The sequence below is a fragment of the Prenolepis imparis genome, unplaced genomic scaffold (genome assembly GCF_030444845.1).
Source record: "Prenolepis imparis isolate NDT839.2.m4 unplaced genomic scaffold, iyPreImpa1.0 SCAF_13, whole genome shotgun sequence".
NCBI classification, from domain to species: Eukaryota; Metazoa; Arthropoda; class Insecta; order Hymenoptera; family Formicidae; genus Prenolepis; species Prenolepis imparis.
This window is the reverse complement of record NW_028141171.1, coordinates 2,617,209-2,761,387: the sequence shown is the minus strand read 5'-3', so window position 1 is coordinate 2,761,387 and position 144,179 is coordinate 2,617,209. Positions and strand designations below refer to the sequence as shown.

Below are 144,179 nucleotides of genomic sequence, written 5' to 3'. Positions count from 1 at the left end.
GAGGTATTTTAAAAGTGTATTAAAGCTATCCGAAGTGGTGTTTCATCGAAATACTTTTTTATTTAAAAATGGTATCTAAGAATTCTCAACGTGTTATTTCTCGTATCTGACGGCACGATTCAACATGGGCGCAGCCCATTCAGGAATATTCAGGAGCCTTAATACGTAGTATAATATTATATAATAGTCACTTTAATGTCCCACCTTAAATCTCTTTTTTTCCTTTACCTCTTTTACAAAAAAATGTTTCGCACTAAAGTTTGACTTCAAAGGGAACAGGGATATAAATTTATTTACAGATGGCGCCACTTTCAAGAAATTCACTGATCATCATTTTTTAAAAGTGGAAATCAATTTTTTTTTTAAATAAAAAATTGTACGGCTTGTTGAGACAAATTTAATCATATGTGTTAAGGATTTTCTTGATTTTTGCACGAGTTTCCCTTTAAAGTCAAACAACTTTTGTCCAAAACATTTTTTTTGTAAAAGGCGTAAAGAAAAAATATTTAGAATGCAACATCAAAATGACCAACCTTGAATAAACATATTATAATATAATATACACTAATAATAATTAATATGATCATGGTATTCATCTCATTCAGTATTTAATATAATTAATAATCTAAATTATAATATTTAAAATTTCTAATCTAATATATTTATTGTTAAAAATATGATATTGAACTCTAATATTATTTAATAATTAAAGAATCGCTTGTTAAGAGAAATTAGTAGCTATAATCGATATAAATTTTATGAGAGAAAGAGAAGACTTATATGAAATTGATTATTAGACATAAATATAAAAACGCTTTCAAAGAAATTATTTTAAAGAAAATTATACATGACTTTTCAAATTAGTTTTATTTTAAAACGATTTTCTTCAATTTTTTTTTAGTGTGCACGATATCTTAAAAACACATTAATGAATCAACTTCAGCTTTTACAAAATTTTTAAAAATAGATTTTGGAAATCTAAAAAGCTTAATATGTTTCAACAAATATTTTTTACGTATGCTTAAAAATAAAGATTTCAAATACAAATTTCAAATTTGATTTTAGTCCTTTTCAAAGCAGTAGAACATACGTCCTACTATTTCTTCTCGTTTTACAAATATGAACATATTGATATAATTTATACTTGGCAGAAAAAATTTTTAAACTTACTACCTTTTTAATAATATTTTAATTAATTAATATATTCTTATTTATAAACAACAAAGGATGAAAAAATGCGATTTTTCCCCCAAAAACTTAGCTTCTTGTAAACTAATAAAGATATTATATATTATTTATTGAAAAATTTTTTCTATACTTATTGTTGAAAAAAACTTTTGCTTCTATGAAAATATTGAAATAAGCGTTTTTTATATCGGTTGCGTGTAAATTATATAATAAAATTAAAAAGCTTTAAAGAAATGTTAAACATATTTACTTTAAAGAAATGTTAAACATATTTCATCATTGCATATAATATACAATTTATTACAAATGTTTTATATATTTACTTTTGAAAAAAATTTTGATTGTATGAAAATAAGCTAGTGTTTTTTTTTATTATAAAAAACCAACTTTACTTAATCCTTTAGAATTTTCTTTAGATTTGTAATCAGCATTCCAGAAAGCTCACAAAAACTTAATTTGAGTAAACATAATAACTTTTATAAACAAATTGTCTCCACCATATAAGTCTACTATTTTAAATTTTCAAAATTTGAATTTAGATTTGATCAGCGTACCAAGAAACGACTAAAAGTTTAACTTGAATAAAAATAAAATATTTCATAAACAAGTTTATCTTACCAGATCTGTCTCATTTTGAATTTGTGAGTTTAACTTCAAATTTATAATCAGCGATCCAAGAAACATAAATACAAATGTTAATAAAAATCTGTTGAATAGAAAAAATGTATCCTTTCTTGAAAAGAATTCAAGTGCCATTGTAAGAATTTTGAATTTTACTTCCGAAAATGGATTTAGGTTCTTTTCAATCAAAATCAATTTTCTTAGTAATATATTTAGTATTTTTGTTTTTGATAAATAGGAAGAAACTAATATACATAGGCATAGTATTCTTTTTTATAATACAGATTTTTATATATTTATTTTTTTTTAAATTAATCAATACTTCTTGTTTTAAAATTTACTCTAATCTTATAAATCATTAATAAACATTAATAAACATATGCAACATTTCATAAAAACGTTAATAAATGTTAATAAATATATTTCTTTAAAAGAAAGAAAAAAGAAAAAAAAACAAGAAGAAACACTTCTAAATATTTCGAAATTATCCTCGTCCATTCTTATCGTACGTATTAGTATACGTTCTTATCGTACGTATTTAGCTTTTTAGAGCTTCCACTTTTCTTGTCTGAATTATTATATTTTTTATTTTTATTTTTGTATTTCTATTTCATGTTACTGAAGATGGTCCGAAGTGGGACCTAATCATTTAATCTTCAAACCAATGAATATTACTCAGATCTTCAAACCAATGATTATTTAGAAGTCTTTTACTCTTACTCGCGGGTTTGATTAGCTTCTTTTATTATCTATATTGCCCTTTTAATATTTTTAAATGCTTTCTTTTTCATTTCTACAGGTTATTAATTGGGAAACGACGCTTCATATACCGAAACAAGCCAACCTATCGCAAGAAAGTACGGACTTAATAATGAAACTTTGTGTTGGTGCGGATCGTCGCTTAGGTAAAAATGCAAACGAGGTCAAGAGTCATCCGTTCTTCGCGAATATCGACTTCGAGAAGGGATTACGACGCCAAATGGCCCCGCATATACCTCGTATAGAGTATCCGACCGATACGAGTAACTTTGATCCCGTTGATCCCGAAAAATTACGCAACTCAGAGTCGTCGGATTCAAACAAATCGGATGAATTACTGGACAATGGGAAGCCATTTCACGGCTTCTTCGAGTTCACATTCAGACGTTTTTTCGATGACGGTGGTGGTCCTGCGTATCCTAGTCGAATCAGTTTGGACGACAACGATAATCAAGGTCCTGTTTACGTATGACATTAGGCTAAGATTATACGATTTATTATGTGAGCGCTTTATTGCTGCCTATATTATTTTGCCGTTCAAATACTTATCTCATCATTTTCTCCGTTCGATATTTTTATAGTTCAAGATATGATTTATCATGTCCATAAGAATTTTGCTCTATTAGACACACACATTTTATTATATTCTACTTCGCCATATACACTTGACTTTCCATCCAATATTTAAGACATTGTAGTAATAATATTACTCTGAGTAGTAATAATACTGTCACAATGAGGTAAAGTCATTCTTTTATGCAAATGCCGATTGTAAAGAAGGCATATTATATATACAGTGAAGATCAATATATCTTTGACGAGTTTGATTCTTGGGTTGGGTGCATCAGGTCTAGATATTCGCATCATATACGTTAGCTCTGAAAAGAATCAGCAAATTGGTAATGAATATATATATATATATATATATATATATATATATATATATATATATAGAGTTTGATAGATGTCTGATCCATTAAGATTTAATATAAGACTAACAGAATGTAATATAATTTGTTTCATTTTCTATTTAGTGATAACATTGCTAATCCTTCTTAGTGCTAATATTCATGATGTATGAGTATCTACACGTCATTCGTCTGACTCAATAATGTCAAAAGTAAACAAAAAAAATTAATATACACATATAACCATATTTTGTATATATGTACATATAGTATACATACATATATGTATATACATATATGTCATTAATGCCTTAGCAATCTTTGTATTTAAGATTTTATTTTTGGTCGGGCAAAATGTGTCAAAATATTCGTCTGAATCAATATTAATTGACTTAAAGTTCAGTTAAAAAATTTGAAATTTGTAAGTATTATATGTCCAAAAAATTAAACGTAAGATTAAAGTAATTCATGAAATATATATATAACATTAATTAATAAAAATGTAGTTTTGAATTATTTAATATGCATATGAATAAAAAAATTCGTTGCAATGCATAAATATCTAGATCAATTAAAAAGAAAAAAATTAGAAATTTCTATAGCGTTGAGGCATTAATATATCTTAGCTTATGACAAAATATTGTCGCATGCATAACTGTATGTGTGCTAGCAACCAATCTGCATGTCTAACAAAAATCTAATTATATGACAAATACACTGAATTTTTAATACAAATTGGAAAAGTTCTGATGCACCAAATGTAATTGGAAGGAGACAGCGACAATGGAATATCTTTGTCTCTCTCAGTATAGATTAATAAGAAAACTTATCTTACATTTTACAAAGACATAAATTTAGTTTGCTTAATTAAAGTAAACTGACTTTTTAACAAGTCTTACATACAAAACTTTTAATACATATGTGCTTACAGAACAGAAATATCTTCTAAGATCTCTTGAATTCTTTTCTCTATTAAATTAATTGATATAATGAAAATACTTGTTTTTAAGAAAAAATACACAATTTGCAACATGTAGTTACATATTTTTTCTTAAAAACAAGTGTATTTTCTTTACATCAATTGATTCGTCTAATTATTCTATACATAAAAATATTAAGATAAGATTATCGAAAACTAAATAATTTACGAGATGTTTTGTATTTTATATCAAAATATGTCAGATATTAAGATGTAAATATCTTGTGAACCGTTCGATTTTTGATTATCTTACCCTTATAATTTTTTATGCAGAATGTTATAAGGAATCTATTTACATAAAATATTTAAGGTAATTCCATTTTAAAAAATCAAGTTGACCTTAAAATAACCTTAAAATAACCTTGAAAACCGTCTTCTACAAACATTTCTATCATCATCAACTTATCTCCCCCTTGAAATCTGCAACTTTTATTTGAAACATTTTTTTCTAAAAACAATATTTTTGGAGATAAAAATTTGTAATGCTTTATTTTGAACACCCAGTATATAAAAGTTCTTTTTAAATTATATTAAATTCAGTTAAGAGAAAATGATCTGAAAGAGAGATGATCTTTTTGGGTCATTCTGTTTTTGCTTGCGCATGTATATTGAAACAAAGCTATACAAGCCACATTATTTAGTGAATGTTGTTATAAGCAACACCATAAACTTATAATAGACTAGACTGAACATTCTTATAAGACAGCTGAGGGAGCAAAGTTGTTCGACAAGATTGATGGACAGAAATATGTAAGATACTTTCTTCATCACATGATGCTCTGGAAAGAGGGCAATATATATATATATATATAATACATATATATTGCCCCCTGATGTTACGTTCCGATTTACTACAACATATGTAAATAAATTGAATGTTTCCAGATACTTTGAAATATAAGGGAATATAAAGAAATATTATATATAATATAAGAGAAACAGAAAAGAGTGAGAGTTTGAAGCGACCACTTTTCTTTTTCTTTTTTCCCCACTAATTGCATAATTAAATATGGAAAGCATCTTACTTTCTTAATTACTTTTTAATATTGTCTTTGAGCTTCAAAGTATCTAGAAACGTTCAATTTATTTACATATGTTGTAGTAAATCGGAACGTAACATTCATATCAGACCCAAGACTTATTTTTTGATTGTACTAAAAGAGACAATGATTGCATTTTTAGTAGAACAAAATGCTTAAGTGTTACAATTATAGCGATTTAAAGAGAATGGCAATCTAGTAGAGAAAAAAAATCCTAATAAGTAATTAGTAATGCATTACAAGTTTTCCATAAATTTTTTTCATTGTAGATTCCCATTTTAAAACGCAGTACTACAATTGTAGCATTTAAGCTCTTTTTTATGGAAAGAAAAAAACATTATCTCAGTTTCGCGATATATCAAAATAATGATAGTAGCAGAATCCAACCTTCACGAATATAGAGATAGATCATTAATTTTTGCCTTTCTGCAACGTGGAAAGTTTTTGGAAAATAAAACTCAACGGATATTCTCTTCACAGTGCGAGCCGTTCAATCGTCATATTGTACTTACGCGAAAACAACTGTGCATGCGCAGCTACATGTGCCGTTGCGTTATTTATTTCCATCGTGGTATTGCGTTCCATTAGAATGTGAAAATCTTTCTTCTTTTCTTCTTCTTTTTTAATTTGGACAAGGAAGTTTAACATACGTTCATAGGTCCATTCGTCAGAAAACAGATAATAATGTATGTAAACTTCATTTTTCATTATAGATTAAGGCTCCTGGTACCTTGTTGACCATGTCGGAATCGTGACGTCAGAGGCGAGAAAACACACGCTAAAAATTTTTAGATGCCATTTCTAAATAAAAACATATTTGTATAAAATAACACTTAAGATCTCTTTAATACACTTCTAAAAAACGTCGAAAACTATCCTTTTCTCTTTATAATCAATCAACAGCTGTAAAATGTAATATTATGAGGCCCAGTCCGTCTGGTCTTTGCACATGCGCAGTCATTCCGTATGTCAAAGTCTGATATCTCGATCATTTTACAGCTGTTGATTGATTATAAAGGAAAAAGGATAGTTTTCGGCGTTTTTTAGAAGTGTATTAAAGAGATCTTAAGTGTTATTTTATGCAAATATGTTTTTATTTAGAAATATGGCATCTAAAAAATCTCAACGTGTTATTTCTCGCCTCTGACGTCACGATTCCAATATGGCCGCGGTGAGCACCCAGGAGCCTTAACCAAAAAATTTTTGTGCGAAAAAAACAACGGACGAAAACGTGCTGAAATGTGCTTGAACACTACTGGTGCCAGTTTTGGAACGTGCAACACGCCCAGTTGTAGTGGTGAGAGTCGTAGCGTACATGCGACTTGTGCGACTCGTGCGAGCTCGATGAGCTCGTGATACGCCGCGACTCCCATCATACCCCCTACGACTCGGTGTGTTGGGGCCATATTAAGATAGACTGCTTATGAGGCAGTGAAACCGGGAGTGAGGGCGTCCTCCTGAAGGAAAGAAATGACTTGGGTTTCTGTCTTTTTCCAATAAACATGACTTATGACGTAATCTGCGCACCAGTATGCGCAGTATACCATTAGAAAAAGACAGCAACCCAAGTAAATTCATGCTATCTTTTTCCCCCAGGAGGACACCCCTCACTATATTATAAGCAGTCTACCTTAATATGTCTATGGTCGCTAGTCACAAAGGATAGTAACTATTAACAAAATACAGGCTGCTTTCGCGACAGAATCAAAATGATCCAGATTAAAATGATTCTGCGCTGTGATTGGTCAAATCTCAAATTTCATTGAATCTCATTAAAATTTCATTCATGAAATTTCAGATTTGACCAATTACAGCGCAGGATTATTTTAATCTGGATCATTTTGATTCTGTCGTGAAAGCAGCCACAGTTAACAAAATATACTTGACTGCTTTCGCGATAGAATCAAAATGATCCTGCGCTGTGATCAAATCTGAAATTTTATTGAATGAAATTCAGTGAAATTTTGGATTTGATTAAATTTCTTTCAGATTTGACCAATCACAGCGCAGGATCATTTTGATTCTGTCGCGAAAGCAGTCAATAGTCTTGTTTTCTGTTTCTTCACTGGCTGAACTGTGCACACTGGTGCAATAAGTTAGAGTGAGACAAAATATACTTGTCTCATTCTAACTTATTGCACCAGTTCATCAGTGCAGGAACATGGTATAAATACAAGGGCTCTTGCGCACGCTACCAATCAGAATTGTCAAAGTGTGACGTCACAGATAAGCGGTAAATTTAAAACTGCTGTTTCCAAATAGCTTATGTTAGCAGCATTCTCGTCAGATATATTATTTTGATTTCAAGTTTGCAGGGAAAAATTTGTTGTGAAGTAATAGTTTATGAATTAATAAATATAAATAAATAACATTAAAAACTCAATAAATATAGAAAAGTATAAAAAACGAATATATAAAAATGTTAATATCGATCGTAAAATTTTTCGGAAACGAAAAATATTTTATACTGTTTCCATGAAGCAATTTTGTCTTTCGATAATAATTGCCACAACCTTTCACAGAACAGGACATTGTAATATTCACAATCTTTCACAATCACATTTCTCCGGATATAAACAGCACCGGGGGGCCGCCATGTTTAATTATAGTCCAATCAGAGTTACCCGAGTGTGACGTCACACTTTGACTGCGCAGTGGGTGAGCACGGAATGAGCATACCCTTGTACTTATACCATGTGCAGGAATAGAAAACAAGCCTCTTGTCTCACTTTAACTTATTACACCAGTGTGTACAGTTCAGCCAGTGCAAGAATAGAAAACAAACCTCTAGTTCACGGATGCCCAACGTCCGGCCCGCGCAGCCTATCAATCCGGCCCGCGAACTTATTCCAAAGATATAAAATTTAGACTACTATAGACCCTCGTAATAATGCACCTACATGTGGTAGTCCCTGGATGACGCAAAGAAAGCAATAATTGGATACTAGTCTGGCCCGCGGGCAATGATCAAAATTTGAAATCTAAGTCTTTCAAGGAAATTAGTTGGGCATCCGTGCTCTAGTTAAAAAGTGCTATTTTCAGCGTTTAATAGTTGTGTTTGGCAAAAAAATTAAAAGTTAATCAATTCTTTTTGCTAACCGTAACTGCCAAGCACAACCAGAAATAATACTTTTCAATTAGTAATTACGACGCGACGGGACATTTATTTGCGACGTATTGTATGACCTTAAGAAATTGATCACAATTGAACATTAGAAGAATAATCGAATATGATACATCCATATACAAATTTGTCTAGATAGACCCTTTATTACTTACGTCTTCTTACTTTTTTGTGTACTATGAGCCTAAGGTCAGATCATGGATTTAGGAATAACTGGATGGAGCGTATGAGAGAGAAAGTAAAGCCAGTCGTTTCTTCTTCGATTTAGAGTGCAAAAACTTTTTAATATACCGGGTGTCCCATTTTAAAGGACCCACTCAAATATCTCAGAAACACTGCGTTAAATCAAAAAATGTTTCCTACAAAAGTTGTAGGGTTTCGAGGGGGACATAACATAGTAATATTCATATGACCTTGGGCGGCGTCTCCAAGGTCAAGTAAAGATGAGAATAAATTTTTTAAATGGAAACCCATATTTTTTATTATAACATCTTTTTCTACTAATTAATTTGAACAACTTTTATCTGAAGCATTTTTTTATTTTCTTCAAAATTCATTCTCACCTTCACTTAAGGTTAACCTTCACTAACCTTGGAGACGCCGCCCAAGGTCAAATGAATATTACTATGTTATGTCCCCCTCGAAACCCTACAACTTTTGTAGGAAACATTTTTCGATTTAACGCAGTGTTTCTGACAATGAGATATTTGAGTGGGTCTTTTAAAATGGGACACCTGGTATATATATGTTTTACTTATATATATATATATATATATATATATATATATATAAGTAAAACATATATACTGTTTTACTTATATATATATATATATATATATATATATATATAAAAGTAAAACATATATACCATATATATATATATATATATATATATATACAGGGTGTCTGACGTAAGGTGTCACACTGAAAATATACAAGTAGATCTCGTTAAACTGAGTCGAAAAGTCCTATACCATTTTGCAAACAACCACGTAAAATTTCGAGATATTAATTAAAAAAGATCGACCAACGAGCGCGCGAATTACGTCGGGGCGGCCCGCCGCATGCTAGGCGCGCGTTGCCTATAGCGATACGGCACGGTATACCGCTTAGCGGGCCGTCCCGACGTAATTCGCGCGCTCGTTGGTCGATCTTTTTTAATTAATATCTCGAAATTTTACGTGGTTGTTTGCAAAATGGTATAGGACTTTTCGACTCAGTTTAACGAGATCTACTTGTATATTTTCGGTGTGACACCTTACGTCAGACACCCAGTATATATATATATATATATATATATACAGGGTGTCCAGTAATCTTCACATCAGTTGTCATGTGCAGATAGAGTGAGTTAAACCGAGTAGGAAAGTCTTCTATTGTTTTGCAATTTTCACAATAATTATTGAGAAAATAATTAAAAAAGATCAACTAATCCGCGCGAGTAGAAATGCGCGGCGAGAAGAGATTTCCTACTGTACTAGACGTGCAGCGAAGTGGTGGAGATGCACTCTACAAAAAACAATAGCTATATGTACGAGCAGCGCGTAACATTGGATCCCCGAGTGGGCTCTCTTCTCGCCACGCGCTTCTACTCACATGAATTGGCCGATCTTATTAAATTATTTTCTCAATAATTGTAAAAATCGCAAAACGATGGAGATCTTTTCTTTCTCGGTTTACCTCGCTCTACCTGTACACGATGGCTGATATGGGAATTACTGGACACTTTGTATATATACAGGTTGCTTAGATTTACTGTTACTAAAGATTATGCCAACGCTCGTAGCAGGTACAGCATAATAAACTGAACAGAAAAGTTCTTTACCATTTTGCAATATTTTCGCAATAATTATTGAAATTAATTAAAAAGTAATGAGCGCGTTTAAAGCGCAGGATGTACGTTCTAGATGTGTCAGCGTCTCGTGTCGCTTCTGCCCGCTCGCGTATATCCTCGTGCGAACTTTTCATTGTCATGCGACACTCGCCGATTCGCCGGCTTGCCTAGAGTACGTTCTACGTCTATACCATTGTTTAGTTTACACCGTACGTCTTTTGATATGCGAAGATTCGAAATCAATTAATAACATCCGTAGTTGTAAAACTGGCCAATCACAGCCATTTCCCTGACGAATGGAACGGCTGTGATTGGCCAGTCTTACAACTACGGATGTTATTAAACCCGATTAAGGGTGCCGTGTAATTGTACTCAATGAGTACGTTTACACGTCACCCTTAATCGGGTTTAATAACATCCGTAGTTCTAAAATTGGCCAATTACAGCCATTCCTCTGAAGAATGTAACGGCTGTGATTGGCCAGTCTCAGAACTACGGATGTTATTAAACCCGATTAAGGGTGACGTATAAACATACTCAATATAAGGACTAAGGACATTTCCATCTCTTTCTAATAAAGCCTGATTGGTAAAAAACTTCGATATATTGCCAACCAATCAGGCTTTATTAGAAAGAGATGGAACGTGACCTCATATTATTTGTCTCTCACTCTACTCATGTGGCTCCCCTTCCACTGCCATTCTATATGTCGATGGTCTATAATAATTCACTGAGAGAACGTGCATCGATCTGCGCATAGGCGGGCAAAGTAAGGAAAACGTGGGAAGCTACTTCCAGCAGTACCATATACCTAAACACATTTGGGCACGAATATATGTTATATCGGCGGTCTGATGCTTCGGGAATCTGGTGCTATTAGTTGCAGGCACTGGGTACATGTTATCCTTAATCAAGTTTAATAATATAGTTCTAAGATTGGTCAATCACAGCCATTCCTCTGAGAAGAATGGAAGTTGTTTCATTCTATTGTAGACCCCGCATTAGAACTACGGATGTTATTAAACCCGATTAAGGGTGACGTGTAACGTACTCACCGACAAGTTACACAAGCAGTGGAGGGGGAGAAACGGATCAGTTTTCCTTCGAGTCAATGTACGTTCCAGGGGCGTCATTACGTTTTTTTTCGAGGCCTAGTCATCAGTCAGTGACCGGGGGGGGGGGGATTTCAATTTCAAATTTGTCAATACATATTTTGTATAACATTTCCATTAGCAGTAAAACATATATAAAACTGTCTTTGTTTTTTACTGAAAAAAAATTATTTTATCTGTAGATTCCGAGGTATGGAATTCCATACCTAGGCTACAGTGAGGCCTGGTCTTACCATGGCTACCATGGCGGTAATGACGCCCCTGGTACGTTCTCTCAGTGAACTTAATATAGTTGCGCGCTCATTCACCGATTCTTTTTAATTAATATTTTAATAATAATTGCGGTAATGGTAAAGGACATTTCTGTTTAGTCTGTGCTCTACCCGCTCACGAGCGTTGGCACAATCTTTATCAGACACCCTGTATATGCATATATATATAAAATATTAATTTTTCAATGATCTTATCTCAATACTCTTTTATGTATAAAATAATGGGAGGAATCAGTTGATGTAAAGTAAACATATATAGTTGTTTTAAGAAAAAGTATGTTGCAACCAGCAGCTAATATATATATTTTCGAGATATTTTATAATTTATGTAAAATTTTATAATTTATGTCAAATTAAAGTACAAAATATCTCGTAAACTATTTATTTTCTGGCTTTCTACCTTTATAACTTTTTATGCCACATATTACGAGGAATTGATTTATATAAAAATATTTAAAAAACTAGATTGACTTTTAAATGATCTTGAAAAATGATCTTAGTTAAAATTCAAAATTATCAACTTTTTCCTCATCGAAATCTTTTAATAACTTATGTATAAAATAAATTTTCTCGTTACAGCTATAGTTTCTGTAATGCGATATAATTTGACTGCTATATTGAAATGGGACATTTATTTTAATATATTTTTCATTTATATAACACTTGTGTTAACTTGATAATTCCAATGATAAATGAAGTGCCTAATTTATTGCGAAAACAGGATTTATCACATCTGTCTTATGTCATTGATATTAAATAAATGGAAAGCAAAAATGACACTAGTCGATTAACGTCACTAAATAGAAAGCTCATAGTATTCAATCGACAAATAAATTATAATAGGTAGTTACTTCTGGTAGTTCTATTATTAGTTACTGCTTCGTTTTTACTGTTATCTTTAATTTATTTTACAATTTACACATGATCACATGACATGTGAACATTTACATATGTAAAGCGACAGAAAGCAAGATATGCCGTGCTAAATATGCATGATAATTTATTTTTTCATTTGTTTTCTTATTTTAATATGGGTTGCGATAGGAGAGATGCTTCAAAGCATTGACTATAATCAATAAAATAAAGAAATCTTTATTCTTTTTATTCTAATTAGCTAATCAAATGCTTTGAAGCATTAGCGTTTTTCGATCGCAGCTAAAATCACGCTATGGAAAAACAGTGCAAGAAAGCAGTAACTATTAGAGAATCTAGAATTAACTAATATGGGATTTTATTTCAATTATTATTGTATTAGCTTATTAGCAAGATTGAAACATATTAGAAATATGGAAACATCCCTAACCTGACCTAACCTAACCTAACTTATTTTTCTCACCGTCCACCGTCCTCCGTTCAGTAATCTCCAGATTTGTCTTTCGGCACTGCTTTAGGGGTAACCGGTACTACAAACTCCTGATAATTGATGACATTTCCTTACGTCTGCTATACGTTCTACTGGTGAATTATTAGGAGTTTAGGACTATCTTTCATGCTGACATTTTCCTGATCATTCGGTGTCTCCAGCCCGTCGCCTTTCACGTTGTCCATTATTATTGCCCGACTGCAGACTAAGGCCCGATTGCACTAACATTATTTTGGCTTTAAGTGAGACTTAAATATGTATCTATCTTTATCTTTCTTTCTCAATAAATGAAGACAAACACATATTTAAATCTCGCTTAAAACCAAAATAATATTGGTGCAATCAGGCCTTACTAGACTAATTGTCTAGCAACCGCAGAGCACTCCTACGGACTAAACAAGTCGTATTAACACAAATCATTAGCTTAGTCCTTTTCCGTGTGATATTCATATGGGTTGTTTGGATTCTCTTTCGAGAGCGCTACATCATTTAAATTGTTCTTCTCTTCTTCTATGGATTTTGGAGATTTCTCACTACGCTCATTTCTGTTGTTCCTATTATAGTCTCTGCTACTAACTCCGCATCGAGTAGCGTAATTGAGTGATCGGTTGAATGAGGGATGATTCTCTTTTTTTCCTCTTCTTTCATACACATAACTTTTTCTACATATTCGGAGATAACGCTTTATTTGACGCTATCTAGGGACCATATTCGCCTTGTTAAGACTAGTTCCTATCGTGCTAGTCACAGCATTTCGCTGCATTCCCACACAGGACAGGGAAACCAGATGTAATCTGCGTCCTCTTTTGTTGCATCGCATTGTTCACATCGCTTGTCCTGCAGCTTATCGATTCTTTTCAGATAAACAGCAAATAAGTCATGGTCCGTAAAAGCCTGAATCAGGTGGTACGTCATCTTCCCATGTTTTTTATCGAGAGTGCGATCTTAGGTACTAATGTGTGCGTCCACCTTTCCGTCTCTTTCTTATCCCACTAGAGCGGCCATTACTGTTGCAAGCCTCTCTTTAGCCCTGACCTTTATTTCGTCCGACTGCACTCGCTTTTTGTATGTCTGGTCTTCTCTCGTACGATAACATTCTTCTTTCTTTAGCTAGAAGGTTGATGGGTGGCACTACAGATCAGGATTGCACTCGTCATGTTGCAGTACGACAACACGCTTCGTTTTTAGACAGTTAGCATGATTGCTTTTTGTAACTTTTAACTCGCAGAGCCACAAAAAAGGGAGCTTCGTACAGAAATATGCTGTGCATCGCGCTATCAATCTAACCTAACCTAACCCTAACCTAATCTAATCTAATCTAATCAAATCTAATTAAAAGTCATAAAAATTTAAATGTCAAAATTCAAAAATGTGATGCTGAAAGAATAGACGAACTGAGTGAAAAATTGGGAAAAAATTTTCTATATAGAATGTTCAGTAATAATCGCATTTCTCATGTGCAGGTAGAGAAGGTTAAACCACAATATATCCAGTAGCACAACTCTCTGTCAGCGCCTTTGAAGTTAGTGTTGGCCAAAATGGAGTGCGCATGCGCGAAATAAGCAAGTTGCCCAGTAATGCCATCTGAACTTTTCTCTCGCTCATTCTTGTTTGTTCTCTCTCTAACTATTGCCGCCAATTTCTGCCATCAAATGTACACATAACATTTAAAGAGGGCATTTAAATGTGTTGAGACATTTAAATGAGACAGAGAGACCGAAACAAGTAAGAGTGAGCGAGAAAGAAGTTCAAATAGCATTACTGGGCAACTCGCTTACTTCGCGCATGCGCACTTTATTTTGGCCAACACAAAATCGAGAGAGTTGCGCTACTGAATATACTGTGGTTAAACCTAATAGGTTCTAATAGAGTTCTCTATCGTTTTGCAATTGTAACAATAATTAATGCAAAATTAATTAAAAAAGATCGGCTATTCTGAGTATAAGCGCGCAGTAAGGAGAGACATCCCAATATTACGCAGTTGCTAAGCGCGTGACGAAACGTTGGAAGGAGCGCTTTACAAATAGCACTGGCTATGTATACAAATGCTGATTCTTCGCGCCTAGCAATCTCAATAAAGTATAATATGCCTGTAAAAAATGTAAGACCAATCTCATTCTCATTGCATTTTGAAAAAGTCTTGGAAAATGGCCTAGTTTACACAGATCGTTTGATACGCGTATCAAATGTTATGTTCGTATTAAATATCTTTGGTCTCAATGGTGTAAACGATGACGTACTGAGTTGGTACGACACGCATCAAGAAGGCGTATCGTATCAAAATAATACGCGTATCAAGCATATGTGTAGCGCTGTAAACACTTTTGTGCATCAAAAAACGAAGTATCTATTCTCATTAGTCAGCAATTGTTTCATTTCTCACTATTTCATTATTATTGTACTTTATTTAAATTTTATTTATACTTTTAACAAACTTGATACGTTTGATGTAAACGCAATTGAATTAAACGTTTGGTGCGCACTACTTTTGGTTCGCGTATCAAAAGACACGGTGTAAACTAGGCCAATAATAAATGAAAAACTAGTGTGGAGAATAGAAGCAAATACAAAAATACAAATTACAAATAGAAGTAAATACAAAAATCCTAATTAAAAAACACACATTTAAAAGAAAATTGAGTATAGGAAATATACTCGTATTACATAGGTAACTGCGAATGTGTTGAATGGATAAAGAATAATACATTATACTTACAAATTCTTTAATGTTTTGTTAACTTATTATAATGTCAATGATAAGATTTATTGAAAAATTAATAGAAAGGTAATGTCCAAGTAGAATAACAAAATGTTATGAAAATTGTTTTATAAAAGAATTAATTATGGGCGAAAAGAAAATGAAAGATATTAGAATTAGTTTTCGGGTTTGAATTCTAATATTCATGTACATCGCGAAAGCCTCAAATATCAAAATGAAAGGTAGATATATTTTTAGAGATTTATTATAAGAAAGAAATGGTTAAATTTTTAATGTGCAATTTACAATAACAAAATTATCAAAAAATGTAGCAAAAGAAATTGAACAAGTTTAATTTGTAGACGATATCTTGATGTACAGGGTGTCTCACGGGAAGTTGCTGAGACTCAGTTGAAAATCAGCTTTTATTTTTAAATGCACATAGGGAGCATGAAAAATAAAATATCTAATGGAGGACATTTTGCAAGTTTCTTTACATATATAGACTAAAGACAATTGGAGATATTTTTATCACTTAAATAAATGGATTTTTATTCATTGATTCGGATAGATAAATATAACGAATAAAGAATCGTCTATTTATTATTGTCTATTTAAAATATAAAATATAAGTTCTATTAATATTACTTATAATATTCAGTTTTGTTATCTATATTATATTAATATATGTATTATTATGCATATATTAATACTGTGATTAATCTTAATTTTACAGTAAAAAAAAGTCAGAAAATTATGTCTTGTGGATGTGATATATTTACATCATTTTCAGGTCTCATATAATGTTATTTAGGATGTCTAACTGTTTTATGATTAGAATTATTCATTATTATATATTATTATTTTTCAAATTATATTAATATTATTTAAATTTATTCTCATTACGATGTCACTTTGCTACATGGGTCGAATAGGACATCTTATATATTTTGAATTTAAACAGTAATATAGAAACAAAGCAATATATAAGTAATAATCTTAGGAAGAATTTCTTAAATTGGAAAAAAAAACGTGAAAAAATTCAGCAAGTTTAAAAATAGATAGTAACATAAGAAATGTGAAAAATTGAAAAAATAATCGAACACAAATGAAATATAAAAAGAGGATAAATTATGAGGAATTTGGATATTTAATTAAATTTTCGAAGATAAGTGCAATATGTCGGAGATAAGATAAAAAAGGTGTATATAATATTTTATAATATTTAAATAGGATATTATAAAACATAAGGAATGGAAATATACACTGCCTTAATGCTACATAAAAGTCTATTAAAATCAATTGTGGATTTTGAAAATTTTACTATAATATTTTAGATTTAGAAAGAAGAATGAGTTCAGATGGAGGGAAAGAAAGATTGAAGAATTCAATTTGAAGAAATCAGAATTATCTTAGGACATAGATTTAAATAGCAAATGCGACGTCATTTGATGTCCAAAATAAGGTTGTTTGACATCAAAATAATGTGTGCTTGCTACCTATAGTGAAATATGCCAATGAATACTGATGATTGACTGAATCGAAGTTAATGTTTAGAGATAAAGCTGGCTATCTTGCGCGAAATGTGATGATGATTACCTGTCAGATAATAAGTATGGAATTGAAACATTTACTGAAAAATTAAATAAACTACAAAAAATAAAGAATAAATAGATATAGATAATTTAAATGGAACTATACATAATGGAAATATACATATAATAAAAATTATAAAAGATAAAAGTAAAAAAATAAAAAAATGTATAAAGGAATTCTTAGGCCTGATTGCACCAAACGTTATTTTGGCTTTAAGCGGGACTTAAATATGTGTCTATCTTTATCTTTCTTTCTAAATAAATAAAGACAAACACATATTTAAGTCTCGCTTAAAACCAAAATAATGTTGGTGCAATCAGGCCTTATAGAAATAAAGAAAAAAATTTTGAAATACAGATTATGTTAAATCTTAATGGAAAAAATTGATATGAAAAAAAGATATGTGGAAACAAGTATTAAAAAAAAAAGAAACTAGATAAACGAATAATATATGTATATAGAAAATAAATAAAAAAATAATAAACGAAAATATTATATTGTAATTTTACTCATGACTCTAATTACATCTAAAATTGAAAAAATATAAATATATTTTGGTGAGGGGGGTGAGGTTTATTACTATATGTTATAGTAATAAGAAGATCAAGAAGATGGATAAGTAGTGAAGTGCCCGATTTTTCTATGATAAAATAATCTTAGAATTAATGATCAAATGAGAAAAAACAAATAAGATAGTATTACTCTGAGATTTACAAATGCTATCAACGTTTTAAATGATAAAAAAACAAGTTGAATATTTATAAGAATAAATATATAATAAAGAAGCAAAAAAATTATTTTAAATTATTAAAAAACAAAATAAAAAAGAAATAAAAATGTCACTGTGAGTGGTACATAAGAACGATAGAAAATGAAATAGCAGACGGCAAACAAACCAAGAAAAAAGCAAAGTCAAATTCTAAAGATTAATATTGTATTTAAAAAGTTTTATTTATAAATTGGAAGTATATTTAAACAAATTTTGGACAAAAAAATAATATATAATATTGATTTAAAGATACATTGTATGTGCGGGATATATTAACATCATTGTATATATATTTTATTCAAAAACATTTATAGAATGAACTATGAGAAAAATTAATCTCAAGCTTAATATATTTTAAATTTTCGGCTTTCTTATTATCATTTCATCCTCATTTTTTAAATTAATACATAAAAATTACATTTCAGAGTGTGTTAACATAAATACAGTAATACTCTGGTTAAACACTCATTGTCAGGATGCATTCCGAGAACTTAGAGCGCTAAACAAAACCGCTAATTTTAAGAATGTACTTAAAAACAAGTACTAATTCTTGAATTACCAATAAAACCGCAGAGTTCGAGAAATTAAGAAACAAAAGACAGTAGACGCATGCGCGAGAGAAGTCAATCGCTTCAGAGTACTATATAACATAACAATTGAACGGGATAGCATTAATTGGGGTATTACTGTACATCTATATTAATATATTTATATTAATATATTTTATACTATATTCTAATATATTTATATTAATATATATATTTTGTATATTTTAATCATTCTAAAAGTTTTCTATACGATGTAATATGATATTTTACTTAAGAATCTCGACACAATTAGACATTAATAAATTATTTGCAGACAGTAAAAGAATTGCATATGCAATATTTTTACTATTAATCAAGTGAGAGCTCATTTTTATGATTTTCACTATATATTTTGCAATCAATTTATCATACAATCAAATTCAATATAAAAATATATATAATTTATCATTTAAAGAAATTTATCAAGGAATTTATGTTATGAAAATGTGATAAGAGATTATACAGAATCAGAAAATTTTATAAAGAATGTGTGTGTTAGATGAATCTCTCGATGAATAATGAAATATAATATTTTGGATAATATAATGTCGGACGGAAAAGTCATAAAAAGTGAAATATTTTGATAAAATATCAGAGATAATGTTAATGAACAAGTGTCGAACGGGGAAATAGTAGATAATGAAATAATTCAAGCTTATGAAGATTTATGAATCTAGTTAATATCAAAAACACATATAATGTGTTGGTTAAAAAATCACCTTTTGCCTTATAAAATTCGTCTCCTTTCATTTTTAAAGTGAATATGTTTCAAGCTTTATTTGAAGTCGAAATTAAAATAACCGATTTCTTTCATAAAATGTTACTGTAATTAGCTTGCTTTCATCTACTCTCGGCAAGCTGTCTGAAATTTTTTTTCGAAAATTAAATAAACCCATATACCAGTTATATAAGATCATATCTCTCACATAGTGATTTTACAATCGGAAAACATACTGTGATCGAGATTTTTAATTTTTCTCTGGTCGAAAATATTCACACAAAAGTGTAAAAAAATATCTTTTTATTGTGTGATTTTTAAAATTTTTACTAAGTATATTTATCAGTCTGATCAATAAATCTAAATAGTATTTAAAAATTGCGAAAAAATATTATGAAGAGAAATCTGTTACAATACGTATATTTTTTATGGATGTTCTTATATTGTATATTAATATATACTGTGTATTAACAGTACTGTGTGTGTGTGTGTATTTTTATGACGAAATCATTATATTTAAGGATTCCGCGAAAAAGAATTATAATGCATGTGTAAATGCAAATAGAGAAAAATGGGCATTTACAATGATGTCCTAACATTTATGCAAAATTTATTATAATTTAGTATTTGTTTAACTCTTGCGATTTTAGCAAACAATAGTGTACAATATAGATACATATCTCAATGACATTAATTTCTGTACATATCGCATGACATATTTTCATACGTGGTCGTTTTATATTCTACAATATATGGTCAGAGTACATGACTACATGAAGTTTAAAATATTTTTCTTTTTTTCTTTTTTTTAGTGATTTGTATTTATTTTGGATACATCGGTGAGTATAATAATATATTATGGATATAAAGAGAGATGGAAAGAAACAAAATTTAATAGTTAGGCATTTATATTGAGATAGGAGATGATTTTAATTATATTTCAATACTTGAAGAAATGAATGTAGAACACAAAATAAGGAAACAAATGTTATTTAAACATAGGTCGTTCAAATTTTACTTTTTTCCATTTATAGTAAATTAAACAAACACTCGAAGTAATTGCCTTCTGCTACAGCATATATTGCGGCATGTCTTAAAAATGATTTTTGTTCTCTTTGGGGAGTATATTAGGTGTCGTTCGCGAATAATTTCAAACCTATTTTATATATTTGTCCACAGATCATATTTGCCATTTCAGCAAAAGTAAACGCAGAGGGTATCTAAAGATTTTAGCATTTTATATTCTTTCAAATAAAAGTATTGACAGATTGACAGAACAATTCCCCGAGTGTGACACTATTTTTGTTATTCATATAGTCAAAAAAGACTAATATATGTTCAAAGTCAGAACATATACTTATAACAAAACATTTATTTGAGCATTTTCTTGAATTTATTATTAAACTCTCTTAAAAAATAAAGCTTGAACGATCTATTTCCTTTTCATATTTTGTATCTTGTTTTTACATTTAATTCTTGAAATATTAACATATAATTGAGTTATGTATATAAAAAAAAATATATATATATACATGAAATTGTATGATATAAATCGTAGAACACGAGTGTACAACTGGACGGCCTGCGAGGCCATAATGCGTTGGCAGCAAATTCTATATATTCTTACATAGTAAAAAACGTCAACACAAAGAGAGAGAAAAATAAGCTTATAAGACATTGTAGTTAGAAGACAGAAATACAGAAATTATGCCTGCGTGATGTCATTGGCGTCACGCAAACAGCTTTGCCTGTATCTTGCGAATTGTGCAAAGATCTGTCGTAAACATGTTTATTAAAAAAAAAAAAAAAAAAAAAAAAAAAAAAAAACAAAAAAAAAAACATTTTGCTTGCCATTTTCATCCATTTGTATTGGCTGTCACATTCGAAAGTACCCGATTTAATATGTTTCAACAAATACTGTGATATTGAAGATAATTAGAAATATATGTGACTTTAAAATGTATCGGTCTTATTTAACATTATTTAATATCTTTTACCAAATTTTATGAAGATTTATTATAAATAATAATTATTATTAAAATATATTGATTATTTTATGTATAGATTTTTGAATGAGTGTGTGTAATGTGTATGTACATCGCATATTTTTAATGCAGCTTTTGATCATTTTAATGGTTTTTAATATTGTGTGTATGCGTATGTATAAATAAATATGTTGTGTATGTATGTAAAATTTTAAGAAATACTACGAATTTACTTAGTATATTATATACATTAAAATGACTTTTATAATTTTTTTTATTATACATCCGTCAATGCATGTTGGAAATTTTATTAATAGTAATAATTATATATATATATATATATATATATATATATATATATATCTAATCTAAACTATTGGAATATAAGTTTTGTTGTACAATAAGGTCGTTAAGACAGAATAATTAATATAACAAAATGAAGAAACATTTAAACTGTTATAAGTCAATGTATCGCAGTGCGAAGTTGTCATCATTTGTAATTAATGTCCTTATAATAAGAATTTTACATTTTACAGTAACAAAGAATTGATGTATATACAGGGTGTTCAGCGTAACAATTCGCACGATTTTTGAGATGTTTCCAATATAATTTTAAAAAAACTTCATAGAATGAAAATTAATCTATTTTACGCAAGTAATAAAAAAATTAAAAAAAATTTTTTTTATAAAAAATCGTCTTGAATTTTTTAAATAAAATTATATTTTTTTATACGAATCGATTCCTCATAATATTCTACATAAAAAGTTATATAATAGAATAGTCAAAAATGAACAGTTTATGAGATATTGTATATATTTTAATTTGACATAATTTCTTAAACTTATGAAATATTTCGAAAAATATTTATTTTCCGATGATTTTACCTCAATACTTTTATACACAAAATAATGAGGGGCATCAATTGGTATAAAGAAAACAGATAGTTATTTTTAAGAAACGTATATAGCTGCTAGTTGCAAATTACATACTTTTTCTTAAAAGCAACTATATGTTTTCTTTACATCAATCGATTCCTATTATTATTTTGTGCATAAAAGTATTAAGGTAAGATTATCAGAAAATGAATATTTTACGAGATATTTTATTTTACAGTTTACGTAAAATTATGTCAAATTAAAGTATAAAATATCTTGTAAACTATATATATACCTATAATTCACTTTTTGATTATCCTTATAACTTTTTAAACAGAATATTGTGAGGAATCGATTTATATAAAAAAATATGATGGTTCCATTTAAAAAATTCAAGGTGACATTGATATTTTTGAAAATCATTTTATTTTCAAATTTTATTGCGTATGATAGCTTGCGTAAAACAGATTAATTTTCACTGTATAAACTTTTTTTTTAACTGTCGGAAACGTTTCAAAAATCGTGCGGACTTTTACGCTGAACACTCTGTATATTGTCAGCCACTCTTTAGGTCTGTTTTTATAAGCTAAATTGACTGCACTAGTTCAGAGTTTATTATTTTCCTTCTAATGTGGAGTAAAAAAGATAAATGCTAAACTAGTACTGCCAGTTCAGCTAAAAAGAACACATCTTTTGTAAGTTATTATATATAATTTCATGAGACTAATAAAACTTAAATACGAGATGGATAGCGCATAATGCGCCGCTTAGCGGTAAGCAAACAAATTTCTGGAATGTCGTAGTTACATTTTTGTGACATTTAATGTCATATGCTGATATCACCGCGACTGTGATTAATGATATTACTGCAACAGTTGCAGTACAACTTTCTAATAATGTCACAGTGACATCACAATTTTCCTGTGACCTTGTGGCTCTATTGTGCGTCTATTGCCATATCACTGTGATTTCTTTTGCTATGAGAGTACTGCATAACTTATTATGATATCTGCCTAACTTGTGTTAAATATTTTTTTCATTGACAATTGGTATTCAAATCTTAGTTTACTTTTATTTGTTAAAAACAACAAACGGCTAAAATCTTTCAAATGTTACTCAAAATTATAATAACATAGACAGGAATTTTCATTTGAATGGAAACACCTATTATACATAATATCTTCTAAAGAAAAACGTCGTACAAAGAAAGTGTTTCAGAAAAAATTTAGAGTATTTTTGAGGGAGAAAAAAGTTGATAATCTTAAATTTTAACTAAGATTATTTTTTAAAGTTATGTAAAAATTCTTATAACTTTTTACGTCGAATATTGAGATAAAGAATCGATTTATTAAAAAATTAATGTGGTTCCAATTTAGAAAAACTAGCTTGATTTTTACACGATTTTGAAGGTCATCAAATTTAGAAAATGTACAGCTGTTTTCATTCAAATCTGATTCTCCTAATCAATATATTGACTTATTTTAAAAATATATCTTTGCCGTTTTCCAAATTGTTTTTTAACATCAAAATTATATTTAGAGGAGAATTTTTAGTATATTTACAGGAGAATTTTTAGTGTATTTTTTCTCAAATATTGTAGCAGATTCTTTTTTTAATTTCATACGAAAACATGTGATACACATATAATTTTATGTGCAAAAAACTATGAGTGTCCAGTCGAGTTATTTAGAGTTATTCAATAAGTGTTATTAATAATCTTAAGTATTTGTTTGTTGAAAATAGCGAGAAGAAAGGAAAGAGGAGAAATAGAAAAAAAAGAGAGAGTGGAACGAAGGGGAAGGGATGATGGGAGAAATGAAAAGAAATGGAAGGAGGAAGAAGAAGGAAGAAAGAGAGAGGAAGGAGAAAAAGAAGAAGAAAAGAGAAGAAAGAGTCTATAAATATAGTCAGTGTTGTTTAAGCCCATACAGAGCTAATCGATATCTATTGGATATCTGCATATATCCATGTCCCCATATCTACTGTGGATAAACCAATAGATATTTAATAGATGTCTAAAATATCAATATCTCCCGAATAATCAATGGAGATATTAAATGAATATCCATATATTATCCACATATTCATGTCCACTGAAATTTTATCAAGGATATCCTATAAATATCCACCCAATATCCACCCAATATCCACACATCTATGTCCATTGAAAATCTACCAAGAATATTCATTGGATATCTATATACATATATTATCTACATATCCATGTCCACCAAAGAACTATCACACATACAATATGTGTATATTATCCATATGTCCATGTTTAGTAGAAGAGCGCGTCACTACAAGGCGCACCAGCCAATCCTACCCTCGTAAGGAGAAGTCATCTAATTCGCAAAATAATGTCCGTGCGACTATAATAGCCGTATATTTTAAATCAATTTAAAAATCACTTATTGTTAGTTTTTTTTAAGTATTCTTAAGATATAAATGTTCTGTTTATATCTATTGGACACATATAGAAAATTGAATGAATATCCACGCAGAAATCGAATGAATTCAATATACATGCAATGTGGATATCTACATAAATATTAGATATTGTACATATGGATATCTAATGGATATTTCTATAGATATCCTATGGATATTTATGAGATTATCTTGAATAGCAGACATTTGAATATCTAAAGCATATCTTAGCTAATTATATATTCGTGGATATCCTTAATGCCCATTCAGGATATCTAATAAATATCTAATAGATATATATTATTTTATGTGGGAGGAATAATAATAATCCATGCTCTTCTTGCATGAACTTGATTAATTAGATATTTTATAACAGTTTTCCTGTATATAAAATAATATTCCTTTAATAGGTATCTCCAAATAACCCGAAACAAAAAATTGCATTATGATGAAAAAAGAGAAATTATGAAGTTGTTATAACTTTTTGATATTTATTACATAAATTATAGTAATAAAAGTAAAATCGAAATTGCAACACCTTGAAGGAATGCACATAATGATGAGTTTATATATTTGCTAAATTTTACTTATCAAAGATATTAAGGATATTGATGAAATGATTTCAAATATATAATAGTAAAAAACAATTTTATTGTTTTTAATAGTAAAATTGTTTGTTGTAAAAAATTCTTTTTCTAGTTTATTTTCTCGAAACTTGTAGTGTTGTCCTCATTTGAAATCATGAAATCAGTAAAAAACAATTTTAAAAAACAAAATTGTTTTTAAAAATATTCTTCCTTGTTGTTATAGCCTTATAATACACTTTTTCATATGTGTTTGAATCAATCTTCGAAGCATTTTTGCCAATCAGAGGTAACCATTCAGAAACTTGATTTTTGTGCACTTTGAGCTACAACAATTCTTATATGATGAAATGCTGTTGCTCTTTCGATCAATTATAACTATTTAAACGATATGTCGGTTCTCTTTTGTAATAGTTCGTCTCTGTCCTCTTCTACCTGGTCGATGGGTGTATGTATTCATTACATCAGTGTTATCATACTCGATGTATAGTTGCAACCTTTCTGAATCACTTGCCTTAGTGAAACTTTTATTTCACACAGACCAATAATATAATCTCACTAAAATTGGGACAGTTGTTTGTAGTGGACTTTGCAATTGAGACATTGTTCTTCACTAACTGCTTAAATTCAAAAACAGTTACTTGTAGCTACTGAGATTTTTTTCACATCAGTCACGTCCTTCCCCAAATATATAATGGTCTATATTTTCAATTATGGTTATAAACTATAAAGATTGGAGTAAGCGGTTCCGAGAGAGACGGTTAACGTTGACACGTGATAAAGACAATTGTCGTTATATCTCATTCATATGGATTTGTGTATTCCTCACATCTTTCGCGGTTAAAAAACGAATTACTGCTCACTGTTCAAGGTTTGTTAATTTTATTTTGACTGTTTGGACGGTATACTAGTACGACGTCTTGAATATGAGGACTGCTATAGGTATATACTCTTGTCATATAATCGCAATTCTACTGGACAATGTGTCATGACACTACAAGTGGTGTCATGTCTTTTTTGCCTCGAAGATTCCGCAATAAAACTATTTAACATTTTGCTATGTTATTTATTGGCTCGTTTTCATTTGAATAACCTACTACTTCATTATAAAACATGATATATATGCAAGTCTAATAGCTCGTAATCAGTTTGGGGAACGTACGTTCAATGCAGTAACCAATCTAGAGACACATGGTCAAGTCGGAAAGTTATTTATCTTTCTTTCTTCTTTTCTTAAAAGGATTTAATATGATCGAATTAAACATACTTTCTGTTAACGGCGTCGTGTACTATCTGCAGTCATCATCTGCATCAAAAGAGTAGTGAATATCTTGTTATACATAGCGTAAGTACAACAAAATACTTGTGATGTGCGCACAAACATCCAAACAAAATATGCGCACTAGCCTTATAATAGTGTACGTGTGGCGAGTATAGGCTCCTCTACTGGCTCCTTTAATCTCAACATCTCTTCGTCACTGGAAAAGTCTTTATCGTAAACAATGAATATATGTGATTTGCATTTTGTGTGTATTTGGAGTATTTGGACCATACACGTGCACAAATGAGATCTGGTTCAAATAGTTTGAAAAACGAACTCCTTATTTGGATTCCTGATAGCAGTGTCCTAGATACATAGGCGGGCATTAATTTTTATTAACTTATTAACTTGGTAAGTATCAAACGTCTTATGAAGGACGTACTGCGAAGAAAGTATATAAAAGTAATATACGAGGCGCATTTTTAAAGTAAGGTCCGTTTTGAAATAAAAAAAAGATCTTAACATATAAAAATAATTTATTATAGGCAAAAAACTTCTACAAGCTTACTTTAGTTTTTCACACAATCACCATTGACTTCCATTCATTTTTGATATTGTTTCAACAGCTTCCTAATTCCATTATTGTAAAAGTCTGCCGCCTGTGTCTTGAACCAGTTTAGTACTTAATGCCGTTTTTTAGTTCGCCGTTAAAAAAGAGGCGCCTCGCCACTTTTAGTCTAAATGCACAACTTTATAGTGAAAATCCTATTCTGAATCACATTTATAGCACATTTATGCCTTCTCGATAAATGTGCTCGAAGGTACATTTATACGTACATTTATACACGGATGCTTTGCAAGTTTGATTAATTTTATCATTACAATACAATTGATTTCATTAATAAAATTATTATACATTAATTTTTTGTAAATAATAAAAATTTCTTAAATAACAATATTAATAATATTTGATAAATTCTGAAATTTTCTTTAAAAGTGCATTATGTATAAAGTATAATGCAGAATGCATTTCGATCGTGGTCCGCGAGTCCCGGTAAAAAATGATTATAAAAAATTTTATATATATATAATCACTAGGGCAACCAAAAATAAGCTGTGAAAATCTTGTTTTAAGCGCTTAAAATATGCTCCATAAAATTAAAAAAAATACTCTAAAAACAGAGAAATAGGCTCTTAAAAAATTACAATTTAAATTAAAATTAAAATAAACTTAATGAAAAATTGTTTACATTGTATATATTCTTATTTTTAGATTTATTAATTAATTCCATTGAATTTATAAAAAACACAAAGCACATACATTTAAATTAACGCATATAAAAACGCATAGTGTCATATTAAAATCAAAAGTTTAACTCTTTTAATTTATATTTTGATTACAGTAAATAATAAACATTTCACTTAAGTTTTCAAACAAAAAGCTTTGCCTATTTGCTCGCAGAACATTTTTATACATTGAAAAACTTCGTTCGACATCAACAGAAGTTATAGGTGCATATTTAAATGCCAAGGTTTCTTGAACGCTGTACTTGTCCGTTTTTGTAGTATCCGTGTTATCAGATTTTCCAATCAATCGTGCTGAAAGTTCCTTTAAAACAGTAAATCCACTATTCTTCGCAATAACGTTTGCACATTTTTTCTTAATAAAATTCGCTGTCTCGCCGTTTACATTATTAATTGTTTTCATAGCATATGTTACAACTTCAATCTGCACAGTAAGTAAAATAAAAAAATATAAAAAGTAAAATAAACAAAAATATATGCACTTATAGCTAAAATATGCAAAAATAAGTACTTACGACTAAAATATGCAAAAATATGCTGTTACATATAGGGTTTAAAATGCATAGTTTCTTCCGAAATAAATTTATATGTAATCTATTTCTTTATTAATCAAATTAAAAAAAATATGCTCTAACATATTTTGGTTGCCCTAATAATCACATATATGCAGTGTTGGGTAGTACCTAGATACATGTATCTAGATACAGTATCTAGATACATTTTGTGTATCTAAGCCTGTATCTGAGATATATTCAAATTGAAGTATCTGTATCTGTATCTAGATACAAAATATAGTATCTGAATTGCTTTTCTTAGATACATTTTCAGATACATTTTCACATATTTCTTTGAATTGATCAATTCTTTAAATTTTTAAAAGATCAAGACCACGTAAGAAAAAGCTGACAGTGCTCGACATGGAGTTTCTTTCTTATTTATCAGACAAGCAAAAAGATATTGAACTTTAAAAACAAATGTTTCATATGAGGAATATACGTACTATATATTACATCAATATATAGCACGTGTGTTCCACATATGAAATATTTGTTTCTAAAGTTTAACACAATTATATCAACACCGGTTAAGCGATTAATTATATTTAGCATTGGTGGTCAAATTTTAGTATCACGGCGAAATAGTTTGAGTAACGATATCTTTTTGAGGCATTTTTGATGTGTTAAGATTAACGAATAAAGCCGTAATGTAAACAAAAAATATTAATAAATAAAAGATTTATTCAGTATATTTTGTGCATATTACCAATATTATGATAAAATATAATAATTTAAAAGTATCTGATATGTATCTGAGATATTTTTAAAGTATCTGAGTATCTGTATCTATATACATTTTAATTTGTGTATTTATATCTGTATCTAGATATATTTTTTCATATGTATCTGTATCTGTATCGAGATACATTTTAAATGTATCTTACCCTTCACTGCATATATGTATATAATAATATAAAATTATATAGAAATATATAAAATTCTGTATGAGTTATATATAATTATACATACATCATACATACATACACACACACACACATATATATATACAGGATGTCCGGTGGTTCGCGTTTCACCTGTTGTGGGCAGATAGAGTGGGTTAAACCGAATAGAAAAGTCCTGTACCATTTTGCGAAATTCCCAATAATTAATAAGAAGTTAATTAAAAAAGATTGGCCAATTCGCGCTCCTACAAGCACGCGACGAGAAGAGACAGCCCACTCGGGGGTCCAGCGTTATCCGCTGCTCATACATGCTATTGTCTTTTGTAGATCGCTCCTTCCCGCGCTTAGCAACCGCGTAACATTAGACTGTTTCTTTTCGCCGCGTACTTAGTAACCATGTAAGACTGGGCTGTCTCTTCTCGCCGCGTGCTTGTAGGGCGCGCGAATTGGCCAATCTTTTAAAATTATTTTCTCATTAATTATTGCGAATTTTGCGAAATGGTAAAGGACTTTTCTATTCGGTTTCACCCACTCTACCTGCCCACGACAGGTGAAATGCAAACCACCGGACACCCTGTATATATACTCGTCAAAAAAATTATCGCAACACGTAATTAATATCAAAATTTAGCATAAATTCAAATAAGCGTATCTCCGCGAAAAATTGTCGTATTTCAAAAAATTTTTTTTTGTTTTAAAGGGTAAAGTCTCTACTTTAAGGAACTTTCGTTCGATTTAGATTTTATTCTCTCCCCCTTTCTCCATCCCTTTAAAAAGAGGGACGTGTTTTTTTTCTCAAAAAATTGCATAGTTTGACGAATTCTATGGAGTGTACTAAATTTTTTTCGCAAATATCATTATAACTATCGTAAAATATGGACTTTTCTCTACAAATTTAAAAAAAAATTGAATACCGTACGATTTTTTTTCGCAAAGTTACAGCATATCAAAGTTACTTATGCATTTTTGCCTATGTATTCAATTACCGCCAACATTAGCATTATCCGATGTGCACTACGGGGAAGTTGCTGGTCGGATTTTGCCCATCGTGTGTGTGTGTGTGTGTGTGTGTGTTGGGGCAGGGATATATGTTCGTATTTAAAATTGTGTATTTCTGCCTCGTCTTCGGATGACCTTTTATGGGAAGATGGCTGCATGATTTTGAAAGACTACCAACCAATTTCCAACAATTGGAAGCAGCCCTACATCGAATATGGTTCGAAATTCTGCAAGCCACAATTAGAGCCTGCATTAATATGCGTGAGCGCCTGCAAGAGGTCATCCGAAGACGAGGCAGAAATACAACTTTAAATACGAACACATATATCCCTGCCCAAACACACACACACACACACACACACACACACACACACACACACACACACACACACGATGGGCAAAATCCGACCAGTAACCTCCCCGTAATGCCCATCGGGTAATGCTAATGTTGGCGGTAATTAAATATATAGGCAAAAATGCATAGGTAACTTTGATATGCTGTAATTTTGCGAAAAAAAATCGTACGGTATTCAATTTTTTTTAAAATTTGTAGAGAAAAGTCCATATTTTACGATAGTTATAATGATATTTGCGAAAAAAATTTAGTACACTCCGTAGAGTTCGTCAAACTATGCAATTTTTTGAAAAAAAAACACGTCTCTCCTTTTAAAGGGATGGTGAAAGGGGGAGAGAATAAAATCAAAATCGAACGAAAGTTCCTTAAAATAGAGACTTTACCCTTTAAAACAAAAAAAAATTTTTGAAATACGACAATTTTTCGCAGAGATACGCTTATTTGAATTTATGCTAAATTTTGATATTAATTACGTGTTGCAATAATTTTTTTGACGAGTGTATATAAGTCAGCCAACATTAATATAAAATTATATATAATTATATAATTTAAGTTATATAAAATTATATATAATAATTATACACATAGCTTATATAAAATTTTATACATTTTTATATAACTTTATGTTATATATGATTATTACATATAAAAAATTTTTTAGCGGGATTAATCATAAATGTACTTCATCTAATTGTAAGTTAGAGGTGCTTTAAATGTGCGATGAGAATACGCCGACTTTAGTCATATTATTAGTACATTTATCTGCGCCTCTAAATGTGGCTCTTTAAATGTGCCGATAAATGTGAGCTCAGAATATGGGCCTATGTCTTTAACATATTTGGCTCTTGTGCAAGCTGCAGCATGCATGCAGTTAGAGCGCCTTGCATGTGGCTCATGATGAAATTGAAACACTAAATTGCATTACATTAAAAACATTAATTTATTGCTATGCAGTTGTTGCCAATAAAAAATAAGTGCCTAAAGGCGTCAATAGCGTCAGATTATTAAATTTATAATTAGTTAGGTATCAACAGCACAACTACAAGTAAATTTTCAAAGCACCTATAGGCGCCAACAGCAATGAAAGGATTATATACAAAGATATGTCGGTCTCTCAACTAACCACATAGATCACTGGCGTCCTTTTGCAGTATATAGACATCGTTATTTAAAAAATCTGAGAAATAGGGACTGTGAATGTTTAAAATATACCCATCAGGTAAACGACAAGCTTTGTTTTATGAAGAGTGTACTGTAATGCCTTGAAAACTGTAGAAAATTGCATATAATAGCTTAAAGAAAAATGTATCTGACAAACTCGACGAATAAAGCTTTATTAAAAAAAACTGTTTTTGATGTTTATTTTCATATATATTCTTTGCCTATTCTATTCGAACACACTGCATATAATGTTTGAACTGGTTTTTTTCTTAATAAGATCAAATGATGAAACTCGTCATTACTTAAAAACTCTTCACTGTTATATTTATTTGACAAGTTTCTAGTCGCTGCTTCCTTGGGTGCTCATGAGTGCCCATTTTCAAAATAACGTTTCTTATTTTTTAGAAATTCAACAATTTTTTCCGAAATTCCAGGTTCAAACCGAAAGGCTTCTAATTTTCATCGCAACGTTCGAATACTTGGAAGTGGTATTCCTTGATGAATAAATTCTTTAGATGAATATATTCGTTAGTTCCACAAACAAATTTTAATGCAGAGCACGTTTAATTGTTTCATGTGATCAAATTTTAACGTTTCGTTTTTTCGTGAATAAAGCTTTAATTTGCAGATCAGTAAAAATTAAATATAAAGTTCTTTTCTATTTATCATTATTATCTTCACATTTTTCAAAGTATGTATAGTAAATCTCAAACCTTTAATTTTTTTCGAATTTTAATCATGTTTAGCTGTTGCCTTCGGATAATATCTTTCAATTTTTTATATCGCTTTTCATCTTTTGCGTTACATTTAATGAAGCTGGATATATCATTGATGATATAGGCCCATATTCTGGATCTTCTTTTATCGACTCTCTCTCTCTCTCTCTCTCTCTCTCTCTCTCTCTCTCTCTCTCTCTCTCTCTCTCTCTCTCTCTCTCTCTCTCTCTCTCTCTCTCTCTCTCTCTCTCTCTCTCTCTCTCTCTCTCTCTCTCTCTCTCTCTCTCTCTCTCTCTCCCTCCCTCTCTCTCTCCCTCTCCCTCTCCCTCTCTCTCTCTCTCTCTCTCTCTCTCCCTCTCTCTCTCTCTCTCTCTCTCTCTCTCTCTCTCTCTCTCTCTCTCTCTCTCTCTCTCTCTCTCTCTCTCTCTCTCTCTCGTGTGATTTTGACAAAACTGCGTCTTATATTAAGGAGGTTCAGGTGCTTCAAAAAAATGCAGCCAGCCTCAAGTAATTTTAATATATTGTTCTGCAATGTAACATAGAATTATGTGAATTTTTTTGGAATTTTTCATGGCCACGTTTTGAAAAAAATTGATTAAAAAAATTTTAGTTTTTAGCATAGTTTTTTATGGGAAATGACACAGTGTATGTACAACTTCAGAATGAAATAATGCAAGAAAAAATGCAAATAATAATGAGAAAAAAATTTGCACATATAATTTAACAATTTACAAATAAATGATTGAAAAAAAGGGATGGGTTACCGCACATTTCGCAGAGAAATTAATTATTAAAAATTAAATTGCCTGATTTTTCTGCTTAGAAATGAGCGCAAACAAATGATGGCAACAGTGCAATCAATAAATATAGTAGAAATTATATGACGGGGCATTTGAATAGAAAGTGCGATGTGTTTAATATGAAAATTTTTGATAAATTACGCATGTTATTAAAAACTAATTATTATAAAATATGTTCTTTATAAATTTTCCTTTCCATCTATATACTGTTCCATTTTAAGTATCTCGTCGGTGACAGAAGCAATAACAATAACACGCGGGAAGCAATGCCAACTTCAAACGTTAGTATGCTGTTGCCAAGTTTTCACCTCCCTGCGTCCCACTCCCCCCCCCCATCACGATGAAGCACCCGAACCTCCTTAAAAACAAAAATTATAATTTAATAAAATTTTTTATTGAAAAAATGGCTAACATTCGTTATGACATGCGTTACTTGCTGCAATTTATTCGATAAAATAATGAAACGTTATTACATTTTGCATAAAAATTGATTGTAAGAAAAGATAATTAAAAAAATAAGATTTTTAGTAATAAAACTATGACAATGTATTCTACTATTAAATAATATTATTTATACTTTTTAATTAAAATTTTATTATTTTTATTTTTAACATATTTTTAACATAAATAAAACTGTTAAACAAGTTTGTTTCCTTATTGTTCTATTCCTCTCAATTGAATTATACCGCGCACAAAGTACAAATTTTATTGGTTCCGCCATACTTTGTCGACACCGATAGGAAGGATGGCAACTCTGGGCTTCTGCACACAAGACGCGTTGACGCGTTATGGCTCCTGCAGACTTGCATAGCCAATAAAAGTTGGACCGAGTTCAACTTTTAACGCGCGGCGGAAATCTGATTGGCTATCGCGTCGACGCGTCCTGTGTGCAGAAGCCCTCTGTCCAGACCATGTTCAGACTCATATTATAAGGACTCTAGTATTAGAGGGTTTTTAGTAATAACAATATAAAGGCTGGATTCCGTAAAGCGCATATGCACGCATTTTCTATAATATACGTAATGTGTACTATAGATAAATGCGCGCATATGTGCTTTACAGAATCCAGCCAAAATGTAGTGAAAATGTTAAAAGTGAGCCAGATGAAAAGTCATTTAGGGCCACTTCGACCAACTTTGATTAACTTTAATCGACGATTAAACTATATTTTTATCTCTTTTCAGATACGTTCTTAAAAAGAGACAAAGATATATAGAGTTTAATCATCGATTAAAGTTAAGTCAGAGGTCTAGTTTCCACCGAAGCCTTCAATCCGATTCTGCTTCGGTGCGAGTCGAATTTATTGTTTCCACCGAAAGTAGACTATAGAAGCGAGGAAGATTGATATTTTAGGAGAGCCAACTTAACGCCAACACTTAACTTTTGCTTGTTGAATGTAAACAAACTTAAACTCTGAAAAATGTACATATTAATTAAATACAGAGATAATTGAGTTGAGATAAATAAAAGGAAAATAGATAATAAAATAATTTTGTTGAATTATCAGTTAAAAATAAAAAGTAAAGGTTGGCACTATCTACTTTCAACCGTTTCCACCGACTAAATTTTGTGTCAATTCGCTGCTACTCCGGTAAAGTTTGTAGAGCGAAGCGGGAGTGAAATGAACCAGTCAGTCGCATTTCCATCGACTTAAAATTTGGTTCTACGCCGCACTAGGTGCGAATTAACGCATCGGTGGAAACTAGACCAGAGTTGGGATTTTCCGATGTCATTCGACGCTAATTGGCTGGATCTGAAACCAATCACGTTCGATTGCTACTTAGCGGTTGAATCCGTTGAATATGGCCATTAAATTAAAGACGTTTTAAATATTATTTATAATTTAAACGAAAAATTCTCTTTTAATATTATAGACATCAAGACATCTAATATAAATATGCTATTTTTTAATATTTTTGAAAATTTATTTTTTAACTGCTTTATATTTAAGGATAATAAAATTATCAGAATTCAAATATAAGCGGGAGATGACGAAAAATAGTGGACCAATCAAAAATAGTTTTCTTCTGTCGTAACTTATTAGAAAGTTTCTGATAGGTACATAGAAAATATATGAAAGAAAGATCGGTATGGCCGTTCTCAGTCTTCTCTCTGATGCGGATAGCAAGTGACGATGGAATGGGCATGGCAGATATGGTAGATACGCATCGTCATTCACTGACGTTGAAAATGGTGGCGTGATGCGATGGAATTTCAATCGATCGTAACTTGGCTCTGCCGAGCCTTGGCATAAATAGTTAGTCACACGGCAGACGTGTACTCTGTACGTGCGTGACGTCAAAGTCCGGGCATTTTGATAACGTGTTACACATTGCCAACTTATTAAGCACACGCGGAGTCCGATCTCAGTGGACCCTTCTTAAAATATAATTACTCGATGAACTTTGACCATCGTGAGACAATCTTTTGTGCCGGACAATCAGTTCAATCTCTATATACGGTCGAGATATATTCTTTGTTAAGTTTCGTCTCATTCGCATTTTGTCATATACTGTTTTCAATTTGTTCGTAGTGTGTTCGTAGTGTGAGCCACAAGAATCGAGCGTAATAACGCTCGATTTTATTAAAGGTAAATACTTATAATTTTATTTTTGCATTTTTTTCACATTTTCTATCTTTTCTTTTTTTGCTTTGCATGTACTTGTTTCATTTCTAACTATAAAAATTGTAAAAAAGTGTGGCTAAAATAAAATTAAGTGTTCGATTATTTTCTTTTAATTTTTTTAAATATATTTTTTATTCAAAAATAAATTGTTAATGTCGATAATTGATAACTGATTATTCAACGATAATTGTGAATTGTATTCGCGTTTATCGTAATATATATTTCTTAATCGTTATACATCATGATTCAATTAACATCACGTGTTTATATATCTTGTTTACAAACATCATCACTCTTCGTACTTATTTTAAAAAATAATCCTTGAAAAAATATCGAAATATTCTAGATAGAAATTTCATAAAATAATTAAGTCACAATTATTGCAGAAAAATTATTTTTACATTCAACAATGAATAATTTATAAATGGAAATTTTTTACTTTGTCGACATAAGACGGAAAAACGTTAACTCATGATTCAAACGGAAATAAAAACAAAGCGCGCGTAAAAAATCACTTTATTTCAACGATATGAATTCAAATACAAACACAAAGATTTAAAAGATATTGGAAGGACAATTTTTTATAGCTTTTTATAGGCGTTATTTGGGAAAGAACTTATTGAACTAACTTAACTTATAGAAGGTCGAAACAGTTAAAACATTTTACATTCTGTATTGTTTATGAAACGTTACGAGAAAATATATTATATATTTAATTATTCTTATAGAAAATAAAATAATTCTAAAAAAAGCAAAAAAAATTCATTTGAAAAAATTAGATATTCTTTTCGGCATCTTTCGGCATTTTTGTGCTGGGGGGTTGCACATCGATTTCTTTTTTTTATTGTACCATTCACAAATCGATCTCATTCAATATAAGAACGTTCATATCCATATAGTCGATAAAAAATTGCCATCGTGACCAATCAAAAATCTGTTTTTCGCGAAAAGTATCTATAAAAGTGGCTCTTGAACAGCGTAGTCTTATACTATCTCAAGGCAAAATATATATCTCTTAAGGTCATAACATGTGAAAAAATTTTAGTTGTAACCGTAAGGTCAAAAACAAATCAACCAATACATCATACGTCAAACATTTCTTACTACGTTGTGAGAATGTTTGACCTGGGCAGCTATTATGCATTTATTCGGAAACATTTCCGATCGGAATAATTTTGTTTTTCGTTATTTTCTATTATAAACATTCATATTAGGAATTTATATCTAAATTAATTTATTTATGGTCATTATATTTTTATGATCTCACTCCGATTTATTTATGGTCTTACTAAAACTTTTTAACGTGCAATGGCCTTTTTGCTCGTTTCTATCAATGTGGTTACTAACATTGGTTAACTGCAAGATAACATCAAAATTTGTAATGATACAATTATAGCATATAATAGAAATTTTTAAAAAATTTTAAAATTATTATCATCCTGTAAGTTAATCGCCAATTAAATTTAAACCTTATTAGTAGAAACTTTAGAGTCATCACTTCGATTAAATTTCGATTATCTTTAATCGTCGGTTAGTTTGCAGAATGACTAACAGCAAAATTTTTAAATTTTATCTGGCTATTTTATTATCTATCTTATCTATATTGACTCAATTATAACTTCTTATGTTGTGCATGCAGTAAAGTTATCGATATAAAGAGTAAGTGCAAACTCAAAATATAAAGAACATGTAAAAAAAAAAGGTTACTGACAGAGAAAATGGACAGAATCTTCGTCTTTTTCTAAAGAACAAAAGACGAACAAGATAGAGATTTTATTATTTTTTTTTTTTTACGTGAATTTTATTATGAAAACAATGTAGGAATTGAATTTATATCGACTGGTTCTTTCGTTTTATATTAATAGTTGTAAACTTCTCAAAATCTGTTAAGGATTTAAAATTTAAGAATGGGAGAGCGAATACAGAAGAATATAAACATTAGGAATACGATACGATTTAGCTATATTATTTAACTATATTTATATTATCATATATGTATAGTATATTAAATTATTATTATAATAATATTAATAAATTATGTTATAAAAAAAATATATACATTAAATTATTTTATTGAAAGAAAGAAACGTGTACTATATTATATATATATGTATATAAAAGATGCCCAGTGAAAAATATATATATTATATTTAAAATTGATATCAAGAATTAAAACAGTTAAATGCAACGTGATATATTATTATAAAATAATTTGTTTTATTTAAAAATAATATTTTATTTAAGCATAGTTTATTATTATATATTAATGATAAAAATAAATTAACTATATATTAACATATTAATAATAAACAACAAATGTTAACTGTAGAGTCACCAGACAATAATTAAAAATGACGAAGATTAAATCGACCAATTCTGGCAAAAATGAACTTTATTAATTCACGACGTTTCGACCGTAGATTTCGGTCCTTATCAAGTGCTGTGTTCTTAAGACATTAGTCATTATTAATAATAAATTTATTCACTAATTAAACACACACACACGCACACACTATCTGTAATATCTTATTATCTTTTTTGTCTCTCTATGCAAAGGTCAACGTCTCTTTCAATAAATTGATGATTTATGAAGTCAAATGTCACTTCTGATTTATCACTGATCTATGTCTCAGCTCGGGAAAAAAATCATATAATATATGATTATATACAATTATATATATATATATATATATATTGCTTTTACTAATTTATCTGTGCTTTTTTGATAATGTTTTTTATATAATCAGGCAGATATTTTTACGTATAATTTTATATATATATGTATATAAAAGATGCCCAGTGAAAAATATATATATATATATATATATAAAAATATATAAATATATAACTTATGGTGTACGATGCATCTTATATATACAATTATATATAACGTTAATTATTGATTTTTATTATATATATATATAAGATCACAAATACAAAATTATATACATATATGAAGTTTTATTATATTGTAATCATGTTATATCATATTAAAAATATATATCAAGAAAATGAACTTCAAGTAGCAAAGACACGTCATTTTAACGTCGAATATTAGTCATGCATGTTTATACAACTGACGTCAACTATAATCAAAAGATAACTCATATGTCTTTTGAATAAACATTTGTAATATTGGATTATATATTATATACATATATTCATTCGCTTACGATTATACGTTCTTACGATTATCTATTTTGTAAGTTTTCAACAAGTTTTTTTTTATGAGAGTATATAAAGCGTGCAAAAAGCGCAGCTAAAAATATTAAAAATGTAATATATTTTTCTATCAGTTTAATTTTTCTGATATAATCCTAACATAGGAATTCAGGTCTTGAACCGATTGTTTGAAAATAGCGACAGACGACTGTTCGAATGAGTGAATTGTTTTTCACGTCTACTTGAAATGCAAATAAAATAGAAATTTCTATATAAATAAAATCTTGAGTTTTATAATTTAAATTTTATTATTTATTTAATAACTTATAATTATATAAAATTATACATTTTTATATAGGAACATTTTATATACATTCATATATAAAGTATATTATGTATATATAATTATATATGGATTTTTTCGGGAGTTTTTTTCACTATAACATATCATTTAATGTACAATTCAGATGTATAATCGTAAATCAGAATTATCACGAAAAAGCTTACAATTATTATAATTCAAAACACAATTATTATAAATTATTATATAATTTCACAATTTATTCACATATTTTTTCTCTATGCTTGAATTTATTTTATTTATTTAATGTCCACTTGGGAAATAAAGAATTCGAACATAAATAAATGTAAATATACATAATTGGACATAATATATGTCCATATATGTTTCCTTTCTCTTGTATAATCTTTGTTTGTATCTACAAGAAAAATAAGAATAATAAAAAAATAATAAAAAAGAAATAATATTGGTATCGGTTTTTCGAAAAAGTAAAAGTTGAAAAATATGAGAAAAAAGTCTACATATAATCACATGTTTTATATTTATATTATATGATTGATATATTTTATATGATTATATATAGGCAATTTCTTCTCACTTCGATTTTCATTTGTTTAAAAAAAAAAAAAAAACGATGCGAAACAATTATTCTTATTATTTTTCCTGTATATACGGACAGAGATCACATATAAGATAAAAAATATTTGTGGACATATTTTACATATTTATATATGGACTTTTTTTCTCAGACAATTTTTTCGAAAATATTTTACTGTTGTATTTTACAAAATGTTGTAAAAATCATATTCTTCAATGTTTAGTCTTCTACAGAGTATTATTATGACTAATTGTGTGTATGTGTGTGAGACGGATATAAAATGATTACTTCTTTTTTTTCCCATGTAATGTTTCATAACGATATTGTAGCATACATAATTGTGGCATAAATGCTCATAAAAGTTTTTTTTGATTATAAAATTATTCTGTAATAATACCTTTCGTATGTACGAACATATGTATATACACGTATATATGTATATTTTTTTAGTAGTATATTCTAAGAGCAGAAATAAAAAAATGTTATATAAACATAAGCCCTAAAATGCTTTATTAGAAAGTTACAGCAAAAATATAAATTTTATTATATCTTGAAAACACGAATATAAATTCCTAAATACTGTTAGGTAAACTTCATTGATATTCTCTAACAGAAGCTCTTGGCATTCCTTGTAGTCATAACTATACACAAAATAAATATCCGTGTATGAGAACTTTTGGGACAACGTTCTACAAAGCACTGTTCGTTACTAGTATTCACATCCTTCAATTATTTCAAATAGTAAACATGACTTGAAGAAGCGGATAAGATAAACACCGAACGGCATATTACTTATGTATGTACGAGGGTGGTCTGAAAAGTTCGCGGAGCGCCATCTTCAAATTAATAATAGAATTATATAGTGTAGTACATTTTCAAGTTTCATTTGTTATATTAACATATGGAAAGTTTTAAGTCTATCTGTTAATTCATTCTTTGTTTACAAGCCATTCGAAGTTGACGTGTCAGTGCATTTTTTAAAATGGAAAAATTAAGCACCGTGCTGTAATTGAATTCTTTGTAAAAAAAGGATTGAAAGCAATGGAAATTGCTAACACATTTACCATTTCAGTATGAATTTCCATTGCTTTCAATCCTTTTTTTACAAAAAGAATTCAATTACAGCACGGTGCTTAATTTTTTCCATTTTAAAAAATGCACTGACACGTCAACTTCGAATGGCTTGTAAACAAAGAATGAATTAACAGATAGACTTAAAACTTTCCATATGTTAATATAACAAATGAAACTTGAAAATGTACTACACTATATAATTCTATTATTGATTTGAAGATGGCGCTCCGCGAACTTTTCAGACCACCCTCGTATATACGACATATCACTTATATGATGGTTATATATGGTTCTATATATGTATATATATAATTTCTGCAATACAAAATTTTAAATTTTGTTATAACTTTTTAATAAAGCATTAATAAAACATTTTGAGATCTATGTTTATGTAACATTTTGTTTTTATTTCTCAATACTTTTATGTACAAAATAATGAGAGAAATCAATTGGAAGAAATTGAGAAAACCTTAATCAATTGGAGAAAACCTTATAACTTTTTTTATGCAGAATGTTGTGAAAAATCGATTTATATAAAAAAATAGGATGTTATTTAAAAAATTCAAGATGATATGATCTTGATATGATCTCAATAATATCATCTAAGGTCAAATCGTTCAAACTGCTAAATGGGTTCTTTTAAACACTACAATTTTTGTCTAAAACGGTTTTTTGTAAAATGCTTGCTTTCTGAAATATTAGATTTCTGGGACTTTTCGTGCACCTTGTATATACAACACGTATATATTTCTGCTGGTAGATTACAAGTTTAGTATGCGGACATAATTGATGCCAATTTGCTAGTAACCTCTAAGTAAATCTGTTGTCATTTTGCTGGTATATTGCGCAATACTTCAGTATACTTCAGATTTTGATGAAATTTGCATATATGTTATAGTAAATAAATTTGAATGTTATCGTAATAAACACAATTCGAAAACGTCAACTTTCTTTTTGACTAATGTAAAACATATTTTTCTAGATTTTTTTAAATTTTACCTTATTTGGCAAATTTTTATATAATTTTAATCGTATTTGAGGGTGGTTTACCCCCATAAAATATTTCAATCTAATCCACCAAATTGTGTTTTTCCATCATGGGAACACAACTTTCCATTTGGTTTAGTTCAAAAATTGCTTGCTCATATATGAAACAATCAAACGATCCTAATTTTCCAAAGGCAGTTTCACCCCCTTAAAATGTTTTTGGGCAGCTATAAAAAAATACGTATCCCTTTTTTTTCGGTTTCGGTCTACTATACATATTTAAATTTCATCAAAATTGGAGAGGAACACCTGAAGTATCTTCCTTATGAGTATATTACAGAAAGAGTAAGAATATGATTGTTGTTGTTGTTATTAATCGATTATGACCCTGTCGCCTATACGACTTTTGGCCAACAACTGGTAGAAAAGAGTACAAAGTCAAACAGATTCACAAATAAAAAAGAAGGGTAAAACTTCTGTTTAGGGGAGGTTTCTCCAATGACCTTGACCTTGACATATCAAGGTCACTCTCCTGAGTGACCTTCAAAAGGTTTTAGCCGTCGCTCATTGTTTATTAAAAAGTTATTAACAAAAGAATTTTCACATGGGTTTGGTGAGGTTCCACATGGGTTTACAACTTTCCACGCAAAACGAGGTTCAACGCAAACCTATGTGTCTAGTTTTCTAGTGGAGGCTCCCGCAGAGGGGCGGAACACACTGTCTCCACGCATACACTTTTTAAGACTTGGCGAAGTGAGATTTTGTGTTGAACCTCGTTTTGCATAGAAAGTTGTAAACCTATATGGAACCTCACTTTGCATTAAAAAGTGTATGCGTGGAGACAGTGTGTTCCGCCCCCCTGCGGGGGGCTCCACTACTAGCAAACTAGACACATATAGGTTTGCGTTGAACCTCGTTTTGCGTGGAAACCCACGTAGAACCTTCACTTCATTAAACGAAATCTATATTTGTCAAATCTCCCTCAAATATAGACCTCGTTTCGCGCTGAAAGCACGGGGTGATGGGGGTGAACCTCAGATAGGGGGGCCGGCCGTTTACGAATATTTGTGGATAACACACATCATATTTACTTCTCAAATATATAAGGTGTCAGAAAAATAATAGTCTATTTATGAAAATTGTTTTGTTAATAACTTTTCAGTAAACAATGTGCGACGGCTAAATTCTTTTGAATGTTGTTCAGAATCATGACCTTGATGACATATGTCAAGGTCAAGGTCATTGGAGAATCCTCCTCTAAACAGGAGGTTTACCAAAAAACACGTCTGCACTTGTCCAAGGACAAATCGGAACTCAGTAAGAATATATTTTATTTTTTAATTTATTAACTCAGTATTAGTGATATAAATATATATAATATATATACATTGTATGTGTGTGTGTATATTATATATATATATATATATATATGTAATATATACATATATGTATAATATATATACCACCGTTCAAAAATATGAAAGCAGTCATATTTTTTAGGTAAACAAAAAGTCATTTGTAATATGTTAAATTAATCACTTGTGTAATAAAAGTTTACACTGTATATTTCGACTACTTTGTATAATATATAAAGTTCTGTTTCTGACCACATTTCTCAGAAATTCTTAGTTTCATCGAATTTCGTTTATACACGTGTTTTGATATTCTTGTATTTACTAGACAAAATAAAGTGATTTTGGATGATTTTGGTATAAGAATTAGTATCTTCATATCTGTTATTGTCATATTTGTATCGTATCAGTTTGTATTCAAGCACCTAAAAGCGAGAGTTGTAATTTCTGAATTTCGTGTGATTAAAAATTTTCCGTTTTTATTTTTTAACATTTTATTTTCTAAAATGGTAAAACGGATGTTATTATAATCCTTTGATTATAAATAATAAAAAAATTTATAACTTGACTTTTGACGATTTTAGTTAACAATTCCTAACTGTCTCATATATGTATACATATGTATATTGGAAGATATTATATCGAATATTACTAAAACTATGAGTTTATGAGTTAAAACATATTTTTGCTCTTCCTGTAATCTGGTGCTGTGATTATTCCGAGTCCGAGTATGATAAATATAAACATTTAAAAATGATTCGCAGATTAAAGGGATGCTATCAAAATGGAACTGGTGGATCATTTTTAATTTTATTGTCTGTGTAATCGCTCTTCCGCTGAACAACAGTCTCTCGGAAGCTGAAATCAAAGCCTTTTTACAATTAATTGAATTGGATTACGAAGATGCGTGTTACAACACTGCCAATGTTCAGTGGTCATTCATTATGTCACCTTCCAACGAAACACTATCAAAATGGGTAAATATACTATCAAATTTGCACTTGTTTAATTAATTACATGTATTGTGTATATAATTCTTGTATATAAATTAAATTTATTTGCCTTGCTATTTTTTTAGGAAGTACAACAGCATAGTTATGCAGAATCGATCAAAATGTGGAAAAGTGAAATAATTAATAAAACAAGGAATACAAAAGAACAGCTCGATCCATCTCTTCAATACAAATATGATGTAATTAAAAAACCAGGTGATGCACTGCTAAAAGGCAAAGATTGGGAGAAAGTAAGAGACTTTTAGCTTTTATATAGCTTTTAATTTTAATATTTAGTAGAAATTTAAAAATACTTTTAACTATTGTACAGCTTATACATTTTGCTGGCATCATGGAACTGCAACAATCGACCATTAGTTATACAAATAAATCGCAGAGCTATTTACGAGAAGGTATATTTTATTATAATTTTATTAACTTGTCATATATAAAATGTAAGAATAATTTTATTAATAATTATTACTACTGCATAATATAAAGATTCTATTTTAGTTTATAAATTGTATACAATATTATTGTTAATATAATATTTATAACTGTGTGAATTTTTAGATGTGGAATATTTGCTCTCACATAGTGGAAAGCTCGAAGATAAACAAGTTGCCTGGAATACTTGGCATCATCAATTACTGCCACTAGTTACGAATTATTCAAACAATTTGCCACTCGTCGCTAAAGCTGCAAAAGAAAACGGTTAGCATCGATCAGAACATATTGTATAGATAATTATGTGTAAAATGCGCAAAATTTCCAGTAAGCAAAATATTAGCAGCATGTGCGCAAATTGACAGCAAATTTGATCAAAATCCCAAACCATAGCCATCTGTGTTCGTATTAAGGCTCCTGGGTTCTCGCCGCGGCCATGTTAGATTGTGACGTCAGAGGCGAGAAAGCACACGTTAAAAATTCTTAGATGCTATTTTTTAATGAAAAGATATTTCGATGAAACACTATTTCAAATGGCTTTAGCACACTTTTAAAATACTTCGAAAACTATTCTTTTCCCTTGACAGTCAATCAACAACCGTATGATCGTATGATATCAGATTTTGTCATGCGGAATGGCTATGCGCATGTGCAAAGACCAGACAGACTGAGCCTCATATTACAGTCATTTTACAGCTTTTGATTGATTATAAAGGAAAAAAGATAGTTTTCGAGGTATTTTAAGAGTGTGCTAAAGCCATCTGAAGTGCTGTTTCATCGAAATATCTTTTATTTCAAAATGGCATCCAATAAGAATTTTTAGCGTGTGTTTTCTCGTCTCTGACGTCGCAATTCCAACATGATCGGCGAGGAAACAGGAATTATATCTCTCTCACATAACAAACGATTAGTTTAACTTAAATTAATAATAAAGTAAATAGTAAAAATAATTTAATTTAATTTATAAAACTCGAGATATAAAATTTATTTGAATATTGAACTCTTGCTTTATTCTTCAAATGGGCACTAAACTATATAGGATAATTTTCCATTTATTTTGTTGATTTCAATCAGTTTAATATTCTGAATCTCATGTTGGGCTTGTATCAGAAATTAAAAATTAATAGAAAATAGTTACTATACTTTTGATCTTTTATTAGTAGACTTGCAGACTTGATCTATTTCTGACTGAAATTTGGTTGCGAGAAAATATATCGCATAACAGTAAACGAAGAAACATATCGATTACATCACTATTCCATTTAAATGAACTAAAAAATGCAGATCCTGCTGTCAATTTGTCATTAGATCGCGCAAATCTTGTTCGATTTTTGCCGCCAATCTACTATGCTAATTCTGTGCAAATCCTGTTCGGTTTCTTCTATCGACCTGCTGTCAAATGTCAGCAGGTTTTGTAACACTTCTGTTAACATTATGCTATCATTATCTGTTACATAAGAGGTTTTATTATCTGCACTCTTTCTGTTGGTAAAAATATATAGCAGACTTCAATATAGATTTTGCTGATCATAATAAAGCGTATTAAATCTTAAGTATACATATAACATTTAAATGTTTGATTATAGGTGCCAAAAATGTTAGGGAATACTGGGAGATGCTGTCAGGATACCATAATGGATATAACAAAATAAATAATGAATGGAGTCGGATTAATAATCTTCATAAGAAGATTGTAAAATTCATCAGTTCAAACTTAGCTCAAAAGCATGAATTTTCTATAAATGACACAGTTCCTGCTTATTTACTTGGTAAGATACATTTATATATGATTTTTTTATAATGAATTTGTTATAATTGTTTATTCTATATTTTATGTAACACAATAAAAGTAACTTGAAGTTTTGTTTTTTAAAAAACAAAAGATATGTATACATATATATATACAGAGTGAATAGTATAAAGTAACCGATTTAATTATTATCGAAATTTGAAGACATAATCATTTGAAAAAATAGTTTATACCGACATGTATTGTACAAGCACAAAGGGGGACAAATGTCGAGGGAGGTCATTATTTTTTGCATGTTTTCAATTTTTGCCATCATGTATCTTTGTAACTAAGCCTTAAATTAAAATTCTATTAAAGTAAACTCTACCTAAAATTAACTGAAGAATGTGAATTTATTATTATTTTATTTCCACAAGGCTTAGTTTGCGAAAAACCCTTTATTTTCAATCGCTTATAACTCGAAAATTATTGGTGTCTCGACATTTTTGCTGAGGAAAAATCGTCTCCAAATGATCCCAGGAATCTGCACACGACGGTTGGCGTGACTATTACCGGACACCCTGTATATAGTGGAAACAATTATTTTATGAGTGGAGGAAGACATTTCAAAGTCAACTTAATTTTTTTTAAATGGAATGCTGTATTTTTTATTTCATAGAATGATAGGCTTTTAAATACAAGTTCAATGATATATTACATAAGGATATCCAATCAAGACCATAAATACATAGTAAAATAAAATTCAAATAATATGACTTGTATTTCGATTCTTTACAATATATGTTCAAAATTTTGGACCTTGGACTCGATGACACAGATCTGAAGCCTGTGTCAAATGATTCATTATTCTTCTTAGTAGCTCTTAGCTTTAATGAAATATTTTCAAGTGTTATGCAGTGATTCGAGCAATCATAGCTGTATATTTTATTGAATTTGTATTTAAAAGCCATCATTCTATGAAATAAAAAATACAGGATTCCGCCATTAAAAAAAATAAAATTGATTTTGAAATGTCTTTAATGCCTCCACTCATAAAATAATCGTTTCTGCTATATAATGTCCCTTTTTGTACTGAACATGTTGGTATAAACTATTTTTTCATATATCTTCAAATTTCGTTAATGATTAAATCGGTCACTTTATACGAATTACCCTGTATATTGGAAGATTTATCAAAGAGTAAATAATATCAATTTTTAAAGCTCATATTTTTGTTAATTTTTTTATTTTGTAATATATATATTATACAAAAAAGCAGATACAAAATGTTAAAAGTATAAACAACAAAAGTATATATCTATATATATAATTTCCTTCCTCTGTCTGTCTGTCTGACCGCCATTTTCTTTTCACATTTATGAACCGATTTTCGTGAAACCGGTACCAAAATTTTCCTAATTTTTCGGGGAGCGATTTTACGTAGTTTTTCTTTGTTTTTTTTTTTTTTTTTATTTAATGTCAATAAGCACCCAATTCTGTCCGTTTGGAATTAAATTAAAAAAGAATAAATAAGAAAAAAACGAAAACAAAACCACATAATCTCCATTCCCGTAACATTAGAAACATTTTGGTACCTGTTTTACGAAAATCGATCCACAAATGTAGAAGTAGTTCGCGGTCAAACAGACAAAACACCTAATTTTCTCTGTTTGATCGCGAACTACTCCTACATTTATATATAGGCCGATTTTCGTGAAATCGGTACCAAAATGTTTCTAATGTTACGCGGGGATAGATGTTATGTGGTTTTGTTTTCGTTTCTTTTCTTATTTATTCTTTTTTAATTTAATTCCAAACAGACAGAATTCTGTGCTTATTAACATAAAAAAAAAAAAAAAAAAAAATTACACGTAAGATCACTCCCCGAAAAATTAGGAAAATTTTGGTACAGGTTTCACGAAAATCGGTTCATAAATATGGAAGTAAATCGTGGTGAAAGATGATAAAAAAAATCAAAAGAAAAAAAGAATAGGAGATATAAATTAAAAAAGGTCATATACAGGCTTTTCGGCCCGCGCGAAGCGCGGGCCGAAAAGCTAGTGTGTATTATATATAATAAAAATGATGAACAAATAACAATTGATAAATCTTGCAATTTCTTGTGTGATTTTACTTAAAAGGTGGTTTACAAAGATATGACTGGACAGATATTTCATCGGATGTTTTACCCTATTCAGAGTTAATCTATGATATTAAAAAGAATCTTTGGAAAAAGGTAAAGAGAACGTTACTGTGTGTTTCTCTCATATTAAACTTACTTAGATTATAATTATTTATTGTAAAGTGTTTTCTTAAATTAATATTGTAGAAATATGTTGGAAAGTCTCTCTACAAAACTGCATCTAAATTGGGTTCCATACTATTGAAACAAGTTCCACAAGCAGAATTTTGGGATAAGAGTGAATTCAACAAAAGTTGTCCTTCCAAATTGTTAAATTTTTGTCAAGATGGTACAATAAGGTATATACAAAAAAATAACGTGTAAAATGTGTGTACACACACACACACACACACACACACACACACATTTTTAGTTAATTATAATTTTTTATATTATCATATTCTTTATAATTTTAATAATACTTTACAAAATTTAAATATTATTTTAGAGTGTCTACTTGTTCTAAAGCCACCATAAGCAATTTCTTGAGAGCTCACGAAGACATGGGAAAAATTGTGTTTAATCAAATTACTATAGAAAGCAATCCTATTCTCAATACAATTAACAGATATTCGGGTAAGGAAATATTTCGATTTAAATATACATATATATACATGTATACATGCCGAAATTGTTTGGAAAATACTAAAGTACCTTAATATTAAAAATATTTGGTCTTACAGGATTAGAAGAAGGCATATCAACATTCTTTGGAATATTATCAGCGAGTCCTGCATGGTTAAATCGTACTTATTTGATGAACAGTATTAATGATAATGAGCAACGTATGATTGTATCTTTAATGATAACCGCCCTAAATGTTCTTCCAAGATTAGCATATTATTACTCTGCGGATCTGTGGAGATTAAATGCAATTCAGGAGAACATTACTGATCCTACGGATTTAGTATCATCCTGGTGGAAATATAGGTATTATAATATTTTATACACATATATTTCAAAATTCTCTGTTACAGTCACAGACATTTATATATTACAGTTACTTTACTTTACTTTTATAATACGAGAATATATATAATTGTGTGTATTAGGCAGGAATATGAAGGTGTCTCTTCCGTCGATACAAATAATCCTACTTTCTTGGACGACATTCATATTATCATGAATAAACCGTATCTTCCGTAAGTATATATTAGATATATATTATATGTATATACAATTTGTATGCATGTGCGTATATGTATAATGCACAGAAATATAATTTTATACTATATATTTTTATAATGACAATTGAAAATTTATTACAGCAAAATCCTTGGCATAATGGTATCTTTCCTATTATATGAATATACTCTAGACTCGACTGAAGTCAGATACGATGGTATTAATGGAAAATTGCTAAACGGCAATATAATGTAAGTTAATATATATATATATTAAGACTCCTGACTCCTCGCCGATCATGTTGGAATTGTGACGTCAGAGACGAGAAAACACACGCTAAAAATTCTTATTGGATGCCATTTCAAAATAAAAGATATTTCGATGAAACAGCACTTCAGATGGCTTTAGCACACTCTTAAAATACCTCAAAAACTATCTTTTTTCCTTTATAATCAATCAAAAGCTGTAAAATGACTGTAATATGAGGCTCAGTCCGTCTGGTCTTTGCATATGCGCATATAGCCGTTCCGCATGACAAAATCTGATATCACGATCATACGGTTGTTGATTGACTGTCAAGGGAAAAGAATAGTTTTCGAGGTATTTTAAAAGTATGCTAAAGCCAACTGAAATAGTGTTTTATCGAAATATCTTTTCATTTAAAAATGGCATCTAAGAATTTTCAGCGTGTGTTTTCTCGCCTCTGGCGTCACAATCTAACATGGCCGCGGCGAGGATCAGCCTTAAGCTATATTGAATACATTTTCTAAGAAGACTTATTAATATTTTTATGTCTCTGCGCTTGTAGAAAAATGATTCAACAGGATGGAGCCCATCAGTGGCCAGATATTTTGGACAAATTCTTAGATATAGACGATATATCCGCGGATGCTCTCATTTCTTACTTTACACCGTTGGAAGAATTTATTGAAGAAAATGAAAAAGAGTTCGAGTACAAATCTGGAGCAACAGCGGATAAAGAACTTGAAGAATTGGAAAAACGTATCTTGCAAGAGATCAATGCTCCTACCACGACGCCACAACCGATCATTAAGATAAACAGAACGACAGAAGCTATTACATCATCACCAAACAAGATAATAAGTAATACGAAAAACATGATGCAGACGAAAGTAGAAAAATCTTTGGAGGCTAAATCTTCTGTGTATATTCGAGAAGATAAGCTAAAAAATTCTGGCACAAATTTACCAACCAACATTTCCTCGGATAAATCATCATTGACCTTTGATACTTTGGACGATAGCACACCTAAAATTAACACTAGCAAAGCGGTTTGGGCGATAAGCGCAGTTCTTATAGCGATAGTAATCATTTGTATCATTGCGATTTTCGGAAGACGAAGATGTCGTAAAACGCCAAAAAATAGACGATACGTTTAGCACATTTTTGTTATTTAAAAACATATTTATTTTTCGCATTTAGTCGTTAAGAAAATTTGATCATGTGAGTTATTATCACAAACAGTGTCTCTCTTTCTCATTTAGGGAGCTATAATTCTATAATTGATTTCGGAACATTTGACATCACGCATTCCTTATATAATATTCCTTGTATGTTACATATATTTTGTTTTCCAAATTCTTTATAATTTATATAATTATTGCATCTTCGATTTCACATTTTTATCTTTATTCTCAAGTCTTACCCAAGCTAAACTTTCAACTATTTCTATTATTCATTTGATGACATATAAATCTTATTTTTTTTTAGATATATTTCTATTTATCACATATTCTGCACATAATTCTACACATTACAACTTGTAATATAAATAGCATCTTTCAACTAAGCTTTTACTAAATTTGTACCTTAATATAATTGATATAACTTTCTCGTGTTCCCATATATTATACACTGTTTATAGAATAAATTAATAAAATTGTATAAGTATTGTGTATAATTAGTACATAATAGTTGAAAAGAGACGTTTGAAAAAAAGAAAAATAGTTAATTAAGAAAAACAAAACTTAAATAAGGATTATTATATAATGTTAAATAATTTAGTATAAGTATAAACACTTAGTATATAAGTAGATTATTCTTCTACAATTTACATATTTATATATTTAGTATTATCTTCAAGTATTGTGCTTGTGCATTGTTTATGTATCATTGTGAGAAATTTATATTTTTTATAAAGATATATACCTATTCAAGCAGGACAATAAAAATGTTCTATAAATTAAAAATGATACAATGATCAATGTGATTGTGCCAAAGAAATCGCGCGCAGTTCGACTTATACTTTCCACTTAATATAAGATACAGATATATTAAAACTGTATCGATCACAAATTAGTCACAAAAGTGTGAATCATGCTGTATCTATTAATTAAATAAACATTTTTTCAAATAAAATAATTTTATTTATTTCATAGTTATATACTAAATAAATTATGTTCAATTTTTTATTAAAATACCATTATTTTTAGAAGTAGCGAATAACAATGATTCTAAATAAATTTCTAATGTTCTAATTTTGAAAATAATGAACAAGAGTTAATCGATCAAATCAGCACGAAATCAAGATCTTAATATTATTTAGAAAATTAAATATTTCAATTTATTAATAGAGTTTTTATTAATAAAATATTTTTTGTTTAAGATAAAATTTTTTGGTAAATATTTTTGTATATAATTTAACAGATTGGTAACAAAAAAAACTTGTAGCGTGTTTTTTGAAAAGAAGTGTTGAAGGGAAAGATCCCGACGAAGTGTCATATATATGGTCGCAAAGAATTGTTATAGTAAATTTACACTTAATATTACTCTCTTATTTTGATGTTTCATGATACAGTTGCTATTTCTTTTTCTGATCGTAGCGTAATATAAACGAAAGAACTAATTCAGCATTAACTTGTTAGGTCTTGCGCATAATAAAAAAATGTTAGGAATAGAAATAAATATAAAATATTAATAATTATGTACATATACAAACACTATTTTATTTTAAAATTAAAATAAGGAAACAAAATGGATTAACGCACAATGTATTGAGAATTAGGAATAAGGAAAACAATTATAAAATATTAAATATTAAATATATAAATAACTCATATACAGGGTGAGGCATTTTAAGTTACCCACTCCAATAACTTTTTGATTTTTGATTGTAGAAATAAATGTTTCATACAAAAGTTTTTTGACTTTGAGGGGGACATAAGATGGTATCATTGGTTTGACCTTGGATAGTTGTTTGAAGATCACATGAAGGTCATCTTTAATTTCTTAAATGGAACCTACTATTTTTTATTGCATATTCTTGTAGCTTATCTCGAGAGCTTTCCAAAACACTATAATTGAGTTATTTTTTATTAAGTACTTTCCGAGTTATGAGAGTTGAAGTTTACAGTATTTTGACATAAAATATAAAATATCTTGTGAAACATTCAGTTTTCGGTAATCTTACTTTAATACTTTTATGCACGGAATAATAAGACCAATCAATTGGTGTAAAGAAAATATATAATTGTTTTAAAAAAATTTGTGTAATTTGCAATATGCAGCTGCATACTTTTTCTTAAAAGCAACTATGTGTTTTCTTTAAGCCTTGTGTCCACGATGCTAGAACTTGGTCCGAGTTCTCGGATTGAGTTCTAGTATCGTGGACACAAGGCTTTACACTAATTGATTGGTCTCATTATTCCGTCCATAAAAGTATTAAAATAAGATTATCGAAAACTGAATATTTTACAAAATATTTTACATTTAATGTCAAAAAATAGTTAACTTTAAACCTTATAACTCAAAAAAGCTACAAGAATATCCAATGAAAAATAGTAGGTTCCATTTAAGAAATTGAAGATGACCTTCATGTGATCTTTAAACGACTATCCAAGGTCAAACCACACAAATGACACCATCTTATGTCCCTCTCGAAGTCAAAAAACTTTGGATGAAACATTTGTTTCTACAATCAAAAATAAAAAAGTTATTGGGATGGGTAACTTAAAATGACTCACTCTGTATATACCATCATGGAAATCAATTTAATTAATACATGAAATCTAGATATTTTATGTTAATATAGAGAATATAAATAAAATAGAGAATATAAATATATTATTACACAGTGGAACAAAAAATCACTTTTTCTTTCTCTCCGAAGTGCGATAATACGTTTCCTGAAGATTTTTTCGCGCAGAACACGATGCCGTTGTCAGAATTTGCTTAGCACGTCAGGATTTTGAATAAATTAAAATAAAAAAAGTCAAAAATGGCGTTTTTGGCCATATTTAATATTTTTTTGCGGCAGAAGGGAAACTGATTTCTAAATAAACTCAACGGCATCTGAAAATATAATTTAAGAGCTTTCAAACAAATTTTGGTTCATGATCGTACGACTTTTTTCCATCAAGTTATGACTGTTTGAGTTTTAGGCTTTTTGTATAATCTATGTACAAGAAAAGCAAATACATACGCGCTTGCAAATATGTTTACTTCATTTTTTGTAATGCTCAATTTTTGAAATATGTTTATATATTTAATACCTGTACCGTTTAAAATCCAATGTTTTTACAAAATTGGACATTAGACTTAACTCAATAGACAGAGGTAATAAAATAACTTTTTTGGATTAACAGAATGTCTCATTTTTTGTACCAAAATCAAACTGCCTTCTTTCTTTTTTTGCAAGTAAATTCATATTACAATTACTTTTTTTATTTGCTGCTCTCTCTCTCTCTCTCTCTCTATATATATATATTAGTATGTATAATATTTACATTTCTTGTAAATTATACAAAATGGATAAAATTCAAATAGTCATAACTTGATGGAAAAAAGTCGTACGGTCATGAACCAAAATTTGTTTGAAAGCTTTTGAATTACACTTTCAGATGCCGTTGAGTTTATTTAAAAATCAGTTTTTCTTTTGCCGCAAAAAATGTTAAATATGGCCAAAAACGCCATTTTTGGCTCTTTTCATTTTAATTTATTCAAAATCTTGACGTGCTAGGCAAATTCTGACAACGGCATCGTGTTCAGCGCGAAAAAATCTTCGGGAAATGTACTATCGCACTTTGGAGAGAATTTTGTGTCCCACTGTGTTAATATAATAACAGTAAAAAATAATATGAACATTAATTAATATAAATAAGGAAAATTATTTATTAAAATAAAATTATTGTATATAATATATTATATTATTCATAAATAATGTGATTTTTTTTACAAAATACACTTAGTTTACAAAAAAATGTTCTCAAGAGAAAATTAAAAAAGAATATATTTAATTTTGAATGTTTGCAAAGTATTTGCTTTTTTTTGTAGAAACTTATTGTAATACAAAATTTAAAAAATTTAAATAAATGTCTTATAGCGTCATTAATAAACGCTGCTCTGGAGTTAAAGGTTTTCTTAAACTGTTTTTAATTAAAAATGGAATAATTTGTCTAAAAAATTCTATTATTCTAATGTTATTCTCGTATAGCGAAAAAAGAGATTATCTACATTGTTTTTATAAGCTCTTTCATAATATTCAATATATTCATATATATTGAATATATATATAGGAATTCATCAGTATCTATTTTTCCAAAGTTTATGTTTTTTCCTTCTCTTTAATATAAAATTAAGAAACTAAACATGATAATAAAAATATTATATTTTTTATATAACTATTTTTTTATATAAATCGATTTCTCGCAAATTTCGGCAATTAAAAAATTATAATGGTAAAATGATTAAAAAATGAATAGTTGATGAGATATTTGATATTTAAATTTGACATAATTTTACATAAACTATGAAATATCTCGTAAAATATTATTTTTCGATTACCTTAATACTTTTATGCATAAAATAATAAAAGGAATTATTTGATGTAAAAAAACACAGTTGTTTATAAAAAAAAGTATGTAGCTGCTGTAATTGCAATTTACATACTTTTTCTTGAAAATAATTATATATATTTTCTCTATATCAATCATTGAATAAAGAGAATAAAGAAAGCATTTGCTGAATTTTTGAGAGTGGGGGGTGATGCTGACTACGTCATACTTTGTTCGTGATAGCGGACTTCACGTTATCTCACGAATATAAGAATGTTTTAATGGTGTGTGCAAAACAGTGCGTGAAGTGAGTGCAATACACAAACAGTTATGACGTCATAGTTTGTCCGGTTTGGCTTCACTTTTACTCTTTATTCTTTGATATCAATATTGATATCCCTCTATCAAATATATCTCGTAAACTATTTGTTTTTTGGACATTTTACTCTTTATATAACTTTTTATATTGAAAATTGTGAGGAATCGATTTATATAAAAAAAATATGATGGTTCCATTTAAAAAACATAAATGACATTTAAATTACCTTTAAATTGACATTTAAATGACCTTGAAAAAAGTAGCCCTTCAGAAAAAAGTAGCGCCATCTTTTGTCCCCGTTCAAATCAAACAATTTTTGTCTGAAACATTTATTTAGTTATACAGTCAAAAATAAAAAAGTATTTGGGGGTGAGTGATTAAAATTGATGGACACCCTGTGTATGTAATTTATTCTGTTTCTAATATTTAATATTTATTCTTATTGCTGATATTTTCTTTATTGTGCGCAGGTTTTATTACTTATTACATCAATACTATTGTCGGACAAAAGCGCATTAAATTGTAAGGGAAAATTCGACTTATTTTTAATTCTTGATTGACAATTGTTTTTCGTAGTCGTGCAAACCCTTGGTGATGAACCTGGGTGAAAAGAGAGAACATCCCCTTTTCTTCGCAGTAACTCGGTCGCCTGTTCTCGAAGGGCATGCGCGTTCGTAGTTGCACGAGGGCTGCTTGCGATTAGGGAGGGGTTTTGCTCGATTCCAGTGTGTGATTCAGGAATATGCATTTCTAAAAGTGTTTCGCGTAAGATTCGGTAATTGCTACTGATAACGCGGAAATACTACGTTGTTATTCATCGTCGTTAACGTGTTTTGACGAAGTTTGACATCGCGATGTCCTAACTTAATAATACCCGGGCGGTGCGAGTGTCAGTGAAATGGCCATCAGCTGGCCCTCCGTCATGAACGTGAGTATATGTTAGTGGCTTCTAATATCGACTGGTCACAAAGTGACGCAGGCTATCTGGCCATTTCTGTGTTTTCTGTTTCTGTCTCTTTTGCTCTTTTGCGGTTTTATCGCTAAATCCATTTGTTTTCGCGAAAGAAAGAGTACTTTCTCTTCGTTGTCGAATCGTCAAGATGTACATATATGATATATCATTGACCTCGAAAGTCCTATAAAATCGATGAAGAGATATCCTTTAGACGGGGTCGTTCGTTGTACTCCAGAGAAACTATTACGATTTAGTATAGTGAAGAAACGAAACGAAATGTTTCGCAACATATATACACATGGAGAAAAATATTTTTGTAACAATTCAATAATATATATATTTCATAATATTACTCGATTTCACAATTCGTGTTCACTCGTGTGTGACTGATATATATATATGTATATATTTCTTCGCAGAAAAGAGAGATGATTCTAAATTTACACAACACAATCCAATTTCTTTATAAAACCAAAAATATTTATAATTCAATTAATTTTGTTTTGGAAAGAAGTGAATTAAATCAACGTTGTGTTGAATGTTTTAATTCGCGTCGCCAGCAAAACTTATTTGTTATAATAAGTGACATTATATGTATATATATTGTACACACACAAGATATTCCAAAATATAAGGATATAATAAAAGTGCAGTATGTATTAGGTTTGTAAAAATTAACTAATAAAAGTATTTGCCACTTTTTATTCCAAGCAGTTTTTGAGAAATAAGAATTTAAAACTTGGTTATTTACAGGCTATGTTTATAATCGTCTGTTCGTGAATCGCATGTGTGCTCTACTAGAGTAGTATTAGTGATGCACGTATGATTTATCAGATTTTTTGAATTTTTATATCTTAAAAACTATTGTTTGAAATAAAAAGTAGCAAATTTCATTAATTTATTTTTTACGAATTTTCATGTTGCAATCTTATTATCTTCGAATTTCGAGATACTTTTGTATGTCATACACACATACACATAAAATCACACATATGGTGCCTCATTTTAAATTGAACACGGTTAATAACTCGGAAACTATGTGTTATTGAAAAAAATGTTTTAAATAAAAGTTTTAGAGTTTCAAGAAGGACGTGTCATATAGTACGTGCTATATATTTAATTTGACTTTAGAATACATTTTCAAGGTAAACTGTAATTTTTTTTAAAGAAAATTCTTCTATTTTGTATTACATATTTTTATGACGTCGAGTTTTCAAAATGTAGTATAAACTCTTAATAAACTCCTTGATTTCAAATTTTTAAGTTATAAGTTATAAGTCTTTAAAGTTTAAGTGTCGCCGGTATATTAATAACTTTTCAGGTATATCATGTGGAGATAGTTGTTCGATCGGATTTACATTTTTTTGAATGAATGTTACGACAGAAATAAGAATCCTATGATTCATTATTTTTCTAATATTAAAAAAATTATCGAGAAAGGGTAAAAAAGGCATTTAATTTATGCGCACATTTAAAAAAACTAATATACAAAGAAGTTATTTTGATGTACATTTTATTCATTCAAAAATGTTTTACAAAGTTGTATGAAAAAATATGGTTTCACAATGTATATCGCTTATTGCTTAAATCTACTTTTTCTACGATAATATAAAATAAGTGTGCCATTGGAAACTTTATATGTAAACTTTATATGAAAACTTATAACTATATAATTTAATTTTTTATTATACCGTGTTTCAACATTAAATGTGTTATATCTAACAATATATAATACAATTGTATATATTTTTTACTCTCGATTGCTGCCAATCGCAGGTTGACGAAAACAAAGAAGTATGCTTTTTACCGAGTTCGAATTGGTTGTCACGTTCTCAATAACTATATAGTATTTGATATCATCTTTCAAACATAAGTTTGTTATTAATCAAGGAAGATTTAAAGCACATTATTATACTTATAAGATATATTTTTACATTTAGAATTTTTTTCAAAGCACAATATGTGTTAATAAATAAAGTAACACAATTAAAGTAATTAAAGGTAAAATTTAGAGCTAGGCGCGGTAATTGATGCGGTTTCTTTTCTTCAAATATGATTTATTGATTATTCAAATTCGTACGTTTTGGTCTTATATTTGGACCATCCTGTTCTTTATCGGATTATGAGAATCAATAGTGTACACAATTATTCAAACAAACGATTTAGTCAAGTTACAGTCTCGTTCCTTAATGATTTTATCTCGAAGAACTAAGGCTACTGTTGCATCATGTTATTCGTTTGATACTATAAATCGGTCGATATTCTAGAGTATCACGTATTCTACATTTTCTCCCTTCTTCCACGATTCTTTTCTGGTGTAAATCTTTGAGGTCTCATCTTGTGTGAGTCGATTTTCGAAGCACTGGTGATTGCAGTGCGCTTTCTTGCTCTTGTGATGGACTTGCTACAGGAGTCATTGATCATGAGATCGCGAGATGTAAAAGAAGTCTGCATTATTACTTGATAATTAGTCTAGAATTGGTGGTGGCGAAGCTGTCGGCTTTGGAGTTTCCATAGAATTGAATTCTTCGAGAATTGTGTGTGTGTGTGTGTGTGTGTGTGTGTGTGTGATGCAATTCACACCCTGATCCTGTGAATTGACTCGTTATTGATGATTTTCTTTGATCCAACGTGATTTTATTTGGTCTACATTTGAACCGTTTACTTTGGTAATCTCTTTCATTATTACCGTTTTTACCTTAACAGTTTAATTTTATTATTAGTGGAGGTTTCCCAGGCGTGACCTGATATCCACTTATCCATGCGAGGATTGTCTGATAGAAAATAGACTTTTTTGTGTAGGTTGAAATTTGCAAAATATTTAGTCACTTACAGCTGATTGCTTCTGTATGTAATCTTCATGTTTGTTTTGTTCGGTCTAGATCTAATTTGATTTATATTATATGTGCTACAATCAATTGTGCTGGAGATTGACCCGTTATAGCATGCGATGCTTTTCTATATTGATTCAAGAATTTGTCGAGATTATATTGCAGTTGCTAAATTTTAGTGTCGTTGTTATAGGCTTGAGTGCGCCCTTGTCTAAACACAACGTTCGGATCATTTGTAGTTGGATGATATTAGCTTGTGAAACTTAACGCTGCTTCTTTGAAGAAATTATTTAAACTTTGTTATTGTAAACTATGGACCATTGTCCGAAACGATAGTGAGTTGGAGTTCCGTAAGCAACGCATAATTTTTCCATAATTGTTTCTGATGTCGTTGTAGAACTAGTGGTTTTCACTTCCAGCCATTTGCTATAGGCAAATCGACGATAATGAGTAATATTTTCCACTGGTTCAACGTAGTCAATGTGTATTCGTTCTTAATTCCCAGTGATAGAGTTACGATACTTTTATGGTTCATATGCATTTCTTGAACAGTGCATATTTTGGCTGCTCCCTCGATGTTGGAATCAATGGTAGGCCAAAATGCAAAGGATCTTGCCATGCCTTTTATTTTAACTATATCTAAATGTGCAATTCATCTAATATCGTTTCTCTGAAAACGGTGGAATGATGACTCGATGTTCAAACATTAAGCAGTTGCTTCCTAGTCTATAACTGGCCTCAGATACTTTGTAACCAGAAAGACATCCAAATCTTGATCTGTTTCTGATTATTAAACAATCTTTCCCAGGATCTTTTCGCGTTTCACGTGCAATATGTTTTCAGCGCTTACTGGTGTTGCTTTATCTGGTGTAGAATTAAATGATTGAATCCGTCATTCTCTATCTCTTCTCTTTCTTTCAATGTAATTCATACTAAGTGTTGTTGTTGGCAATCAATTTGTATCCGATTTTGCTCCATTTTGCTCCACACGTAGACACCCGGTTTTGTCTCAACACGAGGAAAATAATAAACACGGCGGTTGTATATTCTGACGTAAAAGGAACGATAAAAATGCGATCTATATTTTTTAATATGTATACAGAATTCATTGCTGCACTTATCGAAACAGACGCTTTGTATAGTAAAAGTCCACGACGACTCGATTGTTATCCCGATATCGATCTTTTTTGGTTCGAAAACTTTGAACTTCTCTCAAAAAAGAAATATCATGTGTACTTGGACACAGTTTATCTCAGAATAATAATGATGTCAATTTATACGGTTTTTACATAACCGTTTTTACTCAACTTTCCCTACGTCTAATATTATATGCATATATTATTGCTTATTTTAATTAAACCGTAACAATTGACAGGATAAAATCGTACTGAACTGTTATTCACAATGATGGATGCTTTTATAATAATGCGTACGTGTTACGTTGTACGATAATTATAAATAAAATTATGTTATTACGTTAATATCACCTTATACTTAGATTTTGCACTTGCGTAAGTGCATTTGTTTATTCATTGTACCGTATCAATGTACCTGTTAACCTATTGACACCGTCAAAGAGATTTTTCATTGTCTGGCTAGTTCTATTTTTAATGCATAAAAACATTATTTTTTTCATATGTATGAATTTATTGCCATCATAATTAATAATTATTATATAATAAAAATATAAATATATAAACATATAAAAATTGTAATATGTAAATTATTTATAATAAATTTTTTTATATAAATACATACAAATAAATTATTATAAATTTAATTATTAAATATAAAATATATAAATTGTAATATGTAAATTGTAATATGTATTTGCTAAATTAAAAAATTTTTAAAAATTATGGAAGGAAATTTAGAAAAATATGACATTTTCGAAAAATCTTACATTGCGTTATAACTGTTATAAGTATATGAAGTACATAAAGTATATGAAATACATTAAAAACCTATTTAAACTTACTAAACATTTTTTATATCTTTTGCATTGTTTCGATAGAATTCACTCATTGTCAAAAATATAAAAATTGATTTTTCTAGGTGTCTGGCTTAACGGCCATATCAGCATAAATACAAAAATACATGTTTCTTATTTTGAGCTATACTATAACCTATCCAAAGCTTATCAAAATCGAAGAGACACATTTCCCTTGTTATAGTTGTGATCTAACGATATGTCAAGATTATTGATGATAGCTGCGGAAACTGAAATATTTATCCCTTAATCTTATTTTAAGTGTGCAATATAGGGCATGTTCCGATATACACTGCCAGTACTGAAAAGCTATAGTTTACGTTACGTATATTATATATTTTCAGTACTAGCAGTAATATCGGAACATGGGGATAGTCGTATATGCCATCTGTGTGCGTAATAATATAATCATGTATGCAAAATATTAAAATATTAACATGATTTTTTATTTTATGTGTATATAAAGTCATGTAGCCATATATAAGCTTAAGATCTTGATCGGCCCGAAATTAGATTATTGAAATTCAATAATCTAAAATCTAAATCTAAGATACTCAGAATGGGCGGTTTGCGTATAGATACCTGATTAGAATCCTTGGTTCTTTTTCGAAGACTAAGGGAAAGATTTTCTCCTCGTAAAAAAAAGCTGATGTGTATGATTTGGCGCTGGATACTAAAATGTCTCTTGATGGTTCCAAAATCTTTTCTGCTGTTTGTCTTCTGTGTTTATTTAGTTTGTTTAGTGCAAAAGATGTTGAATTCTGTTATTTATACAAGAGTGTAAATTCGACTAAACAATCTCAACGTGGTATATATCTTGAATGAAGCTAATGCTGACCAGGGGCGGCAGAACCAGTATGGTGGGTATGGTACATACCATACGTGAGATTTTTTAGCATATGGCGTACCACACGTGGCGTACCACACGATCCAATGAGAAATGTTGTTCGAATCGATATCGATTCGACCAATCATTTCTCACTGAGGAGAGCGTTCTGCGCAGTATATGTACGGTTCTGATTGGCTGCGTTCAGCAGAAAAAACAGCTTTGCAACTGTTATAAAATTCGTGAATCTGATTGGTGTATGCTTTTAGATTCAGCTAAGATGAAAAGAATACACCTGACCAATAAAAGTTTTTTTATATTAATTGAAAACGCCACGTTAGCTATAAGAATATGCAATAAAAATAAGAATTGCCACATTTAAAATATTACAGCTGACTTTGTAAAGACTATGGTGCATCCATTTTAAATACATCTTTTTGAATTTTTAATTACAATGTTCTATTATTTCAACTTACAGAATCACGACTAATTATTCACACAACTAGTGTGTTGGATGGAATTATGAAAGAACGTGATGGAAAGTACTTCACATACCGATTACCATTGAACCAAGTTATCTGAAGAACTATTGTCGCATCCAAGAACTCACTTGGATCTTATTGATCCGTGCAGGTTTGCGCTCTTTTTGATAATATATTTATTTTAATTTTATTAATTTTCTTTACTTATTTAATAATAATTTTATCATACAATATCAAAGAGAAGTATAAATGAAAAATTGATATATTTAGATAATATTATCATAATATTTATAGTGTTTTACATTTTTAATTCGAAATTAATAATAATATTAATCATATAATTTAATATTACTTGTGATAATCATGTGATAAATGAATATTATATTTTCAGGTGTTTTATTGCTACGGATATCGTCTGTGTGTTAACGGAAATAAAGTTGGTAAGTGAAAAGTTTTATTTATCAATAACAGATTTTCTCGCTTAATTAGAAAAAATCTGCGTGTATATATATATATATATATATATATATATATATATATACCAGGTGTCCCATTTTAAAGGACCCACTCAAATATCTCATTGTCAGAAACACTGCGTTAAATCGAAAAATGTTTCCTACAAAAGTTGTAGGGTTTCGAGGGGGACATAACATAGTAATATTCATTTGACCTTGGGCGGCGTCTCCAAGGTTAGTGAAGGTTAACCTTAAGTGAAGGTGAGAATGAATTTTGAAGAAAATAAAAAAATGCTTCAGATAAAAGTTGTTCAAATTAATTAGTAGAAAAAGATGTTATAATAAAAAATATGGGTTTCCATTTAAAAAATTTATTCTCACCTTCACTTGACCTTGGAGACGCCGCCCAAGGTCATATAAATATTACTATGTTATGTCCCCCTCGAAACCCTACAACTTTTGTAGGAAACATTTTTTGATTTAACGCAGTGTTTCTGAGATATTTGAGTGGGTCCTTTAAAATGGGACACCCGGTATATATACAATAAAATCTAAAGTATATAGTATATATACGCGCAGTTTTTATGGTGCCTCGAAATTCGAGAACAGACGAGAATAATATATAAGATTGCAGAATAAAAGTTTGTGAACAATTATATAAAAAAATACATGCCATTTTTCTTTCTAATATTTAATATCTTAAAACTAATTTTTAAGCTATAAAGATTTAAAGTTGACTAACAGGTTACGTTTAGATAATTGCCTGTTCGTGAGTTGCGTGTGTGCCATATTTGTGACGCCCATATTTTCACGAACAAGCGACTGTTTAAATGTAGCCTGTGATGTTGACCAGCTTTAAATTCTTAAATCTCAAAAACTACTATTTGGAATAAAAATAAAAAGTTGCAAATACTTTTATTTAAATTTTTATAAATTTTTATACTGCAATATTAATAATATTCTCAAAGTTTGGAACACCTTTTATATATCAGAGGGTGGTCCATAAAGTCTGTCCCCACTCCCTATATTTCAGAAACGACTCAAAATTATTAAAAACCGCGAAATACGTGTTTGATCATTTCAAGGGGCTACTCTTTTAAGGGAGTTGTTCGAGGATTGCGAGGGTTGTTTTCTTAAGGATGAGGTTCCCTATAGGGGGACCCCAACTAAAAAATTTAAAATAGAACCTCTCATATTGTAGTATATCGTTTAAAAGGGCATAAAAAAAGAAAATTTTTTGCCTAAACTGGAGGTTGACTCGTTCAGGAGTTATTTAGGGTCAAAATTTGAAAAAGGCCTTTCAAAAAATCGTTACTACCATTGGGAAATCCTAAAAAAACCTGCGAGATGTGAAAGTGTTCGTCTTTTTAGTCCTTTTTCATAAAAAATTCAGATTTGACTTTGAGGTTTTTTTCAGTTCAAAAAAGAAATCCAAGCAAGACGTGAATTTAACAAGTTGCAAAAGGAGTTTTTTCGAATCATATGATTGCAGTAGATCCAGGAGTTTAAATGTAAAGCAAGAATATTATTTCCTGGATCCCTTTTAATTTTTGATAGATCATTCTCATATAGAAGCGGAATCTCTTTCCCTCGAAAAAATTCTAACCTAACTTTAAACCTTTTTTTGATTAAATTAAAATTAGATTTGTTATATTAAAAAATTCGATGAAAAATCTTTATATGAAGATGACCTCTTGCCAAAAATTTTAAAATCTCAATATATTTTTTCACAAAAAAAAATTTTAATTTTAAAACATTTATATTATAGCGTATTGTTTGCGACATTCTTTTTCTCGGTAAAAATTTATCAAATGCACCTATCAAATTGAGGGGTCCCGGAAATAACATTCTTCCTGTGAATTTGGATTAACATGAACCTTATTACGTGTATATGTATATGTTCATGAAGTCAAGTCCTCGAGTAGGACCATTCTCTCCCGCCCTGCATTCGGTTTCTGTCTCTTTCCATTGTCTCGATCTCTTTCTCTCGCTCTCCTCTCTGCTCTGTATGAGGCGGTACGAACATTTATTAATAGAGATCAGACTTCGCGTCATGTGGTGCCGTGTGCAAACATCCTCCCGCGAGATGCGTTTGCATCGTGCGTTAAGAGAACAGTTTAACTCGGCCTGAATTCTCATTGCAGAAAAATAATTCTCTGCCCGAGATCGGACGAGATTATTGTTCGAAGAAATGATTCGATCACGTTTAAAAACTCGGCGATGAGAAATCAACAGCTATTAAGATTGCATCGGTTATTTAATCGACGAAAAAAGTACTGATTGCTCTCAAACTCTCTGTGTCGCTTTATATTCTCGCGAGGAGTGTAGTGTGTCATCTATAATGGCGTTGTAGTCTTCTTCAAGTTTTTCGTGCTACAATGTTTGATCGATCGGATAAATAATTCTGAAAGTTAGATTGTGTTTTATAGATAATTGTGCAAAATCTGTGAATGTATGCGCGCGCGTGCGTGAATAACGTTTTGTGACATACGTGTTATGTGTTTTTAATGTGTATGTTTCATCTCTCAGTTTCGTCTTTCAGTGTTAGTATGAAAGCTATTTGATCTTAATCTAAAAAGAGTCTTTGTTTCTTGAGAACAACATAAAATGTCTAAAAAATATTTCAAGCACTTTTCTAAAAAGATATCCCAAAAACTGAAATAGTCCTTTAGGCTTTACTTATTTCTATATGGCTATCTTTAGAGATATTCGTATTGTTTCATAGTTATATATAATCTGCTTTCTTTGTGTATGTAAGTATTGTCACCGACAAGATTATTAGAAAAAACGGCTAAACTTTCGTGATTATTAAATGAGTTTGATGAGCTCAAAAGTAATTGAAGAATGCTGACATTATTTCAACGATTTTAATTTCTATAAAAATAATTACACGAAATATTTTTAATAATACGATTTAATTTTTATTCACTCAGTTATTGTTTTATTATCGAAAATGTACAAATTTTATATAGTCGTTCCATGAATGTTTTATTCAGAGATGTGCATTATTTGAAATAGATGAATTTAAAATAGAAATACACAATATAAAATGCCTATTATATATTTTTCATTTAAAATATATTTTTAAAAAAATTATTTTATATTTCCACTTGAATAGTTAATTTTTATTATTTATTTTTTTTCTATTTTAAATGCATTTTTCTTGCAAACTAAAAATTAATTGAGATATCAATAATATATATACATATGTATATATATACAATATATACAATGTAATTATGCCACTGATATTATGAAAGGAAAATATATAGGGAATTTTCTTTTCGAAAAACTTGTTTTGCATGTTACTGAAAGCACATTCCACTTTTAAAGAGCATCGCATCAATAAAATGTCAGAATAACTGAATATCTATATGTATAAGCAATATAGACAAACATTTGTAATTCAATTTTTGTAATTAAAGTTTATATTAAAATAAAATAATTTAGTATAAGAAATAATAGAAAATATAAATAATAAAACATAAATGAAATAAGAATATTTAAATATAAATAATTATATAAAAAAATATATACATATAAAAAAACTATTTTTATTTTAAAAAACTATTTTAAAAATGTTTATTTTCCATTTTCTATTTTAAATAAGTGTCTGAAAAGCATTTTGTATTTTGCATTTTCTATTTCAAATGGGTTTGAATACTCATTTTGCATATCTCTGGTTTTATCTTACCCCATATATCGTTATTTTATTACCGACCATATAAAGATATCGACTACATATATGTACCTACAGTAGCGTACAAGGAATTTTTTCTCGTCACTCCCCAGTAATATTAACTAATTTTAATAATTTGTCATCAATACCTGTGTAATGTTTATTAACAATGAAAGTATACATACATATGTCTATAGCTGTTATAGATGTAGTTCCCAGGTAGTTTAAATGACGTCAAAATATATAACGTCGTTTGACGTTAACATAACGTCATTTGGCGTCAAAATGACGTGCGTTTGCTACCTGGGTTAATGATCTTAAAATAACATCTCGTTGATACTTTACAACTATTCTATATTACTTTGTGTGTCTTGTTTATATTCTACGCAACGATATTGATTGCTCTTTCAATAAATATGCCGTTTAAGTTGCTTTTTATTGGATCACAGTAGACACAAAGTCGCGAAGTGTAATTAAGGATAATAATAATAATATAATAATAATAATATAATAATAATATAATAATAATAGAAAAAATAATATAAAAATAGAAATAATAATAATAATAATAATAGAAAAATAATAAAGTCTAGAATTATATAAATAATAAAAAGACTTGTGTCATAGCACGCCGCAACACGCTAAAAAAAAGTGTAGAAGTTATGTGATGCATCATCGCGCTCTGAAATTGTGATAACGAGTCATCGCTATCTACATTAGACTCTATATCGCTATATTGTGTACATATATATTACTGCATTCGGACGATCGGCAATTTGGTGTAAATACGAACGGAAATGCTGTTATAATATAACAGCCGTCGGCTGTGCATACTTTGAGATCTCGTCAACGAATAATGTTAGTGCTGTTGTTGTGCATCATTATGAAGATAGCAGAGTTTTCCGTGGGCCGGATGTGCTCACCACCGCTGACGTGGCCGTTGCCACCCACTTGCAACAGACAGTGTAAACGATGCAAGCAGTACAGGAATCCTTTACTTAAGCATAATAAGCACCATCAGCAATCTTGCGAAGATAGATGTATCATGAGAAAACGTAAGGGCATACTATTACGTCGTTGAGTGTCGACTTACCGCTCGCGAATGCAATAATAATTTAAACTTGCCCAATTTAGGAAGCATAAATGTTTTATTTCATGTATATAGGATGTAACCGAACAAACATATATGGAGCACACTATCCAATTCTCTAGCCAATTTGGAGACGATTTTTCCTCACTGCAAATGTCGAAGCACCAATTAATTTTCAAGTTATCGCAATGATTGAAAAAAAAGAGCTTCTCACAAACTAAAAACTTTATAGAGTTAAAATATTAACAAAACTACATTCTTCAGTTAATTTCAAGTAGAGTTTACTTAAATAGAATTTTAATTTAAGGCTTAATTACTAATTACAAAGATACAAGATAGCAAAAATTGTGAATGCAAAAAATGACGACTTTCGACATTTTCACTGAGAATAAATCGTTTCCAAATTGGCCATAGAATCTAATGGTGTGCTCCATACATGTTTTTTCAGTTACACCCTGTATATATGTATGTGTGCGTGTGTATTAATTTAATTAAATTAAATAATTCTATTGGGATTGTAAATTAGGTTTTTTTCCTATATTGTGTGCGAAATAACTTATTTTTTCAATTCACACAATTTATTTTTACTTTATAGAGATTTAAATTTTACATTAATGTACACAATATATGTGTACAATACATACTTAAATCGAATAATTTTAAAACAAAAGAAAATGCAAAATATTTATACGCGAATGGAACGTTTCTTCTATTTTTTCATTTTTCTTTAACTGGGCAAATTTCATAGTTATACGCGTATTTTCCAAATAATGCATTCAAGAGATATACTATCTAAAAATGTATACTTTCTTTCGTAAAATGTTAGTTGAATCAAATCTTCTTTTCTCGTCAATTTTGGACAAGATCGATTTCTTGATAATATTCAGATATACTTGCATGTTATTTAAAAAAATATAAAAAATATATCAAATTATTATTAAATATATTAATAACTTTTTTTTTGGTTATCTTTATAAAAACACAATACGGATTACTTTGCCCTTAACATATTGTAGAGAATTTATCTCTGGAAATTAGACGCCATTCTCTTATAGATCTTGAGATCTTTTAAATTCAAATTCAGTAATTTTTCAACTACCTTAAAAATAGATAGCAGATAAAAATATATGACCTTGATCTTGACTGTATATGATGATAATCTTAATGATGAGTCTTGAAAAAATTTTAGTCATCATTCATTATTTATTAAAAAATTTTAACAAATAAAGTTGATAATGCAAATAAATTTTAAATATAATTTATAATTTGAGCTTCACGCAATATATGAATTCTGCATTAGTTGCATATTTAAGTAAATGCGCAGGCGGAGGAGAAACTTTACTCGGATTTAACCTTTGCATCAGTTTAACTTATTTTTTTCAAATTAAAATTAGATTTGGATTAAATTAAAATTTTTAGAATTTTTCTGTGGGTGCAAATTGTATATTTGCGATGATTTTTAAACTTTTAGATTATGTTTTGTTTTATTTTTTCATTCTTTAATTATAAAAAGAAAGAAAAATGCAAGGACTTTTTTTGTTGCATTATATGTCTAGATACTTTTTTTGTTTTAAAATTATTTTCGGTATTTTTAAAAATGGAGTACGAACATTTGCACTTGAGTATATTGCATTGTTTCCTGCAATTATCGTAAACAGAAAGATATATTTCGTTAAAATCTTCTATCGTTGCGGAATTAAATTTCATCGGGGTAGTAATTTTATTAATATATATCCAATATACATATAAAGTAAAAGAGAGAGCGCTCAATTTTGTATATACATATACAAACATAAATAAAATGAAAGCTATTTAAAACTTTTAATTTACTAATATTGCATGCGGACTTATTATTTAATATCAGAGATGTGTATAATTTGACATGAAAAAAATTGCTGCTAACTGCCGATAAATGAAAAATTTTTGCGGTGTTGTTACGTTTCACACTGCATTTCAATTAATCATATTTAATTTTTCCATTATCAACAAAAACGTGAATTCTATGCTATAAAAATGTATTTTATTAATTAAAAAAATGGTTGAAAATATTTTATTCGCTTTTTATGGTGTATTAATGTTCCATAATTTTATTTTTAGGTTGGATAATTTAGGATACCATTGCTTTCAAAATTTTTAAATATTTTTTTGAGAAATATATATAAAAATCTATACTTTTTATTGGAAACTGAAACCTATTTACATTGAAGAATACTTTGAACTATGATTTCGTGAATTTCTTATAATTTTTGGTCAATTAGAATTTTTTCGTGTTCTGTCCAATTTTAACTTTTCGATGTTTCGGAATTTTTGAGAGACGAGTCCAATACATCCTTAAAAGAAATAAGAATTTAAGTATAAGAAATAATAGTATGCGCACGCGTGCGAAATATAAATATAATGAAAATAAAAATTTAAATAAAAATAAATATAAAAATATATGTAAATATTTAAAACAATTATTTTTATTTTTATAAACCATTTTAAAAATGCTTATTTTTCATTTCCTATTTTAAATAAGTATCTATAATAAAAGAAGCATTTTGCATTTTCAAATGGAATAGTTCGAACTACGATATTTCGTATTTTCTATTTCAAATGGATTTGAATATCCAATTTTACATATCTCTGATAATTATAGATTTTATTATATCGAAGTACCGGATGATGTGTGTGGGATGGACTTGGTTTTGCACGTGGAAAATTAGAAACCCATATTGAATCTATAAATATAGATCTCCTTTCATGTAATATGGAATGGATTTTACTTTATTTCGTGGATAGTTGCAAATCTACATGAAATTGTACAATTATGGATTTCTTTCACAATCAGTTTTTATTTTTTATACTTATTTAGAAATATTCAAACAATTTAATTCTTATAGTGTGGACAAAATACATGTGTTATGTATATGTGTGTGATAATGTCTTGTTAATACAATTCCTTATTTTATAATATACATATAATATGTAATATATGTATAAATATGTTCAACTATGTCACATTTTGCGTCTCACTATGAATATCAACATTTTTATATTTAATACCATTTTTCTTTTCTATAGTATTCGGAGTAGTAGGAGGAAAAACTTAAAAAAAACCTTCAAAAAAACTTAAAACTTTGGAAAAGCTATGTAAAGTGAAAAGCTTTGCACTCTGACGGTGAAGTAAAAAAGCTAAATAGTGTTCAACTATAAATCGACACTGGATAATAAACACAATGCCACACAAGTATATGAGTGTGTGATATTAATGTAACGCTGTATTCAGTGTTGTGCTTAGATGATTTTAAAATTAGCTAGATAAAGATGAGATAAAAATATGTAAATTTATCTTATATAAGATAAAGATGATTTTGTTTTAAATGTATCTAGATAAAAGATAAAATTATATGGCGATTCATCTAGATAACTTCCAGATAATATTATTTTTTGACTGATTATGTAAACAAAAAAATGTAAATTTTAAAAGGGATATAAAAATATATTCATACTTTTATTTGTAAGTTTCTATCGCTTACTGTTTAAGTTTACTATTTAAATATTTTTATGTGCTATGACTCTAAATCAAATTATCTGAACATTATTCTAGATAATTTAATAAAGATAACACATTTTTTCATCTAAGATGCAGATATAGACAGTGTTGTGCTTAGATGATTTTAAAATTAGCTAGATAAAGATGAGATAAAAATATGTAAATTCATCTTAGATAAGATGAAGATGATTTTGTTTTAAATATATCTAGATAAAAGATAAAATTATATGACGATTCATCTAGATAACTTCCAGATAATATTATTTTTAAAATCGCTTATGTAAACAGTTAAAAAATATAAATAAATAAAAATGTAATGTAAAATAAAAAAAATGGAAATTATAAAAGAGATATAAAAATATATTCATAGTTTTTTATTTATAAATTTTTATCGTTTACTGCTCAAGTTCTATTATACTTAAAATATTTTCATGTGCTATGAAACTCTAAATCAAATTATCTGAATATTATTTTAGATCATTTAGTAAAGATAACATTTTTTTTTATCTAAGATGCAGATATAGATAATACATTTTTTAATTATCTATATAAAGATAAGATAACGCCAAAATTTCATCTAGATGATCATCTATATAATTTTATTTAGATAACAGCAAACACTGGATATAGATAATACATATTTTTATTATCTATATAAAGATAAAATGCTGCAAAAATTTTATCTAGATAATCATCTATATAATTTTATTTAGATAACAGCAAACACTGGCTGTATTACACTTGTATGATTGTATGACGGCTGCTTTCCTTTTAGGAGACACACATCGACACAGGTTAACGCACTCGAGCACTGTTGTTACAGTATAAATGGAACGCGCTATGCACAGTATGTGCACGAACTTTTAATACCTAACCTTAGATTTATCCTAAATTTCTCAAACAGATTTATCGTAAGATTTATCGTAACAAAAAAACTTCTCAAACGTATACATATACTGTTTACGCTTGTGTATGCTACCGGGACTCATTTTTAACATCACTAGTCAAAAAACACACTCCAACTTTCCTCCCGAGCAGAGTCGAAGAGTGTTGATTGAGTTTGAATGAAATTCTAAATGGAAAGCGACGTGTGTCGATTTGTGTCAAAAATGTCGATTGTGTTCCCTAAAAGGAAAGCAGCCGACACTAACCTCACTATGTCACACTGTGTTTCGTTGTTGGAAAGCACTCTCTATTGAATATCGGACATATCTTCTTCTTAATGTTGTTAAAATTTTTAGTGGCTAATTAAAAATAGTCTTATCTTGCTTGCCATAAGGTCTGATAAAAATATCTATACGTGAGATGGTGGAATCTGATGAAAGTTGCCTTCTTGCTAAAATTCCTTCTTTCTTCTTTCTAAGATTTCTTCTTGCTCTTGCTTCTTGTAAATGTAAATGTTGCCTTCTTGTGAATATTTTCTTATTATCAAGTACTACAAGACTTGATTGGGGCCCCAAAAATATGCTTCAAATAGAAGACATGCGTAAAAACGCCTTGACACATCCGCACTCGTCCAAGGACGACAATGGGCTCAAACACACAAATATAAGTTGCTTTCCTTTTACACTCAAGTGATACTGAGTCACTCAGTTATGTGAGTATTTTATACTCAGATATGACGTCATTGGTTCAGTGAGTAAAAGGAACGCGCAAGTGAGAAAATATTCTCAATAATCTTAAATCTAGCATTGTAAATTGTATCGTGAGTAATCGTGAGTTTTTAAAGCATAACGACGTCCCGCCACAATAATACAGGTTTATAACCTTACTATTAAACTCACTAAAGCACACGGTCTCGATCGTGTGCAGAAACTCAGTTGAATCTCACTTTCTCAGCTTCAGAAGGAACGTGCATTCAACTGAGTTATGACGTCACAAGTGAGAATTATCTGAGTTTTGATGTAAATGGAAAGCAACTATAATATCACAAGTATAGTGCGTTTTCCATTTAGCGACACAAGTCGACACAAGCATCATTCTATCTTTGTTCTACATTCTATGAGAACAAAGATAGAATGATGCTTGTGTCAACTTGTGTCACCAAATGGAAAACGCCCATAGTATGAATCTTGCATTAGCGTGTTAGCATTTGTCGTACAATGAGCTTGACTTGTTAAAGGTATTGATTGGTTATCGGATAGACAATTTTCAGGATTTTGAAAGTTTCTTGCAACAGCAGCTAATCAATATGTCTGACAACTGACAACTGAGGGCCTGAGCAGAATGGCTGACTTACAACTTTAAAACAATGTTTTATGCCCTTAAGTTTTTGTCTTATGTAACGCACAATACTGTCTTTTGTCTCAAATCTTATAAGTCAGCTATTCTGCTCAAGCCCTGACAATACTTGTCGACAAATTTAATAATGCTCTTATGTATCCTTTCGAAATTGATGACAAGAAAAGGAGCTTTTCCTCACCTTTTTCCAGTCAAATAGACACAATGTGATGCAATTGGCTATTGACTAGGGAATCTTTAAAGTCTCTAAAATTTTTCTATTTAGATCACCAATCATGTTGTGTTTTCTTGTTGGAAAGAGAAGAAAAAGAGTGAGAGAGAGAGAGAGAGAGTGAGAGAGAGTGAGAGAGAGAGAAAGAGAGGGGGAGAGAGAGAAAGAAGAAAGAAAGAGAGAGAAGAAAGAAAGAGAGAGAAGAAAGAGAGAAAAGCACTTCGTGAGAATATTATAAAATTGTGATGCGTGATTTTTTGTATCTTTCCGCTACTTTTACGAAACAACGAGTTGTTGAGTCTTATTACGATGCGAGTTCTTTGGCAAGTTGGCTTTTGTCGCATTATTATTATGTTGATAAAAACATAATACAATATAAGCACTTCTTCGTAAGTCGTTCCTTTTCTCGTTTGTCGAATACTGTCATTTTACATTTCTTTAATTGTGATTGCCAATTTAATCACGCGTTTTATGTCGGAAATAAAATTACCTATATTACTCATATTAGCTACATCATTATAATATTTTACTTGAGACATGACATTTTTATTATAAAAAATATATTTATTATAACGATATAAAAAATTCATTTTCATACTTGTTAATATATATAATTATATAAATATATATTTCTGTTCTTATATTATGATGATCTAATTTTTTTTTCAGTTGCAAAAGAAGGCATAGCAGTAATGGAGGAGCCACAAACTCCAGGATCTGATTGTAACTCTAATCTAGCGACCGATTCTATTCAGCAGGATTTGGTTGGTTCGGAATTTGTTCAGGACAATGTCGAATATCAATGGTTTATTGATTATGGGTAATTAATTTAGCACTCTTGTATTTATTTTGATATTGTATTCTTAAAAAAAAAATATATAAAATATATTAATAATATATATGTATATATATAATTTCTAGATATAAAAATATATATTTAATTTTTAGATATAGAGATGGAGGACTACATATCCATCCTAGCGTTATTTCATCTCTTTCTGTATCCTATTCCTCCAAGGATCTAGGTTATTACGATGACCTTGCTCGTAATTTGGATGCCAATCTGGCAGAGATTGATATGGAGAGTTTTCGCACAGCAGACATACATACCCTGCTTACGGCTTTACCTGTCATGTGTACAGAACCAGTTCAACATTCTGAAGTAACTATTTAATATAGAATTAATTCAATTAACTGTAATCATTACAAAAAAAATCACTTAAGTCAAGCATAAGTTGATATTGGATGTGAGATGTGGGAAATGTGTAATCGTGTACATTGTTAAAACCATCAATGTCATTTATTTCATTCCTGCATCACAAATTATGTCAATTTATGCAAATTTTTATATAATAAGAATAAGAATCAAATTTTGTGCAATTTTGTATTGTTTTATTTATAAATTTTTTTGTATAATATTTTTAATTTGGTATGTGTTCCATTATTACCACAGTTTAACTATGAAAGAGAACAATATGCTAGTATATCTGGATCTGTCATGGAAAAGCTTGACATCGGTTCTTCCATCAGCCCTCATACTAGTAGCCAGGTATGATAATGGCTACCAAAAGTAGAAACCCAGTTATTGTAAAAAAAAAGTCTTCATATATTGATATTTGATATAAATATTTTAATGTAACATTCAATATTCACAATCTAATATTTGGATTGCATACACTTCCTTGTGTGGACACAAACATATGATATTATGATATTAAAATTGATAAATATAAATCAAAATTTTAACTTTTAATGAGAAAAAATCTAACAACACGTAAAATAATACTAATAATACTAATTGAAGTAATTTACTAGATAATATTTATGAGAAGTGTAAAATACATATAATTTTATTTATACTAATTATATACTGATCACATATTATTTGTTTAAAAGGAAGAGGATTCCGCATGTTCCACCACTGATACAATATCCATATGCAAGTCGTCGTTGCTATTTTCTCCAGTAAAGGAAACATCAATGCTACCATCGGGTGGTAGCTATAGTGTGGATTCACTGGACTGCGAAGACATGTTGCTCACTTGTCAAACAAATAATAAAAATAATTATACTATTGCTTTCGAGGGTAGCATTACTATGTATTCGGATGGTTCCCAAGATTTTGAAAACCATGGTAATGTGTGCATGGATAGACTAATATAAATTATTTTATTTATTATATTTATGTATAATAAATAATGTAATATAAATTAATTTTGAATCTCCCCTGATATAATATAATTTAACTCATAAAAATTTGTTTCTTTAATTTATATTTTGTTCTATTCCTCTTAATTACTTAGTCTATATTATTATTTTTAGATAAACACAAAACCTATGAGTCACCAGATGCATTCTATGATAAACAGAAAGATATGAAAACTGTACTAGACTTATCGATGGCATGCTCAGACTCAAAGATATATACCACATGGAGTAATTTGAAACATTCTTCCATGAATAAAGCAATAACTCGTCATCCTTCTGGTAACAACAACATGATACCGGATATTTCACAGAATGCTGTTAATCTGATGCTTGGTGGTATGAGTAAACGAAGTCAAAGCTTACCGGATTTTTCACGCGTTCAAAAACTTCAGCATGCTAATATACCTGTTAATTTTAGTGTAAGTATATTATATACATATACATATACAAAGTGTTTACGAAATACTTTGATAAACTTCTAGGGCGTATTTTTCATGTCAAAATAAAGAATAAAGTTTATTCAAGCTGTCCCAAAAGTCCTGCAACAGTCAAATATCTCGAAAACAAAGACTTTCTGAAAAAAATATTTCAAATGAAAGTTGTAGGGCCTAGTAAGTAGCGCATAGTAATGTTAGTGTGACTATAAATAGCATTTGAAATTTTTAAATGGAAACCTTTATTTTTGATTGCACATTCTTGTAGCTTATCTCGAGAGCTTTTCAAAACACTATAATAAAGTATTTTTTCATTCAGTGCTTTTCGAATTATAATGCTTGAAGTTTACAGTATGTTGACATAAAATACAAAATCTCTTGTAAAATATTTAGTTTCGAAAACCCATATTTATTTTTAAGAAAATGTATACAATTTGCAACATATTTTTTTTTAAAAACAATTATGCGTTTTTTTTTCACCAATTGATTCTCATTATTCTGTATAATATATATAAAGTATTAAGATAGTATTAAGATTACCGAAAACTGTTTTACAAGAGTGTTTTGCAAGATATTTTCTATTTTATGTCAAAATACTGTATCTTTCAAGTCTTATAACTCGAAAAATACTTAACGAAAAATAACTTTATTTGTTTTGAAAAGCTCTTAAGATAAGCTACATGAATATGTAACCAAAAGTAGGGATTTCCATTTAAAAATTTTAAAGTGAATTTTACGTGGCCTTAACAATGCTATTTATAGTCACACTAATATTACTATTTAATGCGCCATTTAAAGCCATACAACTTTTATTTGAAACATTTTTCTCAAAAAGTCTTTGTTTTCGAGATATATAACTGTTGCAGGACTTTTGGGACACGCTGTATATAGCCATAGTTAAAAATGAGTGGTTGCGAACTTATACATAAATCAAAGTTTATATTAACATTATTACTAGGGTGAGTCAACTGAAAACCTTAAATATTTTTTATCTTGTAATTTATTAAATATAAAGGTATATACTTACATCATTTTTCTACATAGTCTCCATAGTTAACATAAATTTTGTTTTACTTATAACTTTGCATTTATTTTTTGCTATATATGTATATAAATTTTTTCTTTATTTTGATATGAGGTATACCTAGAAGTTTGTCCAAATAAATTTCGTAAACACTATATACATGAGTATGAATTATTTGTAATAATTATATTTTATATGTAATTTTTGTAAACGAATATGAATGTTGCTTCGACGCAGATTGATTCCACGGAATTAAATAATCACATACAAAGACTGCATCGTTCTGGATCTGTGAACTGTTCAACAAACGGGGAGAGCTTCGACAACACGGAGAACGTCGGCACGAAAAAACTGCAAAATCTAAGTCTCGTCAGACTCTTCATGAAGCAAAAGAGCATGAGTGTGGAAGGAATGAGTCTTACCTTGGATCAGTCGGATTCCATAAGCGATAATAATGGTAGCAGCAGCAACAGCGGCAGCGACACTAATACGAATACCAATACGAATACTCAGATACAACGGCAGGATAACGTTTGCGACAATCGTCGCGTGTCCGAAAACGATTTCTCCATCAATTGGATCAAACGTGACACGATGGCTAATAATCGCGATGCGGAAAATCAGCGAGAGACCTTGAACATCCTGAAATGTCCATCATATTGCAAAAACGATAAAGTTGTCGACATGACGTCATCCACGTCGGTGGAGGAGCTTTCGGAAAGTATATCGGCTAGATCCTGCGCAGGCGGTCAACAAAATTTCGATAATATAACGAACAATCTTTCCGAACAACAACGGAAAAATGGCTGGGCAGGTTTAACGGAACAGAAGAAAGAACCGATATGTCGAACAACGGGTATACAGGCGAATGCGGAAATGGAGGACAACGCGATTCAGACCTCCTTGATTTTCACCGCGATCAAAGAGAAGTACGGGCCCTTTTTGCAAGAGACAATGGTAAACAAGAAACCGGTTTACATCGTGTATCCCAATTACACGTTGCCCGATCTGTCGTTTCTCAAGATCAAGGACACCGAGATCAATAATTTGACGCTGAAGCCGCACACATTTGACAAGAGCAACGTGGAATGGAAACGTACCGTTCATCTGGGCAAACCATTCTCCTGCAACGATATCGACGCCTTGCGACAACGCGGGTTCGCACATATCAAGGATTGGGAGTCGTTGACGTTCCTTTTGCCATACGAGTACAAGAAGATCTTGCACGACGTACCAGAAGTATCCAAATACATCAATATCAACGAGGAAGTTAAGCGACCCCTGTTCTGTCTATCTCCCCCGATGCTGCGTCACAAGATGGGACCTATCAGCGAAATTGTCCATCCGACCATCAATACTTCGTCGATGAGCAGCACCGCGACGCAACCGTCTTCAGGATACAGAGGTTCGTCGACGATCCTGACCGATTCCTCGACGAATCAGACGCCGTTGCTGAACAACGCGGTCAATCCGTTGTATCTGTACCGCTATGACAGCATTAGTTCGGAGACCAGTTTGGTGAACAACGACAAGAAGATGCATATGCTTAATCAGACGAGACAGGCTGCCTGCCCGTCTCTTCCGAAGCGATCGGTCTCGTTGCCGCAGGGTTGCGAGGCTGAATCCGGCTTCAACAACGGTAGAGTACCACCGCGACCGCCCTTGCCTAGAAGTATCTTACGAAAGAACAAGATTCTCGCGAACAAACGGTACAGCATGTTCGAGATGGGAGACGTGGGCGAACAGTCGGAGGAACTGTCCACGGAGGTGAATAAAAGAATGTCTCTGCAAGAGCCGTATTATATGAACAACGATTTGCAGCTGTTGTGCTGCGAAACGATAGATTCTGAGAAGGATGTTGACGAGACGGAAGCGGAAAGATGTTTTAAAGGTAAGGCTTGTAAAAAAAAATAATTTTTCTCAATTAGTTAATACATTTTATTTAAAGCTTATCTAATATTTAATAATAATTTTTTATTGTAGAAAAATTAAATGAGATTACAAATAACGTGAACGTAGAATCGAAAATTTCTCAACATAATGACGACGATATCAAACAATTGGAGGAATATCTGAAACACAGTGCAGTTTCATCACAAAGCGATGGAGATATTGAGGACGCTGAAGTTAAAGTGAGATCGTATGTGAGGAAATTTTTAGCCTTGAAAATGAATAAGGATCCGCTCGTTAGAGATATCGATATGGGAGATTCGCAGAGAAAAACCGTCAGTTTTGCCGTAAATCAAAAGAAGAAGCATCCAGATGCAGAGGTAAAAAAAAAAAATGGAATCCTCAAACTCAAAAATTCTGATTTTGATGAAATCTTACACACATGTAGGGAGAATAAATAGGGAGAAACAAAAGTTTTAAGAACATCTCTATTTAAGGCTCTATTTAAGGCTCCTGGCTCCTCGCCGACCATGTTGGAATTGTGACGTCAGAGCTGAGAAAACACGCTAAAATTCTTAGATGCCATTTCGAAATAAAAAGATATTTCGATGAAACCTTAATCAGATTAATAAAATTTTGAAAAACATTTTTTAAAGATTTAAAAAAACATTTTTTTCAAAAATTAAAAAAAAAAAAATTAATGCAGTTAATATAGGTATTCTTACCATGAAACTTTTATATAAAACATTTTTTGATATTTCGAACTTTTTGAGATATATCGAGCAAAACAAAAAGACGCTCTATAATATAAGAGGTAGTTTCACTCCTGAAAATTGTTTTTGGGCTGCAACTAAACATTTTTAAATTCATTTATTTATCTCCCTTATATGTGTATAAAGTTTCATCAAAATTAAAATTTTCGGATTTGCGAGATTTCCTTGTAAGCTTATTATTTAAAAATCTTTTACTAAAAATTTTAATTTCAGCTAAATAATTTCAATGCTGTAAATGATCAAAACCAGGATCAGGCGATGGAAAATAAATTGACGGAGTTTGAAGAGAAGAGAAGTATGCATACATTGTGTTATTTTTATTCAATATAATTATTAAACAAAAATATCTTGAAGTTTTTGTAATACATTTTATTTATCATTTTCTAGAAATGGTATTATCTGTAAATAGAGCAGTAGATCTTTTATTAAAATATTGGAACGCCGACTCCAATCACAGTCGTCCCAACTATAATGAAGGAAATGAGTGTGCACAAATCTGCTTAAGTACCTTGTGTCCAGCTTTATACATTATTATGTCAGACGGTTTAAAACCTTATTTGAACTCTACCTTTGGACCAATTACCAATAGCGTTTGGCAGATCGTGGAAGCTAGTTCTCAACAAGGGCCTCTTACGAAAACATTGAATGAATTGGTACAAAAAATTAATGGTGAAGATATCATTACGGAGGGAATGCTAAAATTTCATGCATTCGTATTTGGCTTGCTGAAGTAAGTTATAATTCTCTTTTCATACATAAGTTTTTTTACATACTTTTCATAGTTGAATTGTGATGTAACCACTAGCGGATCCTGACATTGATTGGTTTAATCTCAAATCACCTCCTCTGGGATCCGCTAGTGTAACTCATTTTTATCTATCGTATCTTTAAATCAATTAAAAAATATGAGAAATTTTAATATATTTATCTTGTTTTCTTTTTTTTTTAGTCTAAGGGCTCTAGATGCATGGTTTGCGTATTTATGTACGCGTGAGTCAATTCTACGGAAACATTACAACAACAACAGTTTATTCGTTGCGGCTTTAGTCAACTCTAATGTCCGAGAAATTGTCGATTCATTGTTATACACTTTAAATCCGCTTGCATTTTGTCCATTTCATTTGGATCTTCTCTATCAATATCGTCAATTGCAGAATAGCTTTGGGAATATGAATAATCATACTATGAATGTACGTAATAAATCTGAAAACTTATCACCAGAGTTTTCTTTTATATATGTGATATTGAACTCATACGATATTTTGTAGGCCATGAGCTTTAAAAATGCCGATTTGACTTTGAAGGATCTCAAGGATGAGAAAGCGGAATTTTGCGGAATGGCTTTCAGTCCAAAAAAGACGCGGCCAAAGTCTCGCATCGCTTACAGCATAGACGACAAATATGTTGTACATAATAAAGACGACATTCAGAACCCAAAGAAACAATTCAGCGCCATAAGTTCGAAGCCGTTTTGCATGTTAGATAAATTTACTTTCGAAGATTCTGAAGATTATACAGACAGTCTGGAACATTCCTCTCTAAACAGAAAGGCAAACAAGCAGCCAAATCAATCGAAGCTATTAAATCCTACTTCTAAACCGAGCGACGATGGTCTTTCTGGCGAGACCAAATTCAGAAAACTTCAGGAAAAATGGGAATTCATGAGCGGCAGGGAAGGCAATAAGATTCAATCCGCAGTAACAACTCCCTCGTCGCCAGTTCGGACTTTTGGAGTGCTAGGGAAGTCGAAGATACCCAGATTACTCACATCACCGATAAAACAGCTTAATGTTGCGGCGAATGTTGCCGGAAAACCGATCAAGTCACCCGTATCGGGAATCCCTTCATTGAAAAAACCTACAACACTTCTCGCCGCGACAAAAACGACACCAAAGAGGCCTATAGACTCGAAAACGAAAAATGTGACGCGTCGTACCAGCCGGGTCGATCAGGATATCCTAGGCGTCCCACGAACTCACACCGCACGTCCAAGTTCCTTACCTTACAAATCACATGGGATAACATCAAATGACAAGAATACAGTCTCGCCTCACAGACGAGCCGCCTCAACCTCTTTACCGCGTCCAGCTTTTACCGCCATTTCGAAAACGCCAGTTTCGAAAGTATCACATAAGTAAGTATTTAAGATGCTGTATGAATATTTTTTTTAATCATCTACTTTTCGCATCCACTTTTACATTGGTTGCAAATTTTTTTGTTTATATGAATTGAATTATAATGTAAGGTCCTGCATACAACAGAGAAAATATTAGGAATAGGAATAAATATTAAATATTAAGAATTAGGAACATTATTTTATTTCAAAACAAGGAAATGAAATGGATTAATGCACGATTGAGAATTATGAATAAGCAATAAAAATAATAGAATATTAAACATTAAGACTCCTGGGTCCTCGCCGCGGCCATATTAGATCGTGACATCAGAGGCGAGAAAGCACACGCTGAAAATTCTTGATGCCATTTTTAAATGAAAAGATATTTCGATAAAACACTACTTCAGGTGGCTTTAGCACACTCTTAAAATACCTCGAAATCCTTTCCTTTTCCCTTGACAGTCAATCAACAATCGTAAAATCGTGATAGATTTTGTCATGTGAAATGACTACGCATGTGCAAAGACTAGACGGACTGGGCCTCATACTGCAGTCATTTTACAACTCTTGATTGTTTATAAAGGGAAAAGGATAGTTTTCGAGGTATTTTAAGAGTGTGCTAAACCCATTAAGTGCTGTTTCATCGAAATATCTTTTTATTTTGAAATTGCATCTAAGAATTTTTAGCGTGTGTTTTCTCTGACGTCACAATTCTAACATGGTCGGTGAGGAGTCAGAGAGAAGCCTTATAATCTTTATTCTTATATATATATATATATATATATATATATATATATATATATATATATATACATAATTCCTATTCTTAATATTTAATATTTATTCTTATTCCTAATATTTTCTATATTGTGCCTAACTTTTTTTAGACTCTATGTTTTATACTTTTATTCTTTAACTATGTTTTATACTTTTTTTTGCTTTGTATTTTTAGTTCCCTTTTTTTTTCTCTCTTTAGATCCGTACGATAACGATTCGTGGGTCTCGATTGCAGAGAAGTTCGTACTGTCACTCACAGGACACCGTCGGACACCGGTCAGCTCTCGTTCGCCGAAGGAGAGAAATTGAAAGTAATATTAGAGGTGGATAATAAGTGGTTGTTGTGTACAAAGGGCGATCGAAGAGGTTTGGTGCCACGAGCATGCGTGCGCAGTATTCAAACTTAGATCCTCTTCTCGATAATAATACGCTTCATGATATCATTATAATCGTATGGATTCGCTCACATATTCGCAACTGTAAATGTAATATCATGTTTCTCGAAGCAGAGGAAAAGACAGAAGGACAAGTTGCGAGAGCAAGTTGAAAAGTTCAAATTAAATTCGGCATGATATAACAGGTGATGTACAGTGTATTAAATTTTAAGCTATATACAGTTATATATAATATACGCATTATCACGCGCTTGTAAAGTTAACTTTTAATCCGAAGTTTAATCAAGATTACTTTGTTTCTCTATCGAGAAACGCGATAATAGTATTATTACTAGCGATGCTATCGAGGACATAGAGATATGACTTTTAATCATAGGTTCTCTCGAATGACATTTAATTTATAGATAGACATCTATATTTAGATTTGATTTATTTGAATATGTGCATGAATAGAATAACGACACACTCAATATGTCCTCGACGAGTAAAAAAAAGCCGATAACAAGATGTATAATAACATTACATATATTATGAATGTAACTGTGATCCTAGTAAATAGGCAATTAAGTTTATTAGTATGTACACGCAGTGTATATTTCATTTTGATGTTTATATACTGTGACTTTGTAATTTATTTATGTGTGTGTCCGTATTTTATCGCACAACATCGCGCATTAACAATTAATCCTGATCATCCCTCACAATCTACATTCTGATTCTATTCGATATACGAATCATCACGGCATATATTTTTAGGATGGCAGTGATCACATTTTTTACATGCTTTGTGTATTTCCTGATATACATATATATACATATATATATATATATATATGTATATATATATATATATATATATATGTTAAGATATATAATATAAATAAATAAAATTATCATGAATTATATTCTTTAGTAGTTTATATTTATCTATCAATTATACAATCTAATTTATTTAATGAAAATATTTTTTTATATAACTTTAGTTTATAGTCTAAAACAATTTATTGCTAGATGAGCAATAAAAATAAGAAACATTTTTTAGAAATTTACATATAATGCCATTTAAGGCTCCTGGTTCCTCATCGACCATGTTGGAATTGTGACGTCAGAGAAAATACACGCTAAAAATTTTTAGATGCCATTTCGAAATAAAAAGATATTTCCATGAAACAGCATTTTAGATGGCTTTAGCATACTTTTAAATATCTCGAAAACTATCCTTTTCCCTTTATAATCAATCAACAGCTGTAAAATGACAGTAATATGAGGCCTAGTCCGTCTAGTCTGCACATGCGCAATCATTTCGCATGACAGTCTGATATGATCATTTTACGATTGTTGATTGACTGTCAAGGGAAAAGGAAAGGATTTCGAGGTATTTTAAGAGTGTGCTAAAGCCATCTGAAGTAGTGTTTTATCGAAATATCTTTACATTTAAAAATAGCATCTAAGAATTTTCAGCATGTGCTTTCTCGCCTCTGACGTCACAATCTAATATGGCCGTGGCGAGGATCCAGGAGCCTTAAAAAACGAATATTTACGTACAATATTCCTCGCTATTTATTAATTTAGTGAGCTTTTAATATTTTTTCGTCATAAACTATGAAATGCTGTGACTATAATAAAGATATATGGATACATTTTTGAAAAAATTTACACAGCATAGATTTTACATTTTGATTTTGACATACAGGGTGTTAAAAAATTGGACCGACAAACTTTAAAGAGAGAAAGAAGACCAAAATATTTTTTGTTAATATACTAATTTTCTCTGCAACGATTTGTGATTTTTATACTAACCTTTATATATTAATGAATGACTTTTTGAGCATTTACTGTAAAAAGAATGAATTACTTTGATATATTTGTTCCGTGTTTTGTTCAAGATTAAAAATACAATTTAATTTTTCGACTTATATGTTTGTTTATTGTTTAAGTCACAAACTGCTATTTCATACTATGTAGTATAAAACTAAAATCGTCGTAGAGAAAAATTGTATTAACAAAAAATGTTTATTTTGAAGTTTTCTATTTCCCTTAAAAATTTGTCGGTCTAATTTCTTTAATATCCTGTATATATACGTTGTAGAGGTTTGTTTCTTTTTTTTCTTTAAATTTTATAATGATACCAAATGAGTCATAAAATCTTACTCAACAGCCAAAGGTTCGTTCGTTTGTTCTTTTTCTTCTCTTTCTTCCTGTTCTTCTTCTTCCTCTTCTTTCTCTTTTTTTTCTTCTTTTTCTCCTTTTCTGCTTTGGTTAACAAAGCATCGTGAACAAGCAATTTTTTCAGCTCGCCCAAAAAGCCAGAAACTGATGAATGAAGTAATTGCAATAAATTAGTGTTGCAAAGATTTCCTTGCATGCTGATGTGTACATCTATTTTCATTATTCAAAGGGAAAAACAGGAAAAATTAATAGGTTATTAGGGGCATTCAAATTTGAATATTGCAAGATTTAAGAAATAAAGAATGTTTGCTAATCTTCGCATGAGTTTGTTAAAAGTGAATATGTTAAAAGGAAGGGATCTTTGAAGTTTAGGCAAGAAAGCGAGCAAAAGATAGTTCTCTGATTGTGAAATTCAAAAAGTAATTATTGTCAGAATAAAACATGACAATAATTGATGCTTTGAGAGGTAGTTTCATTCAAATAAGACGGATCTTGAATCAGATTGGATTGCAAAGACTAAAGAAAGACTAAAGTTTAAATTAATTAATTAAATTAAATTAATTGAAATAATTAATTAGTAATAGTATAGATTTGATTCTATACAAAGACAAAGTAAAAACTAGATAAGTTAATTATTTTTTTAAACTAATTGTAAGTTAAGTGTTAAAGTTAATGGCTTATAAAATTAATTTAGTTACATTAAAAATTGCATAAACCAAAAGTTAAAATTACCTAAAAGTTGATTTAATAAGAATATATTAAATTAAATTAAAAATTAATTTTTAAAAACATTTGTATTAATAAATTAGAATGTCATAACTTTAACATTTTTAAATTTAATATTTTATTTGTTAATTTTTTAAAAATTTATATAAAATAACAAATAAATAACAAAGAAATTTTGTTTTTTATATAGGAATGTATTTTTTTGTTACTACAATTATGAAAAAAAAATGAAAACTATAATAATACTTTTAATAATTTTTATAAGATAAATTTTTTTACGAGAGAACCTCTATGACTCATCTATAATAATAAGTGAATTCGAAAAGATATGGATTTGAAAAATGGAATAAGAAAGAATATATTCCAAAAAACACGAAGGACTACTATACTAATGTCTCAACAGAATATCGAGACAAAAAATTTTGAAGAGGAGCTGCCCGAGTAGAAATTTATCCAGTTTCTAGCCAGTAACTGGCCAGGAATTCTGGTTACTAGCTAGTATATAATAGGTTTATTATTGGAATTATTTTTGTTTTAAAATTGATATTTGACTGAAAGTTGGACATGGTTTTGGAATATTATTAATTTCATAAAGACGTCGACATACCTGTGATGAAGGATAATTACCTGTTCTGATCATTTTTCTTATTTTACCTAACATATACTTTCATAAGGAAAAGCTGATATCTTATCTAGTGTGCAATTAAAAAATTTTACATCATCAACAACATGAATTAAATTATGTACATTAATGCTAAGAGAAGTATTACCATAAAAGTGACATTATGTCAAAAAAACTATCTAAATAATTTCGAGCTTCATTAATAAATACATTAATAAAATGTGAATTGCATAGTATTCTAAAAGCAGCATGTAATAAGCAATAGTGTTTATATATCTGAATATTGAGAACTTTTTTGAATAATACGGAACCAATATATATAGTAAAATAAATCTTAATTCTGAAGCTTTCAATTGAGCGACTGGTTTACGAGGCTTGCGTTGGAATTCACACGGTGCCCATTGTTTTATACAGTCAATTCTTTTATCTAATACGCGACGATAAGATGGTTTCAATTTTGTGGCTGTATTACCAAAATACCAAATATCTAAATATAATTTCTTCATTATTCCTAAACAAGCCAAATGCATATATTCAAGAAACAAAATCATGTCTATTGGTGCGGTTCAATGTTTAGTAATGGTGACTGTCCTGTATGATGACATGATTGACGTTGATTACGAAATGATATATTTGTTTTTTTCTCACAATATTGATCGCGTGGATATACTATCTTTTTCTTTTTTTTTCCGGGAATATTAATACCGGGAATATTAATAATATATTTCGCATCGTTCACAAGCACCGTATTTACCATGCCCTATAATTGATTTTAAAAATTTTCGTGCTGGTGTATCATAGATAAAACTAAATTTTTAAGTTAAATTTTTTTCCATTAATTATTAATTCTTTTGACAATAATACGTAAATTTCTTGTATGACTTTTTTAAAAAAATCATGATTATTTGCAGGCTTGCTATTTCCATTATAAATTGCAACGCAGAATGGACTATACATATTAGATTCAGAAATTACTTTGCATAAAATAGGCCAAAATTGTTTTGAACTAGAATTAAACAATGTCATTCCATCAACATTAAATTGTAAAAAGATATCTGACGAAGAATGAAAATCAGAAAGAAAATATTTATAAAGCCATTTTTCTAATCTGTTCTAATCTGTTCATTATTCGTATATTGTAAGAAGCTTGATTAGTAAATAAAAATGTCTTTGCACATTTGGGCAAATTAGGGTAATTATTACGACGTAAAATATTTAACAGCTCTTCTAAATTATTTTGATTTATATTGCATTTTATAGCCCACTCACGTATATCGTTAATATTTTTTATTTTATAATCTTCTTTTACTTTCTCCGCTTCAGGGTATTTGTTCGTTTGTTGTACGTGCATTATATCATTATTCGAATCAGAAATATCTATATACATTTCATCAAGTTCTTCATTTGCATCAGTATTTATATTGTCTTGTGCAACACAATATTTGTCTTCGAAAATTTCTTCAGGCTGGAAGATGATGTTACAATTCTTACTTTGTAATTGATTTCTACTTTCTTCTTCTTTTTTTATATCTATTGTATAATATTGTTTTCCACTATATTTTAAACGTTTACTCCTGTACTTTAATTTTTTTATAATATTAATCTGGGTATATACTGAAGTCATCATTGAATATTCTAAGTGATCATTTTTAGGTATTTGTCATTATATTCCGCTAGATGCTATTGAGTAGACAAATTTGTGGGTATTTTATGTAAAATAACTAGACTTCGGATGTATTTTTAAATCTTTTTATATCAAGAAAGATGTGTACAAGAGAATGGTTTATTAAAGAATAAAAATGGAATAAATGTTATAAACAAAATATAATCTGTTGTTAAGCATCATTAATATATGTTTTTAATCAATATTTAATCAATAAGAAGTTAGTAACAAATTAATTGAATGAGGTTGGTAACATTAAAAGTTCCTAAAATAAGGCAGGAATCGGAACAGGAACGCCACAAATTGTTTCTGTGTAAAGAAGTTTTGTTCGAAGTTTTATTTTGTAGAGATGATTCTCTATATATTTTCTGGTTTTTAGTTTTTAATTTGTTCGATAAATGAAGGCTGGATCACGTACGACAACGGCAAAATTCAATGTTTGGTAAATAAAGGTTGGAAATACGTACGGCAAATGCCTACAAATCTTCAATAATATTATAAGCGTTATTCATTGAAACAATGTTATATCCTTTTCTTTGCTGTAAAGGGGAATCAGAATATTTAAATGAAATATAGAAGTCTACATCTAAAATAAACTTGAAAGGAAATGTCGTAAAAAGAGTCGAATTAAGACTCTATCACCATGTCGTAAACATATTTGAAATTGTGAAAGATTTTGTCACCTTGCGGCATATATTAATGATTAGAAAAAGAGCCATTAAAGACTCTATCACCATAAGGCAAAGAAGAAATAATGATAATGTGAGAATATCACCTTGCGGTTAGCCTCTGGAAAACGGCTTGATGGAAGGTCTCAACTTATCAAAATTGTTTATATGATGTCCCCAATCGGACTTAAGTCGACCGTCGACCTTCCTATCCAAAGATACCATATGTTTGATTGGTTTGATTGTAATAAACCTCAAGAAAAACACAAATCTAAACGTTTATAATGATGCGCACCATAATCCAGAAAAAAGACTGACAAATAAGCAAAATCTCCGCTGCCAGGCAACAAGACATTCTTCTTTTTTTACGAACACTCTCTGAATATATTATCTTTGAGTTTAATCGATAGAAATGCTTTTCTAAACATAGTTCTATATTTTAATATCTTGGTCGTGTGTGCCTGCAAAACATAAAAATGTCGAGATTTGATAAAAATAAGCGATCGCAGCACCTCTCCCCTCCTTTCTCTATTTTTTTCTCTCAAAAACATCAATAAAAAGACTTATTTCATAGTTACTTCTTCATTAAAAAATAGTTGCTGTAAAACAAGGTTTTTCTTCTTAAAAAACTGCATTTTCACAAAGTTCCCTGCACTTTGGACAATTTTAAACTTTATATTCGAGTTTAAGAGATCCAAAAATATAAAGATAGACCAATTTTGTACATTTTCCTTACAGACAAATGGTCCTAAATTAACAGTTCTTTTTGTTTATCAAGTCTATTCTTCTCTCCATATATTAACTTTCATTATTCCTTTTCTTTCTCTTTTCTTCTTTCTTCTCCTTTTTTCCTTCTTTCCCCTCTCCCTTTCTTTCTCTAAACAAAATGTGATAACCGATGTTATATAATAAGTTTTTTGTGAAGTAGGAATATTTGTGAAGTTTGTGTGGGTGCGCGCGCGCGCGCGTGTGTGTATGTGTGTGTGTGTGTGTGTGTGATATACTTGTCTCTTTCTTGATATTTGATTTATTGTTAGCTTAAGAATAATCATTTAATTGTTATTTTATCATATTGTTATTTATTTTTTTTTTTTTTTTTTTTAATAGGTACTTTCGTGAAATTCTCATGTCTTACTTATAATAAAAATAAATGAGCTAAAAGTGGCCGACATCGATATAATCTCGATAGAAAAGGAGCTCGATAAAAAGAGATAAAATGGTTATTACGTAAATATATGGAGATAAATTCTATGTTCGTTATCTTAATGACCGTTATCAAAATAATCATTATGGATATTTGATTAAAAGAGATTATATATATAAAACGGCGTAATTAATATTACTTGTTAGTCGGCCGAGTTTTTGTGAAATCAAGCGACATCCAGATATCAATAAACATGAGATCCGCATTCGCAGCATTGTGCCTTTTGGTTGCATTTTGGACCGTAAGTTTTTTGTAAAAAATTAAAATATAACATTTTCAGATTTTATTTTTTTACAAAATGTGTCAATCAAATTTATCAAGATTTAATATCGAAAATTTTAATCATTGTTGAAGAAGATGCTCAAGATAAAACACTTGTTAAACAAAAATCGTCAGTACCTCTCTTTCTCCTTTTTCTTCCTTCGTTTCTTTCTTTCTCTCTCTTTCTCTATCTTTTGAATATTTAAAATTTTGATTTTAAAATCTTGTAATAATCTTATCGATTAAACGTAAACATTAATTCTAGAAATTTGCAAAAAATTACGAAAATATGCGCTTGTTCAACGCATTTTTATTATTGCATTTATTTTTTGATCTCAGATTGATGCTACTCCATTAGGAACCGATTTGGAACGTTTGAAGCTTGAAGTGAGATATGCAAAAAGGAACGTAGATGATATCATACGTCAACTCCAAAATCTTCGTAGTGAGGCCGAAGAAGACACCACTGAAGAAGTCTGGAAAAAGTTGGATGAAGAACGGAAGAGTTATAGATCGTATGAAACTCTATTGCTTGATGGAATGAAGGTAATCATTTGAATTGATCTGCAATCGAACAATGCAAATAAATTTTTTGTATCCTGATTATTTATTAATCTAATAAATCAAGGATAAATACAAATCCTTTGGTAAAGAACCCCGCACTAATCATATAGAAAATCTATCCCGGTAAAATCAATTGGTTTTTTCATATGTTGTAGCTTATGACTTACTGAACAAAAGATGTAATGGGCACAAAGCTCAATAATGGACAGTTATCGAGTTATAACCAGTCAAACATGAAAAATTCGGGCTGCCGAATAGTATAGAGCGCTCTACACATAACTCTACGCTCATAACCAGAGATGGTAAATCGCGTATATTAGTTCTCAGGAAGTTTTAGTCGAAAAAAGGTTCATCAAAAATATTTTGAAAACGTCTCGAATTTAGCTATACGAATATAATAAAAAATAGGCATTTTTGTGGAAGATTTTTGTTCACGGAGCTTTTCAAGGTCATTCAAAATTCAAAAATAATGTCACCAGCTAACAGATTTTGTAAAACCCTACTATTTTTGTTTCAAATATTTTTCCAAAAAATCAATACTTTCCGAGATTTGACTATTCGGCAGCCCAAATTTTTCATGTTTGACTGGTTATAACTCGATAACTGTCCATTATTGAGCTTTGTGCCCATTACATCTTTTGTTCAGTAAGTCATAAGCTACAACATATGAAAAAACCAATTGATTTTACCGGGATAGATTTTCCATATGATTAGTGCGGGGTTCTTTGTCTTGATTATTATCAAAGTTTCGAAATAAAACCTTGTATAGATAAAACGATATTTTTTGATGTCTAAGAGAAGCTTTAACCCACATGCAAAATTTCTTATTACATTATTAATATAATTTTTTAATCTCAAGCAATCTCACGTAATTGTATAACTAAATAATCATATATGGACTGCAGAATAATATTTCAATAGTATGTTATGAAGAATAAGTTTATTAGCATTATTTTGCATTATTCTGAGAATTTTTATAAAAATCTGTAAAAAGAGAAATCGCAAAATAAATTATGCCTAGTAATATCAATTTGCATAAAGAAATTTAATTGACAATGTCTCAGATGACAAATATACACATTATTTAACACCGAAGAACCTATATATACATTTGGTATCACATAATAATGTGTATACTTGCTACCTGAAATAATTATTATAACATTATACAGTATATTGCATCATGAAATGCTTTTATATTAAAATTAATAATGTACTAAAATTTTTTCGTTTATTCTAAATTCTAAATGATATTTTTAACTTATAATTGAGCTTAAAAGTTTATTGAAAAATCTATTTACTAAAAACAATTATCTAAAAGAAATTAATAACTTCAACTTTGATAAAATATACGTAAATGCATTTTAGTTTACTTGCTCTATATCATTTATTTACTTATCTTTTAGAAAGACGTGAAGGTCGCTACGGCAGCTGGCAAGGATGTAAACTCGTGCCACAAGGAGGCTCTTGATGGCATAAAAAAAAATGACGATGGAGTACTTGATGATGCTAAGAAATGCAATAATAATGCTGAAAGTTCGATTCAGACCGCTCTTGGCTTTATCGACAATCTCATTTCGGTATGTTTTTACAATTATATTATTGCACATTACAATAATCAATTGATCTTTCATATCGACTAATTAACAGATCGATCAAAAAATTCTAATTGGGTTAACTTTTTTTCTTCTGTAGACCGGAGATTCGCTGTCCTTAGATTTGGACGGCATCTTCTTGACCTGCTTCGATAACGATATTTACAGAATGCAGAATTGCATCGTAACTGACTTGGCGAAAATAAATGTTGATATAAGGACCTTGCAGAGCGACGCCAATTCCGCCGAGATTACTGTTGCGCACATATCCAACAACGTTATTTTACAAGCCACCAACTGCTTGAAAAAGGCTTACTCGTCTGTATATTCGGCGGGAGACATGATTAAAAAGAGCTTCACTCAGTGTATCGAACAGGCGGGCGAGGCAACTACAGTTACGACGAAAGCTACAACAAAACCTAAAACAACAACTACGACGAAAGAATCAAAATATTTATAAAAGACCATTATTGTATCTTTAACAATGTGTGTGTGACTAATCTTCGTTTGAAATTACATTTGAAAACATTTCTAAGACTGTCAGTTTGAAAAAAACACATTGTAATGATTATACGTGTTTTCTATTTTGAAACAAGATTTTAGTATAACCTAATTTTACAGATCTAATATATGTGCTTCGAAAGACTATAGTATATTATTAGAAATTTTATGTAATATGGCGCTAAAAAAGCAATAAAAAATTCTTGAAAATAAAAAAATTTGAATTATTTGTCGATATAATTCCCCCCCCTCTCTTTTTCTTTCTCTTTCTCTCTCTTTTTTATATGTCACTTGTGGTTCATTATTATGTCACTTGCGATTGATCATTACTAAACGTTTTATACAAGATTATGAAATTAGGATAAGTCGTGCATCTTATCTTTATATAGAAATGAATTTTAATGTATGCGCTATCTCTTTCGTGAAATATTCAATCTAATCTATTGATTAATAATTTATGATTTATTTTTGTCACTTATTATACAAGTAATATCAGTATAGTTTATTAAGATATTATAATGTTATACATACAAGAGATAGAAAGATATTTTGATAAACAAGTTATGATGAATATGTATGACAAACTTCTGCTTGTTTATCATTAAGAAACGTTCTGTATGTGTTTAATTACATAATGCTCAAATAAAAATAAATTGTAAAATTGCGTAAGGCTACTATTATTTGATCGCTGGAAGCAAGCTCGAGCTATCCAATATACGTTCGAACAGATATTTCATTACATATGTATATACTTTTGGCTTGATATCTCCGAAATCAGACGATTATGAACATTAGATTATTAAGCAATATATATAATTGCTTATCTTAATCTCTCCCTACTATCTCTCGAAGCTTGTCAAAATATTTTTTATCACCCTATATAAAAAGGCGCAATTGATGTAATACTTATCAATTAATGATCGATTTCTCGTGTTAACAGACTTCCACTGGTGAGCAAGCATGAAAATCTATGTAACATTATGTCTTTTCGCCGTATTTTTTACCGTAAGTTTTTTTCTCTTTGTATGTAAAATTATTTATAATTATAGATACAACTTTTTCTTCGAAAGAATTTTTTTTTATAGGATGTCAATTCAAGGCCTAATGATCAACATTTAATATCTGAAACCAATCACACCGTGGAAATAGATGGCCAAGCTGAAATTTTTCAAGAAGTAAGTGTTTAAATATATTATTTTTAATGTCGATGGAATGCGTGTTAAAGAAAAACAAATTATTTTCAATTTATTCTTTCATTAAAATAAAGATTTCATTTCTGTTTTTCATTGACCAACTTAGAATTAACTTGACATTTAACTTTAAACAATTGATCAGAATTGCAAGAATTGTGCTGACTCAAAAATAATAATATTGATTAATACAATATGTTTATTCTTTAATCTTCTAGAGTGATCCAATATCGAAGGATTTGGAAATTATAAAGCTTAAAGTGAAAGAAACTGTACGGAATGTGGAGAGTGTTATACAACAAATCGAACATATTCGTGTAGAGACAGAAGAAGATATTCTCAATACAGTCACGGAAAGATGGTGGGATCAAATGGATAGATATGGAGACTATGTCAGTCTGTTGCTCGTTTCGATGAGCGTGAGTAATAATTCGAACTAAATTGACGGAATAATATTTTGATATTGCTACTGTATCTCATCGATAATAAAGAGAATGTTAAATTGATAACAATAATAAAAGGATATAATAAGAGATGAGAGGATAATAAGAGAAATATGAACATATTTTGTAACTATTAATTTTATTATACTATTTATACATATAATTATGATTACGAATATAACGAATGGCTTATGGCTACAAATGGCACAAGATGTCTTATGTAAAATGAATTTATTAATAATTTTGTTTTGTATTTGTATAATTATATAACAATATCATAATATATTCCAATATATTAAAATATTATCTTGTACATCTTAAAATATTATATGTTAAAAATAATATACTGACTTTTTTTTATCAAAATATAAGTAATATAAATATAACATAAATATAATATCATATAATATAAGAAAAGAGAGAGAAAGAAAATATGAAAAAAATATTGTTATTTTAAAGAAAATATTATTTTTTATATTATCGTGATTATTTCGTCTTTATAAGTCAAAATGAAGCTGAAATTTATATCAAGTATTCTATAAATCTATTGAATTGTAAAGATCAAAGATTTTTTATTTTATTTTTTATAATATTTGATACATGAATATTTGATAATTGTATTCGACAAAACTTAAATATATACATAAATGCGTTCGATTATTTCAATAATATATATTAAAATTTAAAATATATTATTATATTGCTATAGTGATTTATACATTTTTAGAGAGAAGTGAATGCTGCTAAGGCAAAGAATAAGGATGCGCAACATTGCTACGATACCAATTTCTGTGGCATAAGCCAGCACAGTGACACAGCATATAAAGCGGCAAGCAAATGCAAAGACTCGGCTGAGACTTCCATCAAGAAGAGTCTCAAATTTATAGATAATCTCGTCTCAGTAAGTTAGAACATTATTATTATCATACATTATTCGATTCTTTGACATAATTTATTTAAATAATTAACGTAGACTAGTGTTTCGATCGAGGTTCCCTTTCTCGCGCATGTGTGTTGGTGTGACAGAAAATACAGCTAGTAAAAGATTATGGGTGTCAAGTATTGGCGGGCTCATATGAAAAGGAAACATATACGTATGAGTATATATATATATATATATATATATATATATATATATATATATATATATATATGTATATATTAGTGATCCCCTAGGGGTTATACGACGCTTTTCTCAAGGAGCATAATCTTTACAATAATCGAATCTTTACAATAATCTCATTACTTCTTTCTTACATCCTGGCCTTGTAAAGACCTTACACATTTTAACCCTTTCGCCCTTCCTTCCATCTCCTCTTTCTCCATCCTACATTCTCCCTTCATCTTCTTTCTTCCTTTCTCTTCTCTCTTTCTTTACTGCTTCTCATCCGCCTCCGTCTCCCCTTCGTTCTTCCTCCTCATTTGACTAATCCTGCTTTCTTTTTTCCTTCTCCAATCCATCTTCCACAATCATTTTCTAAGCAAACATATGGAGTGTTTAGCTCGAACTGAATTCGAACCTGGGACTCTTTACATAGTAGTCTGTGAGTTTCCATGCGAGGCCACATATCATACATCACACATCACATATCTCTCTCACTCACTCACTCACTCACTCACACACACACACACACACACACACACACACACACACACACACACACACACACACACACACACACACACACACACACACACACACATACACACACACACACACACACACACACACACACACACACACACACACACACACACACATATACACACACACACACATATATATATATACACACACACACACACACACAAAATTCTTAAAAAGTTTAAATAGTTTAATAGAGCTAAAAATCTGTGATACTGCATTTGCCGCGCATGCGCGAAAAAGTGAGCTGCGATCGGAACGCTGATGCAAACTTTAATCGTATTAATTTTCTCCATAGTTTGGCGAATCATTAATAACGGAATTGAAGAAACTCGTTTTAAAGTGCTATGGCAGTGATAATGTTAAAATGCATAGCTGCATTCTTACCGAACTAGGAATAATCAACGTCGTCGTGAAGAGTTTCGAAGAAGATGCGAAATATATCGAGTTTAACACCGCTTTACCCGCATCTAATTATGTCGTCCTGCAAGCCAGCAAATGTCTGAACAATATTTACTTGTTGGCGCGCTCCGAAAGCAAGGGTGCCATGTTGTCTAACTTCAGATGCGTAAAAGATGTTCTGGAGAATAAGAAAACTATGATTAATTACAAACTAATACCTACGTGCAAATTATGATTTATTTCTCTTTGAAGTTTGTTTTTTGAAGTATATGTTTGTGAGAGAAAGAGGAAGAAAAGGATTTAAGAAGAATAATACATATATTCAATAAAATCAGTTCAAAGCATCGCTTAGATTACGTATAATCTCTATATTAAAGAAAAGCTTTCATTTGTTTATCTATACTGTTGTATATTTTTCTTGTAATGTCGGCTTTCAAAAGATATTTTTTATGTATGTATGTAAAATATTGAATATAAAAACAATTAAAAAACAAAAGTTATTTGTTGATATTATGTTTCTTTATTTGCTCGCAATTGGTTTTTCACGCATATGTTTTTCTCAAGTTCATGAAATCATTTATGATAAGTAATATCGTCGTATAGAATCATAAAATCTCTAATATGATACCTTTCGGATAAAATCTAATATTTTTTTAAAAAATAACTATCATTATTCCATTATTAATAGTTATAGACATATACTATATATTATACTAGAATTCCATTAAAACATAGTATTTTTCTTGAAATCTTGAATCTCTCTCTATTCCATTATGACACAGCATGTGTATAAAAGAGTGCAATTAATATAGCTTTAATCGATTTATAGTGCCAACCTCAGTGATTCTTAGATGATATTAGCAAGCTTAAGAAACACCATAATATTATATGTTTTAGTTGCATTTTATATTGTAAGTTCTTTATTTTCTTTTTGCAAAATAATTTAGAACAAATATAATTATGTGTTCATAGAATATTAATGTAAAGCTTATTGTTAGTGTTCAAAACTTAAGGCTCCTGGCCCCTCGCCGACTATATTGGAATTGTGACGTTAGGCGAGAGAACATACGCTAAAAATTTTTATTGTTAGATGTCATTTTGAAATAAAAAGATATTTCGATGAAACAACACTTCAGATGGCTTTAGCACACTCTTAAAATACCTCGAAAAGTATCATTTTCCCTTTATAATCAATCAAGAGTTGTAAAATTACTGTATAATATGAGGCTTAGTCCGTCTAGTCTTTGCACATGCGCAGTTATTTCGTAAATATAACAAAGTCTAATATCACGATCATTTTACGGTTATTGTTGATTGACTGTCAAGAGAAAAGAATAATTTTCGAGGTATTTTAAGTGTGCTAAAGCCCCATCTGAAATAGTGTTTTATCAAAATATCTTTTCATTTAAAAATAGCATCTTAAGAATTTTTAGCATGTACTTTCTCGCCCCTGACGTCACAATCTAACATGGCTGCGATGAGGATCCAGGACCCTTAATATGGAAAATCAATGATATTGTGACAAAAAATAACAAAGAAATGTTAATATTTGCTGAAAAAGTTAACTCTAAATTTTTTTCAAATAAATATAGTTTTATTATTTATTTTAATCATTTATCTTGTATGTACAATATATATATATATATATATATATATATATATATATATATACACACACACACACAATATATATATACGTATATCTCTTCATGGCTAAATTTAAATAAGAATTCAAACAATTGCAAAATTTGCAAGGAATTCTGAATAATCCTGAAATAATGCATCACAGAAAATCACAGAAAATATAACGTATTAATTCTACTAATATTAGTTGTACTAATATTTATTCATTTATGATTAAAAAAAAGTCGAAGCCTTTATAAGATTACAGGCAAGAATGCGCAGCCATGCCAATATCGCTTTTGATATCATCAAAAATATCAATTACGCAGTTAATGATTATGTAGCATATATATCGATGCTCGACGATTGACTGAATGATTAGTGAATATCAGGTAAGAATACGTCAAAAACTTATCTAACAGGAGCAATCTTGAATTTATCGAACACTTTATCTCGGTAAGCGGTCGTTGTTATATACACTGAATGATTTTCCACTGACAATGAGTGATTAACGTAGATTAAATTATATGATTATATTAATTCCTTTCACTCAGACTGGATACAGACTGATAACAGACTTTTTCAGATAACATTTTTCCGAGAATTATTACGAGAGCATTTCAAGATTTTCGAACATTCTCAAATTGCGAAGCTACATCATTAATCAGCTGAGAATAAGCAATATCATTAAAAAAAATTTTTTTCTTGTAATATATTTGAGATAAATAAAAATTAATTAAAAAAACAGAGAATAAATGATGTATTATGTAATAAATTTTCTGCGAAAAAAATGTTTGCATAGCTTGAAATGCACGTGTGCACTTGTGTCCACACACACTTTGAGATATCTGGTTTAAAATTTAAATAAAACAATGTGTCAAAAATTATTGTACCTGTTTAATCAGAAAATTAAAATTCATCATTATGGTATTTTATGAAATTCTCGTATTTATTTAGAGTAAAAATAACTTGTTAGGCACACAATAAAAAATGTTTTCAATATAATGTCAATAAATTTTGATAGAATAACAGTCGATAAAAACTAGATTAGATAATTTTATTTGATATATGCACAAATATTTATATCACTATATGCGATTATTTCGATAACAATTATAGAGAAACTGTTTTTGTAATTGCTATCTCTCTACAATTGTAAGATAAGTATCAAAATAATACTATTATACACACATATGTGTGTGCACACAGAAAAGATTTTTTAAATCAATTAATTCCTTTCACTCATGCATAAATTTTCAATTTTGTAAATTAAATCTAAATTTTTGTCATATTCAAACATTATTAGCGATTTTATTTTTGTAGTCAGATGTGATTCTCAAATTTAAAAAGTTTATTTGATGTATTTTTTAAAATATTATTTCATACTTTTAAAATACACATATACATATATGAATATATTTATACCTAACATTTTACTAATAAGATATATTCATTTTATTAAGACATACACACTAATAAGGGTCTAACCAGAACTGATTTATACTTTTAAGACAATGTTTTATGTTTTAAATCTTTGTCTTTAGTAACGCACAATACTGTTTTTTGTCTCAAATCTTAAACTTGTGTACAAAGTGTTATTCTGCTCAGACCCTAAGTAAGATACATGATAAGTATACTAGTGCAAAGAAAAAAAGATAACTTTACTGTGATCAGCAAAATTAGGAATAGTTGAGCATTGCAAACTTGTTTTTTATAAAATAAAGAATAAATCTTACGAATTCCAACATCAAATATACAAACTTTTAGGACCGGTCGCACCATCTCCGATTAACTCAATTGGCCGATTAAACTATATCTTTGTCTTTTTTTAAGAACGTAGCTGAAAAGAGACAAAGATATAGTTTAATCGGCCGATTGAGTTAATCGGAGATGGTAGACCGGTCCTTATTCATTTACATGTGGAATAAAACTATGTATTGAGAAATTATTATTTAAAGGTTATTGGCGAATTCTTATTAATTCATGCTTTTTTTAATTAAACAATTATACAAAATTATTTTTAAAAAAACTTTGCAAATATATTAAACTTCGATTTGTTAAAAAATCATGATTTTAAAATTAATTCAATAAAGTGACCATTTTAAAAAAGAACTTTTTAGACTAATTGCAAAGATAGTAGAACTTGCTGTAGGTATATAGGCCATCTTTAAATAAGTTTTGTATAAGTTTTATATAAGTTTAATTATAAGTTCTATATAAGTTTTATATAAGTTTATATAAATAAGTATGTTCGGTTTCAAATATAAAGAGGTGAAGAATACACATTTAATGCTGTATTTGCTTTTTTTATAACACAAGGAGCAATTTCGCTTAAATGTTCCTAATTTTCCGTTTTTTGAAATATTTATTGCATATACCTACTTCAATCTGTGAAATATGATATTGAGAGATAGATCTAGAGGTATTTTAAATAAATTTTTTATTATTTAAGATTAAGAGATCACGTATTGGACATTAAATTAAAATTGTTGACAACAAAAGACTAAACTTTACAATTTGAACCTATTTTATGTGAATAAGCGCGATTGGGACATATATACGAGGGCAGTTCGATAAGTCAGTGACTTTTACAAGATATGGCACTCAAATCGCAATCTAATTTTATTTCTGATATTTACCATCTTATTTAAGTATACACACCAAGTTTCAAGTAGATCTGTCAAATAGAAATTTTTTGACAGCGTTCTAAAGCGGATAAGTTTGTTTTTTGCTAAAATGGAAAAAAGTGAATTTCGTGTGCTAATAAAACATTACTTTTTGCGTGGAAAAACCATTAAGGAAACTGAAGAAAAGCTAAAAAAGTATTATGGGGACTCTGCTCCGTCGCATGGAATGGTTCACAAGTGGTTCACTGAATTTCGTTGTGGTTTTTGGTCGATTGTGAGCAAGCGCGGCACCCATCTGGCCGACAGCTTCTTCATGCCCAAATGTTTATGCAAGATATTAAAAACACGTTCGTTTGAGATGTTTACCATCTTGGCTATCTCGCGTATCTTCACTCGACGGTCGTCCAATACAATATCATGGATTTTATTGACTGTTTCTTCAGTTGTGACCTCATTCGGACGTCCCGGGCGCTCAGCATCATTCGTGCTTGTACGACCACAACGAAATTCAGTGAACCACTTGTGAACCATTCCATGCGACGGAGCAGAGTCCCCATAATACTTTTTTAGCTTTTCTTCAGTTTCCTTAATGGTTTTTCCACGCAAAAAGTAATGTTTTATTAGCACACGAAATTCACTTTTTTCCATTTTAGCAAAAAACACAAACTTATCCGCTTTAGAACGCTGTCAAAAAATTTCTATTTGACAGATCTACTTGAAACTTGGTGTGTATACTTAAATAAGATGGTAAATATCAGAAATAAAATTAGATTGCGATTTGAGTGCCATATCTTGTAAAAGTCACTGACTTATCGAACTGCCCTCGTATGTGTGTGTTTATTTTTATATTTTTATACGTATACATATGTATATCAAATCATAAATTATCGACAAAATATACATTAATGACTAATGTCCATTTAAGAATAATATTATTTAAAGTCTCTCTTGATATAGTATAGATATACGGGAGAATTCTACAATATCGATCGTAAACATCAAACAATACTGATATTTCTCTTATGTAGACATGAATTTTATTAATCTATCTGATGATAGCTACTATTAAAACAAAATTGCTTTGTATAGTAATAGCATTTTTAAGAGATTTAATTGTATAATACTCAAAACTTAAAAAAGTTTAATAAAAAAAAAAAAAATTTTTTTATTTTTGAAATAAGTCATTAAATTTTTTAAAATTCGTAAAAGCTTACATTAATTATTTGAATTTTTTAAAAATATCATTTCTAGGAAAATGAAACATAAACTCTGTAAAATGTGTCCGAACATAATCATAAATAATTAATTTGTGAAAATAATTATTTTCTTATATGTTCAATCGTTTTCAAGATTGTCTCAATTGTCATAGTTATTAATTGTCATATATGCTTTAAAAAACTAAGCAAAAAGAATGATGGAAAAAGCACACAATAAAATTTATTTATACGAAGAAAATGAAAAAGGAGGATGTGTAAAAGTGGTCGATTTTTGCCCCCAGCCGGCAAGTAAAATTTGTATGTTTTTTTATAGTTATTCGGCTGTAGAATCATGTGGCGCAATTAGTTTTTCATAAACATAATGGGAACATACTACGTAAAAATGTGAAAGAAGTGAGTAAATAAGCACGCGCGGATGTTCTATAAGAATGAGATACATAATGATTTTCTTTTACGGAATGTTTTAATCCTCAAAAATTATGAAATGTATGACATTTTGTTGTAATAGAGTTCGAATGCAAAAAGAAATAAACCTATGAAAACCGAAGATATCCGAAGTGTGCGTTGTGTACTTGTAGAGTTTATGCATAAAGGCCGCGTGGCACATAAAGAAACGTAAGCAGTAAGACTTAAAACTTAAGTGAATCGACCAATCACGGTCGAGCAGTAAGGAAGCTATTTTGAAACTTAAGCATCTCTGCGAATTCCGTATGGATGAAATTCTTAAGTCTTAAGTCTTACCGCTTACGTTTTTTTATGTGCCACGGCCTTAACTCTTTGTAGATGCTAAACGTAAAAACATCGATTGTTGTTTTTCTTGAAATTTTCTTAAAAAAGAACAATGCCATATTGTGTGGTTTCCAATTGTACAAATTGTACAACCCGAAAAAAAATTCTATTTAGTATTTTTATTCGAGAGTTAGCGAATATGGGATATATAAGATATATATATAGCCTTTCGGGAATTATCGGATATGCGACGGAAACACACGAAGGTTACTTGTAGAAAGAGACTGCACTATGCACCCCTCTTACCGCAAATTTCACACCGCAGAGGCATTACACTCTATCCATGAAGAATAGAGATAAGGAGGCCGAACTAGCATGGAGGAATTTTCGAAAAGTGCGACAGAATGCCAAGCCTAAATGTAGTTTATTAATGCTCCGCAAGGTGGACTTTTGTGTTAGTCATTCTCTATCCTTCTTGCTCTCCATCATGAAGAATAGAGATAAGGAGGCCGAACTAGCATTGAGGAATTATCGAAATGTGTGACCAAATGTCGAGCCTAATTGTAGTTTATTAATGCGCTTTTGCCTCACGGGACTCACACGTACACGGTGGACTTTTGTGTTAGTCATTCTCTATCCTTCTTGCTCTACATCCTGCAATCTATCCTCTTTCTCAAACTAACGAGCATCTTGTGATTGCAATGCCATCTATAGGTACCTATAGGTACTACTATCGGGCCTCGGTTTTGGTCGCACATCCCAAACACATAGGCCGGTATTCATAGTCCGTTCTTATTTCAAGACCGTCTTAAGTAATGTCTTAAGATGCAAATATGGCTCTGTGATTGGTTAATCACATCTTAAGATTGTACTTAAGACAGTCTTAAATATAAGAACCGCTATGAATACCGGCCATAGTTCGGCCTCCTTATCTCTATTCTTTCTGCTCCCCATCCTGCAATCTCTCCTCTTTCTCAAACTAACGAGCATCTTGTGATTGCAATGCCATCTATAGGTATCTACAGGTACTATTGCCGGGCCTCGGTTTGGGTCGCATAGCCCGAACCACTGACGAGGTACTATTAAAGACCGACAGCCCTGGGTAAATTTTCGTGTCTACCAAGTGGGCTCGGTGGGCCCGGAGGTAATTGGAGGATGATGACATTACCGACCGGTTTGATCTGTACAGAGGATAACAAATAAGAACAATTTACCCAGTTTACCCTTACCAAATCATATTATACATATTTCATATATACATATATATATATATATATATATGTATATATATATATATATAATATTATACACATTATTTTTGAAATGACATATAGGAAATGTAACAAATTTAACAGCCAAATTTCTCTCTCTCTCTTTCTCTTTTTCTTCTTTTCTTCTTTCATATCTTGTAAACAAGCATTGAAATCTCTCTCGAGGTTTAATATTTCTTATTTTACTTTTCTGGCTTGTTTTATATATGTGACAAATGGCTTTTGTTTGTACTAAATTTTTTATATTTTTTATTTTATATTTTTGAATGTAATTTTATTAGATTAATAAGATTTTTGCGATTAAAATGACCAATTATAACATAAATTGGATAATTTTTCACTGAACAAGTAATTCAAATTACATATTTAATTAAAAATTATCCGATTTATGTCGTGTTTGGTGTCATTTTAATCGCTAAAATTTCATTAATCCATTAAAATTATTTTTAAACCGATAAAATGCAAATTAAAAGTTTTAGTTTTTATTTAAAAGATATTTACATTCGTGAATTTATTGTAGATAAGGAAAAGTTCTCGATGTCGTCGAAGGCAGAGCGAGAACGAATAAAGAGCGAGCGAGATGACGTATCATCAAAGAGTTCCGAAGTCTCTCTCGCGAGGCTCCCTTTATCTATAGTCTTTTATATCATATGACATGTGTTACTATAGAAAATAAAATTTGTATAATTCGCAATTTATCGGTTTGAAAATAATTTTAATGGATTATTGAGATTTTTCCGATTAAAATGACACCAAACACGACATAAATCGGTTCATTTTTAATTAGATATGTAATTAAAATTTTAATCGCTTATCTAATTAAAAATTAACCGATTTATGTCGTGTTTGGTGTCATTTTAATCGCAAAAATCTCAATAATCCATTAAAATTATTTTCAAACCGATAAATTGCGAATTATACAAATTTTATTTTCTCTAGTAACATGTCATATGATATGAAAGATTATAGATAAAGGGAGCCTCGCGAGAGAGACTTCGGAACTCTTTGATGATACGTCATTTCGCTCGCTCTTTATTCGTTCTCGCTCTGCCTTCGACGACATCGAGAACCTTTCCTTATCTACAATAAATTCACGAATGTAAATATCTTTTAAATAAAAACTAAAACTTTTAATTTGCATTTTATCGGTTTAAAAATAATTTTAATGGATTAATGAAATTTTAGCGATTAAAATGACACCAAATACGACATAAATCGGATAATTTTTAATTAAATATGTAATTTGAATTACTTGTTCAGTGAAAAATTATCCAATTTATGTTATAATTGATGTCATTTTAATCGCAAAAATCTTATTAATCTAATAAAATTACATTCAAAAATATCAAATAGAAAATATAAAAAATGTATTACAAACAAAAGCCATTTGTCACATAAATAAAACAAACCAGAAAAGTAAAATAAGTAATATTAAACCTCGGGAGAGATTTCAATGCTTGTTTACGAGATATGAAAGAAGAAAAGAAGAAAAAGAGAAAGAGAGAGAGAGAGAGAAATTTGGCTTTTAAATTTGTTACATTTCCTATATGTCATTTCCATAATAATGTGTATAATAATATATATATAATATCTGAAATGACGTGGAAAATGTGTGTATATATATTATAAATTTAAGAGCTAAATTTTTCTTTTTAAAAAATACTGTGAATAAATGTTTTTATTATTTGAAAAGAAACATCGTCATTTCGAAATATATGTATACATGTACGATATATTTAAATAATTATATTACATATATAAATATTTCGTATATACTCGTATATACATATATATACTCTAAAATAATTTTTTTTTAAATTGCATTTCTCGTGTTACTATACACATGTATTATTTTATTATCTCTTACAATTAGATTTAGTTACTATTTCTCACTTCGGCCGCAATATTACTGAGAGGGCGCTAGTACACAGCGCTCTTTTTCCAGTCACACTAACTCCCGTAAGACCATCGGTCTTTAATAGTACCTCGTCAGTGCCCGAACACACAGTTCGGTCTATCTTATCTCTTTTCTTCATGACTCTATCCATATCTTCTTAAGGCCTGTGTCCACGATACTAGAAATCGGTCCGAGTTCTAGATTCAAGTTCTCGAATAGAAATAGTTATACTTTGACGACTCTAGATGGCTTATAGTTGAATATGTAAAAAAAATAAAGAAAAAATTATTAAAAGTTATGAAAATTACATTTCTATTATCCAATGTCACGTTCACGAACATTTATTAGCTATTTATAAAGTATAATAATGTTGACAACAAGAAATTAAATTGATATAAACCTAGCAACTAGTATGGAAAAATGGGACGCATTTTTTCATTCGAGCTTTCTATTTAATTCGATAGATCGAACTTCTTCTCGGTCCGACAACTCGGACCGAATTCTCGGATCGTGGACACAGGCCTTTAGGTCCATGGTTGATTCTTTCAGGGCCTGAGCAGAATGGCTGACTTACAACTTTAAGACAATGTTTTATGCCCTTAAGTTTTTGTCTTATGTAACGCACAATACTGTCTTTTGTCTCAAATCTTATGTCAGCTATTCTGCTCAAGCCCTTAATTTCACGGAGTACGGCGTCATTTTAGCGTTTTTCCGTTACTCAAGACATGCTTTCTCGTGAAAATGCACCGTGGCATTAACCTTTACCGACCGTCATCTTGGTAGCTCCGTGAACTTGGCCCCCCAATTTTGACTTTTTGAGTTTTTTTTAAAAAATCGTTTGTAAGTCGTTTGTAGGTGATTGTTAGATTAATTAAAACGTTTGTTAGATTAGCCTCGCGCTGCAAAATAAAAAATAAAATTGACCGTGAAGTTAGCCCCCGGTTTTTTATTTTGATCCTATCAGTGAACTATAACCATACTGGAAGTACAACTGCCTTACCCCCTCCATGGGTACTAGCGGTCAGAGAGAGATAGTTAAACGGCGACCGTCTGTCTCCTTTTAACATGAACTATCTTAGCTGAAAACATTCGTCTCGATTCGTGTCATGCAAACATACAGTGCAAGTACTTATACCTACAAGTAATGTGCAATTTTGGAAAAGAAGAATGGGAAGAAAGTGTTAATAAATGAAAAAAGGATGCGTGTGCGTGTACTTGAACCTTGGTACTTGGTATATAGAAAATGCATAAATGTTTTTAGAGTGGATAGTATAGCGAGTCACGTGGTACGTGCAGTTAGTTAGACAAGAACAGACGGTCGCCATTCAACTATCTCTCTCTGACCGCTCGAGAACAAAGGAGTTGTACTTCCAGTATGGTTATAGTTCACTGGATCCTATTTAAGTTTTGCAGAGGCTCAATCGATGCGGAATCGTTTGTTGGTCACGAATATGCTAATTAGAACGTTTGTTAGATCGTCGTTTCTTAAATAAAAGCAAAAAACAATATTTGATAATTTTCTAGGGAAATAACCGTGAAGTTAGCCCTCGGCTTTTAATTTAGATTATTTATAAGTTTTGCAGAGGCTCAATCGATGCGGAATCGTTTGTTGGTCACGAATATGCTAATTAAAACGTTTGTTAGATCGTCGTTTCTTAAATAAAAGCAAAAAACGATATTTGATAATTTTCTAGGGAAATAACCGTGAAGTTAGCCCTTGGCTTTTAATTTCGATTATTTAAGTTTTGCAGAGGTTCAATCGATGCGGAATCGTTTGTTGGTCACGAATATGCTAATTAGAACGTTTGTTAGATCGTCGTTTCTTAAATAAAAGCAAAAAACGATATTTCGCGTGTCGCTAATCGCGCTGATCTGCCGGAGCCATAACTTATCGTTTGATAAAAAATATTCACCAATAAGAGCAGAGAATGAATATTATTCTTTGCTCTTATTGGCGAATATTTTTTATTTCCTGTTCCTATTGCCTGTTGCCTGGCATTGTGCAGGGGCTTATAGCACACACTTTCCATAAGGGTGTCTTCACATGAGGCGTAACTTGCGCAAAGCGTAACTTGCGCAGACCAATGGCCTAGTTACATCGAGCACTTGATACGCGTATCAAGTAGTGAATTTGAGCTGATCAGCCAATAACTGAACCAATGTACTAGTTATTTACTATTTGATACGCGTATCAAGTGCTCGATGTAAACTAGGCCAATCATACCGTGAGATCATGATCATGAAGGCATTCTATGGACTGATATTTTCCGCGTAACGCGTACCGCGTAAAGGCGCGGGTACAATGGAGATCCGTAACCATAACCATAACCATAACCGTAAAAGTTGGTTTATTTGAACTTTTACGGTTACGGTAACGAAAAGAGGTTAGATTCAGAATGTATCTTCTAGATACATACAGCACGAGTGTGAGGTTATATGTTTATAACCAAATATAAATATTTATAATAAATAACAATGGATCCGACGGACCAATGTTTAATTGAATTGGTTGAGAAGTGTCTCCATTTATATAATAAAAGCAGTCCTGATTATAAAGATAAAATAAAATCACAAAATTCGTGGTGTAGCATTGCAAAAGCATTGAATGCAACAGGTACGTATATGTTATCGTGTTATCATAATTTAATTAATTAATTTATTTAGTTTATTTATTCTATAGTAATACAAGAGCGCTTATATATGTACACCATAATTAAATCATACATATATTATTATGCAGCTGCTGACTGCGAACATCGATGGAGCCAATTACGAGAACATTTTACTCGTGAGAGAAGATTATTAAAAGCAGGACTTCCACCCGGCTCAGGATCCTCAAAACAGTTTACTCCTAGTGATCTATATAAAGCTTTACAATAGAACCTCATATTAAAAGTAGAAGGTATGTAATTTATTACTCATTCAAGTATTTTTACGAAATTTATTATATTATGTATTTATATTCTTATACGCTGCAGTCTTCTAAAAATTGACTCATCTGTATAGTTACTGCATCTGTACATTTTTTAATTAAAGATAGTCGACTATGCTAAATATAATGTATTAAATTATACATACTACATGATAACTACGCACGTAAAAAAAAGTATTTTCCAATTATTCCAGGACACGTGGAAATGTTTTGAAAAGACCCTTGTCATCATCTGAAGAATCTGCTATGTGGGATACGCTAGAGACCGATGAGTCAGATGTAATCGAATATCTACAAAATATGGGGAATAACAAAATTAAAGTTGAAACGCAAGTGAAAAATAAATTCAAAGAATCGGAAGACGATATATTGACGATATATTAACTTTGCTCATAGTTGATTTTGACACGTAAAAGTTCCATGCAACAGTTTGCATACTGCATCCATGAGCAAGATAACTACGAAATAAAATATTCATGTTATGACAATTCAAAAAAGACATACATTATTTAATTATTGAAAGTATTACAAAATATACTTACTACAAAGTAATACATAATCGATGTTCTGGTGACAGAGGCTCTCGAATACTTCTTTTTATTAGAGATTCTTGCACTAATTCTAATAGTCTTTTAAATTGTGGAACAGTCATTCTAGTGAACTTGAAAAACTGTTCGTCGTTATTGTTTTTAATAAATTGGAAGAGAGTATAAAAATGACCTTTTTGCTTCCGCTGTAATAACATTGGTCGAACCCAATATCTTCTTTTTGAAAACTTTTTCTTTTTTTTCCGCAATAATTGCAGAATTATTGTAGCCAAATTAACAGCCACAAGAGTTATTTTTTTAATACGCTGAATATCCATCAGTAAACAGTGAAATTTCTGCACTGTGTAAAAGTTAAAATAATAGAGGTTAGAATCAACATAAACATAAACTCACGTTACGGAATTACGGTTCGTTACGTTAAGTTACGTTACGACTATAGGCTGCCATTGTAAACGATAGGAGGCGATTTCTTACGGTTAGGTCTTACAGTTAAGCTTACGAATCTCCATTGTACCTGCGCCTTAAAGCCTAGTCTACAATAGAGTCGTAAGGTCGTAAACGTAAGAAATTGACCAATCACAGTTGAATTTGAGGAGAATAATCGACTGTGATTGGTCAATTTCTTACGTTTACGACCTTACGACTCTATTGTAGACTAGGCTTAACGCTGGGTCCACAATAGGTGATTTAAGCCCTAAGCCTTAAGAAATTGATCAATCGCAGTCAAGTATGAGGAGAAAACTCGACTATAATTGGTCAATTTCTTAAGGCTTAGGACTTAAATCACCTATTGTGGACCCAGCGTAAAGCCTAGTCTACAATAGAGTCATAAGGTCGTAAACGTAAGAAATTGACCAATCACAGTCGATTATTCTCCTCGAATTCAACTGTGATTGGTCAATTTTTTACGTTTACAACCTTACGACTCTATTGTAGACTAGGCTTAACCCGTACCGCGTAACCAATCAGAGTCGTTCCGCGTTTTCTATTACGGCTCTGATTGGTTACGCGGTACGCGTTATGGCTCCGGCAAACCAGCGCGATTAGCGACACGCGAAATATCGTTTTTTGCTTTTATTTAAGAAACGACGGTCTAACAAACGTTCTAATTAGCATATTCGTGACCAACAAACGATTCCGCATCGATTGAGCCTCTGCAAAACTTAAATAATCGAAATTAAAAGCCGGGGGCTAACTTTGCGGATATTTCCCTAGAAAATTATCAAATATCGTTTTTTGCTTTTATTTAAGAAAGGACGATCTAACAAACGTTCTAATTAGCATATTCGTGACCAACAAACGATTCCACATTGATTGAGCCTCTGCAAAACTTAAATAGGATCAAAATAAAAAACCGGGGGCTAACTTCACGGTCAATTTTATTTTTTATTTTGCAGCGCGAGGCTAATCTAATAAACGTTTTAATTAATCTAACAATCACCTACAAACGACTTACAAACGATTTAAAAAAAAAACTCAAAAAGTCAAAATTGGGGGGCCAAGTTCACGGAGCTCAGTAAGCTTATTAGATAGTAAACTTGGTGATAGTAAATTTACTACCAATGCGAGTTCTGATTATCTTTGGCTTTTCTGCCAAGGTGTGAATTCACCCTTATTGTTTTATTTTAAGATGTACTTACGTTTATACCACAGTATACTTACATACAGTAGGGACAGTCCTTTGTTCTCAAATCAGCCGTGCAGATTTGCTTGCGCATCGTAAGCGACCATTTTTATAAGTCATGCCAATCCCGTTCAACATAAAGAACCCAATAACTCCATTACTGTGATTACATTTATAGTAAAATATAATCTGTAAAACTACAATACTATCATTTTGATTTCGCGTTTTATGCAATATTTAATTTTTATTCAGAAAAAATGACTAAAATAATATAAATATTTCGCGCAAAATTGTTTTAATAGTAATGGGTACAACAAAAATATTGATACGGTGCTGCAACCTAAAGACATGGCGGACTGCTGAAAGGTCAGCTGAAAAAGATCAAAGGTTCCGACGCTGTGTGTCCCTACTGTATATAAGTATACTGTGGCTATACTACGCATGCATGCAGCATGCAGCTGTTCACCAATGCTGCCAGTTCGTGAAACGTGAAATCCCTTACTATCCAATAATCCGACACAGAACATCATTATCACAGATATAATGCATACGGCAGCGAAAGATCGTGTAGTTTCGGCCACCGAGCACCATTCACAAATGTCAACGAAAGGTGCCGAACAATTGTCCCATTCACACGTGTGCGACACTTATTCGCCGCTTTCGTTGGCACTCGTGAAAATTCCGTACACTGCCCAAAGTCGCACGAATGCCTTCAGCCTTCAGCTGCCATTCGCGCTACATTTGTGGTAGTGACGTTCTGTCAGTTGGGAGGTGGAGAATCCCACGTCCTACTAACTGACAGTACTGCTCACCCGTCATAAAAGTTGCAAACACGCTGCCGTACAGTTCAGATTGTATTTCGGAGCAGCGCGCGCCGGACATTATACCGGATAAACCGGAGTGTGACATTTCGCTTTTATATCTCTATTAATATATTTCACTGCAGTCCATCTCTTTTTCTATACATTCGCTGTGAACGCTCTCGTGTGTTTTTCACATACGTGGCAGATAAAACAACCTCGATAACATGTGTGGTAAGTAGCGATTTTTTTTATACGTGTCAAGTGCGTAAACACTTGACTTTCTTTACCGGCTTGACATCGCAGTTAATAAATGGCGAAGTCAATTCGTTATACTTACATACAGACGTCGCACGTTCGTATATTATCTGTCAGATTATTCGAAGTGTTGTTATATCATTCGACTATCATATGCTTACAAAGCTATTGTGTATACATTTGTGAATTTAAGCGGCATGAATGTAGAATGTATTGTTGTTTGATCGCTACACGTCGATATATAATTATACTGTATTATTAATTGTAACAAACAGAAGTAATAATGAACAAAACTATGTAAAAGTCTTAAGTGTAATACTTCTTGTATTATAAAAAAATTTGAATTTAAAAGGTCAGAAGACGCTAAATTTCAGAAGAGAATATTATTAACAATATGTTATTTCTGTTGTTTTTACATGCAATACAAATATATACTTACATCCGTATATTGATATGAAATATATACAATATAAATTCACATAATTACTCTGTAAGCTCGTAAACTTTTGTCTAATTTAAGATATTTTTTTAATTTTATATTTTTGATATTTTTAATTACTTAATACTCAAAAAGTATTCGTTTATCTCCTGTAAATGGAAAACATATTAATGTATTGCTATAGATGTTTTATAATATTAATTTTATTTTAATGCGCTTTATGTAATATAGAATTACATATGTTTTCTCATCCTCATAAATATTTAAATTTTATTACTTAAAATAAAAAGAAATAATTTTAATATACATGGTGAGTCATTAGAAATCGCCACTTTCAGTAAATTCCAAGATACTTGTTTAATAGAAAAATCTTTTGGATAAAAACTGCTTGATTTCGAAGAGAATATCCTAATGAGCATCAAACACTTTCAGAAATTTTATTCATCTTTTTTTAAGCAAAATTATTTTTTTTTTCTTACGTACAACGATTTTCTTTATTATTATAATAATATATATATATATATATATATATATTAATATTATATATATATATTAATATAATATTATATATATAATAATATATATATATATATATATTAATATTAATATTAAGATAATCATAAAAAAATCAATAGTTTATGAGACATTTTATAATATATACATATAATTTTGATATACAGGATGTCCCAGAGCACTTGTGCCAACGCTCGTGAGTAGATAAGGGATAGGGTACAGTAAACTGAACAGAAAAGTCTTATACCATTTTGCTAACTTTGCAATAATTATTGCGTTATTAATTAAAATATCAATGCGATTGAGCGGATGAAAAGCGGTAGGCCGGAATCGGTAGACATGTAGGATGGTTTATTTGTTTACGTCGCTTAGTAACAAAAACAGCATCATATTTCTCGGCGCGGTAATATTGCTCGCTGCTCCGCAAATTTTGGTTACACAAATCTTCCTCTAAACTCTAAACCTTATAAATTCGAAGATATTTAAGGTTCTAATAGTTATTGTCTCACCCTGTATATATATTTTTTGGTCTGTCAAATATATATCTTTAGATTTATTAAAGGTGATAATTTTTCTAATGAATTATACTTTTTTCATATTACTTCTATATATATACATACTTTTAAATGAGTAAATTTATTAGTTTGAGCTGGATAAAAATAATGATTTTTATTATTAAAATAGTAATAAATAAATATATATTATTTGTGATATAACTATAATCTTATGTTTGAGAGAGAGAGAGAGAGAGAGAGAGAGAGGGGGGGGGAAGTCGATCAACTATTGGTGTTATCTATTATTTCATACATTAATCGGATAAATGAATATTCTCTTTATGAAAGAATAAAAGAAAGATAGTAATGATAACATTTAATATATCGAAAGCATGAAATGAACGAAAATGTATAATATACACTATATCTCGACAACGATTATTTGTCATCGAGCACGAAACAATAAACGATATATGTTTTAATTTTAAATTAAATGACAAGTACGTTATTAATAAAAAATTGTTAAGCTTTGGTGTATAGAATTATACGTTTTAGGTGCGCATGATTAATTTTAGGAGTATCAAGAAATATTTTATAATATAAATGTTAATAGAAAAGAAAGAAAAATATTTTATAACTTTCTTTTCCTTTCCTATAAAATTCTTTCAAAACTTTTGGTCCCTTGATTTAATACTGATTAATGACATTAAAAGCAAGAAGTCATATGAATTTTTTTTATGAAATACGACATAAATAAACTTTTTTTAATATTGCACTCATGATAATAACAGAGATTAGTAAAATAAAAAAGTTCTCTTTTTTGTTATCCTGCATTAATAAATCCATGTATAATTTGGCTATATGCATTCCCATTTTCAATAAAAATAATTTTAAGATAAGTGACCAAGATTTGGAAAATAATCTTAAGACGATTAACCAGTTGTTCATTAATTAACAAATTGAAAAAAGGCATATTTTACTAATCCACATCTTGACAAATATGTTTGCATTAAAAAAGTTTTTTATTTTGATATATTTTGCAATAAAAAACTCATATGATAATTCAATATAGTTGCAGTGAATGCACAGGAGCCTTAATTATAATTGATAATTCAGAGATAATGCAGAAATATATTATTATATTATAATATAGCATTTTGTATTAAATAATTCTATTGATAATTATATTTCGCCTTTCATAATAAAATAACGAAATTTTTGATATGTAATAGTAATGATAATAATATAATTGATATAATAATTAATTCTATAATTATTATACAGTAAGAAATAATTAATATAAAATAGGGAATGGCTTATTGTTTTATTTTCTTTAATTTCACCGATTTATATAATAATAAATGCAAATAATCAATATTATCATTAATATATTAGATTGAAATTTGTTATTATATAATATATAATAATAGCTGACGAAGAAATTCATCAAATAATGAGTTAAATTAAATTAATTTAATTTAATTTAAATAACAAATAATGAATAATGGACAATAACAAGAATTTTATTAATATAGTTGCGTGTTCATATATGTATCGGAGCTATTCATTTTTTTTCGCAGAGTATACGAGGTATGTACAACTTTCTCGGATATTGATTTATATGCAGATCATATTTCGAGGGGGAAGGGGAGATATTCATTAGCAATAAGTAACGTTAAAATCTTCATTTGCTTGCTTATTTATAATTGTCACTACTAAATTACATTGTTTTTCCTTGAGAAAATGATAATAAAAGTATTTATTGTAATTATAAACTTTTGCACATATAAATTAATATGGAACATATATGTATATTTTATTATTATTGGTTTTATAAAATGAAGAAAATATTGCTTAAATAATTATCATTCTCTAAGTGTTAGAATAAGTATTAATGATTGAAGATCACACTGTAGTTTCTAAATATATATATTGAAATGTTATAATAACATTGTGTGTGTGTGTGTATGTGTGTGTGTGCGCGCGCACGAATATTAACTCGTTTTCTTACATTCTTAAGAAACTTTTTTTTGCAATATTTATTATAAGAATACGATTTTTCGATTTTAAAATAAATTTTTTAATGCTCTAAGCTACATTTTGGCAAAAAATTTATTAAAGATTCAAGCTTAAATCGTGCAGATCTTCAGAGAACGAAACATTCACTCAAATTGCTTATACAATATACATATACAATATACAATATATATAAACAGTCTCGAGTGTCCCAGACCTACCGTATAACCTGTTAATGACAGATTCCTGGGATCATGTGGAGACGATATTTCCTCAGCGAAAATGTCGAGGGAGGTCATCATTTTTTGCATGTTCCCAATTTTTACCATCATGCGTTCTTTGTAACTAAGCCTTAAATTATATATATACATATATAAAATTCTATTAAAGTAAACTCTACCTGAAATTAACTGAAGAATTTGTTAATATTTTTTATTTGATAATATATTTTATTTCCACAAGGCTTAGTTTGCGAAAACTCCTTTATTTTCAATCACTTGTAACTCGAAAATTATTGGTGCCTCGACATTTTCATTGAGGAAAAATCGTCTCCAAATGATCCCAGGAATCTGTCATTAACAGGTTATACGGTAGGTCTGGGACACCCTACATAATATATATTTTCTTTATATTAAACAAAAAATAATCTAAATGTGCTCTTTTGCGTCACAGCTATATACTATAGTATATACAATAACTGATTGGTGAGAAGTAGTTTCTGGTTTGATACGAGGAAATGTCGGCGACTGGCCGAGTGAAAGTTTGCTTTTTTCGTGGTGCGCGAACCTGAGAAGGTACAACAACATAGGATACTTAGCATATGACATTTAGCAGAAATATTCACCTTTGGACACGGTTCCTTTCTTTTCGATCGTTCCTTTCGTTCGCCTCGCGAGGTTCAATTATTTCAATATAAATTCAGCTTTTAGATATTCGAGTTTCGAAGTCTACTCGAATATTCATATCATTATACATCGACCAATCATTTATATAAAATGATACGAAAGATTTCGAATTATGTTTGATCACGCAATATCGAAATTTAAAACTTTGACTTTGAAACCACCAGCAATAAGATAAGTGACAAGTCATAAAAAAAGACAATAATTACAATGTTCGAATTCGATTCCGGAAAATGTGCGACAAAATTCTGTTTAGTTTTTATTTAGACATTAGCTTCATTAGCCTTATGAATTTGATTATTATTTTTCGCATTATGTTCGTTTTTTAGTCTAATTTAAAATTTCAATTTCTTATAATTTACATATATAGATTAAGAAACACATCAATAAGTGCATAAGCGTTTCATTAAATACATTTACATTATGAAATATATTGTTCAAACGTATTTTATGCTCGTATTGCCTTTTTGTTTTATTGAAGTTAAATTTATTTAATAAATAAATAAATGTGATTTTTACAAATCCGGCCAATAGAGCCAAGCACGAAAATTAATTCGTGCTTGGCTCTATTGGCCGGATTTGTAAAAATCACATTTATTTATTTATTAAATACTGAGAGCCGTTAAAAATAAAAATATTTCTTAAAAATATTCTTAATTGTTAAGTTTATTTATTTAAAAATATTTGTTTTTTTTATAATAAATAAGAACACACTTTTATATACAAAAATTATGGAAAAAGTACTGGTATAAGTTCTGTTATAATACTATGAATGTGATACTAACAATATAATTTTTAAATGACGTTTATTTCTGATTTATTGTATTTTAAAAATCCATTATAAATAAATTTTATCAAATTTTACACATGAATAATGGAATTTATGATTAGTGTATGTATTTTTATTATTGTTTTTATTTTATAGAAGATTCAAAATATTGTTCTTCAATGTAGATAAATATCGTGTAGCGTAAATAGGACCATATATTGTACCATATATTATTCAAATTTTATAAATGATCTATTTTAAGACTTAATATTGTAAGATTTTTTAAAATTAAAATGATCAGATAGAGTTTTTTAAATGCAAAATTAAAATTTTTTTTTTACAGAAATAATCTTGAATTTTAACTAAAGTCATTTTTCAAGGTCATGTGAGAATCAATCTAATTTTTTTAAACTTAATTTTTGGAACTTAATTTTTTTTATGTAAATTGCGATTCTTTGCAATAATCGACAATTTTTTAAAATAAAAAGTTATAAGGATAGGATGGCTAAAAATTGAATATAATAGTTTATGAAATAGTTTATACTTCAATTTGATATAATTTTACATCAACTATGAAATATCTGGTGAAATATTTATTTTTCGATGATCAATACTTTTGTATACATAATAATGATACGAATCAATTAGTGTAAAGAAAACATATAGTTGTTTTTAAGAGAAAATATGTAATTTGTAATAAGTATTTTATATTTATACTACATATATTCATATATATTCTTGAGATAGAGTCAAAAATAAATTGAACTTTGCATATTGTTTTGTAAATAAATAAACGTGACTTGTGCACATGCGCATATAATATTAGTTGACAGAAGTTCGAGAAAAGGTTACTAAGCGGCACTTATAAGGGACATGTCACAACTGTCTGGAACCGATTTGATTCTCCTTCAAAAATCTAAAAGACACGTATTTTTTTATATGTGCGGATTTTGAGGTTTAAGGGGTGAAACACTCCTTTGAAGAAAAACAGTATTTTCGTTTAGGATCGAATATCGTCGAAACTATAATAGATAGAAAAAAAAAATGTTAAACGAAAGTTTAATCAGTTGAAGAGTACTTTAAAGTTATAAGAAAAATATACAATTATGACGATTCTTATTAAATTGAAAGGCCTCATCGGAAACAATAAGATTTGACAAAAATTGAGTATTTGTGTCCATTTTCTTCATTATAATTCCGCAAAACTCCATCTGCGATGAATAAAATCATCATCAGACAGTTTTTGTACTTGGATAGATTTTGTAAGGATGGAATTTATTTTTCTTCAAGATTTTAAAGACTTTTTATTTATAATTAATGGCGTATTTTTTATGCGACCTTATGGATGGACAAATTGGGAATTTCAAGAGACTGTAGTATGTTCAAAGATATTTCAGAATTCGTTGCGGACGCAAGTCTATCAGATTTTAGTTAGCTCTTAACGTGTTTATTTTTCTTGAAACGCTTCACGTTGCATTGTAGATTCAGATAAAAATGTTTTTGACTCGGAAAATATCATTAAATAACTGCAAAGTCTCTCTGTAAAATATTTGATGATCATGCCATCTTTGCATCATCAAAGCCTGTGAGATTATTTTAAAAGACACTGCAAACATATGTACTAATATCTATCACGCAATACTATATCTATCAGTCAATTATCTTAAAAATAAAACATTTTCGGCAAAAATGTTCCATATAAAAGTTGTAGGGTTTTGAAAGGGATATACTATTGTGATCTAGGATTGTTCTTGGGTGGCGTTTTTCAAAATCATTTCGACGTCAACTTGGTTTTTTTTAAATGAAATGACTTCTTGTTTTTTTTACATAAATTGATTTCTCGCAATATTCGGCATGAAAAGTTATAAAGATAGAATGAAAGTGAATAATTTACGAGATATTTTATACTTTAATTTGACGATTTTTTAAATACTTTAATCTTATAATACATAAACTATAAAATATCTCATCAAATGTATATCTTTCGATCTTACGTCAATACTTTTATGCACAAAATAATGAGAGGAATCAACTGGCTTAAAGAAAACACATAATTGTTTTTAAGAAAAAATATATAACTGATATCTATTTCAAGATGAATCAGATTTTTTTACAATAAAATATAATTAAATACTATGAAATTTGAGAAAAATTAGAGAATATTTTTGAAAACTAATGATAAACTTACGAAATATTATTTTGTTTTGAAATTTACAGAATTTTACTAAAAGTTGCGTTTTTTCCAAACATTATTTAAGCAAAGTTTCTTAAAATATTGATGAAATTATTGAATAATCTTCTAAAATTGAAGTAAAAAGTGTAAAAAATATATAAAAAATTTTGAATTATAAGAAGTTTGTAATATATTATTTTAATCGTTAAGATTATTAAATATATGAAGACACAACTGATTTCGATTCAATAAAGATTTAATATAAATGTCTTATTGAATTCTTCTCTCGTACAAAAGAGACGGTGTAGTTTGCGCGACGCATTGGAAAGAAGAGAGTGAGTTTCGAGAGAAAGTGCGCTCAACAAAATGTAGCCCACTTGACAACTATCTTTGGCGCACTTAAAAATAAAATTTTTAGACAATAATTTCATCAATAGCATATCCTGTAATAGAATATAAAGAGTGCAAGTATTCGATTGTTCTTAATATTCGCTGATTTTTCACTTTCCTGATTTACATTCAAGTTTTTCTTTATACTAGTTTTCTGATGCAATAAAAATCTTCGAAATGTCATGAAAAATAGGCGTATTTATGCATACAAAATTTAATCTCTGCATTAAATTAAAAATGAAATTTAAGGAAATTTTGTATCTACATTGATTTTATTTAACATAAATATAAGAAATATTGTAGTATATTATTTCTTTACCATATTTCTCAAAAGATCTAAATTATAATCGCATATGTATAATTTTTATTAGTTCTTAAAATCAATTTTAATCAATTAAACACATTAATAAAAATTATATATTAGTTCTACATATATATATATATATATATATATATATAAAATTATATATTAATTAGTAAATTTTGTTGCAGTATAATATAACGTGATAATATTTGAGATATAAAAATTTTCTTTTAATTTGCAACATACACAATTTTATTTATTTTATTATTGTATATTTTTTATTATATGAGTTGCCAAAGATATACCTAAAATATTGTACAACATAAAAGTAATTAATAGATAATGATAAAAATATTGACTTTGATTCTTATTTATATTCTAATTAATTGTAATGTGTATTATATTTTTTATTTCATAAATATATAGCAGAAAGAGATACGCAGAGTTTACGAAATTAATTATTTTTTTATTCTTTCATAAACAACAATGATTGTGTACAGGATTTATTTACGAATTATATTATATTGACAATAAGAGACAAATTTATATAATAGTAAAAGATAAATTTAAGTTAAATCGAATGGTTATATCTTTATGTGGATAATTAATTTATTCTTAAATGATATTGCATTTATGATTTTCCCTGCATCTTCTGTATTCTTGACGCACAGCTTGTACTGTTCCATATATATTTTATGGATTAGCATGTTGATAAAGGTAGAATGAAAAATTTCATCACAATTTCTCTTTTTTGACGAGTTTTTTGCGCTCCTAAAGATTGAATTCTTCACTTTTCTGCATTCTGTCGCGAATATAACCTTCAAAAACGAAAGGCGATGCAATGTTGAATAAAATTAACAGATGATCTGTTTTAATGGAGCGAATGTTTCTAGTTTTAGTATTCTTTCGGATGATTTGCATGCTATTAACGAGTAGTTGAAGTAAAAAATACAGCATTTTATAATATTATACAAGAGTACAAGTGAAATGCATTCGGAAGATGAAAAAATAAAAAATACAAATAACATACGTTTTGTAGAAAAATATAAATAATATATGTATATAATAAAAGATATAATTTACGATTCAAATTAATGGTATATATAGTATATAGTGCATGTTTGTATATGCATGAGCAAACTTATAAACCAGAATTACTTTTAAGTTTTTTTTTAAAGATTACAAAAATTGAATATACTTTTTTACATATAATTAGAGAAAGTTATAATGAGAGGAAAAGAAATTATATTATATATCACAAATAATAATGTAAATGAAATAATATATGTGAAAATTATTGTATAATTGTAAATGATTCATGGCGTTGTTGTTAATTTAATGTAAATGATTCATAGCGGAAGAAGAACTTAATATCTTTTGTTTATCAATGATCTAAATATCTTAATGATAATTAAATACAATTATATTTTTAACATGTCGATAATTCGAGTAATAATTACATTTTCTATTTATGCATTTTCAGGAATTTTTGCTTATTTGAACTATTTGACGCCGAAAAGCAGGAGAGAAATCTTGGAGCTACTTGTTGTTGGCCTGAAAAGATTAGAATATCGCGGATATGATTCTGCAGGTAAGATGATATCTTTAAACGTTAAGTTAAAGTTTCTTCTCACGTAAAATTATATACGTTTACGAAATGCAAGGGAAAAAAATAAAGCAATAATATAAAAGGATTTTGTGTGATACAATATATCTTTCTTATACTAGAAAATAAAAATAATATTATAGAAAAAAATATTATAAATTATAGTTTAAAAAATATTTGAGAATTATCAATTATTTAATTATAATTATATAATTTTATTATATATATTATTAATTGTGAGAAAAATAATTAAGTAAAAAATGATAATTATTTTTTTTACGATTTTTTATTTTATATATTTTATATATATATTATGAAGTAATAACAATTTTGCCGTGTTTAACTTTTCAAGAATAAAGAATATATAAAAAGGTACTTTGAAGAAATTTCGTATGATGTCGTATAAGTCATTAAATTTATTGCAATAAAAAATTGTATTAAATTCTGATCGTATTATTCGATTATATTGCTTTTCTTATCTAGTCCTCGTTTTTATTTGAAAACCTGTTTCTAATAACAGAGAGAAAGGAAAACGTTTTTTTTTTCGTTTTTGCACAAGCTAACGAATAAATAAATAAAATAACACGACATATTAGTTATAGAAGTTTTTTTTCACGAAACGTTCTTTTGCAGGTGTCGCTCTTGATAGCGTGGATGGCAAGGACATGTCAATTATCAAGAAGCAGGGGAAGGTTAAGGCTCTCGAGGAGGAGATATTCTGTCGTAAGTGCTGGCTGTGGATTTTCAGAGTTTGAGATTATTTCATATATTTTTTATTTGTTTTTGTTACTGTTATGTAAAAAGAAATACACACGCGTATGTCAAAGTACCCCCCCCCCCCCCACTAATCTTATGTGAAATGGATTTCGGTTAAATTAGCTGGTTTTTTCATATGTTGTAGCTTATGACCTGCTGAACAAAAGATGTAATTGCCTCAAAGTTAAATAATGAACAGTTACAAGTTACAACCAATCAAACAACTTGCAGAATTCTATTACTTGAAGATCCTATTACATTTTTTGTTCAGCAGATAAGCTACAAGATATGAGAAAATCAGCTGATTTTATTGGGATTCAATTTCATTTAGGATTTCATACAGGTTCAAAAACCTCGCACTAATCCGATATAAAATTGAATCTTGATAAAATCAGCTGGTTTCTCATATGTTGTAGCTTATGACCTGCTGAACAAAAAATGTAATAGCTCAAAGATAAATAAAAGACACAGTTACTGATTTACAGCCATCAGTCAAATACGAAAAACTCGGGTTCTGCGTGTTATTTGAGTGGATGTAGTTCAGTAACTTTTAGCTTTCTTATTTAGCTTTTTTTTTATTTAGCTTTGAGGGAATTACATCTTTTGTTCAGCAGGTCATAAGCTACAACATATGAAAAAACCAGCTAATTTAACCGAAATCCATTTCACATAAGATTAGTGCGGCGTAGTTTTTAAAATATATATCAATGGAAGAAGATGGAATCTGATAGTCCACATTGTTAATTGATAGGTTGAACATTAGGATTCTCTGATTGGTCAACCATACTGGTTATTCTAGGCATATTGATCGATGTATGTGGATATAGGTATGCTATTGGGATGTGTGCTAATGGACTTTCTCTTAATGAAAGGGGAATTGAGCATCGAGCTTGTGTTTAAGATCTATGCGAGAGGGAAAGAAAGTGACTAACAAATTATCTGCAATGTGCACGCGCTGATATCGTCGTTGCCATGGTTGGAGGAGGGATTATATGCTTTGCTTGAGTTTGACGTTGATTTTTCGATGCCATTGATAGTAAGTGACCATCGCAACAAAATATATCAACGTATGCGCATTGCGAACGATTGTTAGTCACTATCTTTCTCTCTTTCACCAATCTTGGGCACTTGTTCGTTTCACGGGAAATATAGGGTTTGTTCTCTATTGCTGCACTGGTGAACTAGTGCACATTGGTGCAGTAAGTTAAAGTAAAACAAAAAAAATATACTTGTCTCACTTTAACTTCCTACATATAGACAATTCCGCTCCCAATGGCCACATTCAGCGAACTCAACTGTTAAGTAACAATCGAACGTGATTAGTTTCTACTTTCAGATTCAGCCAATTAGCGTCGAATGAGATCAGAAAATCTAGTAATGTTGCCCAACTGTTGAATCCGCTGAATGCGGCCATTGATATATGTTCATCTTAGATAAAATTGCCCGCATCTGTCGCAATGTAAAATTTTTAATGTTTATTTTTGCAGATACCAATCTTGATTTCGAATCACAAATTCAGTGCCACGTTGGTATCGCTCACACGCGATGGGCGACCCACGGTGTGCCATCGGAGGTGAATGCTCATCCTCAACGCTCCGACAATGAGCATGGCTTTGTTGTTGTTCACAATGGTAATTATTATAATATAGAATTTTGTTTTGAACGAATAAAAGCGTAAAACAGAAGGAAAGCTTGCAATACGCACATATAAAAAATAATCATTTTTTTGATAATTATGCATAGTGCTGACTTTACAGATTTCAATGGCCTTGATATAGTATATTATCAAGGACGAACTAAACTTTTGGAAGATTTTAGCTATTTGCTCGACCGGTGTGAACCTAGCATTTCAATTGTTAGGATCTCACAAATTCTCTTCAAATTTACTTGCATCCGGCATAGTTCTAGGAGTTCTGATAAGTTTTAACAATAGTTCAATTGATTTACACATAAAATCGCGTTCTAAACAAATGAGATGCTAACTTCTCGTATGGCTTAACAGCATCTCATCGAATTTCGAATCTTTCAGCGTAAGGGAGCAATATTCCGACGAGTTCAACATCCTGGGCATGAGTTGTCAAGAGTTCAGGGAAAAAAAACTATAATAAAAAAAATTTATCATCGCAAAGTGAGATACTGCACAAAATTTCGGAGTTTCGGTTTATATATAATATTACTCGTATAGTTCTGGACATACTTCAGCATTTTCTAAAGAGTTCTAGACACTGGCAATGTCGAATTATTTTTAAATAAATTAATACTGTTTTAGCATCGTGTACTTAGAAAGAGGGTGAGATGCTGGGCGAAATCTCGGAGTTCCGGCTTATATAAAATGTTTTTTGTATAGTACTGAGCATATTTCAGCATTTTCTAAAGAGTTCAAGGCACTAGCAATGTTGTATTATTTTTTAAAAAATGTTTACTGCCCGAAAATGCATTTTAAGACAGATAAAAGTGAGATGCTGGTCGATATTCGAGAATTCTAGTCATTGTAAAATATTTTTCGTGCAGTTCTCAACGTAATAAACAATTTTCTAAGGAGTTCAAGGCACTAGCAATGTTGTATTATTTTTAAAAAAATTTTTACTGCCCGAAAATGCATTTTAAGACAGATAAAAGTGAGATGCTGGTCGATATTCGAGAGTTCTAGTCATTGTAAAATATTTTTCGTGCAGATATAAACGTAATAAACAATTTTCTAAGGAGTTCAAGGCACTAGCAATGTTGTATTATTTTTAAAAAAATTTTTACTGCCCGAAAATGCATTTTAAGACAGATAAAAGTGAGATGCTGGTCGGTATTCGAGAGTTCTAGTCATTGTAAAATATTTTTCGTGCAGATATAAACGTAATAAACAATTTTCTAAAGACAATTTTCTAAGGAGTTCAAGGCACTAGCAATATTGTATTATTTTTAAATAAATTAATGTTTATAATAATGTAATAGATATAAAAATATTTTATGATAGCTCAGCTATAAAATTTTGAGGTGCTGGTGCTCGAGTGTGAGTTCTGGCATCTATTGAAGCCTTAGATGATGGAAATCATGTTCCTGAACAATCATCAGAATATTTCCGACTATTATTAAGGGGTTATACCTACCTATAAGGTCGAAAAAAACAAGTATTTTCGGGAATTTATTTTTTTTAAACTTGAAAACTTTTTCTAACAAACGCTACTCTATTTAAAAGTATACATTTAAAACTAATTATAATAATTTTTATAATAGAAAATATTGATAAATAAAAGAAATATCAGTGATCTTCCGGCAGTGTTTTTTTAAAAGGTATTTTGCGGTGACCACTTTTCCTTCGACTTGGTTCATCTGAAATAAAAAATTCAAGTAAATTTAATTAATATATTAGATTATCTAGTGCCCGATCGTGGCTTTTTTTTTTTTCGTTACATAGTTTTTATTTTACAGACAAAAAACAAGCGATTTTTTTTTACAAAAATTGATATTTCAACTTTGAACTCTTGCCATTTTGTAGCAAATTAATTTTCCGAGATAATGAACGATTAAGTACTAGATAATCTAATATATTAATTAAATTTACTTGAATTTTTTATTTCAGATGAACCAGGTCGAAGGAAAAGTGGTCACCGCAAAATACCTTTTAAAAAAATACTGCCGGAAGATCACTGATATTTCTTTCATTTATCAATATTTTCTATTATAAAAATTATTATAATTACTTTTAAATGTATACTTTTAAATAGAGTAGCGTTTGTTAGAAAAAGTTTTCAAGTTTAAAAAAAATAAATTCCCGAAAATACTTGTTTTTTTCGACTTTATAGGTAGGTATAACCCCTTAATCGAAATAGTTTTAAAACATTAACAACATTCTATCTATGGTATTTCTTACCCTCAGCGTCTTAAAATGCATTTTCGGGCAGTAAAAATTTTTTTAAAAATAATACAACATTGCTAGTGCCTTGAACTCCTTAGAAAATTGTTTATTACGTTGAGAACTGCACGAAAAATATTTTACAATGACTAGAATTCTCGAATATCGACCAGCATCTCACTTTTATCTGTCTTAAAATGCATTTTCGGGCAGTAAAAATTTTTTAAAAAATAATACAACATTGTTAGTGCCTTAAACTCTTTAGAAAATGCTGAAATATGCTCAGTACTATACAAAAAACATTTTATATAAGCCGGAACTCCGAGATTTCGCCCAGCATCTCACCCTCTTTCTAAGTACACGACGCTAAAACAGTATTAATTTATTTAAAAATAATTCGACATTGCCAGTGTCTAGAACTCTTTAGAAAATGCTGAAGTATGTCCAGAACTATACGAGTAATATTATATATAAACCGAAACTCCGAAATTTTGTGCAGTATCTCACTTTGCAATGATAAATTTTTTTTATTATAGTTTTTTTTCCCTGAACTCTTGACAACTCATGCCCAGGATGTTGAACTCGTCGGAATATTGCTCCCTTACGCTGAAAGATTCGAAATTCGATGAGATGCTGTTAAGCCATACGAGAAGTTAGCATCTCATTTGTTTAGAACGCGATTTTATGTGTAAATCAATTGAACTATTGTTAAAACTTATCAGAACTCCTAGAACTATGCCGGATGCAAGTAAATTTGAAGAGAATTTGTGAGATCCTAACAATTGAGATGCTACGTTCACACCGGTATTTGGTAGTTTATTAAAAATTATAAACAAAATAAGTTTAATGAATAAAACGTAATATTTTGACATCACATACGTTTAAGAAGGAATATATGTGATGGAATGTGTTCAATACATAGTAGTCATAATACTGCGTTTAATATGTTGTAATATTTGTTTACATTTTTCATAAGTTATTCGCAATGTAGTCTTGTACTTTTATTTACAATTAAAATGTGAAAATCTTTCAATGAATTTACTTATTATAAGCTGAAATAAAGCTATCATACATATATGAGTTTTAACAGTTTGTGATAATTAGGACGAATTTATCGATTATTTAATGAATTAAAGAAAACATAAAGTTTTGCGTGATTTTGCTACAAATACGTATTAAAACGTAGTAAATCTTTTCCACGCGTCATATTTAAAAAAAAGTAATTTATAGTTTTACTTTATTAAAAAGTGGAAGCGTGGACGGGGGAGGAGTTTCGCTCTTCTTTCTGCATCTCTATTCCCAAAAAATTTTAATTTAACCCAAATCTATTTCTAATTTTAAATAGAAATTAAATCTGGATTAGGTTTGAATTAAGTTATAATTTTTTTCGAATTATTTTTATAAAATTAAAAATAAAGCCTAATAGAATTGTAAGTCCTCATCAATTAAAATAATCCATCTTGTATATGAATGCACTCCGTCTTAAAATCTTTTGATTCTTTACATGTAATTATTTTAAATACAGGTATTGTGACAAATTATAAAGAAGTCAAAACTCTGCTGCAACAAAGAGGATACGTATTTGAGAGCGACACCGATACCGAAGTTATTGCCAAATTGATTCACCATCTATGGGTGCAGCATCCCATGTACTCGTTTCGTGAACTCGTCGAGCAAGTTGTTCAGCAATTGGTAAGAATTATATAGGTGAAGTAAAATATAGAGAATTTTAAAAAGAGATGTCCTCTTGAATTTAGTTACTCACTTAAAATAATAATAATACAATTTTTATTAAAATAATAGATTTAAGACAAAAAAGAAAGAGATAACAATAAAAAAAACATTTTAGGAAGGAGCTTTTGCTCTTTGCTTCAAAAGCAAGTATTTCCCAGATGAATGCGTGGCTACGAGACGAGGCTCGCCGCTTCTTGTTGGTATCAAGACAAAAAGAAGACTTGCTACCGATCATGTACCTATTTTGTATGGAAAAGGTAAGTTTCAATCATCGCGGATCCAATTTTGATTTTTACTATGGTATGGTGAGCGTCATGAAGAGATCAAAGAGTTATTCTTGGCTGATGTCAAACGTCAAATATCGAAATTATAACTGTCGATGCCTCAACACATCGGCCATTACTAGTATAAAAAAAAGTTTCGAACATTTTAACATTTTCAGAAGCGAAAAACATTAAAAACATATCCATTATCCTGAGTAAATAATTAATTGGCGAAGATATGCGAAAGTGGTAATGCTTCAAGAATCTCTCTTATCTTATTCAATTTCTCTTCAGTATCGATCACATGTTCACTGGATTCTATCTTTGAGAGAAAAGCGGCTGATATAACTAATTAAGCATGTTGTGTGCTTTTCCCATTAATCCGAACTGTACATTCAATATGGAATAAAATTAGCGCTTATATAACTAAATAATATCCAGCTTTATTGTTATTATATCATCTTGCATTTTGATCATATATACTGCAACAAATCGAAAGTATTATAGTATTGGATGCGATCGTTGAGATATTGCCAGAATGTTATCTGATATTGTTTTATCAAAGAAGTATCCGCTACATGTATTTGCGATTTGAGTCTTTGATCATGTGTCTATTCAAGTAAAAATATTTTTTCAAGGTTAAAAAGCGTGTTTCTCTTTCTCTCTTTCTCTCTCTTGAGTTGTTTTTATATATATATATATATATATATATATATATATATATATATATTAATGAAGAATATTAAACTAATAATAGATGAAATAATAATAGATATAATTACTTTCTTGCTTGCAATTTTGTTCCACGCCTTTTTTTAATTTTGTTTTTGTATTGTAATTGCAACAAAGTTCGAATAGATGCATGATTATTAATTTAAATCCTTACATTGCCTGTTTCTTAGAATTTAGTAAATATTTTAGTGTTGCATTTTTTCCGTGCGAATTTAAAATGAATTACTATAGAAGTATTTCTTTTGCATGAACACCTTGCGGTTATGTTCTACTTTTACGCCATCAGATGACCTTGAATGCACAAAAAAAGGTATATACACTACTATAATTAAATTTATCTTGATTATTATCCTTGCCATTGGATCTCTCACTATAATGAGAGAATGAAAGAAAAGAGCACACGATCTCTATGTGGTATGTAAATCGAAATGCTATTCGTCGATGTGTTTCTACTATTTAATTAATGTGTGTGTGCGTGTGTATGTGTGTGAGCGCGTGCGTGCGTGTGTGTATAAATATCCATTTGTATCGCTTAATTTGTCCATTATTATTAAACAATCGAGTTACTCTATCGCGCAAGATCTAGTAATTAAGGAGATCCTAAAGCCATCTGTTTCTCATGATTTGAGTTTTTTTTATTGACTATACAGATTGATAAATCCTTTTTCACAATTTAAGGGGATCCTAAAGTTGGTTCTGCCGTACCGACAGAAAGTGAGATTAGAATACCATAAATCTATTTATTGGCTATACAGATTGTTTTTTACCTGAAATTGAAACGCTTCGCGGTTTGTTAATATTAATACTTTAATTGTGCGAAAGGATTGATCAATCTGTATAGTCAATCAATATATAAAGAGTATACAATTAGTTGCAACTTCTTATATTTTGATTGACTATACAGATTGATCAATCCTTTCACACAATTAAAGTATTAATATTAACAAACCGCGAAGCGTTCCAATTTCAGGTAAAAAACAATTGTATAGCCAATAAATAGATTTATGGTCAATTCTAACCTTACTTTCTGTCGGTACGGCAGAACTAACTTTAGGATCCCCTTAAAGGCCGGTTGTTCCAACTTCTTGATAAGTTTTACTCGACAGAGGTAGCATATCTTCGTCTCTTTTTTAGAACTTATCTGAAAAAAGACGAAAATATGCTATCTGTCCGGTAAAACTTACTAAGAAGTTGGAACAATCAGTCCTTAGGCTCCTGACTCTTTACCATGTTGGAATTGTGACGTCAAAGGCGAGAAAACACATGCTAAAAATTCTTAGATGCCATTTCGAAATAAAATGATATTTCGATGAAACAGTACTTCAGATGGCTTTAGCACACTCTTAAGGCTCCTGGCTCCTTGCCGACCATGTCGAAATCGTGACGTCAGAGGCGAGAAAACATACGCTAAAAATTTTTAGATGCCATTTCAAAATAAAAAAATATTTCGATGAAACAGCACTTCAGATGGCTTTAGCACACTCTTAAAATACGCCAAAAATTATCCTTTTACCTTTATAATCAATCAACAGCTGTAAAATGTAATATTATGAAGCCCAGTCCGTCTGGTCTTTACACATGCGCAGTCATTCCGTATGTCAAAGTCTGATATCTCGATCATTTTACGGTTATTGATTGACTGTCAACGGAAAAGAATAGTTTTCGGCGTTGTTTAAAAGTGTATTAAAGAGATCTTAAGTGTTATTTTATGCAAATATGTTTTTATTTAGAAATGGCATCTAAGAAATCTCAACGTGTTATTTCTCGCCTCTGACGTCACGATTCCAATATGGCCGCGGTGAGCACCCAGGAGCCGTAAAATACCTCGAAAACTATCCTTTTTCCTTTACAATCAATCAACAGCTTTAAAATGACTGTAATATGAGGCTCAGCTCGTCTGGTCTTTGCACATGCGCAGTCATTCCGCATGACAAAGTCACGATCATTTTACGGTTGTTGATTGACTGTCAAGGGAAAAGAATAGTTTTCGAGGTATTTTAAAAGTGTGCTAAAGCAATCTGAAGTAGTGTTTCATCGAAATATCTTTTTATTTAAAAATGGCATCTAAGATTTTTCAGCGTGTGCTTTCTCGCGTCTGACGTCACAATTTAACATGGCCGCGGCAAGGAGCCAGGAGCCTTAAAGGGTAATGCCACTCTAGCGCCCGGAAAAACAGCCTAATTTTGACAATTTTTTATGGGAATGTAGTGAATGGAATACAAAATCTGTTTAAAGGCCATTATTGTACATACTTTAAACTGTATTCACAAAAAAAAATTTTTTTTTTACAAAATGGCGGCGCCAGAGAAAGCCTCTTCTCACGGATAGTGTTCTGCGGCCGGAAAGATTTCTCCTCCAATTTTTGACTTGGAACAAAAAACTAAAAATTTTTGAGTTTTATATAAGATTAGCTCGGGAAGTACGTACGGAAATTAAAAAATACCGTTTTTTGTAAAAATGATGCACTTTTGAACAAAAAGTTTTATTTTTAGGTAAAAAAATTACGTGAAAAATTGTTTATAACAAAAGTTTACAACGAAACGTAAAATCCGTACGTACTTCTCGAGCTAATCTTATATAAGACTCAAAAATTTTTAGTCTTTTATTCCAGGTCAAAAATTGGAGAAGAAATCTTTCCGGCCGCGGAACACTATCCATGAGAAGAGGCTTTCTCTGGCGCCGCCATTTTGTAAAAAAAGTTTTAAAAAAATTTGTAAATACACTAAAGTATGTACAATAAAGGCCTTTAAACAGATTTTGTATTCCATTCACTATATTTCCATAAAAAATTGTCAAAATTAGACTGCTTTCCGGGCGCTATAGTGGCATTACCCCTTAAAGTATTAATAATAACAAACTGCGGACGCTATAATTTCATGTAAAAAAAATATAAAAAATTAAAAAGGACCGATACAAAAATGTAATTTTTTAACCTTTTTTGGTTTTTACATGAAATTATAGCGTCCACAGTTGTTATTATTAATACTTTATTTGTTTGTTGCACGTTATTAGTACTTTAATTGTGGAAAAGAATTTTTTAATCTGTATAGCCAATAAAAAGATTAGTGATCGAATTCAACTTTGCGTTTTATCGGTAAAACAGACGACTTTAGGAATGCATTTTCTATTCTTTTGTTTTCTCACTTTAACACAATAACACTTACTTGTCTACTAATTGGCATATTTTTGTGTTCGCGCCAAGTGAATTATGAATAAAATTTTGCTTAAGTCGTAAAACTTTTATCATTTTTTTTATAAATTGGTTTATCACACCCTATATGAAGACATGTCTTCAAGTGATTAATAAACAATTATTATTGCGATTACTTTTATTTTGAGATATATCTTGCGGCGAGAAGTTTTAAATAATTTGCATTTTAAATCAGCTAAAGAAGATATTGCAATAATAAAGTAAAAATGAAAAACTTAAATTTTTTTATTTAGTTCAGATTGGTTTTATTTTAAATTTTTATTTTTTTTCCTTCCTTTAATCTAATTTCTACTCGTATCTTCTGGTATCTTCTCAAAAAGTGTAAGCCTTCATTTTATAAATATTTTGTTAGTGCATGGGAATCTACACAAGCGTTAGCTTGTTCTTTTGTTACAAAAAACGCTCACGAATCTAATATCCAGACTTGAAGAAACAAAGGATGGGACAAAACGAAAAGACTGAAAGTGCAGCGTTTACAGTGACTGGTAAACAACCTAACAAGAAATCTGAAATAATAGGCATTTGTCATTACTGTCATAAAACTGATCACTGAATTTCAAGATTGACCAAGATTGATGGTTTGCTACATATAGCAAATTAAAAAAAAAGTCAATACATATCAAAGATGGAAAACTCATTCCTGCAATTAGATCCAGAGAAATCAACATTCTGGCTTTTGATGGGAAAGAGTGGAAACAAAAGTAACTCAGCAACGTTCTGTATATTCCTGACTTAACCTATAATCTTTTATCACTAGGCACAGTTCTCGAGAAAGGCATAATATGTCAATCTGACAACAAAATATGTGAACTGATGAAAAATAAAAGTATCATTGCAATGAGAGAAAAAAAACAAGCTGTTCCGGATGAAATTTAAGGTTATCAGACGAGAATGAATCTCAAGCAAATATCGCCACACAAAACTCTCTCCTAACAGCATAAACAAAAGACACATCAAAATATAAGATAAAAAAATATTGAATAAATAAAAAACAAATTTCCAAGATCAGAACCGTAAGGACTGCATACGGTATGCAGGTATAGTACGGTCGCGGTCGGTACGGTTTTGCGCGTAGCGAATTAAAGTCATGTTCTACCTATCCTTGTCGCACAGATGTTGGATACAGTTTCGGTTTACGGAAAGTATACGTTATTCCTCTTTCATGTATATTAGTTCTATGCAAAATGCACAGATTATCGTTTCCAAAAAGTAACTCCAAATCTGAACGAGGCGAGTTTGTGCATGCAGATCTCTGTAGTTTAATGCAAGAAAATTCCTTAATGCCTGTATCTGACAATGCAATTTTTTGTGCGACTTATTGCAGCGACTTAATTGTCGCAACTTACTATAGTTGCAGGTTGCAGCAATTATTTGAATGTAATCACACTACGAGCAACTAAAATAAGGTAAACTGGACTATTGTCAACTACAGAATAAAATATTAAAATTATGTTGGTACAACATATAAAATACTATTGTCTCTTTTTAAAGTAAATATGTACATAACAAAGACTTATGTTCTTAGAATTTATCTATTTTCAGTTTGTAAAAAATTAGTTGCATGCAATTAGTTGCTAGAATTAGAACTGGATCTAAATCTTGTGCAATCACTGCAACCAAATTGCTGCAACAAATTGCATAGTCGGATATGGGCTTAAGAGGTACACTCTATTTTTTATTGCTAAAGACCATTGCACGTACAAAAATTTTAGTCGTAATCGTAAGGCCGTAAGCAAATTGTCCAATCACAGTCAAGCATTCTTATTACGTTATGATAATTCTTCTTTATGATTGGACGATTTGCTTACGGCTTTACGATTACGACTAAAATTTTTGTACGTGCAATGGCCTTAAAGGATGATTATAGCCATTGAAGAGTGTACTTTATCAAACAAAAATCTGAGACAACTCATAGTCTAGAAGATTTCTTCAAGAAAATAGATAAATATTTAAAAAAGGATATTAAATACTTACGAACAGATAATAGACTTGAATTTGTAAATGAAGAAATTGATAATTTTTGACGTATCGCTATGATACACCAAATATTTGTACTACACATTCCTGAGTAAAACGGAAACATTGAACGTGAAAATAGAATTGTCGAATTAGCAAGAAGATCACTTCATGCAAGAGGATTACCAATCAAAATGTAGGCTAAAGCAGTCAACTAAGAGATATGCACACTTAATCGAATGGGAACAAGTAGTAAAAAAAGAATACCTGGTGAACTATGGTTTAGAAAGAAACCAAATCTAACGAATCTCAAAAGGAATAGGAATAGGAATCTTTATATTTCTAAAGAAAAGAGGCATAGTGGAATTAAAAAAAAAAAGGTTTTTTTTGTAGGCTATGAAAACATGAAAGATTATCGTGTTTGGTTTCCGGAACGAGATCAAGTGAAAGTATAGTTGTTTTTACTTATTGACAATATGAACATCATCTAGCAGAATTACGCAACAAGCCATTTCTATTTGACTGCATCGAATGAGAAAAATTCAGGAGAGTAGATGGGATATTCATATATGAAAACAACAAACAACGACATTTCGATACGTTACTTTATTGTCTAGGGAAGAAAAAAAAAGATCTTTTAATATCAGATCATAACCAATGATGAAAAATGGATTTTATTTCAAAACAGTTTCAAAAAAATTCGTGAGGTCGCAGCTATATCGAAAAATTAACCATACATACATGTATACATATTATACAGGATGTTCCAGGGTGTATTCCAGAAGTAGATGGCCAAACTTTAAAAGCATATTCTACTCATCATAAAAATGAAAAAAATATAACATGGGTCTGAAAACGCTTCCTTTCCAAGTTATATGTATGTGTGCGTGTATGTGTGTTTGCGATGATATAATTTTAAAGTTTGCAAAAAGGTTTACGTAAAAAATCGATAAATATTTTGGAAAATAAAAATTGTTTGAAAAATTAAGAAAAGCTAAGAAGAATAATAACTTTTTTCGAACTTTTACCGTTTTGTTTTAATATCCATCAGCGCGTGCTTAATGCTCATTCTTTATGTCACACAGTATTTATATTCATTATATCAAATTTATATTTGTCATTATATTAATTTTGTTATGCTATTTACCATTTGCGGCATTAATTGTGCGCTAATCGTTTTTGTTTTCTTTCTCGTTTTTCTCCTCCCGCGTCCCATTCTGTGCAGAAGGTGAAGCATCGTCTCAAGGTAAATGTTAAGTTTAAGCTTCCTTGCTTGTATTCTGCACACATTAATAATGAAAATGAATTTATGATTTACCTATTATAAATAAACATAATCACTCTTTTTTAACTTGGATAAGCGCTTGGATATCTTGCCGACCTTCACGCATAAAGATAAGAATGGATGATGGGTTATCACGTCATGCTTGCAGTACGTGTATCATAATCATTTCTTTATGTAATTATTCTGCCGTATGTATAATTTACAAATTATTCCTTTTTCCCTATTTATATTGAAAATATTGTATGAGGAATCATATAATACATATCGGAATTTATTCTTTCTTCTATTATTAGGAAAGTATGTATAAAATACTACTATAATAAAGTACTACTTTAAGCCACTGAGCTATATACTATACTGGAGTGCTCACTCTAAGGCCGGGTCTACAATATGTATAGTAAGCTTTTAGCCTTCTGCTCTAAGCCCTAAAGTGTGACACAATTTTCGGCTAAAAATGTAACCCGCACTGTCTGAAGCTCTAATCTTTAAGCTTTAAGCGAGCTGGCCAGATCCCAGCTCTTAAAGCTTACGACTTAAAACTTTCGACCGATATAATTCCTTTTTTAGGGCTTAGAGCTGGAAGGCGAAAAGCTTACTACACGTATTGTAGACCCGGCCTAATAAGAAGAAACGGGAAAAGAGAGATAGAAAATTGCCACCAGCCCGTCCTTTTCTAATGTAGTATTACTCGAGCTAAAGCATCAATCAGAAGACGTTTTAGACAAGGATAGATGTGTTTGCCATCAACCCTTCTCTGTCTTTCGGTGACCGGCTGCTTAACATGGAGTGAGCACTCCAGTATAGTATATAGCTCAGTGCTTTAAGCTTATTTAATAAGAATATATATTCCTTTAACAGGAGCGGGGGGGGGGGGGGCTTACTGATCGTGCGTCTCGATCATCGTTATTATATTATGGTATCGACATTATTTATATTAATTTCATCATCACGGTGGTATTATCATTATCTTGCAGCGAGCTGTAAGATTAACATTTGGATATCGTTAATATTCCTAATATTAACATTTTAGTGTCGTTAATATTTCTAGAGGGATATTGTAAAATATAAATACCTAAATTTTATAATAATCGCTATTATCTCTGTTGATTTTATTACATTGTATGATATTACATTTTATGCCATCTGGTGTGGGGCTTAGAAGCTAGAAGAAAAAGCATAGTGATTTAATTTTATTTAACTTATCTGGTGTAATAGATAATAGAAAAATTAGAATTAATAATTAATCATTTTAATCTTGAATATTTTAGTTATCAACTTTGAATCTTTGTTATCACTAACACAATCGTAAAATGAAGAGGCATTTTCCTTTTTACTCCTCCTATTGATATATAGTAATATGAATTTTGTAAAATGTTGGATGTTTCAGAAATAGGCAGACAAACTTTAAAGCATTATATTTATTGTAATAATGAAAAAATTGTGCAAATGGAAATTTGCACATTGCTTCCTCACCTTTTTATTTCGCTAATTAAGATGGTTTTTCAATTATGGCTTCCTCATAGAGGAAGCTTAACTTGCACATTGCTTCTTCACCATTTTATTTTGCTCATTAAGATGGTTTTTCAATTATGGCAATGTGCAAGTTAAGCTTCCTCTATGAGGAAGCCATAATTGAAAAACCATCTTAATTAGCGAAATAAAAAGGTGAGGAAGCAATGTGCAAATTTCCATTTGCACAATTTTTTCCAATATACTAGCAAACCCTATATATAATTAAAAAATATTTTCTTAACAAATTTTTTTTAAAGATTTCTATGCTACTGTGTTCTGAATGTTGTATAATTTGTCAATTTACAATCAAAAAAAATTGACCAATTCTCAACAAATTTAATATCAATCATGCTTTAATGATATTTTATTCAGAACTTTCAAAAAATTATTTAAATTTTAAAATAATTAAAAATTTTATAAAAAATAAACCATTTTAAAAATTCTTCCCAAATTAAATATCAATCATTCTTTAATGATATTTTTAAAAGTTCGATAAGTTCAATATTTTAAAATTTACGAAAGTTAAAGCATGTACAAACATTTTTTGAAATTGATAATTTTATAAAAAAAAAAAAACACTTTCACTTATCCTCGTCAAATTAAATAACAAACATCCTTTAATGATACTCTATTTATGTAAAAAAATTTATGTAAAAATATTTGTTTGATATCTCAAAATTTACAGAAGATAAAATAACCACATAAATTTTCAAAAAAAATTTTATAAAAACTTTATAAAAATGAACCCTTTCACCGATTCTTGTTAAATTCAATACCAAATATCCTTTATTGGTACTTTATTCATCTAAAAAAAATTAGTTCGATATCTTAAAATTTGCGAAAAATAAAAATGCACATTTCTTAAAAATTCAAAATTTTATAAAAAACGAATCCTTTACCGATCATCGCCAAACTCAATACCAAATATCTTTAAATGATAGTCTATTTATGTAAAAAAATTTATTCAGATATTTTAAAATTTACGGAAATTAGAACAATCAGACATTTTTCATAAAATGTAAAATTTTATAAAAATCGAATCCTTTCACCGATTCTCGTCAAATTCAATACCAACCATCCTTTAATGATAGTCTATTCATGTAAAAAAATTTATCTCGATATTTTAAAATTTACGAAAGATAGAGCAGCCACAGACAATTCTCAAAAAATTCAAAATAAAAAAATAAACCCTTTCACCGATCCTCGTCAAATTCAATACCAACAATCCTTTAATGATAGTCTATTTACATAAAAAAATTTATCCCAATATCTTAAAATTTACGGAAGTTAGAGCAACTACAAACATTTCTCAAAAAATTCAAAATTTTATAAAAAATGAAACACTATGAATTTTTATAAAAATGACAGTAAATAAAAGTGTTGTTCTACTTTACTTGTATGCCAAATTGGAGCGCTGCAAGTCAAATAATTTTTGAGATATTTAAATTAAAAAAAACATGGGTGGGCACATACATACACATACACATACGGACATTTTTTAAAATGTTATTTTTCGATGTTTTGGAACATTCCAAACACATTGGCATAAAAATCTGAAAAAAAAATTTTTCACGAAAACAAAGCTTCCTCTATGAGGAAACAAAAAGATCGGTAAATATATAGAATAGGACACTCAGGTCGAATCGTCGTGACCTTGACAACATATGTTAAGGTCAATACACTGAGTAAGCATAAAAAAATTTTAGCCGTCGCTCGTTGTTTATTAAAAAAATTATGTTTATTAAAAAAAAAATGGTTTTTGTTTATTTTTACTTGCAACTCTAAATTTGATGTATGTATAATTTGCCAAAGTCTATCGTAAAAATAAAAAATGCCTGTAATTCGAAAAGAAAGTGTTTTCCATGTTTATATAATATTTTTTCATCATTATAATAAATACAATATGCTCCTAAGTTTGACCACTTATTGAAACACTTTGTGTATATAAAAATATTATAATGTTTATAATATTGTATTACAATCGATTCTTATTAATACAATGTGTTTGTCACCCTTATTATTTTGGGAAGTTTTCATCAAATAAAATAAAAACTTTGTAGTAGAATATTTTATTTTGTTATATAATTCTGCTTAAAATTTGAAAGAATATTTCGTTTCGCAAAATGGAACATGTTGCTAAAATTTTCACTTCTGTGCAGATCATCGACCACATGGTAGAAACACGGAACTTCCGGTTATACCGCGTAGCGAGAGCACGTCCGAATTTCAACCCCTCGAGGATAAAGAAGTTGAATACTTCTTTGCTTCTGATGCGAGTGCCATAATCGAACACACAAATCGTGTGATATTTCTGGAAGTGCGAATTGTTGACGTTATATTATGCCAGTTTTTATACACAAGAGATTCCACAAAATCTTATGTATACTTTTTGTCGATAGGACGATGATGTGGCGGCCGTCAAAGAAGGCGCGTTGAGCATTCATCGTCTTCGTCGTTGCATGGACGATCCTCATGCACGTGAGATCACGACGCTGAAGATGGAGATTCAACAAATCATGAAGGGCAATTATGACTACTTCATGCAGAAAGAAATTTTTGAGCAATCGGAATCGGTGGTGAACACCATGAGAGGACGTTTGAACTTTCAAGATAATTCCGTCACTTTGGGTGGAATTAAAGTAACCAGTTGTCAAAAAAATTACTTATATAAATTTTAAGCTTCTAAGGAAAAATACTAGTGCCGAAAAACTTTCAGGATTATATTCCCGAGATCAAAAGATGCAGACGTCTCATGCTTATTGGCTGTGGTACGAGTTATCATTCTGCTATAGCTACGCGACAGCTTCTCGAAGAATTAACAGAACTGCCGGTGATGGTTGAACTTGCGTCCGATTTCTTGGACCGCAACACGCCAGTCTTTAGAGATGACGTTTGTTTCTTTATCTCTCAATCGGGTAAAGGTCTTTCTACAATGGAGATTTTAGCGCAGTAGCAGTAGGTCGTAAAGAGTATAGTTGTAGCAAAAATGAACCACTAAGAATATAAAGACTCGATATATATCAAATATAAATCGGTAATAGATAGGCTATTCGAGCCGTACGCGGATGTCGGTACGTCGATTCCAACGAATCGATGCACCGACATCCGCGTACGGTTCGAATAGCCTATCTATTACCGATTTATAAAAATGAACCAAATCCATTTTCACAGACGCCACAGTCTTTCGTGACTGTGCATGCGCGTTCGTCGTAGAATGTACGCCGTAAGCTGTAGGAAATGGATTTGATTTATTTTCGCTACAACTACTGCTACGACCTACTCTTACGATCTACTGCTACTGTGTTAAAACCTCCATTGTAGAAAGACCTTAAGACTTTACAAATCGGGTCAACTTTATATAGGTCTAATAGATGATAAGAATTATGCGATTATATGATGAACAAGTTACATTATTTCTTTCTATTAACGATAGGCGAGACAGCTGACACTTTAATGGCGCTGCGTTATTGTAAAAGTCGTGGAGCCCTTATTGTGGGTATAACTAATACGGTTGGTAGTAGTATTTGTCGCGAATCCCATTGTGGTGTGCACATCAACGCTGGTCCCGAGATTGGTGTGGCAAGTACCAAGGCTTATACTTCGCAATTCATTTCTCTCGTGATGTTTGCACTAGTAATGAGTGAGGACAGAATCTCTCTTCGTGCGAGACGTCTACAGGTATGTTCACTTGTGTTTTTAATATTTATATTTTGATAAATTAGAAAATGTAATTTAATCGTATATACACATATTTTTCAGATTATCGAAGGTTTGAAAAATCTTGATAATCTCATTCGTGAGGTTTTAAAGCTTGATGATAAAGTGAAAGAACTGGCTAAGTCCTTGTTTCAACATAAGTCTCTGTTGATCATGGGTCGTGGATATAATTTTGCTACATGTATGGAAGGCGCACTTGTAAGTTCACGATAAACACATGTGTTTCTTTTCGCATAATTGATGTGTTATTATAATTCTTTTATACTTGCAGAAAGTAAAAGAATTGACATATATGCACAGCGAAGGAATTATGGCTGGTGAATTGAAACATGGTCCATTAGCTCTTGTCGATGATTCTATGCCGGTGATTATGATCGTGATGAGAGACCCAGTATACATGGTAAGTTAACAATGTTTAATAATCAATTATGCCATAAAAATATATTTACTTTAGATAGTTTAGATTTTTTTTAACTTCCTTAGATGTTTTATATGTACCTACAACCTACATTATTTCGCGAAAAAGAATTTACAAAACTAGGTGACTCATTATTTGAAATTTAAAGTATAAAAGTGAGAGTTACACCGTTCAGGGAAAAATTGTTATGCATTTCTTTTTTTTAGCTTTATCATCTAAATATTTATTATATATTTTAAAAATTCAAATATTAATATATCTAAAACATCCGTTAATCTAATCTTGATAATTATATGCGAGGCAAACTTAAGAGAAAATATACAAAAATATATCATATTTTTATCGTAGTCTAATGATTTATTTTGCAGAAATGCATGAACGCACTGCAGCAAGTTACTGCGCGAGACAGCAAACCGATCGTTATTTGCGAGGAAGGAGATGAAGAAACGAAAGCTTTTGCAGATAGGGCACTCGAGATACCCAAAACGGTCGATTGCTTACAAGGAATTCTTACCGTTATTCCTATGCAATTATTATCATTCCATATTGCGGTTTTGCGTGGTTGTAACGTCGACTGTCCAAGAAACTTGGCAAAATCGGTCACGGTCGAGTAAAGATCAAACGGATATATATATATTCTTTCGGAATATATCACGAGACCACAAGTTTACTACTTTATGTTTCCGCGAAATTTTTTAAGCTATACAAAAATGCTATAAAAAATGAGAGAATCATAACAAAAGATAAGAAAAAGATTATTATCTTGATAGTAAATATTTACATTAGTTGACTTTGACATATGTTTTCAAGATCATGACTCTAAATAATGTCTGCAAGATTTTAGTCATCGCTAGTTCTTTATTAAAAAGTTATTAACAAATAAAAAATAAATATATATATATACATATTACTATTATATATATATATATATATATATATATATATATATATACAGGGTGTCTCAGACCACCCGTATCACCCTATTATATCGAAAACTGAGCGCGGCAGACAAAAATGTTTCAGACAAAAGTTGTAGGGCTTCAAGTAATGCATTACATAGTAATATTAGTATGACCTTGAAGAGTGTTGTCAAGGTCATATAAAAATGACCTTGAAATTTTTAAATGGAAGTACCTATATTTCATTCCATATTCTTGTAGCTTATCTCGAGAGCTTTTCAAAACACTATATGTAAGTCTCTTTTTATTAAGTAGTTTTCGAGTTATGGAGCTTGAAAGTTACAGTACCGCCGGCGTTAGCATTACTCAAAGTCTACCGCGCGGAGGTTGCCCGGTCGGATTTACATTTCTTTTGTATGTGCGCGCGCGTATGTCTGTGTGTCTGTGTGTGTGTAAATGTATGGCTAGATGCTACATGTGATTAGGCCTGATGTTCGAAATGTTTACCGTTTACTTCAATACAAGCACGTATTCTTTTCTTGAAATTATTTGTTGCATAAAGAATTTCATCGGCAAAAAGCACCGCTAGGCGGCGCATGGCGTAACAATTAATCCGTACATAAAATTCACTTAAGCGGAATTATTAACAGGCTCTCCAGCGAAGAAAAATGATCTTCTCTTGCAGAAAAGCACGTAACGAAATTCTCATTAATCAGCTATGTCGTATTCAAACGCAGAAGCTTCGGATATGATGCTTATTTTAGGTGAATGTGGTGGTCAATTTAGAGCAGCTGCAAGATTGTGGCGAGAACGATACCCAGATCGCGTTCCTCACTCATACAATGTTTTTTCTCGCTTAAGTAAACGAATTATTAATAAAGGCATTATTCAACCTGATCACAATAAAGGTAGACAAATTCGACGCCCAGTTATAGAGGAAAGGACGCCAGAAATTCTTGCATCTGCT

General features: G+C 30.0%; 6 protein-coding genes and 2 long non-coding RNA genes across 20 annotated transcripts in view; 7 read left to right on the top strand and 1 right to left on the bottom strand.

The window, feature by feature from the left end:
* The window catches only part of Wts (serine/threonine-protein kinase warts), a 20,972-nt gene extending 17,631 nt beyond the window's left edge, over positions 1 to 3,341 (top strand). The window contains exon 5 of the mRNA XM_083052513.1: positions 2,609 to 3,341. Coding sequence (XP_082908639.1) covers positions 2,609 to 3,040 — 432 coding nt within the window. The 3' untranslated portion in view covers positions 3,041 to 3,341. The remainder of the gene's footprint in view (positions 1 to 2,608) is intronic.
* A 32,255-nt stretch (positions 3,342 to 35,596) lies between these two features.
* LOC145944382 (angiotensin-converting enzyme) lies at positions 35,597 to 51,478 on the top strand. Of its 4 annotated transcripts, XM_083052672.1 has the most exons (14): positions 35,612 to 35,656; positions 36,033 to 36,089; positions 44,364 to 44,576; positions 44,678 to 44,842; positions 44,923 to 45,004; positions 45,165 to 45,305; positions 46,625 to 46,807; positions 48,909 to 49,003; positions 49,097 to 49,248; positions 49,398 to 49,525; positions 49,633 to 49,879; positions 50,002 to 50,091; positions 50,218 to 50,325; positions 50,883 to 51,478. In XM_083052672.1, the coding sequence occupies exons 3-14, from the start codon at positions 44,373 to 44,375 to the stop codon at positions 51,472 to 51,474; spliced, it is 2,187 nt and encodes a 728-aa protein (XP_082908798.1). In that variant the 5' UTR covers positions 35,612 to 35,656; positions 36,033 to 36,089; positions 44,364 to 44,372; the 3' UTR covers positions 51,475 to 51,478. The 4 variants fall into 4 exon arrangements, with proteins under 4 accessions (XP_082908797.1, XP_082908796.1, XP_082908798.1 ...); XM_083052671.1 differs by having other exon boundaries at positions 35,597 to 36,089; XM_083052670.1 differs by lacking the exon at positions 36,033 to 36,089 and having other exon boundaries at positions 35,599 to 35,656.
* A 5,402-nt stretch (positions 51,479 to 56,880) lies between these two features.
* On the top strand, positions 56,881 to 84,918 carry LOC145944301 (uncharacterized). 6 transcript variants are annotated; one of them, XM_083052566.1, is made up of 15 exons: positions 56,881 to 57,113; positions 63,266 to 63,420; positions 63,661 to 63,709; positions 75,150 to 75,300; positions 75,429 to 75,642; positions 75,934 to 76,029; positions 76,377 to 76,614; positions 76,803 to 77,107; positions 78,384 to 80,037; positions 80,130 to 80,416; positions 81,023 to 81,104; positions 81,197 to 81,539; positions 81,759 to 81,999; positions 82,078 to 82,943; positions 83,938 to 84,918. In XM_083052566.1, the coding sequence occupies exons 4-15, from the start codon at positions 75,173 to 75,175 to the stop codon at positions 84,107 to 84,109; spliced, it is 4,626 nt and encodes a 1,541-aa protein (XP_082908692.1). In that variant the 5' UTR covers positions 56,881 to 57,113; positions 63,266 to 63,420; positions 63,661 to 63,709; positions 75,150 to 75,172; the 3' UTR covers positions 84,110 to 84,918. The 6 variants fall into 6 exon arrangements, with proteins under 6 accessions (XP_082908692.1, XP_082908689.1, XP_082908690.1 ...); XM_083052563.1 differs by lacking the exons at positions 56,881 to 57,113; positions 63,266 to 63,420; positions 63,661 to 63,709 and adding exons at positions 65,773 to 66,267; positions 68,031 to 68,458; XM_083052562.1 differs by lacking the exons at positions 56,881 to 57,113; positions 63,266 to 63,420; positions 63,661 to 63,709 and adding an exon at positions 67,946 to 68,458.
* A 6,310-nt stretch (positions 84,919 to 91,228) lies between these two features.
* Positions 91,229 to 94,155, top strand: LOC145944586 (uncharacterized). The gene is made up of 4 exons (XM_083052994.1): positions 91,229 to 91,390; positions 91,750 to 91,956; positions 93,381 to 93,554; positions 93,670 to 94,155. The coding sequence occupies exons 1-4, from the start codon at positions 91,343 to 91,345 to the stop codon at positions 94,027 to 94,029; spliced, it is 789 nt and encodes a 262-aa protein (XP_082909120.1). The 5' UTR covers positions 91,229 to 91,342; the 3' UTR covers positions 94,030 to 94,155.
* Positions 94,156 to 94,997: 842 nt separating this feature from the next.
* Positions 94,998 to 98,042, top strand: LOC145944434 (uncharacterized). Its single transcript, XM_083052756.1, has 5 exons — positions 94,998 to 95,075; positions 95,156 to 95,245; positions 95,479 to 95,679; positions 96,431 to 96,604; positions 97,647 to 98,042. The coding sequence occupies exons 1-5, from the start codon at positions 95,031 to 95,033 to the stop codon at positions 97,983 to 97,985; spliced, it is 849 nt and encodes a 282-aa protein (XP_082908882.1). The 5' UTR covers positions 94,998 to 95,030; the 3' UTR covers positions 97,986 to 98,042.
* On the bottom strand, positions 96,352 to 112,806 carry LOC145944436 (uncharacterized). The gene is made up of 3 exons (XR_014426674.1): positions 112,685 to 112,806; positions 97,736 to 97,928; positions 96,352 to 97,180 (listed from the first exon to the last, which is right to left on the bottom strand). It is a non-coding gene; the product is annotated as an uncharacterized LOC145944436 (long non-coding RNA).
* LOC145944410 (uncharacterized) lies at positions 109,423 to 110,642 on the top strand. Its single transcript, XR_014426669.1, has 3 exons — positions 109,423 to 109,728; positions 109,855 to 110,016; positions 110,241 to 110,642. It is a non-coding gene; the product is annotated as an uncharacterized LOC145944410 (long non-coding RNA).
* Positions 112,807 to 112,894: 88 nt separating the features above from the next.
* Gfat2 (glucosamine-fructose-6-phosphate aminotransferase 2) lies at positions 112,895 to 143,264 on the top strand. 5 transcript variants are annotated; one of them, XM_083052751.1, is made up of 15 exons: positions 112,895 to 113,252; positions 122,760 to 122,867; positions 123,516 to 123,605; positions 125,126 to 125,269; positions 129,011 to 129,177; positions 129,335 to 129,476; positions 130,501 to 130,524; positions 136,607 to 136,627; positions 140,338 to 140,495; positions 140,578 to 140,817; positions 140,895 to 141,093; positions 141,612 to 141,856; positions 141,938 to 142,093; positions 142,167 to 142,295; positions 142,682 to 143,264. In XM_083052751.1, the coding sequence occupies exons 1-15, from the start codon at positions 113,246 to 113,248 to the stop codon at positions 142,925 to 142,927; spliced, it is 2,076 nt and encodes a 691-aa protein (XP_082908877.1). In that variant the 5' UTR covers positions 112,895 to 113,245; the 3' UTR covers positions 142,928 to 143,264. The 5 variants fall into 5 exon arrangements, with proteins under 5 accessions (XP_082908877.1, XP_082908880.1, XP_082908879.1 ...); XM_083052754.1 differs by lacking the exon at positions 130,501 to 130,524 and having other exon boundaries at positions 136,610 to 136,627; XM_083052753.1 differs by lacking the exon at positions 130,501 to 130,524.
* Positions 143,265 to 144,179: the final 915 nt, after the last annotated feature.

What these genes read in the sequence shown, in the direction of transcription:
- LOC145944382 (XM_083052669.1), top strand. Translation starts at nt 43,472, where the DNA reads ATGTCAAGGTCAAGGTCATTGGAGAATCCTCCTCTAAACAGGAGGTTT. An exon ending in TAAAGCTGCAAAAGAAAACG is followed by an intron (nt 45,306 to 46,624) that starts GTTAGCATCGAT and finishes GTTTGATTATAG; the next exon opens with GTGCCAAAAATGTTAGGGAA. An exon ending in TACAATTAACAGATATTCGG is followed by an intron (nt 49,526 to 49,632) that starts GTAAGGAAATAT and finishes TTGGTCTTACAG; the next exon opens with GATTAGAAGAAGGCATATCA.
- LOC145944301 (XM_083052563.1), top strand. Translation starts at nt 68,260, where the DNA reads ATGTTAGTGCTGTTGTTGTGCATCATTATGAAGATAGCAGAGTTTTCC. An exon ending in GCCCTCATACTAGTAGCCAG is followed by an intron (nt 76,030 to 76,376) that starts GTATGATAATGG and finishes TTTGTTTAAAAG; the next exon opens with GAAGAGGATTCCGCATGTTC. An exon ending in AGCGGAAAGATGTTTTAAAG is followed by an intron (nt 80,038 to 80,129) that starts GTAAGGCTTGTA and finishes TTTTTATTGTAG; the next exon opens with AAAAATTAAATGAGATTACA.
- LOC145944586 (XM_083052994.1), top strand. Translation starts at nt 91,343, where the DNA reads ATGAGATCCGCATTCGCAGCATTGTGCCTTTTGGTTGCATTTTGGACC. An exon ending in TTTTGGTTGCATTTTGGACC is followed by an intron (nt 91,391 to 91,749) that starts GTAAGTTTTTTG and finishes TTTTGATCTCAG; the next exon opens with ATTGATGCTACTCCATTAGG. An exon ending in TTATCGACAATCTCATTTCG is followed by an intron (nt 93,555 to 93,669) that starts GTATGTTTTTAC and finishes TTTCTTCTGTAG; the next exon opens with ACCGGAGATTCGCTGTCCTT.
- LOC145944434 (XM_083052756.1), top strand. Translation starts at nt 95,031, where the DNA reads ATGAAAATCTATGTAACATTATGTCTTTTCGCCGTATTTTTTACC. An exon ending in TTTTCGCCGTATTTTTTACC is followed by an intron (nt 95,076 to 95,155) that starts GTAAGTTTTTTT and finishes TTTTTTTTATAG; the next exon opens with GATGTCAATTCAAGGCCTAA. An exon ending in TGTTGCTCGTTTCGATGAGC is followed by an intron (nt 95,680 to 96,430) that starts GTGAGTAATAAT and finishes ATACATTTTTAG; the next exon opens with AGAGAAGTGAATGCTGCTAA.
- Gfat2 (XM_083052751.1), top strand. An exon ending in ACCTATTTTGTATGGAAAAG is followed by an intron (nt 129,477 to 130,500) that starts GTAAGTTTCAAT and finishes TTACGCCATCAG; the next exon opens with ATGACCTTGAATGCACAAAA. An exon ending in CATGTATGGAAGGCGCACTT is followed by an intron (nt 142,094 to 142,166) that starts GTAAGTTCACGA and finishes TTATACTTGCAG; the next exon opens with AAAGTAAAAGAATTGACATA.